The following is a 144,179-nucleotide window of genomic DNA, read 5'->3' on the forward strand; positions in this document are numbered from 1 at the left end:
TGCTACTAAGATCAACTCTTCTTTCTAGCTCTGTCCCCAATCACCTACACCATTTAAACTTGGTGACTGTCTTACTCCCAAGACATCAGCAAACCAAATTATTAACCTAAATCATGTCCAAACTCAACAAAGTAGCAATTCTTTATATAATATCCCTGAAGAATGGCCATTTAACCTCTGCCTGAATAGTTACGTTAATGCTTCTGTTGCCTAATTAATTAAGAGAAGGAATTCAGGTCAGATGTGAAGAATAGTCAGCTATTCTTCCCTAAAAGCAATTAGCCACTTGGTTTCAACATTTATGTTCCTTGAAAACATTATGTTTATTTACTTTGTGTTTCCTCGTCTCCCTCCTCAATTCAGGTGTAAACAAAACGACAAAGTGTTAGCTTTTTCTGGTGCATCCGTTAACACAATATTAGCTTCTAACAGCTGAGGACGGCTGGACCTTCACCTCTACTTTACTTCCTCAAAATAACAGTTGTCAGATGCATAAATACAGACATGTCTATATAAATAAAACCTCAAAAATAAACATATGCAGAGAATCATATGTTCATACTAAAATATCTTAACACAACTCAATCAATTGATGTTTTTAGCCTTTTCAAGTTCAAGTGATAGTCAAAAATTTATTCTGATGCCGGCTGATATGGTCAACCACATGCAACCACAATATAGATGGGAGCCATTGAGTGTTTGGGTACACTAGAAAGAAATAAAATCATTTCCCTAGATTGGGAGCAAGAGTCACAAACTCAAAAGCCCACAAGGGGGCTGGCCCCGTGGCTTAGGGGTTAAGTGCGCACGCTCGGCTACTGGCGGCCCGGGTTCGGATCCCGGGCGCCCGCCGACGCACCGCTTCTCTGGCCATGCTGAGGCCGCGTCCCACATACAGCAACTAGAAGGATGTGCAGCTATGACATACAACTATCTACTGGGGCTTTGGGGAGAAAAAGGAGGAGGATTGGCAATAGATGTTAGCTCAGAGCCGGTCTTCCTCAGCAAAAAGAGGAAGATTAGCATGGATGTTAGCTCAGGGCTGATCTTCCTCACAAAAATAAATAAATAAATAAATAAAAATTAAAAAAAAAAAAAAAGCCTACAAGGGCCAGGCAGATGACAGAAATGAGTGAAGTGGTGAACTGGGGTGTACTGGGGAGCCTGTGTCCTATTGAAAGGAAGTCCCCACTACCCAGCACTAGCAAAAGTTTTCCATCAAAAGATGTAGGCTCAGTTTTATAGGTTTCTCTATTTTTTAAGAGAATCCAGACAACTTTTTTTAAAAAGGAAATCTCTTTATTTGTAAATGTTGGACACTAGCTCAATTTAAAAAACAAAAACAAAAGCAAACTAGTGGCCAAACAAAATTGATCGACAGGCTCATGTGTCTCTAGTTTGGTAAACTTGTTTTAGGAAGATGGGCCATTTTCAGCTTCTTTTCTAAATTTAATATCTATATTCATTTATTTATATACTTAGACATGAGTAAGGTATTTCTCTAATGTTTTAAAGTGCTTAAGATAGATTAGATAGGAGGCGTCTTGGAGATGAATCGTCAGAGCAATGGCTGCTAGTTAAGGTGGAGGCAGGTTTCCTAGGTTGTAGGGGAAAAGCCAGAAAGAAAGGAAACATTTTCTTGTAGAAATGTTTGTTAAAGACAGCCTCAGTTTTACTCTCCCACAGAAATTTCTGTGATGGATGGAAACGTTCTTTATCTGATCCGTCCAACATGATAGTCACTAGCCACATGTGGCTATCGAGCACTTGAAATGTGGATAGTACAAGTAAAGAATAGAATTTTAAATTTTATTTAATTTAAATTAATTTAAATTTAAACAGCCACATGTGGTTAGTGGCTCCTGTATTGGACAGAACAGCTTTAGATGTATACTTCAGAATAGAACATCTGATTCAAAAGCTATCGCTCCTCCATGCATCCCTATTAGATATTATCATGCCTGATCATATATTGATTAGATCAATTTGGAAATTGATTTCCAAGTTGGTATTCCTGATTTATATGTATAGAATGATTTGGTTTTTATAGTTTACTTTTTTCAACACTTGGATTGTCAAAATTTTAAATTTTGGGTAGTTAGATGAGCAATAATGGTAGCTCTTGATTAGTTTACTCAATTTGCCTGATTATTAGTGAAGTTTATCATCTTATAATATTAAACATTTGAGTTTCTACTTTGAATTGTCTGCTTGCGTACTTTTATCATTTTTCTATTGAGTTATTTGCTTTTCTTTACCCTTCTCTCTTTCTATCTCTATCTGTTCTTCCCTTCCTTCCTTACTAATTTGTGGAAGTAATTTGTAAATTCTCGATTTTAATCTTTTGCCAGTTATATGAATCACAAATGTCTTCTCCCAGTCTGTGCATTGTATTTTCACTTTGTTTATAGTGCCTTATATGATCAGAAGTTTTAAATTTTTAATCTTATATGATGTATGTAGCACTTATTTTATGGATTGTGCAGTTTGTGCCTTCTTGAAGAAATTCTTTCTGAAAAGTCTATTTTATCTGATATTAGAATAGCTGGACCAACATTACTTTCATTTAGGTTTGCCAGATTTAGTAATTAAAATTACTGGACACACAGTTAAATTCGACTTCCAATAAACAATGTTTTTTTTTTCTTTTTAGTATATGTTTGTCCCATGCAATATTTGGAACATACTTACTAAAACAAAAAATATTCATTGTTTATCCGAAATTAAAATTTAACTGGTCACCCTGTATTTCATCTGGCAATCCTATTTTGTTTAGAAAATATCTGGTATATATATATTTTTCTTCCAAACTTTCAAGATCCTTATATGTTACATGTCTCTCATAATTAGCACTTAAATGTGATTTAGTTCCTTATCCAACACAAGGATCTGCCTTTCAAAAGGTAGATTAAGTCCTTTTACATTCATTGTGGTTATTTCCTTTTAATATTTACCATGATTTTTACTATGCTTCTTTTTCCTCTTTCTCTGCCTTTTCCTATATTGATTGGGTTTTCTTTACTCCTGCTTTTATACTCCACTAACTTGGGTGATATGACTCTTTCTATTATTTTAGTTGTTGACCTTAATATTTTAAGCAAATGTTTTTACTGAAACTATATTTAATTATTTTAGAGATATGCATGTTCTTTTGTCATATTTGAATGAAATTGTTCTCACTTCTCATTATTTCAATTCTTTCTTCTTGTGTATTTAATGTTTTAAAAGTCATCTTTTTTATAATCACTGTTAGATTGCCCTATTATCTCAAGTTTGGAGGAAATCTAATACTTATTCTATCTTTTGTTCACTTTTATTTCATGCTTCCATGTGTACTGTGTTTCAGAGTATTTAATTATCTCTGTCTTTTTAGAGCTAATATCTTCTAACATCTCTTAATATTTCTATTTGCAATGATATGTTTATTGATGTTACAAATATGTGTTAAAGTCTACTTTGCTTAAGTAAGAGTTGTGATTGTTGTTACAACATGAATAAGGCAGAATCCCTGTGCTCAAGATATTTATAGACCTTACTGACTGATAAAATAATACACATAAAATGCATCTGTTTATGTGTGAGCTTATACGTGAATATGTGTATGAATGGAGCTTGCTACCTAACATCTATATATATATATATCTAATGCATATAAAAAATACACACACACACCCATATAAAATTACTGATTCTACTGACCATTGCTATGATGGTGCGTTGGTGTGAAAACTGACCATATGCTGGGTACCAAGGAGGAACACATGTAGCCACTGACCCATAGTCTCTATAATAAAAAATTTGCAGTGCTTCTAAGTATAGCACAGTCCTACATATCATGACAGCAGTGTTTGCAAAGTACTTTCATGTACATTCTCTCATTATTTTCCAAAATTCTTATGGGAGTAGGAAAGATATTATAAACCTCTATTTGTAAAGGAGTAATTGAGACCCTAAAGAGTTTTAAAAGTTAGTTCAGAAAGTGTTTTCTTTACTTAAAATAAATTTCTAGGATTCTGTAAACCTCAATTCCAATTTCAGGCAGTATTTGATTTGTTATTACAGAGTATGGCCTTTTTGTTTTACTCTATTCACATTTTACACATATCTTAATGAAATAAATATATTTTAACCAGAGTTCTGTGCTTTTTTCATCACAAAACCTTGCCTGAAAGAATCATGAAGAAAGCCATGTCAAAAATAGGCTGCTTTTAGAACACAAACCCAACATGACCACATATACCATGTTTAAATTAAACAACAAAATAGATGTTTATGTTTTTAAAATTACAGTAAAATAGGTATCATTTTCTCAGATACATTTTTTTCCAATTATTTTATTGAGATCATAATGATTTATAACTGTGTAAGTTCCAGTGTACATTATTATTTATCAGTTTCTCTATATACCGCATTGTGCTCACCACCAATAGTCTAGTTTTTTGTGGTTTTTTTTATGAGGAAGATCAGCCCTGACCTAACATCTGCCAATCCTCCCCTTTTTGCTGAGGAAGACTGGCCCTGGGCTAACATCCATGCCCATCTTCCTCTACTTCATATGGGACACCGCCAGAGCATGGCTCGACAAGCGGTGCGTTGGTGTGTGCCCGGGATCCAAACCAGCGGACCCTGGGCCGCCGCAGCGGAGCACGCACACTTAACCGCTTGCGCCACCAGGCCGGCCCATCAATAGTCTAGTTTTTATCTATCACCATACATATGTGCCTCTTTACTCCTTTCGCCCATCCCCCTACCTCCTTCCCCTCTGGTAACCACTAATCTGTTCTCTTTATCCATGTGTTTGTTTATCTTCCACATATGAGTGAAATCATGTGGTGTTTGTCTTTCTCTGTCTGGCTAATTTCACTTAACATCATACCCTCAAGGACCATGCATGTTGTTGCAAATGGGATGATTTTGTCTTTTTTTATGGCCGAGTAGTATTCTGTTGTATATATATACTACATCTTCTTTATCCACTCATCAACTGATGGGCACTTGAGTTGCTTCCACGTCTTGGCTGCTGTGAATAATCTCTTTGAATTATTGATTTCAAGTTCTTTGGATAAATACCTAGTAGTGGGATAGCTGGATCATACGGTGTTTCTATTTTTAATTTTTTGAGAAATCTCCATACTGTTTTCCCTAGTGGCTGCACCAGTTTGCATTCCCACCAGCAGTGTATGAGGGTTCCTTTTTCTCCACATCTTCTCCAACATTTGTTATTTTTGTCTTGGTAATTATAGCCATTCTGACAGGTGTAAGGTGATATCTCATTGTAGTTTTGATTTGCATTTCCCTAATAATTAGTGATGTTACACACCTTTTCATATGCCTGTTGGCCATCTGTATATCTTCTTTGGAAAGATGTCTGTTCATATTCTCTGCCTTTTTTTTGTTTTTTTTTGGTGAGGAAGATTGCCCCTGAGCTAACAGCTGTTGCCAATCTTCCTGTTTTTGTTTGAGGAAGATTGTCCCTGAGTTAACATCTATGCCAATCTTCCTCCAGCTTATATGTAGGACACCTCCACAGCATGGATTGATGAGCATGCATAGGTCTGCACCTGGGATCTGAACCCATGAACCCCAGGCCACTGAAGCAGAGCACACAAACTTAACCACTATGCCACGAGGCCAGCCCCCATTTTTTCATTGGGTTGTTTGTTTTTTTGCTGCGGAGTTGTGTAGAATTCTTTATATATTTTGGAAATTAACCCCTTGTTGGACATATGATTTGCAAATATTTTCTCCCAGTTAGTGGGTTGTCTTTTGTTTTGTTCATGGTTTCCTTTGCCTTGCAGGGGCTATTTAGTCTAAATAGTCCAGTCTCATTCATTTATTATTTCTTTTGTTTCCCTTGCCTGAGTAGGCATGGCATTTGAAAAGATGCTCCTAAGACCGATGTCAGAGTGTACTGCCTATATTTTCTTCTAAGAGTTTTATGGTTTCAGGTCTTACATTCAAGTCTTTAATCCATTTTGGGTTAATTTTTGTGTATGGTGTAAAATAATGGTCTACTTTCATTCTTTTGCATGTGGCTGTCCAGTTTTCCCAACACCATTTATCGAAGAGACTTTCCTTTCTCCATTGTATGTTCTTGACTCCTTTGTCAAAGATGAGCTGTCCATAGATGTGTAGTGTTATTTCTGGGCTTTCAGTTCTGTTCCTTTGATCTGTGTGTCTGTTTTTGCACCAGAACCATGCTGTTTTGATTACTATAGCTTTGTAGGATGTTTTGAAATCAGGGCTTGTGATGCCTCCAGCTTTGTTCTTTTTTCTCAGGATTGTTTTGGCTATTCAAGGTCTTTTGTTGTTCCATCTAAATTTTAGGATTCTTTGTTCTACTTCTGTGAAGTATGTCATTGGGATTCTGATTGGGATTGCATTTAATCTGTAGATTGCTTTAGGTAACATGGACATTTTAACTATGTTTATTCTTCCAATCCATGAGTGTGGAATATCTTTCCATTTCTTTATACCTTCTTCAATTTCTTTCAATAATGTCTTACAGTTTTCAGTGTATATGTCTTTTACCTTCTTGGTTAAATTTATTCCTAGATATTTTATTCTTTTTGTTGCGATTGTAAATGGGATTGTATTTTTGACTTCTCTTTCTGAAGTTCATTATTAATGTATAGAAATGCACCTGACTTTTGTAAGTTGATTTTGTAGCCTGCAACCTTGCTGTAGTTGTTGATTATTTCTAATAGTTTTCTAGTGGATTCTTTAGAGTTTTCTGTATGTAGAATCACGTCATCTGCAAACAACAAGAGTTTCACTTCTTCCTTTCCAATTTGGATACCTTTTTATTTCCTTTTCTTGCTTAATTGCTCTGGCCAAAACCTCCAGTACTATGTTGAATAGGAGTGGTGAGAGTGGGCACCCTTGTCTTGTTCCTGTTCTCAGAGGGATGGCCTTTAGTTTTTCACCGGTAAGTATGATGTTGATGGTGGGTTTGTCATATATGGCTTTTATTATGTTGAAGTACTTTCCTTCTATACCCATTTTATTGAGAGTTTTTATCATAAATGGATGTTGGATCTTGTCAAATGCTTTCTCTGCATCTATTGAGATGATCATGTGATTTTTATTCCTCATTTTCTTAATGTAGTGTATCACATTCATTGATTTGTGGATGTTGAACCAGCCCTATGTCCCTGGTATAAATCCCACTTGATCATGGTGTCTGATCCTTTTAATGTATTGTTGTATTCAGTTTGCCAATATTTTGTTGAGGATTTTTGCATCTATGTTCATCAGCGATATTGGCCTGTAATTTTCCTTCTTTGTGTTGTCCTTGTCTGGTTTTGGTATCAGGGTAATGTTGGCCTCATAGAATGAGTTAGGAAGTGTTCTGTCTTTTTCAATTTTTGGAATAGTTTGAGAAGGTTAGGTATTAAATCTTCTTTGAATGTTTGGTAAAATTCTCCAGAGAAGCCATCTAGTCCTGGACTTTTGTTTTGGGGGAGATTTTTGATTACTGTTTCAATCACTTTACTTGTGATTTTTCTACTCAGATTCTCTATTTTTTCTTGATTCAGTTTTGGGATGTTGTATGAGGCTAAGAATTTATCTGTTTCTTCTAGGTTATCCAATCTGTTGGCATATAGTTTTTCCTAGTATTCTTATAATCCTTTGTATTTCTGTGGTATCTGTTGTAATTTCTCTTCTTTCATTTCCAATTTTATTTATTTGACCCTTCTCTCTTTCTTTCTTAGTGAGTTTGCCTAAGGGTTTGTCAGTTTTGTTTATCTACTCAAAGAACCAGCTTTTAGTCTCATTGAGCCTTTCTATTGTTTTTTTTTAGTCTCTATTTCATTTGTTTCTGCTCTACTTGTTATTAGTTCCCTGCTTCTGCTGACTTTGGGCTTTGTTTGTTCTTTTTCTAGTTCTCTTAGGTGTAGTTTAAGATTATTTGAGATTTCTCTTGCTTGTTGAGATGGGCCTGTATGGCTACAAAATTCCTTCTTATAACTGCTTTTGCTGCATCCAATAAGAGTTGGTATATTGTATTTTCATTTTCTTTTGTCTCCAGGTATTTTTTTATTTCTCCTTTGAATTCTTCATTGATCTAATTGTTGTTCATTAGCATGTTGCTCAGTCTCCACATATTTGTGACTTTCCCAGCTCTTTTCTTGTAGTTGATTTCTAGTTTCATAGCATTGTGGTCATCAAAGATGCTTGATATGATTTCCATCTTCTTAAATTTATTGAGGCTTGCCTCGTTTCCCAACATATGATCTGTCTTTGAGAATGTTCCATGTGCACTTGAGAAGAATGTGTGTTCTGCTGTTTTTGGATGGAATGTTCTATATATATTTATTAAGTCCATCTGATCTAGTGTTTCATTTAATTCCACTATTTCCTTGTTGACTTTCTGTCTGAATGATCTATCCATTGGTGTAAGTGGGGTGTTGAGGTCATCTACTATTATTGTATTGCTGTTAATTTCTCCCTTTAAGTCTGTTAATAGTTGCTTTATTACTTTAGTTCTCCTGTGTTAGGTTCACATATATTCACAAGTGTTATGTCCTCTTGGTGGAAAGTCCCTTTTATCATTATATGCTGCCCCTCTTTGTCTCTCATTGTCTTTTTTATCTTGAAGTCTGCTTTCTCTGATACAAGTATGGCAACACCTCTCCTTTGCTTACCATTTGCTTGGAGTATCATCTTCCATCCCTTCACTCTGAGCCTATGTTTGTCTTTAGAGCTGAGATGTGTTTCCTTAAGGCAGCATATTATTGGGTCTTATTTTTTAATCCATCCAGCTACTCTGTGTCTTTTGATTGTAGAATTCAACCCATTTACATTTAGAGTGATTATTGATATATGAGGGCTTAATACTGCCATTTTATTTCTGTTTTCCTGTTGTTCTATATTTCCATTGTTTCTCTTCCCTTGTATTTCTGACTGCCACTTCAGTTTGGTGGTTTTCTGTGATGGTTTTCTCAGTTTTCTCTTTATTTATGAATTGTGGCTCTGATCAGATTTTTCGTTTAGTCATTACCATGAGATTTGTATAAAAGATCTCATAGGTGAGATGGTCCATTTTCTGATGGCCTCTTATCTCCATTAGGCTAAGCAGGTTCCATCTCTTTCCTCTTCCCCTTCTGAGTTATTGTTGTCACAAATTACTCTGTTTTGTGTTGTGAGTTTGTGACTACATTGAAGTGTTTATAGTTATTTTTGATGCTTTCCTTCCCTTTATCTTTTATTTTATAATTAATTTTTTGCTAACCTGTTCTGATAGATAGCTGCAATTTTCTGATTTTGTCTGTCTAGTTATCTCCTTGCTCAAAGCTTTGTAAACCTTTGCCTTTTTGTTTCAGATATGAGGACTTCCTTCATCAATTCTTGTAAGGGAGGGCTAGTGGTGAATAATTTCCTCAGCTTTTGTTTATCTGGGAAAGCTTTTATTTCTCCATTATATCTGAAGGATAGTTTTGCTGGATAGATATTCTTGGCTGAAAGTTTTTGTCTTTCAGTATTTTGAATATATGATTCTATTCTCTCCTAGCCTGTAAGGTTTCTGCTGAGAAATATGCTGAAAGCCTGATAGAAGTTACTTGGTAAATTATTTTCTTCTGCCTCACTGCCCATAATACTTTTTCTTTGTCATTGACTTTTGCCGGTTTTACTATTATATGCCTTGGAGAAGATCTTTTTGCATTGATGTAATTAGGAGTTCTATTGGCTTCATATACTTGTAGGTCCAGTTCCCTCCCCAGGTTTGGGAAGTTCTCAACTATTATTTCTTTGAACAAGCTCTCTTCTCCTTTCTCCCTTTCTTCTCCCTCTGGAATATCTATAATCTTTTTGTTGCTTTTCCTAATTGAGCCAGATATTTCTTGAAGAATTTCTTCATTTTTTTAAAGTCTTAGTTCTCTCTCCTCCTCCATCTGAAGCATTTCTATATTTCTATCCTCTAGATCACTAATTCTGTCCTCCATAATGTCAGCTCTATTTTTTGAGGATTCTAGATAATTTTTTATCTCATTAATTGTGTTCTTCATATCCAGAATTTCTGTTTGTTTGTTTTTTAGAGTTTCAACCTCTTTCATGAAATATTCCTTCTGCTTGTTAATTTTATTCCTGAGCTCATTGAACTGTCTTTCTAAGTTTTCATGTAACTCATTGAGTTTCTTTATGACAACTATTTTGAATTCTCTGTCATTTAGATTGTAAATTTCTCTGACTTTAGGATTAGTTTCATTGAGACTTGTCATTTTCCTTCTGCTCTGAAGTGTTACTATGGCTTTTCATGGTTTTTGATGAACTGAGCCTTTGCCAGAACATTGTGGTAATATCAGGTTGCAGATTCCACCTGCCACCACTGAGGGGAAGCAGGAGCTGTGTTTCTCATTCCACCCTGTCTGCTGGAAGTTATGTGGGTACAGCTTCTCTGTGTTTGCGGAGGCTGGCCACAGCCACTCAGCAGGTCATTCTCCTGTGGGTGGGGCCTCTGTGCCTCTGTGCTTAGTGGTCAGGCTGTGCAGGCACGAGCTGGCACCAGGCTTGCTGGTGGTTTGGGTGAGCCACTGTGCTTGGTGGGTGGGTTACCTTCGTGGGGGATGAGCTGTGGCCCCTTGGTGGGGAGCATTTCCTCTGGCAGGGCTGCCAGGGTGTGGTGGGAACTCCTGCAGGCTGGGCTACCCCTCCGAAGGCAATCGTGTGCATGCCAGGCCAGCCCCACCTCCTCTTACAGTTGCACTGGCCACTGTGCTTGGTAAGCAGGGCTCCTTCACGGGGGCTGAGCTGCAGCCTCTTAGAGGGGAGCGTTCCCACTGGAGGGGCCGCTGCAGCAAAATGGGCACTCTTGTAAGCTGGGATAGCAATCACACGCAGGCTGGGCTGTCCCCACCTCCTCTTAGAGTCACACCAGCCACTGTGTCAGGCTCTGTGATCTGGCTCACTGCTGCTGGGGAGGGACAGGGTGCACTCACCTATCTCCACTGCTTCCGAGGGACCTGGGCCATCCACCTTCAGATGTATAGCTGAGTGGGTCTCTCAGGCATCCTGTTGTGCTGTGTGGATATCCTCCATTGGTAAATGAATGCCCATTTAGTTGTAATTCAGAGGAGGAGAGATAAAGGCAACAGCTCACTCCCCCATGTTGCTGACATCACCCCCTCAGATACATCTTATAGTAAATAGTTCAATGATTTATGTTGCTATTTTTGTTAAAAACAATTTTATAGGAAAAAGTGACTTAATCACACATTATATACACGTTTTTTCCCAGTTAAATTTCATAGCAGAATCCTAACCTCATAGGCTATGCAACCAAAACCTTTAAAAGCTATCTGAATTGCAGATATGGGATAGAAGAAAAAAGCAAACTTCTGGGATTCCTTTTATACATCAAGACCAATGAATAGAGAGTTTTTTCCTTAATCAGAAGAATGATGCACATGACCTTTAAAAGGATATGGATAAAAAGAAGGAAACCTGTTGAAGACAAGCATAGCCAAGGAAGCTACTTTGATTAATCAAATAATACAATTTATAAGCAAACAAAAGCCATTCTCATAGATAAATTAGATAAATTAGATAAAATTAAAGAAGTGACTTGTCAGGGAGTAGTTTTAAAACTTGTCTCTCACTCATATACCACAGGCTGAAATTCCAGTTGTTGGAGATGCTTCTATAAAGATTCAATACATTTGACTCTGTGTTAAGAGTCAGTCTACTGTTGAAATGAGTATCTGTGTAGGAAAGGCAGGGCTCCATAGCGATTTTCCACTTACTTAACATCGCATTGCAAGGGCAGAGATTGGGGAAATGAAACATGGTAGGAATGGTCTTCTAAGCATCTGTGGGCAGTCAAAGCATGTCCCATTCATTGCAGTGCACTCACTGCCCTAAACACAGCTTAGCACACATAAACCACTTAATAGATATTTACTGAAGAAATGAATGAATGAAAGTTGAGTACCAAAAATTATATTTTCCCACTTCACTCTTTCTCCCAAGGTCAGACCAATCCAAGTGGATATGAAATAGACTTTATAAGATTCTGCCAGTTATTACCTATCTAAGAAAACTAAGATAGTATGCCAAGAAAAGCAGAAGAGAGAAAGACAAAAGAGATAAAGAGGAAAGAAGAGGAGAAGGCAAAGGAGAAGAAGAGAGAAAAGAGAAGAGAAAGATGGTGGGATTGGAGTTTAAGGTTCCAGTTTTTCACTGGAGACCTAACTGTACCCCTGACTATCCCTCAATTTTGTGAGGAAATAAATAGTTCTTTTTTCCCACTTTAACAGGAATTTTTTTTTGTCACTTTCAACCAAGAGTTCTAACTAATACATGTAAACTGGTAGCCAAAGCCCTACTGCCCCTGGACAGAGCTACTAGATAATTCTTGTCTACTCGTCCCTATCTCCATCCAGCTAAAGGGGCTCCACAACCTCCTCTCAGAATCTCCTGGCTGGCTGGTGTCTGCATCATGACTCATTACATGCCTTTGGACACTGAGTTTTCCTTTAACTGTTAGCTGCTGCTGTCCTATTTACCCCAAACCAGCACCTTTACTCAACTCAGCATCATCATGCCCCAGGCTTTCATGACACCTCAACTATGTTCAAGGAAGTTACGCAAGGTGTTTTTTACTTCTTCCTAATACGCTCCTATACCTTCTAGCAAAGTTTTTGAAGCAAGCCAACATAATGATCACTTCTATGCTTTGAAAAGATAACCCTGCAAGTATATGCAGAATAAATGATGGAGAATGAGCTGTAGCAAGACAAGACTTGAAGGCAAGGAGACAAGAAAGGAGGAGGGTCTGATTAGAGTAAGAAGCAATGAGATGAAAGGGAGTGAAATATACACTAGAGGAACTGAAGAGAGTACATCACCCAACTTACTGAGTTATCAGATGTGAAATTCTAGATTTCTTCATTTGGATAATTATTCAAATGGCAATTGCAAGTAAATAGCACCCTTATTTATTTATTTATTTTTGAATAATCAAAACAGAAAATCCAAGATCTAGTGAGACAAAAATGCTGTTTGGAGAAACTGCAAATGGTGAGAGGTAGAACACAAAGGGAATAGTTTTGGCTAAACTTGTTGTCACAGGGAAAAGTTATCATTGGCCAGGTTGGGGTGGGGAGTCAGGTAGAGAGTGGTGGGAGCTCTGGTGTGGGGGGAGAAGGCTTCCAGGGAACAAAGTTGGAAGTAACTTTTCTTGCACTGAAAAAATTAACAATAAAAAACCCCATGGGGAGAGTTAAATATATTGTCAAGAGAGGGAACTCCTCGCTGGAAAATCACTGGGTCCTCCACCAAGAGGCGAAGTGATGCTGTTGGAGATCCTGGTCCAGAAAGACAGCTGAGAATCTCGGGCTTCAAAGATGAATTTGAAGTCCTGATCTCCATCCCCCTCTCCTTCTGCCTTTGGACTTCCCCCAACACCTTTAATTTATTATACTCTAAGCATTGATATGTAATCTTCATATTCAGGACCAGTTATGTCTAAATTATCTTCAGGATCTAGTATTTAGGACCCATGCCTATTCCACACAGCAGATCAACTGAGTGATTTAAAAGAAGAGAAGAAATTACAAGAAGAAAATGTTTTAATTAATGATTTCCGAGATCTCAAGGGAAGGATATGTCTGATATTAACAAAGGGAGCTGTTCTCTTACAGTAATGCCTTTGGCCAAAATACAAAATGAAGGAAGAGAAGCACACACTTCCTGTTGCACAGCTCAAGATAATATAAGCTTTTTGAGGAGGCCTCCATCACATTCTTTTGGTACTGCCTTCATTTCCCCCATCAACAAGTTTTCAAAACATGTTAGTTTTCAATATTTGGCTATCTTTGAATTTTTAGTAAAAATGAAGAGATGCAGTTGTTTCTCTTTCTCAGTGTACAGCCCAGAGTTTACTCTACTTTGATATGGATTTGTGTGGACAGTAAATACACCAGAGACAAGATGGTAAACCAACATCTATTGGTCCTCTTTTCCATTCCTTTTGTCCTTTCCTGGAGTGAAGAACAGAGACAGCTGCTTTTAGCACAAATTTGGCAGTTCCCCCAGAAGAGGCTCAATTAGCAAAGGGTGATTTCCTCTGCTGGGCCGCTGCTCCCCAAAGAGCGATGGCAGCATTTCAGCTATTTAGGTCATGACTGATGGAGACTGTCAGGTCCTACCTGTCAGCTGATTGTGTCAATATGATTGAGCTCTCCTTTGGGGTGTCCAAGACAGTGGGCACAGCACAGATCCCCCCACCCTTTTCCATGAGGAAGAAACATCGCATCTAAATTCCATATCTCCCTTGTTTCATTATCTCACGGTCCTCAGAGATCTGGGAATTCAAGTGTCAGTTTGTCCTGCACACTTAAAGGGGAAAAATAAGCTGATTCTCCTCCCACCAAGAAAAAACATCATATTTTTTCAAAAGATGGGGAAAATAAAAATCTTAGTAACAGAAAAATAAACCTATGTGTAGGCCGTAATCTAGATATAAATCTAAGTCTAACTTTATCTAGTCTACATATTTTTAAATAGGCAAAGTGACTGATCAGGAGGCAGTAAGCATCTGAGACATCCTGAAGAAGCCAAACTGCAACTCTGGCCAGAGGATACACTAATTAGTTTTGCTACTAGAGCTTCACCTTCTTTGTTTCAAAGATCCAAAGCCAACTCTGTCATGTAGCCAACTCTGTCAGCGCCCCTGTACCCTGATGGCTTTTTACTGCAAACACCCACATCTCTTTACCCAAGGGCTTTCTCTAACCACAAGGGCATTCTCGTATCATGGACATGGAAGGCTGGAAGGGCTGGGTAATGATGACAGATAGCAGCCGGAAGATTAATGCCCCCACTTTCTCAACCCTCAGGTGGGATAACCCTGAGTAGAGCTCTACGCAGTTTCCCAGAGGTCCCGAGCCAGACTGAGTCCCAGTTCCCCAAAGTGGTAACCTGTACATTAACACCCTGTGGGGGCATCAGTCTCTTTCCTGTCCCATTTCACCACTTCCTACCAGTGCTTCCAGTGGTTACCTCCCAAATAAACTACTTGTGCTCAAATTCTTGTTTCAGAGTCTACTGCAGGGAAAGCCAACTAATGAGAAATAAGAATATTTTTATGTTGCTACTGTTTTTATTGTTTGTTGCTTTTCATTTCAGAAATTTTCAATGAAATAGATGATCTGTCCATGCCTCTCCCAGTCTACTTGGTAATCTCCATTTAGACCAAAGTTTCTAATGCTTAGAAATACATAGATCAGTGTTTTTCAAAGTGCGGCTGAGAAACCGCTAGCATCAGAACCTCTATAGAGCTTATTAAAAAGAGAAATTCCGAGGCTCTTCTAAATCAGTCTTTGAGGAAGGGCCCAGGAAAATGCATTTCAATACAGTACCTCATGTGACTCTTGCTCCCGTCAAAGCATAGAAGCAATTGTTTAGGTGAAGCTCATGAAAGCAGCCTGGGAGGCCTGAGACAGTGCTGCGGCCTCTCCCCACTTGTAGCAGTCAAACACACTTGTGAACAGGTGGACTGAGATACTGCCTACTCTGAAAGATCAGAGCTGTTTAGAGTCTGGGCTTTGAAGCCAGAAAGACTTGAATTCAAATCCTGACGTTGCAACTTACCTGTAGTTGGATCTTGAGCAGGTTACTTAAGCACCCTGAGCCTCAATGTCCTCCTGTGTAGAATATGGGTAATATGTAACCACATTAGAGGGTTTGCGGATGATTAAAGGAGATAATGATGCAGATAAAGTAAGAGCATGGCACCTGGCACAGAGAAAGTCACCTTCTTCATCACCACTGTCATCTGTCCCCAGGAGAGCACTGGGAGTATACCTAATAAAGCATTTCTTGAAAACATTGCACAGTTAAGCCATAGAAGTGTTGGTTCCTCAGTGGGACAATATAACTAGAAGATAATTCTTTGACTTAAAATTGGGGTGCCATAAAATTTACTATTCAACTGGGCCATTTTTGTCCAGGACAAATGCTAAAACCAATGGAATGACTAGACAACAGCTGAAAACTGGGATCTTCCCAGGCAAATCAGAAGAATATCTGGTCATCTTGCTTATAATCCAAGCTCCGTACTGCAAAGAGCCTGTCTTTGGAATGGAAAATCCCAATATTGCACAGTCTGTCATTTTCTGTTAGTATCTAAAAGATGTGATCCCTATATTCTCCCAATGGTCGAATAAATCAGGGCTAACATTATGCTTTCCAATTTTGCATTAAATAAGTTATTTCACTGTTTAACAGACTGTATTTGCCAGGAGGAGTTATCTTTTTAGGTTTACGTCCTATGCATCTCAACATAATGAATAAAATTACAAAAATCGTATGTTAGTAGGTCAAAATTTAATTTCTGTGGCTGAAGGGTAAGGTGTGATGCAGTGGAGAATCATAAATAAGAATTTAAGATAGATTATTTGGATTCCTATCCTGGCGCCATCACCAGCTGGCTGTGTGTTCACAGGGAAATTGCTAAACTCTGCTGTGTTGCACAGCTCCATGAGCTGCAAAATGAGAAAAGTGCCACCTGCCCTAAGTGCCTCGGAGACTGACAATAAGATCAAATGTGATATTGGAGTAAATGCTTTGAAAAAGTACGACCAAAGAACACTTATTTTTAGCAAAGGATGGAGCTTCACTTCTTAAACAGAAACCACTCATACCTCCTTCTAAGCCACCAAACAGAATTGAAAGAGGCGATGTATAATTATAATAAAGCTCAAAAGATCTGGTCTCATGGGCCTCATCTTCCAGGTCCTCCCATTATTGTGGCAGATGATTAATCATCAGGTTCTTGACTTCTCTCTTTGCTGACTGGCCACCCTAGGGTCATAGCCACTTTTCAAATCCATCTTTGGGCTTTGCAGCTATGCAGGGCAAAAAACCTTCCCTAGTGTTAGGGCATGCCAAAGCAGAACCTGGAACCCCCATTAGCCTAATTGACAGCATGACTTTCCCCTGGGGAGGAGAGTGATAATCTAGCTATTTATCTTGTCTGTAGGTTTATCACCACTGTGTTCAGGCAGAGATGTTTAAATATAAAAATGAGGTAAGGCACATTCTTGCCAGACTATGTGCCATTAAAGCTAGGTTGGGGGTCAGAAGCACGAAAGGGGAGCCTCTGGGACTGTGGTCCTCTCTGTTGCTGCTTAATGTCTCAAGTGGCCTTGGAGTAAAGGGCCGCTCATGAGGGCACTAAAGGACATCTCTTTGTAATTGGGAGCAGGCTGGAGCTGCGTGGCCACTGCTACCTATGGAGCTGCCGCCTGCAAGTGGCTAGACTGCTGCTTTTCTGCAAGGCAGGAGAGGCCCATTAGAAACATGAAGGGGCGGTTTAATTCTGCAACAAGATGTGTACAAATGTATGCCTCCTATCAAAACCCATGCAACAGCTTCCAAAGTTAATTAAAAGCTAATTTTCTAATGAGGTGGCAACACTGGCAACAACATGCTATCAGTATGAGAGCTGCAGCCAGCAGCCGGTGAGGGAACAGGCAGCCTCCCTCTTACAGGATGGAACATCCTACCTGCATCCATTAATTAGCCTCCAGCTGTATTGCTTTAATACTAGACACCAGTATAGACTGTCATAAAAATCATAAATTGCTTTGGCATTGCCAAGATATTGTTGATACTTATTTTACAGCAGGACTTTTTCCAGCCTGTGTAACATCACAGGCAATGAAATCCATTCCTGGAAACACTAAATCCAGAGGGCAGTGCCATGGACACTCTGTTATGTCAAGTGCCGTGGGCATTTTAATCCTTTGGGCAATTGTTAATCGTAAGCCAGACTTGCAATTAGCTTTAATAGAGAGAAAGTGCCTTACATTAACTGCACTGATGTTGGTTTTGCCGCTTGTTTTGATTTCAAACACATAGCCAAGCAGGATGACTCGTGGTCATTATCCTAATGATATGGGTCTCCTGGCCATAGTCAGAATGTGCCAGACACCTGTGGCTGTTCCTTGGCATTCTTCAGAGGGAGTGCTTAATGATGTCATGCAAATAGATGCTGAGAGTCACCAAAAAAATAATAATAATAACATTTCTATACTAACTCCAGGATTCTGGCTACTTAAGGTGTAGCTTGTTTGTTAAATTCTATCAATAAATAATTTGAAGACATACTTAGGGTCTCTAAGATAGTCTAAGAAACTGAATAAAAGTCTATGACATAGTAATTTAATAGTAAGCAGCAGGTAGAAAAATCCACTTTGAATGCACTGCTTCTGCAGGAAGCTTCTTGCTGCCTGCTCAATAGGAGAGTAATTTGTTTTATTATTTGCTCCTCTTGGATAGCACAGAGTTAGGTTTTTTCAGTTAACTGGTCTTTATGTATACTCTTCTCCCTCTTATTCTCAGCCTCTTATTTTCTCTTCCTCATAGTCTCTCTTTTAGCTTCTCTCTTGTTCTCTCATGCATTTCTTATTCTCCTAGTCTCTTGTATTTGTTCATTGTTTCTCTTTCTCTCACTCATGCTCTCTTGTAGTCTTATATTCTAGTGCTCTCCAGAGCTCTCTGAAGCTGGTAATATGGTGTTATGTTTATGTTGTTACCAGTTCATAGAAACTTCAAGAAATGCCCTTCCCATCTCACTGGCCAATACTGAGTCATATGTCTGTACTCAAACCAATCACCAGAAAAAGGAATGAGACTATATGATTGGATTAGATTAATTAGGACCCATTCCCTGGGTTGGGGGCTGGCCTGACCTCTCCTGAAGCAAAGGCTGTGTGAAGAAGTGTGGACACCTGAATAAAACTTGGGTTCTGTGAGGAAGAATAAAGCAGAAGACGGCTGCTGGGTCAGCAACCAACAGTTGCTGTGAGGATCCTCTGCTACAAGAATCATAAGCAATGTGTAGAGCACGGCAGAGAGGAGAACAGGATCTGATAACAGCTCTGAGGACTGTACCCAGAGGAATACGACGACTGAAGCTGAAAGGAAGTCGAGCTCCACGTTCTGTGAGACTCTCAGGTGCGAGGGCTGGGAGGAACCAGAGGTAACAGGCAATCAGCTGTTCTCTAACAACCGTTCGCTGAGCACCTACCACGAGCCTGGCGCTGCAGATGACTTGTGCTCCTGACAAGCGAGCAAGACAAAGTCCTCACTCATAAAACGTACTCTCTAGTGGGAGAAAGACATGACGAGCAAGTTAAACACATAAAAAAGTAACTTCGGATTGTGAAGAAACTGAGACTGTGTAAATAGTAGAAAATTCCTGGTTTGGGACAGGCACAGGGAACATTTGCTGTTTGTCAGGGAAGGTATCTGAGGAAACAACAACAAAAATAAAGTAATAATGAGAACTGACAATGAACTAAACACCTGCTGCAAGTGACATTCAGCTAAAAGGCAGGTTCTAAAGAATCCTTGACTTGCCTGGTGATGATATCATTTCTGAAACATCATTGTAATAATTGTGATTAAAAAACCATTACACAGGTTTTTTACAAGGACATACCATCTGCTAAGAATTTTGTGTACTCTGTTGATTCATTCAATAAATGCCCATTAAGCACCTACTATGTGCCAGGCACTGCTCTGAACAAGTGCTAAGAAACACAGTTAACAGAACCAACGACATTTCTGCTATTGGGAGCAGACATTCTCATCTAATTCTCAGCCATTATAAAACAAACAGACAAAAATGAAGTAGATTCTAGTCACACTTAGCAGGTGAGAATACTGTAGCTTAGAGATACTAAATAACTTGATGAACATTCTATTTCAAAGCCTTGAATTTTCTTATTATAACACTTCCTTAAATGAACCAATAATACAAAACAGCTGTGGTAGAAAACGCAGGTAGAAATCTTATGAAGGCAGTCTTCAAAATATTCAGAGTAAAGAGAGGTATGAACCTGTGAAGTGAGACTCTAAAATAAACACTGTTTAAATTATTTATATTGATATTTTACTAGCCTTAATAAAATTGTGATAATCCTAAAGAAGATGAAAATGAGAAAGTCTTTAATAATGGTGATTTTAATCAGGATTTTGTCCACAAGGGTCTATGGATGAAAGTCATTGGTTTATATACTCCCAGAACTTATACAAAATTTGAATGTGTAGGTTCATTATTTGGGGGAGGGGTATTCAGAGCTTTCATCAGATTCTCAAAGTTTCTTTATTCAAAACAATCTAGAACCATTACTTTAGAAATTACAAATGCCCCTAAAGGAGTTTTCTAACAGATTTCAATGGAAAAGGGTGTATCAAAGAAGCACACATATCAAAAAAGTAGCAGAGACTTCTAAAGAATGCCATCCGGAAGGCTTAGCTCCTACATTTAGGTGAGTGAAAATTGTCAGGAAAAAAATAAAAAAGTTTCATCTACTTATATTCCAATTAAGAGCAGGGAAGGTCCAGGTTTGCCTGTTGCTCAGGTCTGATTGTATTATACTGACAGATGACAAGTCGAGAACAGATCTGATAAGGTCTGATGATTTTTCTGCCTTGGTTGTCAAGGAAAGTGATCTTCCGATAGGGAAAGTAGGACAAATGCTGCTAAGAAGAAACTGAATCCTGAAATCAGTAAGACGACTAAAATTTCTGTCTCAAATTGCATTTGGCTCTTAGCTTTCAAATATCACTTATTTAGAACTTTAAGGAAACTTAATATTAGTTCATCCAGCTTGGATATCCTTAAGGAACCACTAAGATTTGAAACTTTGGAAGACTGGAGGTGGGTAAACTTAATTCTAATGTTCCAAAGCAGGTCAGAGAACTTGATTCCAGTTAAGAGTCTAGAACGGACTATTTAAAATATATTTTGTGAGCACTTAAAATGAAGCCAACATTGTACAATATGAACGTACCTCAGGCTCATTTTCTTTTAAGCTAGTGATTCTCAAATAAAAGATTATAGAAATGCAGTAAACATACTGCATACCATAATGTGTTTAGCAAGTTCCCTATTTAGGAACATTTGTTTTTTTCTAAAGCAAAGTATAATATGACCTTACAGATGTTAAGTAAGAAAACAGGCAAACTAAATGGAGGTGGTATCACCTACTCAAATATATGTCTTACCGAAAGCAAAGAGACTTAGAAGCTAAATAAGCATGGTTAAAACACTGGCTCTGGAATCAGACATTTTTATTTTGGAAATCTAGATCCATTACTTCTAGATTATGACCTTGAAAAAGTCACTTCACTTTTCTAAGCCGCAGTGTCCTCTACATAAAATGGGGATAACAACATTATTTGCCTCCCAGGGTTCTGTAAGGATCAAAGAAAATGATACATGTAAAGTGCTTACCAGTGGGCCTAGGCTGGCATAGTACTCAATAAATGGTAGCTTTTGTTACTATTATTCTCCCTAGCTAATTAAATGCAGTGGTTTTGGTAGCTGTAAGCTGAAGCAATGCTCAAGGAAAAGGGACCAATATAATGGCATAATAAATTTTAAAACTGTTAAAGAAATTATCATATGAGGAATATTAGTAATAAGCATAATAAGCTCTAATCTTCTCATATGTTAATATAATGCTCCATTAAAATGTTATTAATAATCATTAATGTTAATTTTATTTCAGAGTGAGCTCTGCCAAGGTACTCAGAGAACTGTGAAGTCATACATAATAAATGCCTAAAACATTATGAAAACATGTGAAATAACGGTATTGATGTACATATAAATGGTTCGTTGAAAGTAACTGAAGAAAAGATAACCACTATAATTTGCATATTTGTAAATATGTTTCTATATTTTAGTGTCCAGTTATTCAGAACTGTGAAACAGATATCTACTTCCTGGTGAATCTGTGCTATACCCATCACTCACTGAGATGCTTTGTCAAGCACAGTATTTTCAGCAGAACAGAAATTAGTTTGCTCAATTCCTAATTTGTGAGTGTGCTAGGCAATTCTGGAAGTTGCTAACTAAATGATCTTTTCCTAGTGACTGTTACTTTGTCATTGCAATATTAGGACATTACTAATTACTTATTTTTTATTCAGTCCATTTACTGACTTTCAGCTACCCAAGACCAATGTAGGAAAGGATGAATTAGACATGGAGCCAGCCCACAGGGAGATAATAGGCTACATAAGTAATTCTAATGCTTGATGGACTGTGGTAAGTGCCTTATGAGAAATACAGCTGAAGTGCTCTGAGGAGGAAGGCAAATGGCCATTTCAGTTGAGTACTAAAGCACCAGTACGATGGATCTGTTACTGGGCTGGCGGTGAAAGTAGGGACAGCATGATCAAGGAGCAGAAGAGGAAAACACAGTCAGCATTGGGGAGTTTAATTTGATTCAATTAGATTGGACCAAGGGGTTTGTGTTGATTAAAGATCGAGGAATGCTAAGAGGACTGTAGATTGAACCCTGAGAAACAGTGAAATTTAGGGCCAGAGAGAGAAAAGGGAAGCCACAGAGCAGGCTGCAAAGAATCAGAAGTGAAGCAGTAGGATAACGTGGTATGACAGAGCCATGAGAAGAAAGATAATTTCCAACAGTGTCAAATACCACAGACAAGCAAAGTAAGAACTGAAAAGTGTCCACTGAATTGGATAGTTAGGTGATTATTAGTAATCTCAGCTGGAGTGGCTGTGGTGGAGATGTGAGAACTTAAGTCAAAGTGCAATAGATGAGGAATGAAAAGGAGGTGAAAAGGAGAGTCAGTGAACATAGATGAACCTTAAGGTACATGGCTTTTACAACACTTTGTTATGAAGAGAAGACAGAAAGAGTAGTATTGAGGGCTTGAAAGATGCCCACAGTAAGGAAGGAGAGGACAGGATGCGAGAGAGAGCACAGAGATTCTCAGAGAAGTTGGCAGGATGTGAAAGCCAACAAGCTGGTCCCTTGGCTGGAAGGAAGGGAAGAGGAATCAAGCAGGACAGCTAGGCTATTAAAGAAAGATGTGTCATTGACAGGAGAAGAAAACAGAGGAAGAGAATTGAGGGAGCAGGTGATGAATTCTTCTTTGGATGATCTCAATCAGAGGTCCCTTTGAGTCTTATTTTGTAGATAACGAGCTCTGAAGTGGAATTTGTGCATCTTAAGACATTCAAGATGTTTGCTGTTCATTCACTGGGCCACACTGCAATCGATGCACGTGTATTGCATGTGGTTAATTTTATAAAAATTATAATCTTTATAATACTTTGTAATGAGGTTGGAGTGACAGTAAAAATCAGAAATACAGAGGGTATCTTGCAGTGTAGTACGTAAAAGAGTGGTAAAACTTTAGAGATGTTGCATATATCTTTTACAAGAAGACAAATATTCCAAATTTGCTGACCTTTTTCTTCAGTGAAACACTTTCTTCACTCCGATCATAGGAAGCCATGCTCAGTTGGTTTTCCTCCTACTCTACTACCCACTTTTCTCAGCCTTCTTCCCTGGAGATTCCTCATCTTGCTGATTTCTTAACAATGATGTGCCCAAGGATTTTTCCGAGGATCTCTCTGTCTCTATTTTTATTCATTCCCTCGAAGATCTCTTCCAATTTTATGACTTAAAATGTCACCCTATATGACTCCCAAATTTGTATCTCTAGCCTGGACTTCTCCCCCAAAACTCGAGTCTTAGATATTCAACTGCCTATTCAACATCTCCACTTTAATCATCCCACAGATATTTTTTGAATACCTATTGTGTGCTAGGCACTAGCTTCAGCACTTGGAATACATTAGTGACCAGGCAAAAATCTCTGCCCTATAGACCTTTATTCTAGTGGAGGGAAACTGAAAATAGACAATATGCATAATAACTAAGTAAAATATGCAGAATGTTCAAAAGTGATAAGCATTAAGCAGTGAAGAAATAAGACTATGGTAAAGTGGCTTGGGAGTGCTGGGCAGGCCAGGTGGCATCAGGGTGCAATTTTAGATAGGGTAGTTAGGGTAGTCCTCATTAAGAAGGTGACATTTGAGCAAAGATTAGCAAGAGGTGACTGAGTCATACAGAAGAACAGTCAGTGCAAGGCCCTCAGGTCGAAGCATGTCTGGTGAAGTCAAGAGTCTGAACTGTCACTGAGGCAGAGAAAGTGGGGCGAATGGGAACACTCATCCTCTGCCTTCCTTACCTTCTTTTTCTCCATAGCACTTCTCATCACCTGACATACTGTATTTATACATTTGTATGTATTTTTTCATTTGTTTATTTCATATCTCTGCTTGCCTACTCCTCCAGAATGTGAACTCTGTGTGGGCAGATATTTTATTAGTTTTAGTTCATTGCTATATTTCCAGTTGCTAAAAAGTGCCTTGCATGTAATAGAAATGCAGTAAATATTTGTTGAGTGAATGAATAAGAAAGAACATGGCAACATAGTAGGCCTGTATCTGCCTACATTTATGCATCTTTTGATTAAAGACAGCAACAATTTGAGTATTACTGCAGTCACAGGCTATTGAAGCCTGAGAACAAATAAACTGCATATTTTTATAAGAGTATGAATGTTTCATAAAGTCTAGAAAGCTAAAAGCAAAATAACAAATATATAAATATTATTAGGGTATATTTCCGGATAATATGATTTGGGTTGATTTTTTTATTAGTTTTTTTATTTTTTCTATAACGAAAATGTAATTGTATATTAAAAATGATAAAACTTATATATATATATGTATGTGTGTATATATACATATATCTCCTAAACCTGTGATATTTGCTGAATTGATTTTTCTGAACTTGTGAAACAGACAGAGGAGGCCAATATATATTAAAGCCTCGCTTTGGGATCTTATTATAATTTTTGGTTCAGTAGACTGTAATTGTGATATACCTCCACAAGCCACAATTTAATGAACCTGGAGCCTCATTTCTAGGACCAAAGAGATTAGGAAACCTGGAGCTCGATAATGCTGTTTTGTTTCATTAAATGTTCTCGCTGTCTGTGTGGAAACAAATGCGACTTGTCCCTGACAGAGGATAAAAGGCAGCAGACATCATTAGTGTCCATCACGTGACTCCTGACACCTGCTGGAGATGGGGCCTCTGCTCATGATCAGAAATAAAATCCTTCTACAGACTGATGTGAAATGACTTCTTAACTTCAATGTTCAGATCTAGCCATGAAGCCAAGAATGGCTTGCTATTCCAGCCTTAAAAACCTTCTGAGGTTTTAAATCATTTCAGCTCTGTATTTCAAGATGTTTCAAGGTTCAACCATGTTCACAAAGGAAGAGAGCTCCATGGAATGCTTTATTAGAATTTCAAAAAAGTGCCATCTCTCAAACTGCTCATTACTAGGAACAACCTGACGCCAAGCAATTTATGATTATTAAAACATATAATTTGCATTTAAATTAAATGAATTAATAAATACCAGAGATTACAATGTGTTATATTTTCTTATTGTTTGCTGCTTTAATTTTTACACATGCTAAAATAAAGAACAAAATTTATGGGGTTTTCATTTGTTTTTTACAGAGAAGGTATTAAGAAAAATATGAATTGGAGAAATTAGTCTCTATTATTTCCAGTGTTTTCATGAGAATATGTTCTCAGATGGGTGTTTCCCTTAAAATATGGCTTCTTTTTAAGAAATTGGACTATATTTTAATTGTTTTAGAAGTTATTTCTCAATGTTTATCTACGTAAGAAATCTTTTTTAAAAGATATATATAAATAACCCAGATGTTTTGCTTACAACTTCTTATATAAAAAGGTTTTCTTATGTAAATAAATGATAGTCTTAACTAAATAATTAATATTTATTGAGAAACTAGGAGCTGGGGAAGAGAAAGTGGGGCATATGTGTAGGTCTTACATCAGGTCCTATGGTGAAAATCAAAACTACAAGATCTCTCCCCTCAAAGTAAGGAGTCCAATAGAGATATAATGTAAAGACACAAAAATATTTTTAAATGCGAAATATAATAAACCTATAGAAAACAAATTCATGGTAACTTTAAACATTTAACCTAGAAAATGGTCAATTTCAAACTCTATTTTCAAGGAAATTGTGGGACTGGAGATAATGGTGTCCTCCTGAACCTGAATCTCTCCTCAAGTCCTCCTCAAAGATGATAAGACCAAAAAAACCTGCAAATAAAACCACAAATTACTCACGCCTTTAGCCTTACTAGGAAGTAGAAAATAGCACAATCAAGTTACCTATAAATAGAGATATAAACACCACACTCCAACAGACCTCCTGAGACTACTATAGCATGTAGGTGCTGAAAGTAGGAAAGGGGAAGCTTAAGAGACACCATTTGTAAGTGGAACACACAGAGAAGGCACAGACTCCAGAAAAAGAAAGTACAACACTATATGGCAAAATCTGGGGTCTGGTATTTGGTAGTTCACAGTACCAGGTATAGGAAAGAGGTTTGAAAATGAGTGGTATTGAAGACGTCAGAAACTTCAAAAAGTATTGCTTACCTGGAGAGAATCATAAAAATAGAAAAAAGATTATGCCCTTGAGGGTGTAGGAGAAATGAGAAAGAAGAAGGGAAGAGGAGAAAATTGAGGATCTTTTAGAAATGAAAGAGAAAAAGGCATGCCAATTTTTTGCCTCTCCCCTACCACTAAGAGCATTCATTAAAGAAACTGGCCTCACTATACTGACAGAAGGGGACACTCCTGGACTAGGGACTCACCCTCAAAATGACTAGGAATAAAAAAAAAAAAAAAAAACAAGCCAACTCCACACAAAACTAACGGAAGGAGAAAACAGAAAAGTCAAATCAAAATACTTCAGCTGATAAAATACTCCCTACCAAAAAAGAGATAGAAATTCCCCCCACAAAACAGAAGAATACTCTAATACAATTTTTAACTGAACTAAAAATCCTCAAACAAGCATTTGAAGATTAGATGTAGATATGCAGATATACATATAGATGTAGATACAGACATCAACTAGAACCACAAAATTTAAAACTAAGACCATAAGTGGAAAAGAAAAAGGGAGTAATGCAATAAGAGTTGATTATCTCAGTAAAGAAACTAAAGAAACAAGTCCATCTCAGTTGTAAAGAATAAATTAAAAGGTACTCAAGGTATAACAGATTCTAGTGAAATTTAATAAGACACTGAAGAAAATCAGCAAAACCACCAAGAGGATAAAAATGAGATAAAGTAACAAGCAAAAGGGCCAAAGAGAAAATAGCTGAAATGGAAGACATGCAAAGAGAGTTTAACATACGTATAATTGAAGTCTCTGAAGGAGGAAAACAAAATATGTGTTATAACTGATATGTAAAACTATAATCAAAGAAAACTTTTCAGAACTAAGGAAAAAAGAACTATTTTTACATATTTAAAGGGCCCATGATGTACCCTGAAAACTCAAAAATAATAAACTCTGAGCCATTTCCTAGAAAAACAATTAAAATTTAAAGACAAAAACATTCAGGGTATACAGGTAATAAGATCAAATTACTTACAAGGGTTAAAAAAAATAGGCTGGCATGAAACTTCTCAAGGACAACATTCAAAACAAAGCAACAGTAGAGCAACATTTTAAAGAAATTCAAGGAATGAAACTACAAGTCAAGTATTTTATAACCAGCCAACTGCCCCTCAAGTGTCAAGGCAATAGAAAAACACTTTTAAAGGTTCATGAATCCAGGGAATACTTTACACATGAGCCCTTCCTTGGCTGGATGAATTTCATTCAACTGGGAAATAACCTGGAAAACTTTGGCAAAATAACTGACATTAAGCATTTAATATATTTAATTTTAGAGTTAAATTTAAGAGTTAAATACCTAAAAGGAAGGTAGTGGCATGGGTAGAAGAATAGTGTACACATGTTCTGTGTTACATATGATGTGCTCTGGCAAAGTAAAAAGAAAACAACTAGAAATGGAAGAAGTGAAACATAAAGGAGAAAGTAGAGGAAGATTACTGACTGTTTTATAGGTAATGCATGAGAGTCAAGGATATCATGTCAGATTGACAGTCTACAGAATAAAAGGTGATTTATGAAAAAGTACATTAAGGGCCCTAAAAAAGTATAAATATAAGGGAAATTTCTAAATAAAAATACTGATGTTTAAAAACACCAAAATAATTTTTTTAAAGCAAAGACATACCAAATAAACACAGTATTTTTAACAAAATATATATGGTAACTACAACATAAAGTTACATACAGAATTGATGACAATATATCAGCTACATCAAAAAATGTGAATGAGCTTCACTCATCTATTACAAGAAAAAAATTTCAAATTGGTTCATAAAGCAAATCTTATTTTTTGATGTTATTAATAATGCTGAGGTTAACATACTTTATGCATTTTTGCATACTATAGGCATTGTTATCATAAAATAAATTTCGAAAGTATATATGAAATTTTAGACTTTCAAAGTACACTGCCAAAGTGCCTTCCAGAAAGTGTGTTAGATTACCATTCCCCCCCAGCATACATGAAAGAGACTGTTTCCTCACATCCTTTTTTTTTTTTGAAAATTAAAGTTTTTATTTCTTTGTTAATAAAAAATCCCTACAGAGAGTAGCTTGAACATTGCTTGTCTTGTTGTATAACTTATGACAGAGAGCAAGTATCATGCATATGCATTGACAAAATGTCATACTCTTTCCTAAGTTTGAATCAGCTTCTAATATTTAACCCTTTGTACTTTAAATTTCATGAAATATTTTCAAGAGTTCTTTTCTTTTTTTGACATTATCACTTTATCACTCTCCCTGGGACATCTTTTTTGTCACAATTTTCCTCTTTTACATCAATTAGTTGGCCTTTACTGAGTTCCTCTAGCTGCATATCTAGAGTCTCTGGAGTGTCAGCAGTGTCAACATTCCCCCGTTGGCTATTTCTTCTTTAAATTCCATGTATCTTCTTTTTTTTTTTTTTCTCACATCCTTAATTAACACTGAGTACCAGGCTGTGTATTTAGCTTTTAATTTAATGTGTTATAATCCAGTAGTATTCCTTTATGATTTCTGACTCATGAATCAATGCCTAGACATAATTTCCCTACTAAAAGATTCTAAAAATGTCTAGAATTTCTTCTAATACTTTTTATGGTTTCATTTTTTTCATATAGAAATAACAAATTCCATCAGAAATTAATCTTGTTTTAAGTTATGTTATAGGTATCTTTTAATTTCCATATAGATACCCAGTTTTTTCAATACATTTAATAAATTATCTTTCCATCTTGATGACTTACATGATACATCAAATGAATATTTATATTTGGATCTATTTCTGGACACTGAAATTTTCTATTGGTTTGTCTACTTTTCCTTGACTATGATATTATTTTAATTATTATAACTTTATAATACACTTTAATATCTGGTGAATTAAGGTTTTCTTTTCCATTTTCAGAAGAGAAGAAAATTTATATTTGTACAATATTGAATCATCTCATCCAGGGAGACGGTCTCTTTTTTATTAAAGTTTTATTATGTTACCTTGTAAAGTTCTTTTTTCCAATGAAGACTCTTCATATTTCTTGTTGATTTTTTCTAGACAATTTATAATTTTGATTACAATTGTAAAAGATTTTATATTATTATATTTAGCTAATTATTGTAATTATTGGAAAGATAGATAAAACTATTGATGTTCACATAGTTATTTTCTAAAAGAGCATTTTATATAAATCTTACTCAATATTTTCTTAGTTTTCTAGTCAATCATATACTCTGCAAATATTATTTTTTTTCCACATCTACCACTTATTCCTGTTGTTTTTAGAATCTGATTGCACTGGCTATAGCTTTTGGAAAAATGTAAAATAATGTAAAACCATAAAACTTTCATGTTTTAATGATAATACCACTAATAAAAGCACGATAATAGAATTCTCATTTCAGTAGTGAAAAGAATGATGATTGCAATGGGTTGAATCACATCACACATGTAAAATCTATGACTTTATAATGATTATAAAAGCAACAACAGGAACAGCGATGCCAAATCTTCATTGGTCACCATTAGAGAGTGCTAACCCATTACTCTGAAATTTGAATTTCAAGTATTTATCCTTCTATCCTTATGAGATAATGGACCTAGGAAACAATTACGAATGGATACTAAAGCTTTAGGTAAAATGTTGATGTAAAATCTTGTTTTGGCGGAAATCAGGTTACTAGCACATGAATCCACTGATAAATTTCAGTATTACCATAAGTGAGACAACCAGATATTATGTGTCTCATTAAGTACTATGAAATACTCTTGCCTTAAAAAACAAACGAATAATAAAACAAAACTGCCTGGTTCTAATCTAGCCTAAGATGTAACTCCTAGTTTACATAAAATAGGAAAAATAGAGGAATAAAATGAATAACAAAATGAAAAAGGCCAAATCTAGAATGTTGGACATTCAAAGGACAAATAACTTGGTTTCTTCAGCATATCGATGGCATGAACAAAAAAGAGGTTTGATATAGAATAAAAGAAATTTAAGAGACATACAACCAAAGGTAGTATAGATCTTGATTCAAAACCTATTATAAACAGACATCAGTTATAAATAGACAAAACCTATTATAAATTGACAAATAGATAATTAGGGAGATTTGAATATGGACTTCGCATTAAATGATATTAAGAAATAACTATTTAATTTTATTAGCTGTAATAGTAGCTTCTTAGTAATGAAAAAAAACACCTAACAAATAACAAACAAACAAACAAAAACCAAAGTTCCTGTCAGGGATGCATACTGAGATATTTACAGGTAAAATGTCACCACATCTGAGATTTGCTTTAAAATATCTCAAGTTACAAAAAATAGAAAAAATATATAAAAGAGTAGCAAAATATTGTTAATTGTTGAAACTAGATGATGGGTAGATTGAGGTTCATTATACTGTTCTCTCTAGTTTTGCATAATGCATGTGGTGAGTGATTAGATAAAAAAGAAAAGCAGGAAAGAAGTAAGAGATAGTGGAAGAAACAGGTGAGAATCGATGATGCTAAAAGAGCAAAAGAGCAGATATGTAGTAAGGTAACACAGTTAAATAGTAAGTACATAGTTAAGTTAAATGACTTAAAGTACAAGTGAGATTCATACAAACTGAGAGGGAATGTTAGAGATTGCCTGGAATTTAGATTTGAGGCAGACTGGAGAAAAGAAGAGTAGGAGAAGGGAGCAACAGCACCCAAATGAGATGCCTAGAAGGGCACTCGTTATCTGGATCACAAATGTTTGGGAACTAGTGTAATAAATCATTTTTTTATGTATGGATTATTTTTCTTTGGTATACCAACTTCTCCCACACTATTGTTTTATGTAAAGCATCCTAATGGGGCTAAGATTATGACCTCTTTCTTATGGCCAATACAGCAAGAATTATATCTGGCCATTGTTTATTTATAAAAACTTCTTTTAAAAAACTGCTGCAATTTAAGAGACTTTTTACATGTCTTTACTCTCACTTTATAAATATGAAAATGGAAAAAAAAATTCTCTGAATTTAGTTTTATCCTAGGATGTACAGAGGAGGCTCCAATGAAGACCTGCCTTGTCACATTTAATAGAGCAAGAGCAGAAGCAGTTTGTTACAAGCAGATGGACAGTTAAACACTAAAAAGAATGATAAACTAGAACAAAATTAGATATTGAAATCAATTTCTTTTAGGCTTACCATGAAACTTCAGATTTACACAAACAATTGTATTTGAAGAAGTCAGAAAAAAACGCCATACTAAGATGGGTGCCCGAGAAAACAGAACTTTACACATGCTATAGCCTTTATAGTCACCATTTACTTGGTTGGTCCAAATATTTATAGTTCATTGTTATGACTGCTAAAACTGGCAACCACAAGGATTGTTGTCTCAATTAGGACAGTAAACAGATTGTCTCTTTTTTTAATGAAAAAATCTAAAATGTAATACTTCACAGTTTAACATGTTTATTCATCTAAACGAGCTAAAAAATAATGGTGCGACATCTGTTCGAGAGGCATTGGTACCTCAAATTTTGGCTGCCTACCCACCAATTTGGTTGTTGTTTTAAAAAATGAAGAATAGGAGGGGGTACTGTCATCAAAAAATCTTCTGGCATGTAAAGTATCTTATTTCTCTTGAAATAAGGATCTCATGTCTGTTGCTAGGGATAAAAAAATTTAACACAAGGAGGCACAATGCTGAATACGGCAGCAGCTCAATTGTTTTAAACGAACGTACTGACCCACTATGGATATTTCCACATGGTACAGTTCTTCAAGTGACTCCTCTAGTTCCCTCTGTACTTACCCGTATAGTTAAAACCTGCACAAAACAGGAAGAATGCTTCTGTGGGTACTGAATTCATCTGCTACAGTTTTCACTATGGGTGGCACTGATTCTAGATATGGCGTCAATGGAACAAAGTCTAGCAAACATCATTCTATACAGGCTGCACTGGAGCAATTCTAATAAAAGAAGGCAGTGCTGCTAAGGGAGAAGTGGTAGGAATCTCCCTAGAGAAGCCTCAGGTAAGTGTAAAGAAATCTAATTGTTGGTAAGGAGAAAATAAAAACTTATCTCACATAGTCTCTGGCTCAACAACCTTATTACATGGATGAAATACATTATAAAAACTTTATCGAGGAAATATATTAAAATTTAAAGTTTAATTTCTAGAAGTTTACTTCTGAAGCTTATCTAAAGCATAATTCACTCTACTGAATTATCACTGACTATATAATTTTAGAATCTGGAAAATGTAGAGCTTTAGTATTCACATAAAGATAAACATTATAATGAAAATTTAGTTTTATTTTTGTTGGGAGTGAAGATGTATACTAAGTTAAATTCAAAAACACTGAGTTTTTTTTTTAACAATACTAAGATAAAAATAGAATATTTGATTTCCTAGAGAAGAGCAATGTTTCTGTTCTACAGCAAATTTAATGCTGATTGTCTTGATCTTAAAGAAAACCAGGATGAAACATATATACGTCTCAATACAACCAATGACCATAAATGCTAAATGCTAAGAGCTGATCAATGTTGTGATTTTTAAGTTTTATTTATTAAATGCAAACAATTTTTGATCATCTACATGCAAAAACTGTGCCAGACTCTGAAACGACTAAAAGAGATTAACTTAAATTTTAACATGCATTTATTAAATATGTGCTGATCACTACACTATTGGAATTTCAGAAATAAATAAGAGCATATTCTCAGGATCTTGCAATTATTGGTTGGGGTGGGAGTGTTTCTTCTGTCTTTATGAAAAATTGAAAAGATAGAAAATCTTCAAGTTTTTTGCTCCTTTAAAACCACAATAAACCCTATGCTGGTGCTAAGATAGGCTTTTTGTTCATTTGTTTTAAAAGAAATTCTAGATGAGGTTATATTTTTATAAGATCTCCTCTCTAATGAGTTTATATATTCTTTATTGTGCATGCAAAATAAGGACCAGCAACCCTTCAAGCTTCATTCACAGTATTTCATAGGCTGTATGAAAGTCTGCATTATTGAAATTTATTCTGCAGAGTATGTTAACAAATAGATTCTAACATTCTGAAAAGTCATTATAATTTTTCTGTTTTTGTCTTCTGGATTACTCTGAGCAGTGACTTATTGGAGGGGAAAAACACACGCCTAAAATTCGTGTCTGGTGCTAGTCTTAGATTTACGCCAAACACCACCCACTATTCAAAAGTACGGTCTCCTGAAAATGCAGGCCAGATATCACCTCTCTGTTTTCAAAGATTCAAACCACACCTCAATCTTGGATTTCTCTACAGAGGATCGGCTGCTCCCCAGTTAATGTGAGTTTGAAAAATTTGCATTTCACGAAAATAGTGTTGTGTAAATATACATTGTCTCACTTTACTGGCTGTTTATTAAAATCAGAGTTTAGCCTTTGGGATTTAACAATTCTCTGGAGCCATCATAAGTCAATCAGTCATAGAAAGGGACTAGGCATAGACTCAGGGTATCAATAAAACTAGGTAATGAAACTTGCCTACAATTATACTATGTCTAGACTAATACTTAATACTATCAGAAACAACATTTTTTTCTCCAAAAGCACACCTCAAGAGCAGAACACAATAGCAAAGTTTTTTTCAGGGTAATGAGTTTTCAAACATTTCCAAGAGTATAATCATCTATTTCAAATACTGTAAATTCTGTTATATCTCACTTGGATACATATCTAATAAACAATTATTACATATCCTCTCATTTAAATTACCACTGAACTTAGATATAATCTTTATTTGATCTGACTGTTGTTAACACCATATGGGAGGGGAAATAACTAAATGAAAATGGTTCACGTAAATGCGATAGGAGTGGGGAAGCAGTATTTCCTGCCATGTGGCACGTCACTCAGGAAAGAAAAAGGCCCATCACATCCAAAATGCCAGCTTGGATACTCCCTTGCCACCCACTTCAAGAACAGACATACCACATGGCATTAAATGCTGCAACCTTTCCTAAAAATGCCACTTGGATTGGTCCACTGTGGCGAGTATATAAGAACTCTCGGTCTGTCTCTTGAGTTTGTGATTTCAAGGGGAAGAATTCAGTAAATAACACTGGCTAAATTTTGCCCTCAGATGTTTGGCATAAATGATCTGTGAGGATATTGGAACTTTTGGCTGTTTTCACACTGATGAAATAAATTATGTTACTTGAAAAAATTCTACAGAACATAATGCTACACAGTCATATTCAACTATGCGCAAAAGTTTCAAGGAATATCTAGGGTATTTATCATTGCTTTCTTCTCTTGGCAAGTATGGAATCAATCTTAACATTTTATTTACTCTTCATAAATACAATGTATGTACCGTAAAACGTTTTGTGCATGTTTCAAACTATTCATTTTCTACATGTTTTTATATAAGGTAGTAGAGCTAACAACTCTGCTGTGGACATATTTTTCCATTTTCTAAGCTTTATGTATTCATAGGTTCTAAAAATATAAAAAAATTCCATTACCAGTAAAAATATTGAATATATTGGTCATTATACTCCCAAAATACAAAATATCTTGAAAAATTATATAAACAGAGAACTACATATGCGAGTAATATGAGATATATTTTTTCTATTATTTATTTTTCACAAAAAAGATCTAATTGATTAACTCTCAAGAGACAAAATGTAATTTTGTAAAACAACTCTGTATTGTTCAGATTTAAGAGACAACCCAAGAAAAATGATTCTGAGTAGGTAAGACTTCTGCTACTACTGTTGTGTGAAAAAGATTGCACAATTAAATGACAGATTGTTACATATCTCCCTAACAAGAGGGGCAAACTGATACTGCAAGCAGCCAGCACAACATAATTAAAATAGAATTCCAAGTTTACATTAATAGAGTAATAAGTTAATTAAAATCAAGATCAACTGAACTTCCTATTTACACCAGTTCAGACAGCCCAAGAGGAAAGGAGCTCTATTTTAGACATATGTGACTCTTTGAGCTTCTGTCATCCAGGTGCCATTTCTGATGGAGCACATGTGCACTGAACAGTTGGCAAAGAAGGAAAAAGATTACTGTAGATGTAAGTGCAGATAGTCTCTCTAATGATAGAAAATACGTCTGGAAAGAAAGCAGGGCTTCTTTGTAAAACAAAAAATTTCCCATGACTTTTCGTTCGTTCTTAGGCTTTGTATGTGATTTGGGGATGTTTCTGTAAGTGAGGATATATACTTTTATTCATGACATATATGGAACAAAAATAGATTTAGTAATTTGTAAGTGATGGAGTTATACACATAAATTGGCTAAGACAGCTGAAGAATTTAGGATCTGTTTTCCATTTTATCTAAATGCACCATGAATAGGTTGCCTGTCAAAGTAGAAAGATTTATAAAAGTATCTGGCAGCATATGTTACACTACATTGCTAGGTGAGGTTCTTTTCTTGATACTCTATGCAACTATTTAAAAAGATATTTCTGCAAACTGAAAATACCAGCAGAAAGAATTCAAGATGTTGCTGCTTCAGTTCTTAGGAAAGCATTGGTCCCACGAAGTGCTTTTATAAAATTACTTCCCTTTTCATGCATTGATTGCTGCTCAGCTAATCTTCATCTGGTTCCAGACCAGGGTCAACATCTGTGGACAGTCTGAGATAAAAGCACGCATAAAAAGCCAGTAGGAGGGCCAATATAGCTGCAAGTAAGAGGCCGACTTCCTGAGGAAGAGAGAAAAGAGCAGATTCGAACTTGGTGAAACGAGATTGGTTAATGTTACAGTTTCATCAGATAAAATAACCATAATTCCACAGTCTAGAATGAACAATTTGAAATAATCACATTTTTTTGTTTAACACTTTTTGCCATTAAGAAAAGAAACTTATTTCATACTTGACAATACTCATTATAATGGCAAGTACATCAGTGGGTGAGTCATTTCTATTATTATTTTTATTTAATTTGTTTATGTTTTCCTAATAGTAAATTAACATTTATAATTTTAACATTTTCGTAGTTTGGATATCAAAATGTTGGGTGCAAGCAATGTAGTTTGTGCCTACACAGTTGATCTGTTCTCTCTTTGAGTTTAACTTTATTTCTTGCTTCAATAAATCTATTATTAGTTATAGCATTTGGACACAGGTTTTTAAAAAAATTATCATTCCTTTTCTAATGGGAAAAAACTATTATAACCAGTTTCTAGATTATGTCTCTGTAAATATCTTTATTAAATATTATTTTGTTGAAACTCTAATTTTTAAATTCTAAGTTCTATAGTTTACAATGTGGCAGAACAAAACTGAATACTCATGAAGCATGATACAGTATAATTTTTCACAATTGTGAAAGATGGTCCTGGATATTTCATTTGATGATTTGATGTAGATTATATTTACCAATTATGTGAAATAATAGCCAAAAACTTTACCACATATATAATGGCAAAAGACATATTATCTCTCGAAAAGTCTATAAACTTTTTCCATATATACACACCATGAAGGAATTTTCTCAATACTAATATAGCATGTGGCTAAACAGAAAAAACAGTGTACAGTGCCAGTTCAGGATCCTAAAGAGCCTAATATTCCCTTCTAATTTTCACTCCTGTATCACACCCCTTCCCGGCATTATTTTATGGAGAAGCAATTTATTTGCATTTACATGACTGTATTTTACATTTGATAAGAATGTAAAATCAATAATTTAAATATGTCATCTAATAAACTTTTAAAGCATTAAAATGAATTTGGTTTATAGTCAACATGGAATTTTTACCTGAATGTTGAAATTACCAATGGACACTTTATATAGATTTTTAGCTTCATAATTACATTTATTTATTTTCCAAACTATGAAATTAAATATTAATAAAAACCATTGAGTTGAAAGACTCAGTGTCAACTATTTTTGTAAGATCTGATTTTTTCAATCTAATATATCAAAGTTGGAACACTTTGGCATCTCAAAAGGGCATGGCAGTATCAGACAGGTTTCATTTATTTTCTTATATCCACAGCTGTGCTCCTAGACCCATCTGGTTACACAGCTACTAATTTTAAGAGGATGTAATAAACAAGTGACACACAACTGCAAACTCCATCTCTTCTGTATAGTGGACAACAAAACTGCTCAACAGCAGTCACCATTCACATCAGCTTATCGCAAGAATAGCTTTTACTCTTGATTGGTGGCCATGAGTCTCATCTCATTGATAATCACCTCTAATTGCTGCTTTTCAACTCCTTCTTGTCCTCTCAAACACCTCTGTATCATCTTCACTGTACATTTTCAGAATATCCAGAGGCATGAGAAAGTGGTTTAAGGGTAGGAAGCAGAGAACATTCATAGAACACAATTTCAGAGGATCCATTAACTCAATTAAGTCTATTCAATATATGGTACAGGGGGTGGGGCTTAAGAAGTATTGAATAGGGAGGTATAGCAAGTCATTTTATTTCAAAATGTCCCTATCCTGTTGAGGAGATGAGCATTGTGAGGACTGCATGTTGGGAGGGTTAAAACAATGGTAAAATTTGAAAATACTGCTTTCAGGATGCTGGTGACACTAACCATAACTTAGAGACCTGTAGGCATTTATGACTTCCCCCATCCCCTGGCTATTTTTAGTTTTACAACAGAAATAACAAAAAAGAAGAAAAATAACATTTCCAGCTGGCTCATCCTAAGGTTTGTTAACAGGATCTGGTTGACACTCGAATATTTTATTTATGTAACAGATAAATTAAATTTTTGATCCTTTTTCTTTTATTATGATTATACCTTTCAAATAAAACTTTTAAATAAATGAGTTAATTAACAAATATAGATTACCTTTTTCCTTCTAAATACTGGGAAACATGAGTTCCTTCTAAATACTAGGAAACATGGATATTTGCATTGTTAAAAAATTTTTAGTGATGTTGTAATTCTTGAAAAATAATCTAATTGAACAGCAACCAAATATTAGCTGTGCAAATATTTTTTAGATGGCACTCATTTCATTACAGGGTCATAAATTATGACATTTTGTTTACATTGGTAATACACAGGAAATAAAAATAGCTTCTCAACAGAAATTAATTCTAGATTTTGACAGTCACATTCATATCTTATTCTGAATCATTACTGTTCCCTCAAAACATTTTCTATTACTAAACATACATTTACAAAAAAGCACTAGAAGCGTCTGAGGGTAAAAACCCTATTGTATAATTCTTTATTTCTCCAGTCCATGATTTCTCAATCAATACTGTTGGTTTTATATGGTAATGAAATCTGGAAGTGATTTCTTGTATAAATTCCTCTAAGATGATCATATCTTACTCATCTTCCTTTCCACAAGTTCTGCAACATTGTAATAGCTAGGGCAATTTCTAAATAAATAATGAAAGATTAAGATTTATATAATCTATTTACAAGATATATTAAAATTATGCAACGCTTCGAAAACTTCACAATAGTAATATCCATAATATCATCTCCACAGCAAAACTGAGAACATTCTGTAATTTGTAATCGAGTCACATGAGACAGACTTAGTTGCAGCAGGGCTCTTCAGCCCAATGACAAATACCCAAGGCAAGTCTTCTTTATACAACCCAGTAATGGCTAATTCAAAGAAATATTTTCTCAGTCAGTTAACAATTCATAAATGACTTCTATGTGCTAGGTTCAATATTAAGTGTTTTCATTGTATTATTTAACTCTCCTGACAACACTGTGAGGTAAACGGCATGACATCCCTCTTACAAACATGCCAGCTTAGACCCAGTTCGATCATGGTGCCAGTAAGAAGCAAGAGGGATGCGATTCCAGGCCTCTATTTTGTGTTCAGTGTTGTCATCGCTGTTATTTTTCTATTCCATGCAGCTATTCATATTTTCTGTAGATTTAACTTATTTTAAGAGCCTAACTATGATTCATTCTAAAGAATAGGTAGTAAAGTGATAAAATATTATAATATTATGGTCATTCTGTATCAACTAGCTAAGAGTCAAACGTGTTTGATGTTCATTAGTCCTGAGTTGCTTCTCTGACATTATCAGTATGGATAAAATCACTCACTGGGGAAATTAAATAGCACTAAATGGCAATTGCTGAAAGAAACTTCGTTATTTAAAGTCCTATGCTAAAATGACAAGGCAATCAAAGTTTGACAGGGCAAACTAATTAGTATGCCAGATTTGAGACGTAAAACACCTCCATGGTTCTGATTCTAAAAAGTTTCATATCATTTTAATGGGCTCTTCACATAAATTTTCAAGGAAAGTAAACAATGTTTAAAGTTAAGGTTTTTGTTTTCTACAGGTTTACAAATCAAAATGATATGCTAGCTTATTAAAAAGGAGCTATGTTCTGATAGTTAGAAACTCTCCTGTACATACTTTAAATTATAAATGAAACCTAAGAAAAAATTATTTTCTTATAAAAAGATAAATTCTACATCGTTTTTAAAAAGACAGATAATTGCAGTATAAGGTAGACTTATACCGGGAACATAGTCATTTCCTCAAATTAAAACAATGACAAAAATTATAAGAGCAAATGAAAAAGGATGTGTATAAGAAAGTGGTATATATTTATAAACAAATCGCTGCACTGTTTCTCAAATTATAATTCATTACATTGTGCCAAAGGGGAGTTTGCTATCCCAATATTTTTCTAAAAAAACCTCCAAAAACAAAAACACTGCATTGTGAAAGATAACAGTAGTGTCATATTGCCTTGGTGGAAAATGACAAACAATGCTTTCACTACAAGAGACAATCATCAGGTAACTAATTGCAAAATAAAAAACTAAGCACTGCTTTTAGAAAGGTCATGTCATGGAAATAATTTTAAAGAAGAATAAAATTTCACATGAAGTTAGAAGAAAAGTTCAAAAGATTAATCATCTCTCATTTAAACAAAAAGGCAATTTACTCTTTTTCATTAAAAACGGACACACAGCACTAACTGAGGAGATGGTGTTGTGAAAACATATCGCATCACACGGCAACGCTTGATCAAAATCAGCAATCAGGAGTAAAAAGAAGGCAGTGTTTCGTGATCATAATAGCAAATTCTGGAAGACAACCAAATATATCATCTGGCAGTTCAACAGCTGTTACAGCTTGGTAGTAATACCTTGGCATTTGCTATAAGCTAGAACTTAGAAAAATTGATTTTTCATCTGCCAGATAAAACCCAAAATCTCCTTTTAACATTTTAATATTTAAATAAAATATATGTACTAGTCATTTTGATTTTACACATTTGACAGTAGAGCCGCCAAATTAATTTTTCTATTTATAGTTTAATTCGACTCTAAATACTTGGCAAAGAATTGACATGGGTAATAATGTACGAGTAATTTTGTTGAACTTCATTGTGCTAGCACATTGGATTAATATCTGCTAACATCATTCTCAGTTACATTTATCCCTCTTAAGCATTTAAAACACTGATTTTCTAAAAGAACAAGTTTTGGGATGTCATTAGAATTTCATCATAGAGAGTACTGACAATAATAATAATACACAAAGTAAAATTATATACATTAATGATCTCAGTACATATAATTACAACTAAAATTTAAATAACCATAAAATGAAAGTTACTGAAAATGAGAGAAATTTTTGATTCAAACCACTGAAATGTTTGAACAATATATACAGTAGCTAGAGAAAAAAAAAATGCAACTGTAAGTATAACTAGTTATCTTAAGTGACACTGTATTTTATTTTAAGACCCAGTAAAATCTCAGGATAGGAAGGATGTTTCCCATTAAGTAAACTCTATAAAAACCTTCATTACTGGCATTTGACTTAGATTTTGAAATGTCATAAAACATTTAGAACTCAACATTTATGCAATCCAGTTTTAGAAAATGAAATGGCATGCACATATCAAATTTTTCAGTTATCAAATACAGGTACCTTTACGCCTATTGCTGTTTTCTTTGCTTCTGCTTTTAATTTGGTTGCTCGTAAAATAGGTTTGGTTTTTTTATAATCCTGTTTACCTAGAAAAAAACAATTCCAGACAATGAGCTACGCTTCTATATAATTCAAGTTTAGCAGCTGTCCGCAATATCAAAGAATGTTTCACTAGAGTAAAACTGGGACACAAAGTTGCCAAGTAGTTCCCAGTTACGAAACCATAAATTTCTCACCCTACAGTCAACTTTTCCTCTTCTCTTACTCTTTCAGGATGAAGATTTGACAGATAGCTTTGATTTACTGTCAGTGAATATCAAAAAAATAAAAACTTATTTTAGAGAAAACCTTTTCAAAGCATTTGGAAACAAATGGATAAATAAATAAGTATACATAAGATCTCATTAATAGGTAAAGTTAACTTTGTCTTCATAATTGAAGAATAACAGTTCATTATAAATTTATTTTATACGGATACATTAAGTATTCAAATAATCAATTTGAGAAATAGCTTCAAGTTTTCTCTAAATAAGAAGCTAAGGAAGGACCTGTAAATTATTAACTTTTAGTTGCCAAATTCAATAGCAAAATACATATTTAACTTTTGTTTGCTCTTAACAGAGGACAGAATAAATACGGTTAGATAAAAGATGTAGGATAGCTACATTTGGATATTAGTTTCAATCTTCTCTTCCACACTGCACAGCCAAAAATGAACAGAGTTAGTGTCAACAAATTTCCCTTTCTGTGTACCATTTGGTGACCTCACCAATGAGTAACAAAAGAGCTATTACACAGCCTGTAAGAAAATAGATTTAACAACAAAAGCATTGACTAAAATGATACACTATTTTGTTAACCAAACTTTTAACTAAGAACTGGGTCAAATATGTCATCCTGACTGGGAGTTAACACATGACCATATAATATCTCTGGCTATTTTACGTTCTCCTTATTTTGCCGTGTTGTTTCCATCTTACTCCCTTTCATTTCAAAGATCAGTTCCTTTCCAAAACTTACCCCTAGATTTCTTTTATCTAAATAATACAACTGCTTCTATCTTTAATTTCCACATCTTCCTCACACTAAAATCTGAAAGCAGTTGATCTAGAGTATATCATAAAAATTTAATGTGCAATATATTTCTTAATGTCTGCTAATGATTCAAAAGTAGCTTTAAAGATCCATATAGATTTCTAGAACTAGAAATGGCAGGGAGAAGGGAGTCAAATGGATGGGAATAATGAAGAAATGCTATATTTGTGCTCATTAGACACATAAAAGCGTTCGTTTGGCTGAAGAGCTATGTATTTTTTTTAAAAGAACGAGTGTACACTATTTCCTTAACCGTTATTGTATACCAGTCATTCTGGAGCATGCAGAAGCTTAATAAACATTATTTGATGATGGGGTTTAATGATTCAGAAATGAGCCAATTGTAAAAATATAGCAAATGATCTAAATTTAAATTATGGAATGAACAAAATACAAAACATATTACTCTGACCCATTTTAAATTAGTAACATTTAATTTTGCTGAAAAAACCTTGACAAGTGTTCACTCTGATTTCACATCTCAACAAACTATTCATGTCATTATTCCTGCTGAGATATAAACAGTTCAGAACAATGAAAATGGTGACACATCAAATGCCTCTACTCAGGGTTACAAAGCAAGTTTCTAATGATAACCTAAAAAGAAATTTGAAGATTATAGATTTGAGGCCCAAAAGTCATTTCTTGTTTTATCATATATTGTCCCTATACTAATCTCTGGGTGCAATGAGGAAAAAATAAACAAATGAAAAAGGATTATCTTAATCCATATGCTTTTTATACACTTATGCAATATTCTGGATAATGTGTGTGTGATAAAACAGATTCAAATATACCTTAAAGAGTCAATGTTCAAGTGAGAATTTATCACTCTACTTCACTTGCCATATAACCACTGGTTAAATAAGGTGTTCTATCTCAACTCCTTTATTCTCTTAGAGAACAATACTTCTAGATTTATATTAAAGTTGATATGAACATTTGAAACTGTGTTTATAATAAATAAATGGTTTTAAAAATTATTGTACACCTGGTACTTCTCCAGCTAGTCCATCTGTCATTAATTTAGCATTCTCTTTGCTGACTATGATATCTAAAAAGTATATATCACAAAACGTGGTTTCAGTCTACGAAGTGAAAACGTTCATAGGGGCATCTGTTAAGTTCTTTATAACTAAAACCAGATCTTTCCATTATACCCCAAGAGGTTTTCAACATTTGAATTTTTTATGGCTTCAAGAAAGATACCTACCCCCACACGATTGTAAAAAATATAAAATACAGAAGCCCCTGCCTTCTGAGTATTTACACCTAGAAAAAATACATTTATATAAATTTTTATATGTATATGGTTAATTGAACACAATTGAGTCTGATTTTGGTTATATCAATAACGCAATAACCAAAGTAGTCGTTGAGCAATTGCTCCTTACACTTTATATGAGAGAAAATCCGGATAATTCAAGCCTATGAAGCCAATCTGGGGCCTCAGTCATCTAGTTTCTCTATTCTCAACGACATCATTCATCAAATTTCTGTATTTTCATTTTCTATAACATAGTTTAGGTAACAAAAACTTTTTTTCCCCATTTTCACGCTTCCTGATTGACTGGTTTATGCTTTCTCCCTCCAATACAATCCTATCATACTATTTTATTGTATTTTATTTTAAAATTATCATATAGTGAAATCGACTTTTTTCCTTTTGGTATATAGTTCTATGAATTTTAATGCTTATGTACAGATTCATGTAACTACTATCATAATCAGGACACAGAAGAGTTCTATCATTCCAGAAACTCCCTGTGCTATCCTTTTATACCCACCCCTCCTCCCACCCATAATTCCTGGCAACTGCTGATTTATGGTCCATTTCTATAGCTTTGTTTTTTCAATAATGTGGCAATAATATGACAATGGCTTCTTTTATTCAGCATAAGGCCTTTAAGTTTCACCCAAGTTGTATGTGTCAGCAGTTCATTCTTCTCTATTGTTGATTAGTATTCCATTATATGAAGGTACCAGAGTTTGTGTATCCGTTCACTCATTGAAGTGCATTTGGGTTATGTCCAATTTTGGCAAGTATGACAAGAATTACTATAAACACAAGTGTACAGGTTTTTATGTGAATACAAGTTTTCATTTATCTAGGGTAGGATTGCTGAGTCATATGGTAAGTATATATTTAACTTTGTAAGAATCTGTCAAACCATTTTTGCATTCCCACTGGCAGTGAATTAGAGTTCTGGTAGCTTTGCATCATCACTTGCATTGGTATTGTTTAACTAGGTTATCTAATTTTTTAGCATATAATTGTTCATAGTATTCCCCTTTATAATTCCCCTTATAATCCATTTTATATCTGTAAGGTCGATAGTAATGTACTCTGTTTCACTACTAACATTAGTACCTTGAGCGATCTCCTTTTTTCTTAGATAGTCTAACTAAAGGTTTTTCAATTTTGTTGATATTTCTAAGTAACAAACTTTTTGTTTTGTTGATTTTTTCTACTGCTGTTTTCTTCTTTATTTCATTAATTTTCACTCTAATTTTTATTATTTCCTTCCTTCAGTTGGCTTTGGGTTTAGTTTGCTCTTCTTTTTCTAATTTGTTTAGGTGGAAAGTTAGATTATTGATTTGAAATCTTTCTTCTTTATTAATATAGTGGTTAACAGGTACAAATCTCCATCTAAGTACTGCTTTAGTAGCATCTCATAAATCAGCAAGAAGAAAAAAGTTCTAGACAAAAACACATGTAGACTTCTATTATAATTACCTATGCATTACCTTTACTTGTGTTAATTTATTTTTTTCATTTGTGGATTTGAATCACTGCCTGGTGTACTTTCATTTCAGCTTGTATGACCTCCTTTAGTATTTCTTATAGGGCAGTCATGCTATTGACAAATTATCTGGTTTTGTTCATCCAAGAATATCTTAATTTCTCACTTTTTAAAAGGATAGTTGTGCTGGATATAGAATTCTTGGTTAATAGTCTTTAGTTTTCAGTACATCATATGTAATGAGTTACTTTTCTCTTGCAGCTTTCAAGATTCACTCTTTATGTTTGACTGTCAACAGTTTGACTATGATGTGGCCAGGTGTGGATCTCTTTGAGTTTATTCCACTTGCAATTTGTTGAGGTTCTTGGATATATGAATTACAGTTTTTCATCAAATTTGGGAAGTTTTTGGACATTATTTTTTCACATATTCTTTCTGACCCTTTCTCTCCCTCCTCTCATTCTGGAACTATTATTATAAATAGATTGGTATTCTTGGTGTCCTACGGGTCTCTGCGTCTCTGTTCATTTTTTGTCATTTTTCATTCATTCTTTTTTCTTCATGTTCCTCAGACAGAATAATCGCAATTAACCTCTGTTCACGTTGCCTGATTCTTCTGCCAGTTCAAATCTGCTGTGGAGCCCGTTTAGTGAAATTTTTATATTGCTTATGGTATTTTTAACTCAGAATTTCTATTTTTTTAATATACGTAATTTACATTTCTATAATAATATTCTACATTTGGTGAGACATCATTCTCATACTTCAATTCTTTAGACATGGTTTTCTTTAGTTTTTGAACATATTTAAGATGGCTGACAAAGTCTTTATCCAGTAAGTCCAAGGTCTGAGCTTCCTTAGAGACAGTTTCTATTCTTTTTCTGTGTATGGACCATACTTTGCTGATTCAGTGTGTGTTTCATACTTTTTGTAGAAAACTGGAGATATTTAATATAATGTGGCAACTCTGCAAATCAGATCTCTCCTAGTATTTGCTGTTGCTGCTGTTTGGTTTTCTTTTGTTAGTATTAGTGTTTGTTTGTTTGGTGACTTTTATGGTCTAATTCTGTAAAGTATGTATTCTTTGTCATATCCAGACACTTAGCTTAGTGTTCATCTAATGACTGGACAGATATTTTCTTAAATGCCTTGAATCAATAAGTCTTCCAGCTTTGCTGAGGGGCTATGCATGTGTGTGTGTATGTGTGTGTGTGTGTGTTCACGCGCGCGTGTGTATGTATGTTGGCATACATTTTCCATGCTCTGACAGGAGTTTATAGTTCTGTCTTGGCCTTCACTTCCTGTAAGCTTCCTCAAGGTCAGCAAGAGGTGAGAGATTATAGCTTTTTCAGGTCTTTGCTGGACATGGCATAGCCCTGCATGGGCTCATAGCTTTCTAGATTCGCAGTAATCTATGTCAGAGATTTTTTAAAGACCCTATGGACATCTCATTGACCAGTTTTTTAAGTTTTTAGGTCAACCTCATGCTAGCCCCAGCTGGTAATGCTGGCTCAGACAGTTGTGATATTAAATGCTCTTCACTGATTGTTTTTGTTGAATTCCATGAGGAGAGGGCTCTTCACACAGAGTGAGCTCTAAGGTCAAATAAAGACAAGTTCTGAGAATGGAGCTTTTTAGTGAGCTGCCAGACAGGCCAAATAGTGACAGTTCTCTGAGGATGGGGTTTAGGGTAGCTCCAAACCCTTTCTGCCTTCTCCAGAGGCTGCAGGATGCTGTTTTTCACAACTACTATAGTTAGAGGGCTGAGGAGAGGAAGATAGGATTAACAAGTTAAAACACAATAAACCCTGATGTTCTAACTGAGCTTTAGCTGTTTTTCTTGAATAAACACTCCTTGACTGTTGTAAAATTTTCTTTCATTTCCAGATTTCTGAAAAAGTTGATTTTGACAGTTTTTTGCCATTGTTATTATTGCTTTTATAGAGAAGCAGACTTGAGGTCCTTACTTTCCATTCAAAAAGTGCTTCTCCTCCATCCTTTTACTTTTAATATCATTATATTTGAATTTCTTATATACAGCCTATATTTAGATTATTTTATAAAATTTCGACCTTAAAATCCTCTGTCCTTTCATTGGTATGTTTAGACCATTCATATTTAATGAAACTATTAATATATTTTTATTTGAGTCTACTATTTTATATTGTTTTCTCTTTGTTCCCTTTGATTTGTTCCTGTTTCATTTTTCCTGCCTTTTTTGAATGAACACTTTTTAGTATTCTATTTAAGTTATATATTGTGATTTTGATATATCTCTTAGAATAACGTTCTCATAGTTGTCCTAGAAATTACAAAATATACCCTTAACTTTTCAGAGTCTAATTCAAATCAATATTTTATTCAATTTCTGATTTTTAAACATATTCTACATTATTTTAAAATTTTTAAGATGCACAATCCAATACATTTCATATTCTAATATAATGGAAACAAGCAGTACTAAATTGCTTTGTAGCACTAGTTTTACTAGTTGTTGTTGATATGTTTTGCCTTTGCTTTGAACTTTATTTGAACTTCTTGGACATGTATCATGGTTAGGAAAGTTATAACTATACAGTGGACTTTTAATAATTCAGGCCTTTAAATGTCTGAAAACAAAGAATTATACAAGTAAATATACTATTGTAGCACAGATGTATTTTCCTTAAAAATGCCAGGCAAGACATTGGTGTCCGTGTTTGATGCATGTTATTATTATATTTTAATAGTTTTTCAATAAAAAGTAAGAGGCACCTGCATAGTTAGAAGGATTATTATACTTTGGTTACTGAAATTTTATATTTGTGATAAAAACTGCAAGTCGTCCTTAGATAATATCTGCTATTTAGTTCTGGAATAAAATTCCCTACTACTCTTCTCTTGAGTTTTGTGATTGGTTTAATTGAAGAGTCTCCTGAAACTGTTAGATGTATACTATTAAAAAGTTACACTATTTTAAACTATTTATTCATATTAATAGAATTTTAGAATTTTCTTCACACTGTGAAACCAAAACAAAGTACAGAAACAAGTCAGGTTGATAAACAATGACAATCTCATTCTTAATCCTTAATCTCAATTACTTCCATCAAAATAGTCAAAACATTCTCTTTGATTTTCTCTAAAATAACTACATATTATAATTGAAACTTATGAGCTATATCTATACTAATAAAATTCCACCTTTTTATGTTTAAAATAATGTTGCAAAATTAATATTTTAGTAGAAAATTCCATAACGTGGGAAACTGCTTTTATGGCCTAGTAAGAATACAGATTCTTTTATCCACTATGTATAGTTCTTAATAACTAAAATATATTTAAATGACTGCATTATTAACATTGGCAATCCAAATAGAAAATTTCTCTCAAAATAGTGACATTGAGAGTTAATATTTCTTCAAATCAATCTGAGATTCTTAATAAATAGAGAGTGTGTGTTTCTCTCAATGTGAATTACTCATTACAAAACTTTTCCTTTTGCATGTAAAATTCAAGATCATTCTTGGGAAGAAAATGAAAAAGACTTCCTCAAATATGCTAATGATACAGCCAAGTAATGCACTTGGAATAAAAAACATATTTACCTTTAGGTGAATGCCTGAGTTTACATGAACTTATAGAAGGGAAAAAGTACACTTAAGATGTGTGAACTTTTGCTATTTATTCCATTATAGATTTTTGCAATTTTTTTTCAAAATAAATCTGGATTTAATGCTGAAAACTAGGCATTTCAAAATTAAAAAATATTAAAACTTGCATTTTCACATAGGAAATTTATGTCATAAAATTGCTCTCTGAACTAATATCAGCAACTGATTACCAAACTGCTATGAGTATATGCACATAGTTATTGAGTAGAATGTGAAATCTCTTCTCCATCAGGAAACAAATAAGAAAAATATATATATATAACAGTTTACTATTTTTACTTGCATCCAAGCTCATAAGTGCATGACCCATTATTTTTATGATTAGCAGATACAGTTGCTAGAATCTCTGAGAAAAGTATTGTAAATAGCATAACATCAGATTATATCACTGATTATGAGTTTTCTTAGTTAACCTTGTAACTAAGCATAATTGTAAATGTTCACTTATGGTCATAAGAATTTTTATATCCTATTTTCTTAAACAACTCTTTCATTCATTCATTATAACTTATTTATTGAGCACTTAACTATGTAATAAACAGTGTTTGGGGTACTGAATATACAGTATTGGGAGCAAAACAGACCTCTGAATCTTTACAAAAGATAGACTATAAGCATAAAAAATTGTCCAATTTGCCTGATGATGAAAAGCACTAAAAAGAAAAATATAGTTGGTAAGGAGCAGAAAATAAAGGGGAGAGATGTATTATTTCAGATAGAGTGGTCAGGGAAGGCCTCCTTGATAATGTCACTTGACATTATCACTTGATGTCATTTGATTAGATCCTTGAATGAAGTGAGGGAGGAAGTCACGTGGATATCTGTGGATGCAATTCCAAATACTGAGAACATCAAAGTGCAAAGACTCAGAAAACTAACTCCTGGAGAGCCAAAACGTCACTGAAGTCTCTCAAGTCAGAAAGACTTGGAGAGGTAATAAAATAAAAAAGTTCAGTTCCTGATGGCAGGCTTAGTGGTCCAGAACAGACCCTATATTCACTCGTCAATTTCTGAGTCTGTGGGCCCAAATTATAACCTTGGAAATAGGCAGGATCTTGAGCTTAGTACCCTGATATGTAATGTAAGAGCTATTTTGAAAGTAAGGACAAAGTAGAAATATTACTCTTCTTCCTTACTAAAATGGTAAATCAAAGGGAATGCACATTGCTGGAGAAGTTTCAGAGATTTACCATATCATCAAAAACTAAATATTCGGTCACACTGATTATTTTCACAGACCTATTTATTTCCTCACTGTGGCTAGTTGGTCTTGGAGACCAAGTGAGTACTATTAAATATAAACTTATGGTACAATTTTCTTACTGTACTTACTGTAGCAGAATAGAAAGTCCTTTGTACATGGTCACAACTAGCTAATTAATCTAGCCAATACATTTTTCTAAGCTCTGATCACAGATACTGTGAGACACCGTCTGCCTTGATTGAAAGGGACACCAGTAAACTTGACAGCCTCGGCTAGAGGACTAGATCAACTCTTCATCTCAGTGCTACTGTCTCATTCCAAGAGCATTTAACTGCCTCATCATCTCACAATATATCACAATGACAACGATAGGATACAAGCCTTGGAGAAGACATGGAAACCGCCTGAGATGCCTCATTCAGATAGATGCACAAAAGGGAGAAGAAAGAATATTCTCTTAAAATACAGAGACTTGTCACCTAAATCTGATTCATGGAGGTCCACTAATTTAGAGTATGTCAGGATTGTTTCCAAGAAAAAAAGGTCAACTTGCTGTACTTTGCACTCTATCTACCATTAAGAAAGAGACATAGGTACAATTTCTTAAAAAATTGGCATTACTTGATAATGTGACATATCCATACCTATGATCCAACATTCCTCTACTAGGTATATATTATAGAGAAACTCTTGTATATGTGAACCAAAGAACAGACATGTATAAAAATGTTCAAAGAAAGCTCATAATAGCATTCGTAGGGAAAAAAACCTGAGAATGATCCAATTGTCAAAACCAGGAGAATAGACAGAAAAATATCTGTATATACATAAAATGGAATGCTATAAAGCATAGAAAATGAATGAACTACATCAATATTCATCAAGAAGAATAAAACTCTAAAACCTGATGTTCAATAGGAGCAAGTTACATAATAATATATATAGCGTGATTTCATTTACATAAAGTTCAAAAACTAAACAATGTATTGTTTGACACATATCTAGGTGGAAAATTTACACAAAGAATTAATAAAAAATCAAGATAGTGGTTCTCTCAGAGGCATAAAGGGTGTTGCAATTGAGAAGGGGCATAAAGAGGCTTCTAAGGTACTGGTATATGTCCAATTTTCACCTGGACGATGGATACATGGTTGCTCACGTTATTATTGTTTTTTTAAGTCTACATACATATTTTACATATGTAAAGAACCTGAAAAGCTGATAGTGTTGAGTAGGGCATGGAGACAATAAAAGAATCTGCAGTAGACTGCTGTGAAAGCTACTCTACCCCTTTGGTAGAGTAGCTTATGACATGGCAGAAGTCAATGGGGCTTGAAGTACTTTTAGTTGACTGAGACAGAAACAAGTCTTTAGCAGGTCCCAATAAAAAAGAAATGGCAGTCTCTAAGGTTTTGGAACAGTGCCATACATCCTTCAGCAGGTAACAGCTGCTAAGAAACAACTCCTGGATTGTTACCAAGCTCTGATGGAGACTGACTACCTAGTCATGTGACTCAGGGACCATCTGGCCTGAGCTACCAGTCATGAAATGTGGGTTATCTCATTCAGCAAACCATAAAGTTGGGTGTACTATAATAGTTTAAAAAAACATTTGTAGATGGCCTTCATAATATGCTGACACCAGCTGGAAGTAGACTGCTATCCTTGGAGATGGTCCTAAACACAATCTATAAGGAAAATCCTCCCAGTAGCCAAAGTTTGAATAGTGCATTTTGTTGTGCACTTTATCTCATAAGAGAGCTAACCTAAGAAAAGACACAATAATAGTTTTCCTGAATTGGAAGCTGAGCCTGTCACTTGGTCAGTTTGGATTCTTCATGCCTATTGGTAAACAAGCAACATGGGGAGTCACGGTATTATCTGGGGTAACTGATGCTGGTGATCAAGGATAAAATGGTTTTTTAATACACAGTGAAGGCCAAAAGGAATATGGAAAGACATGAGGGAATTCCTGGGATAATCCCATGTACTATTATAACCAATGGTAAAATTTAATTAAATTTCTATATAACTTTATAACTAGAAGAATCACCTAGAACCTTCAGGAATGAATATTTGGGTTACCCACTAAAGGCAAAGGGCTCATCAAACTAAGATGCTTACCAGGGACAAGAAGATCTAGAATGAATATTGGAGGAAGGAGCTCATAACTTACAACCTATGACCAGCCAGAGAACTAAGAATGGTAACCTGAACCTTTATTTCTTTGCTTGCTCCTAGAATGTAAAGCCCATTCTCTCTACACAACCAATTTCTCCATAAAATTGGCATTATCAAAATCTTTAAAATATTTCTTCCTCTTCCTTTAGGCTGGATCACAATAGAAAAAAAAAGAAAGACTAAATATCACTCAAGATACTTGTCTTAGAGAAGAGTAGTCTCAGCTTGGTTGGGAAATATGAGGGTAGTTGTTAAGGATATTCTTAGATCCCTTCAGGATTATTTTCATGATAAAGGAGAGAAATCCAAGTTAAAATAACATGAAAATATGAGAGAGAGAGAGAGATTGATTAATTGAGTATTGATTGATTGCAGGAGATAAGAAAAGAATAAGAGTTTCGTTTGGATTGACATGAACTCGAGTCTCTGAAGGACTTTCTCTTTCCACCACGAGTTTCTATTTCTCCTGTCACTCAGTAATCATGGCTATTTCCAGCTCTGGCTCACATTCTCACAAAAATAAGAGCACAATGGAATGGATATTTTTCCTTGGGATCATTTTAATCATTCTTATGTTCAAAAAGATTATCTATCAAGTTTCTTCCAATACAGCAGACTAAGATTCACCTAATAATGCGTGTCTAGTTCCTAATTCAAGTAATTGTAACAAATTATAAACTAGTCTGTCTCTGATTTCTCTTGTTAAATATAGATTGAAAATACTTACTTGAAAACTCATGGTACATAATCAACAGAATTTCCCGCTCTAAGTCTTAAACAGGGATTACGACTATCAACTAAAAGCAAAATCATAAATAAAAAGTAAACACTGATGTAAAGCAATTTTTGAATTATGTCTGGATTTTTTGATTCTAAAGATGATACCACACATAGTCATAATTTTTATTTATACACACTTCGCAGACAAATCTATGTAGTATCTGCTTTTTAAACAGAATACTTCAAAAAGCCATTTGCAGTTATAACTTCTAATCAGTAGATATTATCTGCGTTAAAAGTTCCTTTCTTATTCAATATAATTAAAATATATTTAACTTTAGCACGGGCACTGTTTCTATAAAAAACCACAAGTAAATACAAAAACATATTCAATAAAGATCAAAAATATTTTGGTATCAATATTATCATTTACTGTTCCTCATATTATATTAATTTAGAAAAGGATAAAAGTAATTTATATGTTCTATTTAATTCAACATAAAAACCTATATCTATGTCATGAATTATTTCACATTTAAAGCAATAGTCAGTTTTAACTGCGCCATAGTTTTACTGAAAGTTTCCTTAGTTTAATAAAAAAAATAGATTACTTGACTGCTTTAGGCTTTTTGCTTTTCAATTTCTTAGCTTAGCCCAGAAACAAGACTGCATCTTTGCCCTTTGTTGATATTGCTGCCTAAGCTCATTATCATGTGAATATCTGGTTTTTGTTTTATAAATCTTCATTTTTCAGAAGCTCACTGTTTTTTTCTTTCTCAACAGTCGACTTTACACTAGTCACACTCATTATCATCATGTGGCAGTACTGTTCTTCCTCTGCCTTTGCTGCTTTAAAAATTAATGCACTGTTATTTTCTGAATACTGCATAAGCTGCTTATGAGTACATTATGCTATCAAGCAAGCACATGCAGAAAAGCTTCCTAAACTGTTATTCTTTCAATGAAAATACAGCTGGTTCTGCTTCAAAGGCACATCTTTTCACCTGCAAATGGACTTGCTCCTACACTTATTCCTCAATTCATTGTCTTTTATTTGTGTCTGGAAATCTTTAATTGCCTTTAATTAGAAAAAAGTAAATTCAGTGCTTTAATCTTGCAAATACATTCAATCATAATTCTGTCTGGGATGAATACCAAGTTCTATTCACTGTCTGATCTCTATAACAAAGATATATAATTTATTGTCCATTTATATAGACCACACCAATTAAGATACAATAGAAAAGCAAAGAGATAAGAGTCAAAATATTTGAAAAGAAAAATTTGCAATCTAAATTTAATTACCTAAATGAATTATTGGAACGTGAGTTATTTACAGCATGCCAAAAATACTGACAAATAATAAAATTTGCTAATCAACAGTGAAGACTTTTATATTTCCTTCAACATTTTTAGAATAATTTCTCATCAACTGCTTCAAATCCTTCCTCCTTCCCTCAAAAAAGCAAAACACTGTTTGGAATCTTACTTTTCTCATATTACCAAAATTACATATAAAAGAGCAATACAATTTGGAATATAAAGTAATTTCCCAGCTGCCATATGAACATAATTTTTAGTTACTATATTACAAACTATAAATAACTGTAGAAAACTCATTACAAAGCAAGGGTCAATAGTTTTTCTTATGGAATCCTATAGCAAACTCCAGTAGCTATGTCAGTAAACAAATGGTCTGCATTTTGATAGGTGCAAGATGAACAAAATCACAAATGGTATGGTCACAGGCAAAAAATAATTAAAATGTTAATCAATCAAGTTCATAAAAACAAAATTATTATAAAACCAGAAACAAATAAAAAACACAGCTCCAATGGAAATATGATGCCACATATTTCCTTAAAGACAAAAAGAAGGTATTATCTCTAAAAGTAAAATTTGCAAAAGGTATTTTTCTCAAAATCATTTAGGGATATCTAGGCTAAAGAGAGGAAGATGGTAAATTAATCCATAAAAATGAAAATTTCATGCAAACTTTTAAAATTATGTATAAAGGCAAGTAAAACCAATGATAATTTTTCACTGCTTGGACAGAATAGCTTGACGTTAATCACACATTGCGAAGGACACACCATCATTTAACATCACATTAAGTACTAAGATACAAGTACTATGCTTTGAGTTGCTACAAAAATAAACCAACAAGTTGCTCACGAGATATAAATTAATTTCCCAGAAAATCATATTAAAAATGCTAACCAAGCAACAAATTACATATGGAGGGAACCATAGTTAAGTAGAAGATAATATAAAGTATATCAATCTTTAGTTTGCACTTAGCCAAAAAAAAAATCAACAAATTTTTCTAAGTAGCTGCTACGTGCAATGTACCCTTGGGGAAACAGAGATAAAATCAAAGGAGAACAACAGAAAGCATTACAGGGAAGATAAAGCACAAACTTCAGAAAAGTTAAATAACAGCATATTTCAGTACGTTTTCAAGTCAGTTAAAGATACTGCTTATCATTTCAAGAGAAATGATAGAACACTTAAGACTAATATAAACAGAGTAGGTTAAACAAAGGGTACACAGAATTTTAATTACCTGAGAATTAGGGAGATGGTTTTATTGATTATTTTAACAGATATTTATTAAGTACCTTCTATCATTAGAGATGATTATTAGGGATGTAAAAGTAAAATTAGATAGAGCTTCTGTCTGCAAGAATGTTTAAATCCCAGTAGGTACAAATAAAAAAATAAATATAAATATGCAAAACAAGGTAGAAAGAAAGTGGTATGTGCAACCTGAAGTAAAACATTCAAAGGACTTCCCATCCTGAAAACATGGTACACTGAGCTGAGGTGGACCTTTCTCTGATGTAAATATATAGAAACAGCAGGAAAAAACCCATTCTATAAAGCTCTAAATATTAAATATATACATATTTACATACATACACATACATACATACCTTTATGACAATAAAAGGACACAAAGGAAATGTTCAAATGTCAGAAACAAGGGAAAACCCAGAGCAAGACAGCAGCTTCCAGCTAATATCCTGGTAACCCCGGGTGGGGAGGTGGGGTGGTGTATTAGTGCCTGCTTCAGACGCCAAGAGGACTGCACGTTGGCTTGTAAGGCCCAGGCATGCACAGTGCCACGGTGAGAAAGAAGCTGAAACTGAGATATATGGGTGAAGCTGAGGTCCTCAAAGGACTGACCAAACCACACAAAGAGGACAGAAAAATAATCTGCACTTGTTTGGAGAAATAGCAAGAAATTTTTCTGCTTCCTCTAAGCTCTGGGTGTGGAGGAAAGATGCTTCTCCTGTGAGAAGTACAAACCTTAAGTCTGTTAGACCCAAAACAAGATGTGAGGTCCAAATTACTCTACAGGAATCCTAGGCCAAGAAATAAGCACAGAACAATGGGCCAAAATCTATAATATCCCTACTGTCACTAAGTAAACAGAACACTGCTCTGTAAAAATATTTCACAATTCAGACTGCTGGGACTCACACAGAGAGAGAAAATAAAAACAAAAACAAACGAACTTCTATTGAAGTTGAACACACACACACACGGAACTATAAAGTACAAAGGAATTGAAAAAAGAAAAAAGAAAAAGAAGAAAATAGCATGAGGTAAAATAAGCCTTTACAACAAATAGGAAAGTTGGTACCATAAGAAGAAGGAATACTGGAAGGATTTGAGAGACTATATATAACTGGTGTTTAAAATAATTAAAGAGGGGAAAAAGGGCAAAAGAATAAAAAACAATGATTTTTAAATGATCAAATAGACTTTTTACACATGACAAAAAAGGTCATTAAAATTATATATTCATAGGTGCAACTTAGACATAGCAATAAATAAATAAGAAAGAGAGAGAAAAAGAGAAAGAATTTGTGAATTATAATCAAAGGGAATATAGGTCTGAGAAATAATAAACCCAGAAAAGTCAGAGATACAAATACAGAAAAATCATAAAAGTAATTTTAAGAGATAGTGATATTGTAATGTGAGGACTCTATATATAATAGGAATTCCAGAAGGAGAGACTAGACAGAAGGGAGGAAATCACTATTCAAAAGAAAAAATCAGAGATTGAAATTCTTCTAGAACTTAAAAAAGAAAAGAATCCTCAGGATAAAGAAGCACACCAAGTCCCAAGACTTTTTTTTTCTTTTTACTAAATAAAAATAAATATTTGCATTAAATTAGAGCTGAAAAAATCTTAAGATAAAAAGAAAAATCTTAAAAAAGGAAAGAAAAATAATAACTAAAAGAAATGACAATTAAGACTAATGGAAGACTTCTCATCAGAAACACCAGAAACAGAAAATGAATATAACAATATTTTCAAAGTTCTGAGTGGATAGAAATATCAACCTAGAATTGTGTACCCAGTAAATTATAATTCAAGTCTGAGTACAATATAACAATACTGTCTTATACGGACAGACAAAAATTTTGCCACTAATAGATACTTGCATGAAGGCAAAAGGAACAAGAAAACTTCACCAGAAGGCCAAGAGGTAGAGGTTAGTAAAGACAGCAAACACGAAGCTAGATCTAAGCAACTATCAGTAGTTAAAAACTTAAAAATAATAATTGTAATAACTGAGTTTGTGGTGTTAAAAACAGAGAGAAAGTAATACACAACATGAATAATAGCAAAGAGTCAAAAGTCTTTATATTGTTTAGAATAAATAAAGATGTTGATACGTTTTAGATTTCATTATGTCAAATATACCAGATAAAATTTGAAGGAATCAAAAAAAAAAATAATAATATTCTGTTGTATATATATATACCACATCTTTTTATCCACTGATCTGTTGATGGACATTTAGGTTGTATCCACAGCTTGGCTATTGTGAATAATGCTGCAACAAACATGGAGTGAATATATCTCTTTGAAATACTGTTTTCACTTCCTTTGGGTATATACCCAGTAGTGGAATTGCTGGATTGTATGGCAGATCTATTTTTAATTTTTTGAGGAACCTCCATATTGTTTTTTACAGTGGTCTGACCAATATACATTCCCACTAACAGCGTATAAGAGTTCCCTTTTCTCCACATCCTCGCCAGCACCTGCTGTCTCTTGTCTTCTTGATAATAGCCATTCTAACAGGTGGTTAGATCTCACTGTGGTTTTCATTTGTATTTCCCTGATGATTAGTGATGTTGCCCATCTTTTCATGTGCCTGCTGGCCATTTTGATGACCTCTTTGGAAAAATGTCTACTTAGTTCTTCTGCTTATTTTTAATTGGATTGATTTTTGTTCCTGTTGTTATTAAGTTGTATGAGTTCTTTATGTATTTTAGACATTAACCTCTTATCTGATATATGGTTTGCAAAAATTTTTCCCATTATGTTGGTTGTCTTTTCATTTTGTTAATTGTTTCTTTTGCTGTGCAGAAACTTTTGAGTTTGATGTAGTACCATTTGTTGATTTTTGCTTTTGTTGTTTGTGCTTCTGGTGTCATGTCCAAAAAAGCATTGCCAAGACCAATATCAAGGAGTTTCTTCCATGAGAAAGAAGAATATCCTGCCATTTGCGACAACACGGGTGGATCATGAGCACATTACATTAAGTGAGATAGATCAGATAGAGAAAGAGAACTAACTGCATAATATCACCTATATGTGGAATCTAAAAAAGTCAAACTTGAAAAAAACAGAGACTAAAATGGTGGTTACCAGGGGATGGAGGTGGGACATAAAATTGATGTTGCTTAAAAGTACAAACTTGCAACAAGTAGTAAATAAGTCATAGTGATCTAATGCACAGTATAATGAACACAGACACCAATATTGTACCATAATTATGTAATATGATAAGTATCACTATAATGGCAATCACATTACAATATATCAACGTATTAAAGTAATACATTGCATATTTTAAATTTACACAATGTTATATGTCAAAAATGTTCAACTAAGAAAAAGGAAAAGGAAAAGAAAAAAGAGAGACAGAGAAACAGAACACAAAACTTTAAAATTTTGAAGAATGAAAAAAAAAAGACGGGCCAAATTTTTCAGGAAAGAAGGTTAGGGTAGAGATTAGCCAGGAAAAATCACCACAAATAAAAAATACAAAGTAAAACTGTGGAAATATATCCATATTTTTCATTCACAGTAAATGATATAGGATTAAATTTGCTTTCTCACAAAGATTCTTAGGTTATATCAGAAACATAAAACATAATGTTAAAGTCTAGATGAAAGTAAAGGGATAGGAAAACAATATCAGAATACTAAACAAAAGAAAGGTATTTGCCACTATTTATGTAAGACAAAAAGGACTCTAAGAAAAAACATAGCATTTTATAAATAAGGAGGCCTTTATTTAATAGAAAAGGGGGAATTACCAGAAATATATACCAACTTAGAAATGCTATGCAACAAAAACATAGTCTCAAAATATATAAAGCAAAAACTGACAGAATTACAAGAACTGACAGCTTCATAGCCTTAGTAAGACTATTTTAATTCTCCTTTCTCACAAACATTCATATAAACTACAAAAGAGATTTGAACAGCACAATAAACATAAGCAGTATTGCATCCCAATGTCAGAGAATAACTATTTCTTTCAAGCATAAGTAGAACGTTAACAAAATTGACTGCATACTAAGCAATAGAGGAAAGCTTAACATCAAAAACTGACATCATACTGAAAACATTATCCAAACAAAAAAACAATAAGGTTAAAAAAAAAAAAGTAGAGAGAGCCAGCCCTGATGGCCTAGTGGTTAAAGTTTGGCAAACTCCACTTTGGTTGCCCGGGTTCGGTTCCTCAGTATGGAACCACACCACTCATTTGTCAGTAGCCATACTATGGCGGTGGCTCACATAAAAGAACTAGAAGGACCTACAACTAGACTACACAACTGTGTACTAGGGCTCTGGGGAGGAAAAAAAAGAGAGCGAGAGGGAGAGGAAGATTGGCAACAGATGTTAGCTCAGGACGAATCTTTCTCAGCAAAGAAAAAAAAAAAGCAATTGTTTAAACAAACATATATATATATTCAAGAAAGGTCTAAATAATGTCATGGTGCCAATGATATAATGAAGAAAATCTACCCATTAAATGAATACATTGGTAAGAAAAAAGTTTGAAAAACAAACAGCAAAGCACTCAACTCAAACAATTTCAAAAAGAAAGAGAAAAGGTAAAGAATTACAGTTAGGGAAATCATAAAGATAAGAGTAGAATTATGGAAAAGGAATCAATAAAATCTATAGTAACAAAAGCTAATTCTTTAAAATGTCTAAAAAATTAGACAAGTCAGTTAATACTGATGAAGAAAAAAGAGATATAGTAAAATTAAATGACATCAATTAAAAAGAGAAATTACAGTAGATATTTTTTAAACTATTAACAGAATTTTATGTACAACTATTTATGAATACATTTGAAATTTTTCCATTCAACTTTATCATTAAATATCAGGTAGTCAAATTGGCTCAAGAAAATACAGATCTATTAACCACTGAAAAAAAAAAGAAAAAGTAGTTAAAAGTCTACTCACAAAAAAAGCATCAGACAGAGGTTTTGTTAGAGAGTTTTATAAACATTCCAGAAAGTTATATGTCCAAATTTATATAACCTAACATAGAGCATACAAAAAGGAGGACATTTCTCCAATTTATTATAGAAATCTTGTATGACTTTGAAACTAAAACTGAACAGAGATGCTTAGTAAGAGAATGGAAAGACAGATGCCAATTTCATTCATGAATGAAGATGTAAAAATCTCAAATAAAAATATCAGCAAACTGAACTCAGCTGTGTACTAAAAAAAAGCAAGACAAAGTAGGATTTATATCAGTAATGCAAATATAGTTTAACATTAGAAAATCTATTAATATAATTTGCCAAAACAAATAATGTCCTTCTAATAGATAGAGAAAAAAGCATTCAATAAAATTCAACGTACTTTATTATTTTAAAAAAGAAAAGAAAATATCTTCAGCAAACTAATAGCAAAGAGGAATTTCCCTAGCCCAACAACAAGTATATACCAAAAATCTAGAGCTAACATCATACATAATGGCAAAATGATTGAAGCATTTTCTTTAAAGTCAGGAATAGGGTGAGAATATCCACTGTTTCCACTTAAAAAACACAATATAACAAGATATGAAAGATGAAATATAAAGATTAAAAATTAAATGACATTCTACCTATTATAAAACCTCTATATAGAAAATCAGAGAAATTAAAATTATAACTAATAAGAAAATGTAGTCAGATTGCTTAATACACGATTGATAATTAAAATTCAGTAGTATGTTTACACAGCAGCAACAACCAATTACAAAATATAATTTTATAGTATCTATTCACAATAATAACAAAAAAGTTAACGTATGTATCACTTCTGTTTAACTCGAAAATAATAACTTCATAAAGAAAATAATAAAACTTTAATATACCAAATATATGATCATTTCAAAAGATAAAATTGACATGAATTTCATACATAAAGACATAAATCCAAAGTAATCTATAAATCCAGTGGAATTCCAATTTGATTACCAATTGCCTTTTTCATGACTATATAAAGTTAATTTTAAAGTTCATACGAGAGGGTAGAGGTCCAAAAGTAGTTGAGACAAGTTTTAAAAACACAAAGAGGGGAGAGGATTTGCTTTACCATAAGTAGTATAAAGACTTATTATAAAAATATAGTAATTAAACAGGTAAGGTATTTCCACAACAATAAGCAAGTTGGATAAAGGAATAAAGCAACAGAGGGTTAGTATCAATATTCATAAAGAACTCAAACAATGCAATGAGAGAAAAACAACTTAATAGATTTCATTCAACTTTATCACAGAATATTTTACCCAAATTGGTTCAAGAAAATATAGATCTACTAACAGATGAAAAAAAGAAAGAAAGATTAGTTAAAAGCCTACTCAAAAAAAAATGGGCAGTGATAAATTCACAAAAGAGAGAAATCAAAAGATCAATAAATATATGAGATAATTAACCTCAGCAAACAATAAAATGAACACTAAAATAAGAATGAATACAATTTCATGAGAATGAGATTGGCAAAAATTTTAAGTCTAAAGGTAACAAAAAGATATGGAGAAATAGACAAACTTTTACACTGCTTGTAGGACTGTAAAACTGTACAAACCACATTGCAGAGCAATTTAGCAACATTTAGAAAAGCTGAAAATACACATATCCTATTATGCAGCAATAGAATTTCTGATATTTGCCCAAAAGGAGAGAAAAAGAAAGAAACTAGGGTAATATTTTGAGGAAACAATGCCTAAAAATTTTCTAGAACATATTAAAGAAATGAATTTACAACAACAGGAAGCCCAGCAAATCTCAAGAAAGATAAAAGAAGTCAAATCTATACCTAGATTCATCAGTGAAACTGCAGAAATCCAAAGACACAGAAAACCTTAAAAGAAGGTACAAAAGAAGACTGACGATTTTCAAAGAAGAAACATTTAGAGTGACTTCCCAGCAGCAAAAATAAGAGCCAAAACTCAGTGGAATAAAAACAAAACCTGCCAAATGAGAATTCCATAACTAGAGAAAACATATTCCAAAAATAACGGTATGTCAATATCATAAAGGAAAGAAACAGAATTTGCCACAAGCAGGCATACCTTCTAGGAACTTCTAACAAATGTCCATTAGGCACAAAGAAAATGATTTCAGATAGAAGGTCTAGGATGTAAAAGAAAATTAGGAGCAAAGGAAGTGGTAAATATACGTATACAACTGTGTATGAATTTTGACTGACTAAACCATAATAATAATGTCTTAGGAGATTTAAAAATATAGAGAGAATTAAGAAATACAAGAATCGTATTTTGGCTTTTGTATTTCTAAATTAGGAGCAGAGGTACCTCAGACTCTCATGACAGCCACAGCGCTATTATACTGTCAACTCCATGAACTTAGATCTTGTGACTTAATTATTTTTGCATCTGTCAGTATCTAATATAGTCTTTGGCCCCAGGGAAGCAGTATAGTGAAGGGATTCTGTGGTCAATTTCTTGGAATCGAGTCCTGGCTCTACCTCTCTTACCAATTGCAGAACCTTGGGAAAATCCTTTAACCCATCTGTGTCAAGTTTTCCCAATCTGTAATAATAGAGATAGTAATAGTTGGGATTATTGTGAGGATAAAATAAGATGCGCCTGGCACAAGATGCCTAATAATTGTTGGCTACTTCTATTATAAAAGAAAATAGAGATTTACAAGCAAATTAGTTGTATTTTTATATGATTTACCTAGCACATGTAAATATTATTTGGCCTGACATATTTAATAACATCCATTTATAAAATATCTTAACTATGTTAAAACAATTGTTTAATTCTCTTTTCAGATTTTGAAATAATTTCTCTCTAGAATAATACATGTAATATCAGCCAATCTCACACCATCTATTTTTAACATAGTATTTCTGATGAAATGATGAGGCCCTAACCAATTTACTTTCTCTTGTAGTCAGTAATATTTCAGAATATTCAGTTTTTCTTAGTTTATTGCCTTGAAAGTGAAAAGGTATTTCATCTCAGTTCACCACACATTTCAAGATCATACTACAATAATGAAAAATGTTCATCTAATCTGAAGATTCTATATCTACGAGGTGTTTCCACTCACAGTGTCAGCCCACTTCATTCTTACCTGAGCAAAGACTATTGTAACAAAGGCTTTTGAGAAAGCCATTAATCACTGTCATTTAGTACATAATTGAAAAAGCAAAACTTTCAGCGGAAGATAAATATTAAACAGTGATATTAAAATCATCATTCAAAAAATGGCACTGGTTTTGCCAATAGTTTCTGACTGACCATATAAAAATTGCATAAATAAGTGAGATCTAGTAAGAAAGGGATATTGCACACATATAATGCCATTATTCTTTATGAAAGTTTCTTAGCCATCTAAATTAGCTTACTAATGACTTGAATATTTGCAAAAAATACTACGATACTCAGTTCATTTGTTATTTGTACCTCTTTTTTACCACCAAGACTGAAGTATCTCCCCAAGATAATTCTAGTTGCTTACTCTCTGCTTACATTTTGGACCATATCTGGGCAACACCTGCATGGGGCTCCATGTGAGGAGACAGTGCCAGTGGCAGAAGACCTGTCATCACTAGTGTGGGTTCAGGCTTGTGGTACGCTCTAACTCTGACACAGAAATCAGAAAATCCTTCCTTGAGAAAAGTCTTGAATTAATTAACATCTTAATTAATTTTTATTAATTAACTAACATCTTTTCTATTTCATTTCTTTCTCTTTGTAAAAACCTTATACGTAACATTTTATAGCATATGTGTGAGAATCTTAAGACTGCGGGGCATTATCCTTACCAAGAGTAAACAAAACTATACCCTCACTATTTCACTTCTAATATAATTTGTTTGATTATGATTACTATATTTGCAAAGTACACACAGGATAACTCATATCCATGCAACATTATTGTTTACAAACTGCTCTAACACGTCTCGTGGGTCTCACAAGACCCTGTGAGACAGGTAGATCTTGTGCCTGCTTATATTTTCAAAAGGAAGTAAAAGAAGAAACAGAACTTTGGGAACATAATGCATATCATGTTTAGTATAAGAAGAGGTCGGAGGCTTCACAATTACATGACTTTCTCTGTCGTGTTCTTCTTTGGCTATAATAAATATGAACAGAACTAAATAAAAGGAAAGATATGCCACATTTATAGAAGACTTTGGGTATTTAATATGTCTATTCTCCAAAACTGATTATTAGATAAAATTCAATGTCAATAAAAATCTTAGCAGGCTTTCTTTTTTTTGTAGGAAAAAACTCATCTGTGGTGATAGAAATCAGAATAGCAGTTGCATACAAGGGGTAAGTAGAGACTGACTGGAAGCAGATATGAGGAACTATCTGAGAAGATAGAAATGTTCTATATTCTGATTGGCATATGTGGTTACATGGGTATATACACTTGTCAAAATTCTAAGAACTGTACATTTAAGAGTTGGATTATGGATTGATCCGCAATATGGTTATTCTTTACTTATGTGGTCAGCACATCCCATTTGATCAGAGACCTCAATATGATAAATCAGTCCTTTTGTTTAAACCATAAATAACACAGCAACCCACACTATTTATTCATAAAGAATCCTGTAAATGAAAGAAGGAAGGATATACAAAAGAAATCAAACATTAACCTTCCCTCAAGAAATTAATCCAGTTAGAAATACTGTTTTTAAATCTGCATTTATCTATCAGTTAGGTGAGTTATCTTTTCATAAGTCTCTTTTGATTTCATTTTTTATTGTAGTAGTTGTTTGTTTTGTTTTCATTTTTGTTTATTTGTCTATTTAGGTTTCCTCTTTTATGAATTCCCTCTTCGTATTATGTGCCCATTTCACTGCTGGGTTTCTAGACTATTTTATTTATTTATAGTATAACTTTATTTTTCTAAACATAAATTAATTGGTTATATGTATTCTAAATATCTTTTTCACTTTGTTGCATATCTTTTCTTTTGCAGAAATATCTTTTCCTTTATGGAGTGCACCTTATGTATCGTGTTTATGAAATAGGAATATACTCTTGGTATCAATTCTATTTATTTCTTGACTTCTGTTGTAACTTCTTTGTTTATCCTTCAGTTATTTAGAAGAGATTTTTAAAATTAATTATTATTTTTAATTTCCAAAGGAGTGGGAATGGGTAAGAATGGGAAGGAACATGTAAAAAGAGAGGGTGGGGGATGGGGAAGGGGAAGTTACCTTTTTTGCTTCCAACTGATTTCTAATTTACTACATTGTTCAAAGTTGTGGTTGTAGGATACTGATTCTTTAAAATGGAGAGGACTTGGTTTGTGACCTAGTATGTGGATAACATTTTACAAATACTCTATGCATCCTTGAAAAGAATGGGTAGAAAATATTGCAGCTAGAGCTTAGTCTAAAACACATAAGTTTTCTGTTATTTTCTACGCTGATGAGTAGACTTCTCTGTAGTGCACCATTTTACTAAGGTAACATTTTAATGGAGAATTTTGAAGTTATCAAATTATCGCCATTAAGAGTCAACAGAATTAAAATTTTTTACATTAATAAAAAGAAATGAGTTAACAGATGATAATATTAAGAATACTGATTGTATAAAAGCCTTAAGAATAACAACAAAATTTATTTTTGCTTTTATTAAATTAATAAAAATTTTAAGAGCTTTGAAAAATCAAGTGGACAAACTCATTTCGTCACTGGTAAGCAGCGCTGCACTTATTTTTTGTTCCTTAAAAACTCTATACAGTCCTTCGTTATTCATATTCTGTGTATCATATGTATAAGGGAAAAGTTATTTTCTTAATATCACACATAATTGCTTTTTCCTTTATCTTAACTCACAGGAATGTATCAAAGGGAATTCATTGCTTACCAATTTGCTTTCTGTACTGATCAACAGGAAGTTTTACAGTGGAGGCATCTTTTCTACCCATCTTTGATCTCCAAAATGCCTGCTGCAAAGAAAGAAAATAATTATGGTGAAGTCCTAAAAACTCAAAAGGACTATCTACAAACTTCAGGAATAATTTATTCCAAAAAATTCATTTTTAAAGCAATGGGTAAAAATGTCTTTGACTTATTCCCATTAGATATCAGTAAAGAACACAAAATTCTTTCAAATAAATTATCAAAGATACAATTGCTGGTAATTAAATTTCTCAATCATTTGTTCTTGGTAACATTCATTGTATCAAGTACTATCAATGCTAAATTAAACCACACTGTTAGAGAGCATTAACTATAAATGTGAAAATCATGAACTATTTATTCAGATGGGTTGGGGCTGAAGGCATGCTCCTGGCAGTATGTTTCTTTCCAATTACCTAATGTGTTACACAAAAACCCTAAAGTTTGGAATTTCAGGTAGTTTGAATTTTGTTTCAAAAAGCAGGACATAAGTAACAAAAGTGCATGAATTTGAGTTCCAGTTCTGCCTCTCTTTCTGTAAACAGTATAAACGACTACCATTTACTAATATTCTCATCCTTACTACATTACATGCACTGTTTGATTTAATCAACAACATATCTTTCAAATCCTATTATTTTTATTGAATTTATAAAATATTATAGCAGAGACTACAACCTACTCACCAAAATCCATATGCTCCTTTTCTTCCTAGCACACAGATTATATTTCCTAGCCTCAATTCAACATGGAATTGAGTTGTCAATAGAATATGAACGGGAGCGATGTGTGTCACTTACAGACCTGTGTATTAAAAATCTCCCACGTAGAAGCCTGAATTCTCTTTCCCCTTCCAGTTAACTAGAATGGAAATGACCCCCTGACAAACCCTAAGGGTACATGTGTAGGAACACAGAACCTTGAGCAGCCTGGGGTAGAGGAGGGTACTCTAACTTGTTTACCATGCTAGTACTCTACTGAGAAAGGAAGAAATTCTATTGTGATTGAGTCATCATACACTGGTGGGGTCTATTTATTACAGACTTAAGTGTTCCCCTGAATGGTGCCTGGAAGTTGTTCCTCACTGCCTCTATTAAGGAGCTACAAGATAAAGATTAGATCAGGCCAAGAATTGGCCCGTTCACAAGTAAAAATATAAGAGAATAAAGAGTCATGTAATTTGGGGACTAATAAGGTTGCAAAAGTCAACTTCTTCTAAAAGCCAAATGGCAGGAAATAAAAGTGAAAAAGGCTTTGAAGAACAAAGGCCCATTAAGACTTCTCAGTTAAAAAAAAAAAAAAGAGACAACAGATTAAGGATGTTCCTCTCTCAACCGAGCCTATTGTTTCAGATCACCTGGAGGCAGCCACCATTGGGTAGAAAGATAGAAGCATAGGAGTTCTGAAGTATAGAAAGAAAGCAGACGTAAGAACTATGTCTAGGAAAGAAATTGCAATGTGATTACTGGCACATGGAACTAACTAGAAACGGTAAGAAGGTTACTAAAATCTGAGGGAACTATATTTACAAGAAAACCGGAAACTTTGTCTAAAAATGTCTGTGAATGAAAACCAATCCTTGGGCCTGTAAACTTAAACCAGCAGAATGCAGCCCCCAAAGAAGGCAAACTGTAGATTTGTAATATCCACTTCATACGCGCCCAGGAAGGAGAACCATCCAGAAGGCAGGGCCCTGGAGAACAATGGACAAGAGGGTTTCTCTAAATAGACCATAATTAAGATCTAAGAAAGAAACTTCTACTGTCAGTACATGGGCCTTCTCAGTGGCCACCAGCACAGCAGGTTTCATCGTCTCAGTGGACCAATGACTCGTGTGTGTTTCCCATACTTCCTGTTCTTCCCTTTCTAAATGGGAATGATTATTGCAGATATGAAGCAGATATCCTCTGCTTCACCATTTATTAGGGGCTTGGGGAGGCTGGGGAAGAACAGGTAAATTTCACAGTCTATAAAACTCAAGGAACCACATTTCAACCTGAGAGAGAGGACTATGCACTGGCTTGAGATCCTTGACTTTGTGCTGGATTCAATAACTAGGGAATGTTAGGATCTCCTCCCTGGGGCGGCAGGAAAAGGAGGTACATGACTATTTCAGGGCCAGAAAGGTAGAATATAGAAAAAAGTGTTGGCTGCTCACTAAAATACACGTTCTCCTTTCTTTCCTAGACACACTTGACTACATTTTCCAGCATCCTTTGATGCTAGTTGTGGGAACGTAACCGAGATTCAGCCCACAAAATGTGAGTGTTTTAATGTTTGCTACTTCTAGAACTAACCTATTAAAACTTTTCATATGCATTCATTCATCTGGCTGAAATGGAGATGACCTCTAGAGTGACACTGAAAATAATGTAATGCAGATGGCAGAGCCTATGACAGCCTGGATCCTGAATGACCACATGGAGGAGAGGTACTCAACCAACTTGTTTTCCTCTTTCACATGGCTGCAAGAACAAGAAATAAACTTGCAGCATTTGAGCCTCTATACATTCTTGCATCTATTTTTTACAGTAGGTAGTATCACCCTAACTAAAACAAATATGTATAGGTGTCTCCATATAAACTGATACTATTATCAAACTGTAATTTTCCTAATGAACATTATAAAGGTTCTCAAATGCCAAATGCATTTGAAATCTGTTAGACCAAACTGTGTTTATCTACATATATTGTGACACAGGGCAATGCTAATAATGATCCCACCTAATACAGTAAAGGACATCTCCAAATTAATAATTTCTACTTATGTTAAGAAAATTATAAATTCAGCTAAAAATCTATTTTTCTATTCATAATAATCTTCAGACTTAAAATTATAATACTATCTAGGCATGTAAAAAGTAAGACAGAAATTCAAATAAATTAAGTCTTCACCTCTCATAAACCATGCAGTTATTACATCTAAGATCCTTAAAATTTTCTACATCCTTAAAATTTCAGAAAACCAAGACATCGCCTAATCCTATATTCTCACTTGTTATAAATCAGAACATTAAAAATAATTCTGTTAATACAAGTACCATAAAAAATGTCAATAGATATATTACAATTATTTGTATAGCAATATCATTTGCATAATGTTTTGCATTTATTAATCGTAAAGAGGAGTCAAGTTATTTTAATCTTGATTGTGTGGGGCTTGAAAAGATATCACTCCATTTTAGGAGAGAAGTTAGTTTAAAGGAATAACACACAAGATATTATTCCCTCTTCAATTTAGTTTTGTTCTTTGCCTTTATGGAATACACTTAAAATTTTTAAAAGCAAATTACTAAGGCTCTCTATCAAAATGGCCACTCATTATGCGTCCTCCATTTTCTTCCTGGTCATTTAAACCAACATCCCAGCAGAAAGAACACTTTAGAGGTCAGTATTTTATTCATTCATTACCTGTAGTAAATAAAAAATTAAGGGATTCATAGAGAAGATTTTTTCACCAAAGTAAATTGGATTTTACTTATTTTAAAAATGTACTTTAAATAAAATTATACAAAAACAGCTAAGCATCTAAATTTTTATAAAGGCCTATACTCTATAAACACACACATTTTATATGTATAATAACCCGTGAATATAAAAACTTCAAAAGAATTTCAACCAAGGAGATATATTAAAATGGAACTGGTTTTAAATTTTTGTTCCCAATTATTTTAGTGATTGTTAATCCTTAATCAAAATTTCAAAAACTTAAACTTTATTTTTGTCTTTGAAATTATTATATTCTATTCTTTAAGCAAAATAACATTTTACCAAATGTTGAAACAAAAAAATGCCTATAGAACACACACACACATGCAAGCAAATGACTCATATTTTATTAGCTGCAACAAACACAAGAAGGTGAAAAATATTTTACTTTCTTAATAAACACATTGAGGCTATTTTAAACGATCTAAAGAGATACCCATTCATGTGTATGGTGCAAACTGTCAATGCCTCAGACATCCAGAACCTCTAAAATGTCCTGACTTTTCTTTGTTCTTCAAAGCCTTGCAGTAATCATCATTCATTTCTATTGCTTTGATGGTTAGATAGCAAACTGCCCAGAAATCCAGGGAGACATTAGCACGCACAGCCGCAATTTCTAATAAGACAGCTATTTGCATACAAGATCAGCCACAATTTAAAATGTGTTGTGATAGATGTGGAAAGGGAATAACTGATTTATATTAGCATGTACAATACCAAGATTGTTTTCACAGTTTAATTCCTTGGAGATTATGTCTCATCACCTTCTTTTATAAAGAACACTGCATTCCCTGAGGAACTAACTTGCTCTGAGACCCAGCTACACTAAAATATGGATTAATAAGATAATATTTATTATTTATGAATTTTGCTTTAGGAATGATTTCAGATTAAATCATCAGAGAAGTTTTTAACATTCTTGAAACTTGATAACACATATTTAAGGAAGAAAAAAATACTAATTTTATTTAATACCTAAATTGCATATTAAAATAATTCGTAATTTTTTTTATTTAATTAGAACTTTACACTCTTTAGGACTTTTAAGATTAAAGATAGTGTTTTTGTTTTTAGTATGCTTTCTTAACCTGAATTTTGCACAGCAATTTTGCCACATGTATTTTTAAGTATAATATGTGACCTTTAAAAACAAAGGTAGTGCTGTATTCAATCACATTCCGACCAAGTTATTTTATTGCTCATTTATATCTTTTTTATGAAATCCAAAAAGAACAAGTAAAGAAATAAGAAACCTGAAGCTTTCACATATGTCTCTGCTTCCAGAAAAAGCATTCAATCCAGATTGTGACATTTAAATACAGATCAAAACACAGGTTATTAAAAGATTCAACCCATGACCACAGAAAAATAATCATCTCATTTTTTAAGGCTAAAAGATAGACCCTTACTTAAGAAAAGTCTTACTTAAGTATGAAGTTATAAATAGGCAGAAAAGATGTTTGGTTATGGCTCGATCAGAATTGAGAGCCAATCATGAAAACAGTCTCGCGCTAGATGCTGGGATGAAGAAAGTAGTGAATAGAGAAGATACTTATCCCTGCTCTAATGGTGCATTTATTGTTTCCAGAGTAATGTTTTAAAAATTCAAAGCTGATCATGTAATTAACATACATAAGTCATGCAAATGATGGCCCATTTCCTAGACAAAGCAAAAATCTTTAGTACTAAGAACTATTAATACACCAAATTTGTCATTTATCTCTACTCAAGTTCTAGTAAACTATCAAATTCAGCTTTTCGTTCCATGATTTTGACTAGCTCACTCACATTTTCAGGAATTTACACACACTTTGCAATTTACTTTAAATGTCTTTTCCATACTCCCCCACTTGTGGAATCTATATTTTAATATTGCAAGCAAGGGTACATGATTCAGATCTCCAGAAATAATTCTCCACACTTAAAGAAATGAAAAAAAAAAGGTAATTTGAAAGACTATCAAAGTGTGACATAGCGTCCAAGTAGACAATGTATACGTTGACATAAATAAAATATTGAGGTAAGTCACTGCAAGGAGGAACAAATTTCTATTGTATAAAACTGTAGGGCTAAACAGTGGTCTTCCTAATGTTTTCCGGGATCAAGGTGACCACCTTTCCTTTACTTTGCCAAATTAATTTCCTGTATAGAAAGAGTATGTAAAAACTTGTATATGTGAAAAGGTAATTTCTAAAATCCTGATCACTTGCCAACATTGATATAACAATTCATAAGAAAAGTAACTACAGGATAGTTATCAGTGTAATCCCAAAAAGTCATGTTCCAAGAAAGGAATCTCAGTCATTGGGACTCACCCTTCAACCACACTATGGAACTAAAATGAAGGCAGTATCAACAAATAGTGTTGGAACAACTGTATATCCTTATGGGAGAAAAAAAAAAAACTGGACCTCTATCTCACACCACACACAAAAATCAATTGAAGATAGATCATAGACCTAAATAAAAGAGCTAAAACAATAAAACTACTAGGAAAAGAAAAAGAGATTATGTTCACGACCTTGGGGTAGGCAAATATTTCTTTTTTTTTTTTTTTTTTTTAAGATTTTATTTATTTATTTTTTCCCCCCAAAGCCCCAGTAGATAGTTGTGTGTCATAGCTGCACATTCTTCTAGTTGCTGTATGTGGGACGCGGCCTCAGCATGGCCAGAGAAGCAGCGCGTCGGTGCGAGCCTGGGATCCGAACCCGGGTCGCCAGCAGTGGAGCGCACTCACTTAACCACTAAGCCACGGGGCCGGCCCAAGTAGGCAAATATTTCTTAAAGACAACACAGATAGCACAGACAACACAGAAAAGCAAAAAAAGGATGTACTGGATTTCATCAAATTAGAGTTTGCTCATCAAAAGATTCCAGTGGGCAAATAAATAGGTGAGTTATAGACAGGAAGTAAATATTCATAATACCTGTATCTGATAAAAGAACTTGCATCCAGAATGTATATATGACTACTCAATAACACATAAACCCAATAAAAAAATGGGTAAAAGACTTGAACAGAAACTTCACCAAAGAAGATATACAGATGACATGATATACAGATATACAGATATACAGACAGATATACAGAAGCACATGAAAAAGTTCTCAACACTATTAGTAACCAGCAAAATGCAAATTAAAATTAGAATTCAGATATCACTACACACCCACTAGAATGTTTCAAACAAAGATTTCCTATACAAAATACTGGGAGGATGTGGAGCAACTGCAACTCTCATACATTGCTGGCGGGAGTGTGAAATCATACAGCCACTCTGGAAAACCATTTGGCAATTTCTTACAAAGTTAACTACCAGCAATTCCACTCCTAGGTATTTATCTGAGAGATATAAATATATATGATCACAAAAAAAATCTTTGTACAAAAATGTTCATAGCAGCTTTATTCATAATAGCCAAAAATTGGAAGTAGTCCCAATGTTGATCAACAGAAGAACTGATAAACTGTGGTTTATGCATACACTGTAATACTACCCAGCAAAAAAAACTACTGATAATAGGCAACAATGGAGATAATTCTCAAAAATACTAAGGTAAGTGAAAGAAGCAATGACTCCTTTGGACCTAAATCGAATGGGCATTCATCAGTTTTCCATGTCCCTGTAACATCATTTAACAATGGAGATCCCTGCTCCTTCACACATTGAAACACTGACTTCCTATGGGTTAAGGAATAAGTAAGAGAAGAGAAAGCAGAGATGGAAAGTCTAAACAAATCTATCACAAAATAAGTAAAACAAAGGAAAGGGACAGAACAGTATATAGAGAGGAACTGAGGTGGAGAGAGTTTTTTGTTATGCTTTGTTTTGTTTTACTTTTGAGGGCTGGTTTGTTTTTGAATAAAGATGGAAATTTGAGTTGGTCTAAATAATAAGTGGAAGGAGCCGGTAGAAAGTGAGGAGGTGAAGATACAGGAAAAAAAAGTAAAAAACGATTGAGGTTTCCAAGTAGATAGGAAGGGACAGAATTCAGTGCACATTTGAAGGAATAATCATAGCAGACTCTTTCACTTTAACAGGCAAGAGGAAAAACTGATGGGCAAAAATACACATAAGGTTTGAGATTTGATAGCCCAAAGGAGAGGGAGTTCTATCTGGTAGCTCTACTTTCACTACGAAATAGGAGACAAGATTATCTCCTAAGAGTAAAATGGATGATGGAAAGTTTGGAGATCTGAGAGTGCAGAGGCTGGAATTTATGCTATGGAGAAGTGGAAAGGATTGTCTAGGGAAAGCAGTATTGATAAGGAACACTAAGAGATCAAATGAATTTGGTAACCATGAATCTCTGATAGCAGTGAATTACATGATTGCAAATAATGTATTTCTTTCTGAGTGCTCAGCTGCTCAGTGCTGGTATAGTGAAAGGGTAGACAGTTGTATTAAGCAAAGTTTAGGTTTCCCCAGACAGGCATGACCGAAGGCCAGTAGGGCACAAAAGTTTAGGATACCATAAAAAGTGAGTGAAGTGAGGTCCCATGGAGTCTAAAGCTAGAGAAGGGAGTAAAGATGCAGGGGGGTTAGAGTTAAGCAGAAAGTAGATCAATTTTTGGACTTAAAGATTTGGATGAAGTCAAATAACTGTTCTTTTATTAGAGAAGAACTAAAGGTTATTAATAGAAAGTGTGAGGTGATTGATATTATTGAAATGGAGCAGGTTATGATCCAGGATGACTCAAGTGATAGGAAAACATGTACAGCAGATAAGTTAAGGAAATGAGAGACCAGGATAATACACACATCATACCTGTGAACAGTGAAGACACCCAGGATGGTGGCAGGATTCGGGCTAGGGTGGAAAGAAAGACGCTAAGTTAGGAAGACTGAGGAGTGACCTGGAGGTCCACAGATAATAGCAAATAGTGAGGTAGAGGACACTAGAGTCAAATGGAATGAACCACAAAGGAGCTGGGGTTTTTTATTCCATTTGTCCTATCTGTTTTTATATGCACGGGAAAGTAAATGATCTGGAAGTGGCAATAAGGAAATAAAAAGATAACAATCAGCCTCTGATCCACAGGTATGCGGTAAGTTAAAAAAAGAAGAGTCTCCACTTAAGAAGGCTTCAGGGAAATGGTGTCTATGAGAAGAATCAGGTTTTAATTAATGTCCAGAGGAAAAGTAAGAGTCAATGAAGTACTTGAGGATAGATGGGGTTCAAGGGGGATATAAAGAAAAATATAGGTAAGGAAGGGAATAACAAGAGATCAGGCCATAAAAAAATAAATAAACCACTGAACAACAGGGGCCTAAGTGTTCAGGGGAAGATAAATGGCCAAATGGGTCACCTTAGACAGTGAATAAAGATACAGGAATGTGTAGTGTCTTGAACTAGCTTATCTCAAAACTGCATTGAGCACTCAGGCCTCTCAGGAGTCAGCTGGGGCTGGTAAAATGGGGAAATCCCAGACCCTCTGGGAAGGGTCAGCTGGCTGGAACTGAGCATCTCACAGGCAAGACTAAGGTTTCAAGGGTCTAGTTAGGCACACAAATTGACCAGGAGCGACTAGAGGCTCTAAGTCAGTACTTGTCAAAATGTGATCCATCCATCACCAGCATCAGAGTTGTCTGGGATGCTCACTAAAATGCAGATTCCTGGGACCCATCACAGTCCCACTGAATCAGAATTTCAAGGGCTAAGGTCTCCAGTTTGGGGGTGTTTTTTGTTTTGTGTTTTTTTTGGAGGGGCCATTAAAGTTTGAGAACTACTACTTTTCTTTTTAACCAGCTCAGAGGTAATTCTTCTGTGAGCCAGCATTTGAGAAACCCTGCTGGAAGCAGATGTGAGGCCTGAGCAGGGACTGTGTGATCTTTTAGTCTCTTCTGTGGAGCCTAAATGGGGCAGTATGACTACATTGTGGAAGCTTTTAATGACTGGCTGAAACTTTAGATTTTTTCTGAATTCAACAGGAAACCATAAAAAGGTATCGTGCAAATCAGAAACTTTTTAATAAGATTAGAAACTGGGAGGTTTGAAGACGATTAATGAGCTAAAAAAAAAAAAAAATCTAGCTACATTCCAAAGGCAATCCACTAAGGGAGCAATGCAGCAAGGAAGAAGAAAAGAGGCAACATTTGGTGCTTGACTTTTTAGAATTTGGGAACAGCCTGGATAGGGGACATGAGGTGGAGGAAAAGCTGAAGATAATGGTGCTTTTAAACTTGAGTGATAATTAAAATACAAAGCCGCAGGCTTCATTCTTCAGAGATAGTCAGTAAGGTTGGGGAGGGGCCAAAGAAGCTGCATTCTAAATAAGCACCAACTCCCTGCCAGGGTTTTCAAACTCAAGTGGTTCGTGGACCATACTCGGCAAAATACTGAATTAGACAGAGTGTAATGTCATTAACAGAAACAGGTAATACAGAGGGAGAAGTACGTATGGAATAGGTGGTGAGGGTAGAGGAGTATTATAAATCTACATTATAAAATGTTTATAATTGCTATAAGTAAACAATGCACTTGTTTTTCCTGAAACCTAATGGAATTACTTGATCCAAACATAACTGTATCGCAAATTCCCCAGCCCTCACCAAAAAGTACCCACAATTATTTTCCTTACTTTTATTTTAATGCCTTTTTAATGCACAGATTGTTGTGGCATCTGGACACATGACATACTTGAAAACAACACATTAAATTTATACTGCCCAGAATAGACAAAAAGCTGCCTTGCATGTACCATCAACAATGCTCATCACTGGGGGAGGGAGGCGCTGCATTAGCTGGGTCTCAAGGAATTACTTTTTAAAATTCTCAACTTTGCATGAATATCAAAGGAACAAGCACTTCACATCTGGGAGAGAGATAATTTCTGTTGAGTAAGTGACCATTTTCCTAAGCAGAAAAATGATCATTATGACTTACCAGAGTTTAAATTCAGCAAAATGGGAAATGCACCTCAGTTAATTTCTTGTATTATAGTTGCAAAAGGAGATAGGTTAGTTAACCTAGAATTGGCCTATGATATAACTTTTAATAGTCAATAAAAAAGTCATTAATGACATAAATTACACTATTTTTTAAATTAAGATTTCTTTTTTTTATGTAAACTGTACTTCAAACAGTTTCTAAAGGTTACAATAATATGGTACATAATAAATAAAACTGCAGACACTGTTTCTACTATTACAAAGTACTGCTACAAGAAGAGACACATATCCAGCCGCACAAAAAGAGCAGAGACATTTACAATTCTAGCATAAAACCAGTAACGCAGGCGAAGAGCTTGAGTCAAGAGGAACAAGCAGCAGCAAGGGGATGTCTGGCTTCAGGGGTTCTGGGGTGGAAAAAGGGCAGTTTCATATCCACTTTAACCAACACACTTCAGACTGTGTCTCCCGAGGAGACAAAGAGTAATTGAAAAGAGGGTTATAGATGTACAGGTCACAAACCTTGATTTTTCAATACTTATAATTCCTTTAAACTGGGTTGTCTTAAGGAAATTATATATAGAAACCCAAGACTGTTTCAATTATCAAATCAATAATAAAAAAACTTTACTCCATCTAGATGGTTCCAAAAACTTGTGGCTAAAGAATGAGGGAAAACAATAAGCTCTAAATGCAAACATCTCAGATGGCGTCTATTCTTATCTCTGTAATTCCTAAGTAAACAGATATATATCTCTTTTATCGTAATTCCTCAATATGAACTCCCTTTTCTTGGTTCTAAAGTAATATTAGTGAATTCTTATAATTCAGAGCTTTCAGTAAGTTTAACTGAGACAAAGGTTTATTAGCAAATAATACATTTTTTATGTTTAGCCCAAATGTTAAATGCATTTGACTGAATCTTCTAAATAATATATCTGTATTCAAAGTAGATGAAATGTTCTGATACACTCTAAATCTATCAAAATGACTATTTATAACCAAGTTGGCTTATTCAAAGTTAAAATTTTTATTTTTATTAATTTAAATGTATTTTACATCGAAGCAAACGTGAGCCAAGCTCTCAAAACACGGTAGTTTTAGGACAACATATTAATATGTTTGAGAAGTCTACTGAAAAGCTTTTCTCTACATGTGCCTTGTCAATCTCTAAGAGAGGACTTGAATATGTCACACTTCCAATGTTACTTGTCCAACTTTTCAAATTTTGCATATTGTCATCCCATGAAGCCTTTATTTCACGTAAAATTTGGGGAAATAGAGGGATTACTAGAAAGCTGATTTAGAAGGATTATAAGAGAAGGGAATAAGCATCTGGTTAATGAATAAAAGAACTGGCTAAAAGACATGCTTATGAATCAGCTCTTCAGCTTCAGATATAAAACTAACATTCTGTCAACAGAGACCTAGAATAGGCTGACCATACAATTTACCATCCAAACCAGGACGCTTTGGAGAATGAAAGGGGGCCCTGTGACACCAGAACAACAAGTGTAAACCAGGACTGTCCTGGGCCAACTGGTATATACTCTTGCCCCAACTATAAAGCATAGAAGGCCAATTCACAACACACTGTAGCTCAACTACTTTGGTCATTCTTAAGTTGCAGCACAAGGAAAGAATGGCAAGCCTTCTTCTGGAATACTTACATTTCAACAAACAGATGATTATTTTAGATAATATTTGCTCAGATAATGAGAATTAAACAAGATCAGGTTGTGCTATGGGACAAACCGTCCTTATTTATGAAACCTCTCTGTGACATGTGGCACTACTGAGTACTTGGTCTTGAACTCTAAGCCTTTCGTTTCCAAGCCAGCATTCTCCTGATTCTCCTCTTCCTCCATCTTAATTTCTTCTTGATCGCCTTCATAAGCATTCTTCCTCAGTCTGCCTGTTAAACTCTGATGCTCCCCATAGTTCTCCATTCCACACATGCTCTCCTTGCGTGCCTCATTCCCTCAAATATATCCATGTCTGGGACCTATATCTCTGGCCCTGATTTGTTTAGTCACACATCCAGCATAATTCTAACTGAGCATGATCAAGCAGAATTGCCCTTTTCCCCCTATGACTAGCTTGTTTTTCCTGTTTCTATCTCAATTATTGCTAACTAAACTCACAGGAATATCACAGAAGCAACACTGTGTTCTTCTCACTGCATGTTTTCCTTAACTGGTGGTGTTAACTTTGATCACTTGATTAAGGTGATATCTGCCTGATTTCTCCACTGTGAATTAGTCTTTTCTCCTGTGTAATTAATAAGTATTTGGTGTGAAGGTACTTTGAAACTATGTAAATACCTTGTTCTTCATTACATTTGCAACTACTAGTTTAGCATTTATTGATGTTTCGTGCTGAATTAATTATACTCAGACAGTTGCCAAATGATGATTTTCTAATTTCATCATTCCTTCTACATTTATTAGTTGGTAATCTACTGTATAAAAAAGTTTTCTTCTCCTCATTTATTTATTCATTTTTGTGTTTACAGCAGTATGTATTCATAAAATACTACTTTATTCAATAAGTTAGAATCCATTTATATCATTTGCCTACTTTGATGCTCAAACTGTCCTAAATTTAGCCAGTGAAAGGTTCTTCAAGTGATTTGTGTCCTTTTGACATACTATCATCATTTTTTAAGCACCTCCTTATTTTCTAGCACAATAAAATGTTTGAGGTTTATCTTATACTTTCCCTGCTTCTGCCCTCGAATCTCCCATTTAGCCCAGGAGTCCAGTTCCCTTTCAGTGAGGAATGATATTTAGAAATCAAGGTCTGAGGAGAAGATATGCTCATTGCTAATGGAGTGATACTGTTCCCGAGCTTTCTCAGTGGACAGAACTCGGGAATATGTATATTGGTATGAACTCAATACTTCCAATTTCCAATCCAATGCCACACAATTCATTGTAATTTTCCCTTTCCACATTTATATTTGTAACTTTCTTCTCCGACAGTGAGAAACCTGTCAGACACTGTTATCAATGTAAATTTGTCATATTTAATTTTTTTTGTATATGTACTAATAAAAAGTTAATACCTAAAATTTTTTAACTTATGGATCATCTATGAAACAATGGACAAAACAAATAACTAACCTGTGCCGATGCAGACCAACTTGAGGATAACAGTAAAACCAAATATTAAATACCCCACAGATGCCTATCACATTATTTTATATCTTACAGATATCTGCTCCACTCTACGACAAGGAAAATGAGACTGCTCTCAAACCAACTAGGCCTATCCCAAAAGCTGGCCACGGGGTCTGTTTCCCCTAAGCATATGGTTATATGTGGGAGGGGTGGATAACAGAATAAAATCAAGATTCTCTGAAGATTTAGGGGATTCTAACAAGGCAACTAAAAGTGTCATTTCAATGTACAGCCACATACTATGTATATATAAGTATTCATACATAAAAAAAATAGATTGCATATATCAAATTGCTAACATTCAAGATCTATAGTATGAAATTACGTGTATGCATATTGATTCATCACTTAATCTAAGATTTAAAAACACTGATTCTTGCACTTTTTCCAACTCATTCCAAAAATATACAGATAACTCACTGAACTTCCTTGATCTAGTTTTATGGCAAGCATCACTTATGCTAAGTATTAATCATTTCAATGTGTATTATCTCTTTCAAGTAATTAGTTTCCAAATTCAACAAAAACATCCTGGGAAAAGTCATTTAAGTCCATCTAGAAAAAGCAAAAACTAACCTACATTCGTCTTTCTTTCTCTCACAGTCTCTCTCTCTTTGGCTAACTACTTCAGGTATAGTGAACTGAAAAAGAAAGTTCTAGTTTGGCACATGGATAGTTTCCAAGAAACATTCAATGTTTCTCCTTTGACAAAATACAAACATAGTAGGGAAGTGTACCAGACCAGAAGACATAAAACCTTAATGTAGCCATATCTTTTCAGTAAAAGACTGGATGACCTTGACAAAATCATGCTATTTCCTTTCTTACATGATTCCTAAATTTCCTTCAAACTTAAAAACCTAGAATACATGAGCATATGTATCACGTTAAGGATAATTGTTTTCATGCCTAGAAAAACATCCTTGTATATTAGGATAGGCCTGATAATAATACTACATACTTTTCAAACATATCTTTTAAAACCAGTGAAAGATATGTTTACTGAGTTAAGCTTAATCTGAGCATATAAGGGGAAATAAACAGCTCAAAGCAACCATCACACTGCCCTTTATGGTTATTTTGTTTCTAGTAGTTTCATAATTCTGTCTGACTTACTAAAAAATAGTTTTATTAGTAAATAGATGTCAAAAGTATAAAAACAACTAGTATACATCCAATTTCACAGAAGTTGCATTAAATGCATTCATTAAATTGAAGTCTCATGTGATTATATCATTACCACTTTACTAATATAGGAATTTCTCAGATTGGTAGTTTTCAAACAGACTGTGTTATTAAAACTTATATTTACAAACAATAATACAAATTACACACTTATAAAACCATCAATTCATACTACCAGAGAAATACAATAAAGAGTAAAGGCACACCTTGGAGATACCACAGGTTCACACTGCAATAAACTGAGTCACACAAATTTTTGTTTCCCAGTGCACATAAAAATTATGTTTACACTATACTATAGTCTATTAAGTGTGCAATAGCATTATGTCTGATAAAATAATGTACATACTTAATTAAAAAATACTTTATTGCTAAAAAATGTTAACCATCATCTGAGCCTTCAGTGAGTTATAATCTTTTTGCTGGTAGAGGGTCTTGCCTCAGTCTTGATGGCTGATCAGGGTGGTGGTTACTGAAGGCTGGGGTGGCTGTGGCAATTTCTTAAAACAAGACAACAATGAAGTTTGCTGCATCAATTGACTCTTCTTTTCATGAACAATTTCTCTGTAGCATGTGATGCTTTTTGATAGCATTACCCACAGTAGAACTTCTTTCAAAATTGGAGTCAATCCTCTCAAACCCTGCCACTGCTTTATCCACTAAGTTTATGTCACATTCTAAATCCTTTGTTGTCATGTCAACAGTCTTCAACAGCATCTTCACCAAGAGTAGATTCCATTTCAAGAAACCATTTTCTTTGCTCATCCATAAGAAGCAACACCTCATCCATTAAAGTTTTATCATGAGATGCAGCAATTCAGTCACATCTTCAGATTCCCCTTCTAATTCTAGTTCTCTTGCTATTTCTACCAGATCTGCAGCTATTTCTTCCACTGAAGTCTTGAACCCCCTCAAAGTCATCCATGAGGGTTAAAATCAACTTCTTTCAAACTCCTGTTAATGTTGATGTTTTGACCTCTTCCCATGAATCACAAATGTTCTTAATGGCATCTAGAATGGTGAATCCCTTCCAGAAGGTTTTCAATTGACTTTGCCCAGATCCATCAGAGAAATCACTATCTATGGCAGCTATAGCCTTGCAAAGTGTATTTCTTCTATAATAAGACTTGACAGTCAAAATTACTCCTTGATCCATGGGCTGCAGAATGGATGTTATGTTAGCAGGCATGAAAACAACATTAATCTCGTTGTACATCTCCATCAGAGCTCTGGGGTGACTAGGTGCATTGTCAATGAGCAGCAATATTTTGAAAAGAATCTTTTTTCTGAGCAGTAGGTCTCAACATTGGGCTTAAAATAGTCAGTAAACCATGTTGTAAACAGATGTGCTGTCAGCCAGGCTTTGTTGTTCCATTTACAGAGCATAGGCAGAGTATATTTAGCATAATTCTTAAGAGCCCTAGGATTTTCAGAATGGTAAATGAGCATTGGCTTCACCTTAAAGTCACCAGCTGCATTAGCCCCTAACAAGAGAGTCAGTCTGTCCTTTGAAGCTTTGAAGCCAGGCATTGACTTCTCCTCTCTACCTATGAAAGTCCTAGAATGCATTTTCTTCCAATATAAGGCTGTTTTGTCTACACTGAAAAATATGTTCTTTAACTTTTAGTCTCCTTCATTAGTTATCTTAGCCAGATCTTCTGGATAACTTGCTGCAGCTTCTACATCAGCACTCTCTGCTTCACCATGCACTTTTATGTTATAGAAACGGCTTCCATCCTTAAAGTTCATGAACAAACCTCTGCTAGCTTCAAATTTTTCTTTTGCAGCTACCTCACCTCTCTCAGCCTTCATGGAATTGAAGAGAGTTAGCGCCTTGCTCTGGATTAGGCTCTGGCTTAAGGGAATGTTGTGGTTGGTTTGATCTTCTATCCAGACCACTAAAACTTTCTCCATATCAGCAATAAGTTTCTTTTGCTTTCTTATCATTCATGTGTTCACTGCAGTAACACTTTCAATTTCCTTCAAGAACTTTTCCTTTGCAGTCACAACTTGGTTAACTGTACGGTGCAAGAGACCTGGCTTTTGGCCTACCTCGGCTTTCAACATGCTTTCCCCACTAAGCTTAATCACTTCTAGCTTTTGATCTAGAATGAGAGATGTGCGACTCTTCCTTTCATTTGAACACTTAGAGGCAATAGTAGGGTTATTAATTGGCCTAATTTCAATATTGTTGTGTCTCTGGGAATAGAGAGGCCCAAGGAGAGGGAGAGAGATGGGGGAATGGCAGGTCAGTGGAGTAGTTAGCACACACACAGCATTTATCAATTAAATTTTCTGTCTTATACGGAGGCAGTTAATGGCTCCCCAAAACAATTACAATAGTAACAAAGATCACTGAGCACAGATCACCATAACAAATATAATAATAACGAAAAAGTTTGAAATATTGCGAGAATTACCAAAATGTGACACAGAGACACCAAGTGAGCAAATGCTGCTGGAAAAATGGCGCTGACAGACTTGCTTAATGCAAGGTTGTCACAAACCTTCAATTTTTAAAAAATGCAGTATCACTAAAGTGCAATAAAGCAAAGCACAATAAAACAAGGTATGCCTGCATTGAGTTTAAAAAATTGAGAAAACAATGCGGGAAAAGATTAATGGGGAGAAGCACAGGATTACTAACTAATATAACTCTACTATGTAGAAACAAATAAACAAAAGTAGAGAAAAAAAGTAAATATTAAAAAGTATACTTAAATGTTTCTATAACAACGGATTGACAGAGAAAAGATTATCCCAGATATGAACCAAAACACAAACGAGAAAACTATACATTCTACTTTGTACTAGGTTATATCTCCCATCTCCTATTCCCTAATCTCTGTTCTATCAAATGTATAAGGCATTTCATGTCAAAGTACTGCTTATAGCTGACCTTTTTAAGAGCATTCAGCTTTACAAAGAAGAAATAATTAAAGAAAAGCTAACAAATGAAAATATAGAAAACACAGATTTGAAATAAAGAGTCAAGAAGCAATAAAAGACTTCAAATTCCATTAATGTTATGGACTACCGACATTAAAACACTTCAACTACAAAATATCTAGGAATTATCAGGGTTCTGGTTGCATGAGTTTTCATTTTGTGAAAATGCACAGTCTACACTCTTGTGTTATGTGCACGTTGCTGTACATATTATACTTCAATGAAAAGTTACAGAAAAATATAGGATTCAGCTCACGTAATACTTAGAAGAAAGAAATTAGAATAGACAAAAGATTGAAAAAAAAAGAAAAAGAAAACACTAGAAAAAAAGAGTAAATTTCCCCAAGTTACAAGGAGTGATAAATAAACTAAGAGCAATAAATAATGAAATAGAAAACAAAGATGCAAAAGAGATGAGATGATCAACAGAGACAAAAGCTGATCTTTTTAAAAATAACATGGAACAGACTCTTGTCATGACATAAGAAAAAAAGGTACAAATAAACAGTATTAGAAATGAAAAAGGAAACATAGCTAAATATTGATCAGATATTAATATTACATAACAAGAGGATACTATTGAAAACTCCTTGTCAATAAATTTGAAAATTAAAATAAAATATACATTTCTTAGAAAACAGACTTACCAATACCAGCTCAAGAAGGCAGAGATGGAGTAAAATTGAATATAACTATAATCATTAAAGAAAGTCAATCAGTGTTTAAAATCTACCCTTAAAAAATAAAAGACTCACACAAAACAAAACAGGCAAAACTAGATAGTATTAGAGGTAAGTTCTAGTAACCATTCAAGGAACAGATGATCCTTATAACAAGCTATATCAGATATATATATATACATATAAAAAAGCTATTTTGCAAAATACAAATAGGCACAATACTTCTTAACTCATTTCATTAGGCTAACAAAACCTCGAAACAAAAACAAGGCAAAGACATCATGAGAATGAAAAATCACAGGCCAATCTCACTTATGGAGAGAGATATAAAAATCGTAAACATAATATTAGAAACCAAATCCAGTATGTACAATCATAACAACAAAATTTACCATGATTAAGCTGGGCTAATAACAAAATGCAAGAATAGTTTAACATTATATAATACATTAATGATCTTCTCCATGATAACTGATTGAAGGAGGGAAAACACTGGAAGTTCTCAATAGATACAGGGAAAAAAAAATTACATTAAATACCCATCGATTGTTAAAGAGAGAGAGAGAAAAGAAGGGAGGTAGAGAAGAAGAAAGGGAGAAAGGGCATGAGGAAGGGAGGGAGGAACAGAGAAAGGAAGGGAGGAAATAGGAGTAGAAAAGAACTTTCTTACTCTGTTGATAAGCAGGCAAACAGATAAAGAAAAGATTATCCGTAATAGTGAAAATCATAAAGGAGACAAAGAATATCATTGTACTGAGAAATCTAGGTAATATAGTGAGACAAGGAGAAAGGTCAGAGGGATTGGAAAGGAAAAAAACAAAAGTTATTATTCACAAATAATATGATTGGGAGGGGGGCAAGAAAAGAAACCACAGGCAAATTATTAGAATCTGTACAAAATTCTTTACAAGAGCTCAGCAAGGTTACTATATATAAAGTCTATACATAAAAATAATAATTTACTATAGCAATAAAATCTATAAAATATCTATAAATACCATGAATACCTCTAAAAAGTATACGCAAGACAACTTATGGAACTTTTTTAAGAGAATAGATTATTGCAATAAAATAAGAGCAGTAATTAATGAGTATTTTGGGGAGTGATGCAGCAATATCTGTAAAATTTAAGACATGTATACATCGGAACCATCAATGCCACTGCTAGTTATATGAATCAGAGAAACAATCCTACATGTGCATGAAAACACTAGCAAGAATGTTCACTGCAACATTTTTAATAACAGCCAAAAAAAAAGTTTTGAAAAAAACCAAAACCCTGTATGTACATTCACAATCAATGAACTATATAAAGCAGTTAAAATGCATGGCCAAAGATATATGTATTAACATATTTACATAACATTTTAAAACATTAAAATCAATAGCTGATATTATTTAGGGAAAAAAATATATATTTATATTTATATACACACATTCATTCATCCTAATGATAAACACCAAAACACCAAATTCTTTAGTTGTTGATGGGAACAAGGAAGGAAGATAATATTGAGATAGCTTGTACAGAAGTATTTAATAGGATTTGATGACAGCATATAGTTGGGTCTTGCTTTTTTACCCAGTCTGAAAATATCTGTTTTAAACAGAGTGTTAAGATCATTTTATTTAATGGAATTATGATATGTTCGTGTTTATATCCACTATCATGCAATTTATTTTCTGTTTGTCCCATCTATTCTTTTCCTTGTTATTTACCTGCCTCTTTGGGATTAATTTGACCTTTTTAGTGTATTCTATTCTATCTTCACTTTTAATTTATTAATTATTCCTCTTTGCTTTGCATGTTTAGCAGTTACTCTAGAATTTATATCATAAATATATAATTTATCACAGTCTATCTTCAAATAATATTCTACTACTTTACATATTATATTAGGCCTTGCAACAGTAAACTTTCATTTCTGTCCCCTATTCTTTGGGCTATTGTCAAACATTTTACTTCTACATATATTATAAGCCATTGCTAATACGTTTTCTTTAAACAATCAAGTATCTTTAAAAATTTTTTAAATGAGAAAAATATCTTTTATCTTTAGTAATACATTTACTATTTCCAGTACTCTTTATTCCTGTATAGACTGATGTTTCATTTTCTTTTTTCCTCAAGAACTTTCTTTAACATTCCATGTAGTGTAAGTCTTTGGGTGACAAATTCAGCTTTTTTTCAGATATGGAAGTATTTATTTTGTCTTTCTTTTTTGAAGAATATTTTTATTGGGTGCAGAATTCTATGGTCATAACTATTTTCTTTCAGTATTTGAAAGATGTCACTCCTTTGTCTTCTGGCTGGCATAGTTTTGATGAACACTTCAAATTTCTCTCTTTCTTTACTTCATATTCCTCCCTTCCTCTGGCTACTTTAGAATATTTTTTTTTAATCACTATTTGCAGCAATTTAATTCTGATGTGCTTTGGTGTCTGTATGTTTGTCTCTTTATTTTTATCCTGGTTAAGGTTCCTTGAGTTCTTAGATCTGTGAGCTGAAAGTTTTCATCATATTTGGAAAATTTTCTGCCATGATTTCTTCAAATATTTTTTTCTGCCTCCTCCTTTCTAGGACTTCAACTACATATATATTAGACCACTTCATACTGTCTCATCAGTCATTGAGGCTCTTTTTTTTTCTTAGCAATTATTTTCTCACTGTCTTTCCTTTTGGATTGATTTTATTACAATACTTTCAAGTTCACTGATCTTGTCTTCTGCAGTGTCTAATCTGCTATTAATATTATCCAGTGAAATTTTTAATTCAGAAACTGTATTTTTCAGCACTAGAAGTTCCTTTCTTTCTAATACCTTCCATTTCTCTCCTATGTTCATATTTTCCTTCAAAAATTTAAAAATATTTATAATAACTGATTAAATTTCTTGCTGTTAGTTACACCAAATCTGTCTTTTGGTAATGACAAATAAGAATAAAGTCTGGCCTTTATTAGTCCATCACGACCAGAAGAGAAAGTCTTCAATTTGCAATTTTATTCCTTAATCTTTGGCGTGAGACATAGATTTTTACAATATTATTTTATTACATTTCATTTGATAATGAAATATTTCATTACAACGTGCTTTTCACGTACAATTGATGATGCAAATTTACTTGATTTAATGCAAACTTTGTTTAGTCATTCAATAAATTATAAAATTTAGATAGCCATTATTTTCTTCATAGTTAGACAATTCCAAAAGTCAATTAAAATACAGTCCCAGAGATCAACATTTGAGGTTAGTTTGAAGGAGAAAAATCTGGGCCCAGTAGGTGGCAGTTCAAACAATGGAATTTAGCTAAAAGATATGAAGATACCTAAACCTGAAAATAAGAGTAGTAGTGTTAAAGCCATGGAACTCACCTTAGAGATATAAAAGGAAGGATCTGAATATAATTGGTCAGTACAACAGGTTTATTTATAATGACAGAATCACATAGTCAGAAAAAACCTCAGAGATTAATGTCTATCTGTTCTTAACCTTTATATTTTGGACAGTCCAACAAGCCTTATCTAAGAACCTGGGTTCAACCCTACCCCGATCTTGCTAACAATGACAACAAAATAAATAACAATAACAGGCAACAGAAGTCAAGATGGCGGCGTAGGCAGACTCTGAACTCACCTCCTCCCGCAGACACAGCCAATTTACAACTACTCGCAGAAAAATTACCCCTGAGACAGAACTGAAAACTGGGTAAGAGGAACTCCTGCAACAAAGGACAATCCTAATTGAGGTGGAAGAGGCAGAAACTCCCTTCTGGAGAGGAAAAACGCCACCTTCACAAGCCGCCAGCCTCACGGCCGCCCGGGAGCAGCCCACAGGTCCGCAGCCCTCCCTGGAGGAGCGTGGCCCTGAGCCGGGGAGCGCCCCCACTGTGGGCATTTTGTAGACCCAGCACAATCGAGCCGAGTGGCATAATATCTGACTTTGCCTGCTACTAAAACATTGGGGAGTACCCCCAGAAAAGCTGGTTCACAAAGACTTTAAAACCGGCTCTTAAAGGGCCCCGTGCACAAACTCACCTGTTTCAGAAAGCAACCTAAAATCACCAGAAAGAAAGGTGCACAGTGCTTTGGTGAAAAGAGACTCACTTGATAGGCCCTGAGTGCATCTCGGTGAAGGTGAGACCTCTCCAGGGACTGGGACATTGGCAGCGGCCATTGTTGTGGCCTGGTATGGGCGTGCTGACACAGACACCATTGGAGTTTTCCCTGGGGCCTGCTAGCCCAGGGTCTGCCCCACCCTCTAGAGCACTGATTTAATCCAGCTCAGCCAGGGCAGGCAGCCCACCCTGGAGACTGGTCCCACCCAACAACAAGCCCTCAGGCAACTTGTGGGCCTGCATAGATTGGTGACTGGATTCTCTGCAGCCTGGCAACTGAGCCAACATCAGTGGGGCAGAGCGTGCACAAGGAGCGGGTGGAGAGTGTGGGGCGGTGGTGGATTGTGTGGGGCTCTCGCCATGGAGAGACTGGGTCCACTTGGGGAGGTCGGGGCATGCACACGGGGCAGGACTGTGTTGACTGTGTGTGTGGACCTGTGGGCAGCGGGGCTTGTCAGCTGCAGAAGACTTGTGCTTCTCAAAGATCCACATAGGCGGTTTGCCCCACCTTCCAAAGCCTGAAACAATTGGGTGCTCCCGTGCCTGAGGCCAGCCCCACCCAGCTGCAACCCTCAGAGAGCTGACAAGAGACCTAAAGGCTGGAGGCTTATAGCAACTGTAAGGCCCTGAGCCTAACAACCTGCCACGCTGGGGGCCTACTCACTTAAAAGAAATACTGCAACACAAATGCGGTATTAGAACTTGCAGCCAACTGTGCTGGGGCTTCCCACACCCAATAAAGAGACTGAAGGGCCCACAACAACTACAAGTAGCTAAGCATTACAACAGCTGGCCAGGAGCATAACTCAGCCTCCCTGGGCGCCGCCAGGGACAGCCAACACGCCACAACAGAAGGACATATGTAGCCCACATAGGGGTCACTCCTGGAACATTGAGAACTGAGGGAAGCACACTGAAGGCCTCCTAAGGCATCACTTATATAAGGTCACCTATCCAAGAGCAGGAGACGTAGCTGACCTACCTAATACACAGATACAAGCACAGGGAAAGAGGCAAAATGAGAAGGCAAAGGAATACATTCCAAGTAAGGGAACAGAACAAAACCCCAGAAAAGGAACTAAGTGAAACAGAAATGAGCAACCTACCTGACAAGAGAGTTCAAACAAAGAGTGTTAAGGATGCTCACTGATCTGGGGAGAAAAATAGATGAACTCAGCGAGAATGTCAACAAAGAAATGGAAGATATTAAAAAGAACCAATCAGAAATGAAGAATACAATACTGGAAATGAAAAATTCACTAGAGGGACTCAAAAGCAGAGTAGAGGATACAGAAGAACGGATCTATGAGCTGGACGAAAGACTAGAAGAAATTACCCAAGCTGAACAGGTAAAAGAAAAAAGAATTAAAAAGAGTGAGGGTGGTATAAGGGACCTCTGGGACAACATCAAGCGCACTAACATCCGTGTTATAGGTGTCCCAGAAGAAGAGCGAGACAAAGAGGCAGAGAATCTATTTGATGAAATGATAGATGAAAACTTCCCTAACCTAAGGAAGGAAACAGACATCCAGGTACAGGAAGCACAGAAAGCACCAAACAACATAAACCCAAAGAGGCCCACACCAAGACACATCATAAACAAAATGTCCAGAATTAAAGATAAAGAGAGAATCCTAAAAGCCGTAAGAGAAAGACAAGTTACATACAAAGGAAATCCAATAAGGCTATCAGCTGACTTCTCAGCAGAAACCTTACAGGCTAGAAGAGAGTGGCATGATATATTTAAAGTGCTAAAAGGAAAAAACTTACAGCCAAGAACACTCTACCCAGCAAGGTTATCATTCAAAATGGAAGGAGAGATAAAAAGTTTCCCAGACAAGGAAAAATTAAAGGAGTTTGTCACCAAGAAACCAGTGCTACAAGAAATGTTAAAGGGAATGATTTAAGGGGAAAAGAGAAGACCACAAATAGGAAAAATTATCTATTTCCACGATAAGAGGGTAATGGATACAATTACACAAAAAAGAGGTTCGATATGATATCAAAAACATAAAATGAGGGAGGACAGGAGTTAAAGAGTAGAGCTTTCAGACAGAGGTCAAACTAAAGAGACCATCAATTCTGTATAGAGGACTACTAACACACTGAGAAAACAAAAGTTAAAAAATGGCAGTAAGTACACACTTATCAAGAGCTACTTTAAACATCAATGGACTAAATGCTCCAATTAAAAGGCATAGGGTGGCTGACTGGATTAAAAAACAAGACCCATATATATGCTGCATACAAGAGACACACTTCAGACCTAAAGACACTCACAAACTGAAAGTGAAGGGATGGAAAAAGATACTCCATGCAAATGGCAATGAAAAAAAAGCTGGGGTAGCAATACTCATATCAGACAAAATAGACTTTAAAACAAAAACTGTAAAAAGAGACAAAGAAGGGCATTACATAATGATCAAGGGAACAATCCAACAAGAGGATATGACACTTGTAAATATCTACGCACCCAATGTAGGGGCACCTAAGTATATAAAGCAATTACTAACAGACATAAAAAGAGAAATAGTAACACAATAATAGTAGGGGACTTTAACACTCCACTTACACCTATGGATAGATCATCCAAACAGAAGATCAATAAGGAAACATTGGCCTTAAATGACACACTTGAACAGATGGACCTAGTGGATATATACAGAGCATTCCATCCAAAAACCGAAGAATACACGATCTTTTCAAATGCACATGGAACATTCTCCAGGACTGACCACATATTAGGCCACAAAACAAATCTACATAAATTTAAGAAGACTGAAATAATACCAAGCATCTTTTCTGACCACAATGGTATGAAACTAGAAATCAACTATAGGAAGAAAATCAGAAAAGCCACAAATACGTGGAGATTAAACAAAATGCTACTGAACAACGACTGGGTCAATGAAGAAATCAAAGAAGAAATCAAAAAATACCTGGAAACAAATGAAAATGAAAATACGACATGCCAGAATTTATGGGATACAGCAAAAGCAGTTCTAAGAGGGACGTTTATAGCAATACAGGCCTATCTCAACAAACAAGAAAAATCTCAAATAAACAATCTAACAATGCACCTAAAGGAACTGGAAAAAGAAGAACAAACAAAGCCCAAAATCAGTAGAAGAAGGGAAATAATAAAAATCAGAGCAGAAATAAATGAAATAGAGACCAAAAAAACAATAGAAAAAATTAATAAAACCAAGAGCTGGTTCTTTGAAAAGATAAACAAAATTGACAAACCTTTAGCTAGACTCACCAAGAAAAAAGAGAGAGGACTCAAATAAGTAAAATCAGAAATGAAAGAGGAGAAATTACAACAGACACCTCAGAAATACAAAAGATTATAAGAGAATACTATGAAAAGCTATATGCCAACCAATTCGACAATCTGGAAGAAACGGATAAATTCTTAGAATCATACAACCTTCCAAAACTGGATCAAGAAGAAGTAGAGAATTTGAATAGACCAATCACCAGTAAGGAGATCGAAACAGTAATCGAAAACCTCCCCAAAAATAAAAGTCCAGGACCAGACAGCTTCCTTGGTGAATTCTACCAAAAATTCAAAGAAGACTTAATACCTATCCTTCTCAAACTCTTCCAAAAAATTGAGGAGGGGGGCTAGCTCCCTAACTCATTCTACGAAGCCAACATTACCCTGATACCAAAACCAGACAAGGACAACACAAAAAAAAAGAAAATTACAGGCCAATATCACTGATGAACATCGATGCAAAAATCCTCAACAAAATACTAGAAAATCGCACACAACAATACCTTAAAAAGATTATACACCACGATCCAGTGGGATTTATTGCAGTATGCAGGGATGGTTCAACATTCGCAAATCAATCAACGTGATACACCACATTAATGAAATGAAGAATAAAAATCACATGATCATCTCAATAGATGCAGAGAAAGCATTTCACAAGATACAGCATCCATTTATGATAAAAACTCTGAATAAAATGGGGATAGAAGGAAAGTACCTCAACATAATAAAGACCATATATGAGAAACCCACAGCTAATATCATCCTCAATGGTGAAAAACTGAAAGCTATCCCTCTAAGAACAGGAAGCAGACAAGGATGCCCACTGTCACCACTCCTATTTAACATAGTACTGGAAGTCCTAGCCAGAGCAATCAGGCAAGAAAAAGAAATCAAAGGGATCCAAATTGGAAAGGAAGAAGTGAAACTGTCACTATTTGCAGACGACATGATTTTATACATAGAAAACCCTAAAAAATCCACCAAAACCTTTTAGAAGTAATAAACGAATATGGTAAAGTTGCAGGATACAAAATCAACATACAAAAATCAGTTGCATTTCTATACACTAACAACGAAGTAGCAGAAAGAGAAATTAAGAATACCATCCCATTTACAATTGCAACAAAAAGAATAAAATACCTAGGAATAAACTTAACCAAAGAGGTGAAAGATCTGTACACCAAAAACTATAAAACACTGCTGAAAGAAATTGAAGACACAAAGAAATGGAAAGATATTCCGTGCTCTTGGATTGGAAGAATTAACATAGTTAAGATGTCTATACTTCCTAAAGCAATCTGTACATTCAATGCAATCCCTATCAAAGTTCCAACAACATTTTTCACAGAAATAGAACAAAGAATCCTAAAATTTATATGGAACAACAAAAGACCCCAAATAGCTAAAGGAATCCTGAGAAAAAAGAACAAAGCTGGAGGTATCACACTCCCTGATTTCAAAATATACTACAAAGCTATAGTAACCAAAACAGCATGATACTGGCACAAAAACAGACACACAGATCAATGGAATAGAATCAAAAGCCCAGAAATAAACCCACACCATCTATGGACAGCGAATCTTCGACAAAGGAGCCAAGAACATACAATGGAGAAAAGAAAGTCTCTTCAACAAACGGTGTTGGGAAAACTGGACAGCCACATGCAAAAAAATGAAAGTAGACCCTTGCCTTACACCATACACAAAAGTTAACTCCAAATGGATTAAAGACTTGAATGTAAGACCTGAAACTATGAAACTTCTAGAAGAAAACATAGGCAGTACGCCCTTCGACATCGGTCCTAGCAACATATTTTCAAGCACCATGTCTGACCAAGCAAGAGAAACAACAGAAAAAATAAACAAATGGGACTACATCAAACTAAAAAGCTTCTGCACAGCAAAGGTAACCATCAACAAAATGAAAAGACAACCTAACAATTGGGAGAAGATATTTGCAAACCATACATCTGATAAGGGCTTAATCTCCAAAATATATAAAGAACTCATGCATCTCAACAACAAAAAAACTAACAATCCAATTAAAAAATGGGCAAAAGACCTGAACAGACATTTCTCCAAAGAAGATATATAGATGGCCAATAGGCACATGAAAAGATATTCAACATCATCAACTATCAGAGAAATGCAAATCAAAACTACAATGAGATATCACCTCACACTCGTCAGAATGGCTATAATTAACAAGACAGGAAACAACAAGTGTTGGAGAGGATGTGGAGAGAAGGGAACTGGCATACACTGCTGTTGGGAGTGCAAACTGGTGCAGCCACTATAGAAAACAGTATGGAGATTCCTCAAAAAATTAAGGATAGAACTACCATCCAGCCATTTCCACTGCTGGGTATTTATCGAAAGAACTTGAGAACACCAATGCATAAAGATACATGCACCCCTGTGTTCATTACAGCGTTATTCACAATAGACAAAACTTAGAAGCAACCTAAGTGCCCATCAAGGGACGAATGGATAAGGAAGATGTGGTATATTATACACAATGGAATACTGCTCAGCCATAAGAAATGATGAAATCCAGCCATTTTTGACACATGGATGGACACTGAGGGTATTATGCAAAGTGAAATAAGTCAGAGGGAGAAAGTCAAATACTGTATGATCTCACTCATTAAGTAGTAGATAATAACAACAGCAAACAAACACATAGAGACAGAGATTGGACTGGTGGTTACCAGAGGGGAAGGGGGAAGGGAGGAGGGTGAAAGGGATAATTCGGCACATATGTGTGGTGATGGGTTGTAATTAGTATTTGGGTGGTAAACATGATGTAATCTATGCAGAAATAGAAGTATAATGATGTACCCCCGGAATTTATACAATGTTATAAACCAATGTTACTGCAATAAACAAAAAATTAAAAATAATAATAATAATAATAATAATAAAAAGTTAAGGGGCCAGCCCCGTGGCTCAGCAGTTAAGTGTGCGTGCTCTACTACTGGCAGCCTGGGGTTCGGATCCCGAGTGCGCACGGATGCACCACTTGTCCGGCCATGCTGAGGCCGCATTCCACATACAGCAACTAGAAGGATGTGCAACTATGACATACAAATATCTACTGGGGCTTTGGGGAGAAAACGGGAAAAAAAAGGAGGAAGATTGGCAATAGATGTTAGCTCAGGGCCGGTCTTCCTCAGCAAAAAAAAAAAGGAGGATTGGCATGGATGTTAGCTAAGGGCTGAGCCTCCTCACAAAAAAAAGAAAAAAAAAAAGTTAAAATGTCATTATACTCTATTAACATGTCTTAATGGTTTCTATTTTAGAATCAATATATATTCTGCTATAAAATGGCATTAGTACTATGCAAGTTTTCTCTTTCCCACTGGTCAGTTTCATCAGTATTGATCAAATCTTCCTTCAGATAAGCTAACATTTTACCTGTGAATCAGGTCAACTAGAAGGATAGTTCCAAAAGAGGGTGATTTTCGTCAGCAGTTTGCTATTTGCCCCCTGAACTAAGAGAATAATGATCATTGATGTTCATAATGAAAGGTCGCAAGAACACACATTCTGAATTAAGAAATTCAATTATTTTAATATAGTTTATGAACATATTTTATTTCACTTTCCTTTATTCGCTGTTACACAGTCATATGTTGTGTGTATGACTAAACACAGCATCTCCTTCAGCCATGTCATATAATAAAAGAATGTACTTTATTTCTGCCCTAGCTCTTTGTATCTGAACTTACATATCATTCAGATATATAAGGTACTGATTGAAAGAACATCCTTTCACCTTTATTATTTTCAAAGAATTTGTGAAACATATACTTTGGATCTCCTAGCAAAGAAGTAAAAAATGAATATAGATAACCCCAGGTCACATGGTCCTTAAATGCTCACTCATGTAGGTATCCATTGGAAACATGCAGCAAATAACAACAAAACCAGGCATGATGAGGTGCAAGATTTTTATTTGCACCTTTTATTTGCATTTTTATTTACAGTTTCATACCTTTTTAGAATTACTTGCTTTGTTATATGGTGAGAGTACAGAGTAATAGAATGTTGGCAGCTTTCACTAAGTGTTTCATGTCAATTTGTTTCTTAATTTTGAGAATTCCATTGAAATTTTTACTAAATCCACATTAGGCAAACACTCATGCAAGGAAACAATGGCATTTGTGCAATGAACTAATATGCTAGAGTGAAAAGCATTCCTTATAAAAAGATAGAGAGAGGTAATAAACCAACAGAGTTCCCATATTCTTCACTTAACACTTTTAACTGTGAATATCATTAGAAAGAATAAAGAAAGAATAGAAGAAGATGTGGAATAAACTGAACTGATAAAAATCTACTAAAGGTACTCATGTTCTACGTGATTAAAGAGAGAGAGAATAATTATTTTGTGAACTGAAGACTGAAGTTTAAAGGGTTTATTCAGAAAACAGCCAGAAATTCTCTGGAGATAATTAAATTGTTTGCTACCAGTAATGGTTCTTTTCATAAATTTAAGCAATATGCTGGTCTTCATGATGTTCAAGTAAACAGTTTAACTGTGAGTGCTGAGAGAGGCCATAAAAACTTTTAAATAAAAGTTTTGGTTTCAATTGTTAAAAAGGAAAAATATACAAGTCTGGGGGCTGGCCCAGTGGCATAGTGGTTACATTCTCGTGCTCCGCTTCAGCGGCCCAGGGTTCACAGGTTCAGATCCCGGGCGAGGACCTACGCACCACATATCAAGCCATGCTGTGGCAGGGGTCCCACATATAAAAAGTAGAGGAGGATGGGCATGGATGCTAGCCCAGGGCCAATCTTCCTCAGCAAAAAGAGGAAGATTGGCAATAGATGTTAGCTCAGGGCTACTCTTCCTCACCAAAAAAAAAAAAAGAAAAAAAAATATACAAGTCTGACAATCATAATTTGCATAATATTTCATATTCAGGAAGGTAATCTCTACATAAATAGTGGGGCTTGCTTTAATTTGACAAGCAAGCTATATAAGTTATCTCGATATAAATCAATAATCACACTTATTCAATATAATCAATATACTTATAAAAACATTCTTCTTTATGGAAAATTGTGTGTGTGTGTGGGTGCATACACAGAACACATATGTACAAAGATTACATGTGTGTCCAGGCCTAGATATTCATTCTCGTGTTATCACGGGCCCAAAGAGATAGCTCCAGGTATTAAGTTTAGAATATAAAATACAATTAATTTTCAATTAAATCATAAAGTTTCTAAAATATGTCCAGAGAAAAACAGTATTTACAATTGAAAATAAAAGCAAAGAACAGAAAAGAAAAAGAAAAAATATATCTTATAGTAAACAATATAACTATAAAAAAGAACAGAAAAAGTAAATTTCCCAGTGAATAAGATGCTCTGGGCAGAAAGAAAATGACTAAAATATCAAACCAGAAAATTAGAAAGTGGTTTGTTTAATAACATAGGCTAACTCTTAACGAAAATCTACTCTACTTCCTAGAATAATTTTATGATATGAAAATGATGAGTAAATTATTTCTCAAGTGTGATGTATATAGGAAATAGATCAGTGAAACAAAAAGTAATATCATCACAGCATACAAACAGAAAATTCACATATAGAAGCAAAAAATCACAGTTTACATTGCATTCATGTTTAAAATCAAACACCACTTTTTCACATTCTGAAGATTTCCCCCCCCTAAATATGGAAAGAAAAACAAGCCAGGGCTTTAATATAATATTTTTTTTCAACCTGGAACAGCTGCAAAAAACAAATCTTGCTGGAGATAAGCTTGGTTATAAATATCAACATTCCCTTTATATAAGGGAGTCCAGTTTTCTACCATCTGCCTCTTTCTAAAAGGGAAAGAAATATGAAAATCATAAACCAGGACATTCTCTTTCAAATAAGGCATTTAAAAATGAATGTAGTAAAAAGGCTATGAACTTCTCTGAGCCCCTGCCTTTAAACTTGCCCTGTTTAGCTCAGATCAAAAAACGGGATTTCATGAAAGTAAACAACTTTCATTTCATGTATAAACTGCATGAAGCAATTAATAAAGGAAAAAAAGAATCTTGTTTTCCAACTTTTCACATTATTGGCCATAATCACAATCTCTGGACCATATTTCTCCTTAATGCATCATACTCCCTACTGTTTATTTTTTAACTACATGCGTCACTTTTGTTACTTCTACCTTTTTCAAAATTCTTTTAGAGCCTATTCCAAAGACTTTCACGTTATCTCTTTCAGTACAAAAATCTAGTTACTAAAAGAACTGGATTTTTCTTTTAATACTGATTCTACCCTCTGCAAAAATCTTTCCTGTGCCTCTCTCAATACAGTGGTCTTTCTATATTCGAGTTTGGATTTTATCTAAAAACCTTCTTTCTTCTTTTGCCCTTAATTATTTTTCATTCTTTGTTAATGACCTTGTGATTGAACATTTTAATTTTTCAGTCCCACATCATTACTACTTCAATAATGAAGTCCACAAACCGTATCCATTATTTAACTCCTTAAAGCATTCACAGGAAAGAATTAATGCAAGATGGTCTACCAAATAGAGCGGTTCAGAGTGGTATACTACATACGCCTACATAAAGGAATGTCCAGTATGGTAATACTGAGATCGCTTGAGACAAAGTAGAAGAAACAGAGAAAAGTGGCACCCTCTATTTTAACGATATACGCAAACATTTAGTCAATTCCCTGAATTACAGTGGTAGGACTCTGAAAAGCTACTGAGATAAAGGCACTTAGGGAGCCCAAGCATAATTCACTCTCATTCTCATATTTATTCTCTCCCTTCCTCTTTCTCTCATACACATATAAAGACACATCTGCACATTGCAAACAGAACAAAACTGAATCTTCCATCATGAGCATTTGCAGTTATTCTAAGGTGCTAATACTGTACTTAAATGTGTCCTTCATAGGAAAAATATGTCCTAAGCCTTTTTTTAATACGCTTTCATTCTGTTTTAGCCATGGACCACCTACGTCTGTAATTATAGAAAACAAAGTTCTTCTACAAGTGACATTTCATTACTTTCTTGGAATGCTGCATCTTTGGCGTGTAAGGAGGGAGGAGAGGGAGAGATTACTTTAAAGTAATGGTCAATAATATTGAGTGTCAAATTAATTATTTAAAATAAATAATCATTTTACAGCAATCTATTTCATCCTTTTCCTGAGTTGATGCAGGCACTACAAAATGATATGAACAATTAGATTATCAGTGTTGAAACAGAAAAGTTATTTTACCTTAGACCTATCAACTATTAGTTTGAAAATAATAAAATGCTTTTTTCATATTAAATTTAGTCTACTGTTTATTTTCTGACTTCCCTCCACTAGAATGTGGTACCACAAGAGCAGGGGTCTTTGTTTTGTACACTAAAGAATCCCGAACAATTAGAACAATGTAGCACATAGTAGACACTCCATACATATTTTTGAGTAGATATTTTCCAGAAGACAGTTATGTGAACTTAAAACATTCACATTTTATGCTTAATTATCATGAATAATTAAAAATGCTTTGAGTTTGAAAATATTACTATAAGCTCTCTATCTTTTATAAGAATATGAGCCTGATAAAGGGTGGGTTAACTCTTCCCTACTTTAACTCGTTTCCTTTCTGGTTCTGTCACTTTTTAGTTGTTTACCAAGATATGCTCATTTACCATTTTTAAAATGGGTACAGTAAGAATACGTATCCCATAAGGCCATTATAAATGTTAAATAGCTAATTCATATAAAGTACTTAACACACTGCTTCTCACATAGTAAGCGCTCAACGAATGTTATCAGTATCATTACATCATGCTGGTTCAATCAGTTACTCACTGTTGAGGCACCACATAGTCCAAATAGTTTTTTTAGACTAAAAACAACCTGAACTTGACCTCACATTCATTTAAAAAGTCCATGAGCTCTCTTATATTTAAGATTCTTAAAGTATAAGAATGGACTTATAGTAAGCCTGTAATAACTTAATTACATATAAATTGTACACTTTCTGCTATTATTTGGTCTCCTAAGCATCTTCTATCATCAGCTAAGTGGCTTCAACAAAAGTATCTTTGGATAACTTTTAAGATGTCAAATTACATATGCTATCTTATTGTCAATAAGTTGGAAACTGGATTAATAGAGTATCACTTACATGCTTACAGTATATGTACGTAATCAGTACTTAAAAATACGTACTTTCTGAAATGGAAGTCTTTTGAACAAAAAAATTTCTAAACACTAATCCTCATTTTTAAAACTGACAACTGAATTGCTAATCTTTGTCAGAAGTCCCAAATTATCCTCCAGTCTAAGAAGAGAATCTTCTCAGGTAACATTTCCACCAATTCTTTGTTATTCTCTCCTCAAGAGTTGTAAGCTCTTGGTGTTATTTCTCCTAAGTCTGTAAGTCACAATTTCTCTTACATATCTACCACGTGCGCTGAGCAGCACAGTATGGTTCCTTCTACTAGAGCAGTAGTCTGACATTAGAGAAACTGGTTCTGTCACCTAAGCCTCAAAACTTTAATTTGCAATAATAAATTTAGCATCCTAAATATTTAAAATAACCTTGGGTCTAACACACAATGGCAAACAAGAAACACAATTTTAGAATATCCTTTAAACTACAGTACATCACAAATAATGTCTTGCAAAAACCTGTAAGAAAAAGATCCTAAGTTTTCTAATCACTTCTCTATTTTCTTTTTGAAAATTAAACTTCACTGTAACATTATACTATTTATTTAAAAGTCTACCATAAAAAATGATTTTATAAAAGCACTGGATAACTGCCTCCCTAGTTTTAGAAAATTTTCCTGTTATGAAATGATGGGGTCTTTATTACCACATTAACCAAAATTTTGGAGCAAGGGCTAGGTTATATCTCATGAGCCCCTCTAATAGAAACAGCATACAGAAAATTCTTTTAAAGTGTATATTTTTGAAATATTGCTGAACTCTAAACAATCTAAAGAAAAAAACAACTGAGCTTCCCAAAGCAATTTTTGCAGTAAAAAGTGTAATCTGACTTTTTGCAAGTGCATAACACTACCGCATAATCTCTCTGACCCAAGTCGGCCTTATCTCCCATTTAACTCAGTAGCCATTCCAACTTGCAGGCTTCTCCTGAAGTCCTCTGGCCACCTTCATTTTAGTCTGGGCACATGGGCTTGTTTCCCAAGTCACAAAGAAAATATAGATCATTAGGTAAGAATCGCTCACTCTGCAAGCTCATTCTAACTCACTCTCTCACGCACACCAACACATTTACACACACACAAATCTACACACACATGCTCAGACACGAACACAGCCCATGTCAATATCTCTACTTTGATGGCAGTGTAAGAAGCGTCCTGTCTCCTGCCAAGGCGTCCTCTGTGCCCTGGAGCCCACCCTGTATACACTTTCCCTGCCTTTTTACCTTTCGTTCCCTCCTTTCCATCTCCTCTGTCATTGCCTTCACGGCAATGGTGACTGGGGAGTCACCGGCCTTACTGCATCAGTATTATTATTGATGTTACTGCCTCCAGTCTTCCTCCCCTCAAATCCATCCCCCACACTGCTTCCAGAATAATCTCTCACAAATAAACTTTAATAAATAAACTCCCCTGAAGTATATAATATCGTCCAATGTTTCCCTATGTCCTCTAGGATAGAGTTCTAACTCCACAGTTTGGTGTAATCTAGACTCTGTTTTGCCTCCAATTTCTTTACCTGTCTTTATCCCACACATACACTGTGCTCCAACTACTTTGAATTACATACAGTCCCCTGAAATTATCATACTACATAATAGCTTACTGCCTTTGCCCATGCTCTTCTTTTCTCTGAAAATGTTTTCAAATACTTCTTTACCTGGATATCTTATACACCTTTAAAACAGTAGAAAGGTATGGCAGTCATTAATTCTACTCACATATCTTCCAATTTTCCTTTCCCTCTCAGTAGAAAGCAATATTGCACTTCACAATCCCCTATTTGAAATTAATCAATTTGCTTTGACCAATGAAACTATAAATGTCAGCGCATAATTAGCCACTCTCTCTTCCCACGGCTGCAGTTATCATGGAGGTACGTCGATGAAGTCTTCGATGTCTTAAGTCACTGATCTTTCCTACCAACCCATTTTGGACATGTAGTGTGTGTGAGAAACAAACATTTGTTGTGTTCACATTGAGATTTGGGCTTGTTTGTTCCTACAGCATAATCTAGGCTATTCTGACTGATACAGAGGGTTATCTTTTTCAGGAAGCCTTTCATGAACTCAATACAATCTGATCCAAATGCTGCTTCTCAGAGTGATGACAACATTCTATTCATGCTCTTCTCATAACACAGCACTGTAGTAAGACGGCCGCTGTAATTATCCATTTCCCTTCAAACTGTACTTCTGAGGGCAGGAACTGTTATTTCATCCCTGTATCATCGCAACCTAGCAGTGTCTAACTCATGCCAAGTGCTTAAAAAAATGTTTGCTAAATTAACCGTTCATTCATTCATTCATCAAGGGCCAGGCAGTACTCTAGTTCCTCAAGATAGAGTAAAATCTGAGCAAACAAAGACTCCTGCCCTTATAGGAGCTAATATTCTTGTGAGGTATAATGACAATAAGCAACACAAATAAGTATAAAGTACATAGTTTATTAGATAGTGATAAATGCTGAGTCGAGAACATAGAGCAGGAATATTTGGGTGGTGACCAGGTAAGACCTTATTTAGAAGGTGACCTTTTAATAAAAACCCAAAGGAAAGTAAGTAAATTGTCCGTGCAGATATCTGGAGGAAGAGCAGCTCAATAGAGACGACAGTGACAAACCCTGAGATGGTAACACACCTGGCATGTTCAAAGAACAACCAGGGAGCCAGTGTGGCTGAGCAAGTGAGTGATTAGAGCGGTAACAAGAGGCCAGGTCTTGCAGAGACACATAGGCTAGTTTGAGAGCTTTAGCTTTTATCTTGAGTGAAATGAGGAGCCATTGACGAATTCTGTGTTGAGTGATGGGTGGAAAAGGACGGTGGAGGGTAAGGTCAGACATATAATAGGGGCCCATATTCTCTTACTTTATGGCATATTTCCTCTCTCCACAATACATGTTTACATGTGAAAAATGGATGTACCAATTAACCAAGAAAAATTAAAAATAATATTGAATAACTGACATTTTATGATGATCATAATCTGTTTATTACTCATTATGCAGGGACATTGATTATAACCAATATATGATCACCAAAATATAATAATGTACCAAAGTATCATGGTATATCAAACATCAAGAAAAATCAAGTATTTAATATAGCAACAAATCCTACTAGACAATTAATAATACTAAATGATTTAACAAATTAGATACAGATTTTTAGCTCTATGGATCTTGCTTCATTTACTTGAATTTGCCCAAATACCACAAAATAAATACAAGTAAAAAAATTTCCCCATTGTAATTCTGTCTTTCATAAGAAAAAACTACATTCTGAACCCAAGTTCATTGCTAGAAGCAAACAAACCAAAACAAGAAAAATGAAGTGAAAGAAAACAAACCACGAGTCAAAACACCTTTTGCCAAATGTTAAATCAAATAAACACACCTTGCGTTGTGTCCTTGATGCTGCCAAGTCTGAACTCTGGAGAGCTGCCAACGGGTGAGATGTTTCCAAAGGCAAGATCTTTACCAAGGAAGCTGTGCTCACATTCCTGGAAAATTCAATTCCAGACACCAATAATAATATTCTTTGTTGCTTTTTCTTACTGAAATTCAAAATACAGTATATCGAAATATTAAATGGATGATCTCCAGCTCCCTTATTGTCCACTGTGGCAGCATTTTCTAAAATGTGTTTCTTGGTTTGCTAACTCTATTATATGTTCAATCAAAGTAAGTTCCTGTGGCCAAATATACTTGGAAAATGTTGCATACTATGCCCCTTTTCCACAAGGCACACTTTCATAAAAAGGTTCTGAGAACTCCTTTAATAGAGAAGCCAATTTTAATTTACTTGACCTAACGTGTCCCAACTTTATTTAAGTTAAAGACCCCCTGTCCAGCGTAATGAATAGTAACATTATTTTTGCTGATCACACTTTAAGAATGGTTCATTGTATAGCAATTATCTGAAAAGTAGTGAGAGATCCTTTTTAGAGTTGAATATGAATGTAAAGAGGTGGATTTGAATTTATTTTCTGTTATTGCAATGTGTACAGAGTTGACCTATAAGAATAGAATAATTGCATTTATTCAACCATAAACATTTAAGTATATGTTACTTTCTAAACTAAATGCCCACTAAAAAGCACCAAGGAAAACAATAAAATAAATGTATAATTTATTCATTTTTGTTCAATGAATATTTACTGAATACCTATTATGTGCCAAGCACTGAACTTATCTCTAGTTTTATGCTGCAATTGCTCTCATATAGATACGAGTATCAAATCTAAATGGTTCCAAACACTATCTAATAATAATAATACCAACTCAAAATTTAACCCCAAGTATTTGAGAACATAGTTTTATTGATTCTAATCATATCATTAAAAATAGATGGCTATTTTTAAATAGTGATAATAATCCAGGTCAAGCATAATATGAAAGCATAGTCTCTTTCTAAAAATGGTGTTGCAAAAGAATAAAGTTGAACTCCTACTTCATACCATATACAAAAACTAACTCAAAATGAATCATAGACCTAGATGCAAAGGCTGAAACTATAAAATACTTAGAAGAAAACACAAGAGTAAAACTTCGTGACCTTGGGTTAGGGAATAGTTTCTTAGATACAACACCAAAAGCACAAGCAACAAAATTTAAAAAATAGGTAAACTGGATTTCACCAAAATAAAAAAATTTTGTGTTCCAATTTACATGATCAAGAAAGTGAAAAGCAACCCACACAGAATATTTGCAAATCATATACCCAGAATATATGAAGATCTCTTACAACTCAACAGTAAAAATACAGATAATCCAATTTAAAATGTGCAAAGGATTGGAACATGAAATGTCCATAATGGGAAAATCCAAAGAGAGAGAAAACAGATTAGTGGTTGCTTAATGCTGAGGGTAAGGGCAGAAGAGCAGGGGAGTAACTGATAACGGATGCAGGGTTTTCATTATTTTTCTGAGATAATGAAAATATTCTAAAATTAATAGTGGTGATGACTGCACAACTGTAAATATGCTAAAAACCACTGAACTGTAGACTTTAAAGTAATACATTTTATAATTGTGAATTATATCTCAATAAAGCTTTTATTAAAATAAAAGAGTCATAATAATTTAAGTCTACAGTCCTTATCTATAATGTTTGGGCCAAGATGTGTCTTGGAAGTTTTTAGATTATAGAAAAGTAACATGTCCCATCACAATTAACCCCAATTGGGAAAAATAAATAAATAAATCAGAAGATCACAAAAGTTTACTTAAATCTAGAGTTTTGATATTAATTTTTACAACATATCTTCTCATCCAAGCAGTTTTTTACATTTGCAATCAATTTTTAACTAGATTTAACATAATTATCCAGAGCTACCTCTATTTGAGGGCTTTAGGATATACCACCAGTTTTTTTGTTTTTATATATACCATAGCTTTTGTGTTTATACTGTAACATCTTCTAATAAATGGTTGTATGTCTTAGTTCTCCCCCACCCAAAAGCAAACAGAACGTAGTTTAGAATGCCTTATATACTTAGGAGTGGTTTTCTATTGCCATCACACAAGAAATACAAACTGCATGGAAATTTTTTTTTAAGAACTCTAAAAATGTTGCTCTATTGTCTTCTGGTATTTAATGCTACAGAAAAGAAGTCTGAGACCAGCCTAATTTTTGTTTCCTGATAGTAATATGCTATTTTTTCTCTCTTTCTAAATACGAAAGTTTTATCATTATAATTTGAAAATTTTTTGACATTGTGTCTTTTTGAGTTGTCATGCCTTACATAAGAAACGTCCTTTCTGCATTCACAGGTCTTTCTTCAGCTCAGAAAAGTTGTATTTCCTGTTAACTCTTTATTACGTTTTTTCAAATGCTCTGTTCTCTTCTTTAGAAACAACCATCTATAGTCTCGTCTCTTCTTCAAACTCTAAATATGCATATAGTGGACTTCATTCTTTTTCCTTCATATATCATCTTCTTTTCATGAATTCAATATTTTAGCTAGGAGAACTTTTCAAGTCTATTCTTCACACTGATTAAATTTTCTACAGTAATATTAATTCTGTTCTTTAATGCCTAAAGTATGAATTTTTAATATGTTATTGTGGTAGGTAGAATAATGCCCCCCCATAAAGATGTGCACATCTTAATTCCCAGAACCTGTGAATATGTAACCTTACATGGTAAAAGTGACTTTGCAGATGTGATTAAAGGAAGAAACTTGAAATGGAGATGATCCTGGATTATCCATGTGGGTCTTTCAAAGTAGATAACTTTTGGGGTCGACCTGGTGGCATAGTGGTTGAGTTCATGTGCTCTGCTTTGGTGGCCCAGGGTTCACGGGTTCAGATCCCAGGCACAGACCTACACCACTCATCAAGCCATGCTGTGGTGGTGATCCACATGCAAAGTGGAGGAAGACTGACACAGATGTTAGCTCAGAGGCAATCTTTCTCAAGCAAAAAGAGGAAGACTGGCAACAGATGTTAGCTCAGGGCCAATCTCTCTCACCAAAAAAGTGAATTACTTTTCCTACCTGTGGTCAGAAGGGGATTTGACTACAGAATAATAATCAGAGAGATACAATGTTGCTAGCTTTGAAGATGGAGGAAAGTCATAAATCAAGGAATGTGGGCAGCCTCTAGAAGCTGGAAAAGGCAAGGAAGCAGATTCTCTCCCAGAGCTTCCAGAAAGAAATGTAGTCCTGCATTGATTCTAACCCAAAGAGACCTATGTCAGACTTCTGAACTATAGAGCTAAAAGATAATGAATTTGTGTTGCTTTAAGTAGTTTGTTACAGCAGGAATAAAAAACTAAAAAATAAAAAATAGTTCTCATATTTTTAGTTTGTCATCTTTTTGTTTTACCTTACTATCTTCCTACTGTCACTTAATCATTGTTCTTTTTATATGGAATATATATAATTTTATATGGCCTTTATATAGACATATATTCTTACATGTGTTAGATGTCAAAGAATTTCTTCAAATATTCTTCTTTAACTGAAAATTCTTCTTAGATTTTCACAGGTATGGCTCTGAGTCTTCTGATTTCCTTTTGCTTGGTTTTGTGAGATTTTTGGTTCCACTTTACTCATTTCAAATGCTGAATTTATCCAGAACATTTTACCATTGAAAGAGACCGTATAGATCATTTCTACATAGTCCAGTGTTTCCAAATGTGTGTATGTATGGGGAGGTGGGAACTGAGGAGAGAAGAGACAGAGAATGGATCTCTAGGACACAGGCAAAACAGAATCAGAAACTGGGAGGTCCTTTTTAAAATTATACCTTCCTATCCTGAAAAAAATCTCATTTGCCTCTGCCCAGACAGATTCGGTGCTATACTGAATCACTATGAAGAGTGAGAATGTATTACAATACTCAAGCATATTCTTCAGAAAAATGGTAGAAAACCACAAATCTTCAACTCTTTCTATTCACAGATAAGGAACTCAATGCCTGGAAACATTATAAAACTCAACAAATGATAATCCACTGCTAGAGCCAAGTCTAAAACTTTCAGTCTAGTGTACCTTCTACCTGGTAAAGGTTATAAACTGAAATCCACAGTTAGGATTCTGCCATAGGTATCCATATAATTCATTATTCTACACCCTGCAATATTTGAATATTTTTAATATTCTAAGTATATAAAAAACGTTCTTTGGATTAAATCATCTCCTTTTTGTCTTTGCCAAAATTTTAAGTTGTTCAATGTAATTGGTCTGCTACTTTTGCAACTATATCACTACGTAATACTACTACAGAAGAACTAAGCTACTTTATTCCTGCTGTCATTCTCCATGTTCAGTGGCTTGAAAACTATGAAATTGACAAGGTCCTCTCATTTATGGAACTGTCTCCACCTTCTTATTCAGCAAAACAGTTTGTTAAACCTCTTGAGTACACAGTATTTATCTTTCTATTGTTGTTTAACATTTCAAAAGAGGTAAACTAGGAAATCATCTTTTCTTTTTCATGAAAACATATACCCATGTCACTCTATTATTGCAAAGACACAACATTTCTATCACATAAGAAAGGATTAAGTGTATGTAATAGGTATGAAAAGATGTAGCTCTAGGACTCTATGATCCTTATCTGTTCAGTAAGACATGTCTTGAGGATATCAAACATGATAAAATATGTGTCACTTATTTTACATTAATATCATTTTAGTCCATCTGGGAGAATACCAAAAAAAAACTGTATTCTTTTTGTTTTGTTTTGTTTTGTTTTTGTTTTTTGTTTTTGTTTTGTGAGGAAGATCAGCCCTGAGCTAACATCCACGCTAATCCTCCTCTTTTTGCTGAGGAAGACCGGCTCTGAGCTAACATCTATTGCCAATCCTCCTTTTTTTCCTCCCCAAAGCCCCAGTAGATAGTTGTATGTCATAGTTGCACATCCTTCTAGTTGCTGTATGTGGGACGCGGCCTCAGCATGGTCGGACAAGTGGTGCATCAGTGCGCTCCTGGGATCCGAACCCGGGCCGCCAGTAGCAAAGCGCGCGCACTCAACTGCTAAGCCACGGGGCCGGCCCAAAAACTATATTCTAAGCAATATTTTTCATAAGACTTTCATACTTAAGAGCCAAATCCATTGATATCAAAAACATAGATATATATGAACAAAGACTAGGAGAAAATCTGGCATAGCCTTATGTTTCTACATGGAGGAACTTCCACTGGAGCAGTGGTTATCAGTGGAGATGCTTACGGCATTGGAGTAGCGAAAAGAAATTCTTCATTGAGTTGGTGGACCTCCACATTTAACAATATTTAGCGTCCCTAAACTTCACGGTCCCAAAAGCCAGTAACCTCTCCTTTAAAGACACGGTAATAATTTAAAAACACCGGCACATACTTCAAATGGCCCAAAGGTATCACCCAGAACGAAAACCAGAGCACTAGATTAACAGTCCTGGCCTCAGATCCCACTCCTTATTCACAGCTTCCCAAAAGGAGAGTTAATTGATCAGTGGCTGAAATCCATTGGTCCACGTTACTCCAATGGGTAGAGATAACCTATTATAAACATGTAAACACTAAAGGTTTACCTTCTTTTACTTCCTTCTCTGCCCTAGACCATGCAGAGCAGTAATTCTGGGTAAGCGTATCTGTTCTGCAAACGGAAACCTTCTCTCAGCTGGACTAAAGTCTGGGTTCTGAGAAGGAGCGGAGGTGGAAGGGGACAGGAAGTACTAGCAGTACTAGCACTCACCTTTGGTCTCCCATCTAACGCACTATGCCCAGTCAGCTCTTTGGTAACAAAGCTGATATTGGAAACTCCACCTGTCTGTTTAAAGGCTCAAGAGAAAGAAAGAGATATTATGTACTGAGCCCCTAAAAACTTCAATTCCATTAGGATGCTCTCTCTAATCCGTTTGCTTTTATTCCAGCTCCTCCACCAGAAATGAGTTGAGTAAAGAAAGGAACAGTCAAATACTAAATAGTTCAAATAAAATTATAAGTGCTAAAGAAACAACAGGTGCTCCTATATACTCTTATGCTTACTATAAAAGCAACATATTTTTCCTTTTTCAATGTTTTCCTTATCTAATGATAATATTTACTACAGATGCCCATTTTTATTGATAAAGCTAGATAAAGGAACTTTAGCAAAGAAAATAACTCTATTTACAGCCTTTTATTTTATTTATTTATTTATTTAGCTGAGGAAGATTGGCCCTGAGCTAACATCTGTGCCCATCTTCCTCTATTTTGTATGTGGTATGCAGATGAGTGGTGTAGGTGCGCACCTGGGAACCAAACCCAGGCCACCAAAGCAGAAAGCACCAAACTTAACCACTAGGCCACCAGGCTGGCCCCACATAGCCTTTTATTTTAATATAGAAATCAGGAAAAGAGCCACAGCGGAACCAACCACAATATTTTTTAGCCATGGAAAATTAAAATGTTATAAAGATCATTCACTTAAGTTGAAGAAAAAAGTTCTAAGAGTCAGGTAGCGATATTCTAGTGGCATATACCAAATGTAATCAGCTTGTCTTTGTCCAAAATGGACTTTAGTAGAAGTTTATGTATTTAATGCTTATCTCAAAAATACAATTTAACATTTTCCCAAAATATCTGAAAATAATTTCTCTTTTCACCTGCTTAAATATAACAGTATTGTTTAAGAGAATGATCAAAGGGCATCTGGAATGGAATACAGCTTACGTGGTTTGAAAGGCAGCAACAATTTATTGATCATTGGTATTTTTTGTTAGTAAAATGCTAAAAATAATAACAATAATATTAGCTAAAGACCTTGAACTTAGTAAGCTATGGTAAGATGCATTGTGGAAAAAAGGAAAAAGACACAACTCTGCTCCCAGCTGTGTAGCTTTGGGTATAAGTTATTCAGTCTCCCTTTAGGGTGAGGAAAAGAGGGAGAGTAATTTTCTTATCCCTCAAGAAGTTGATTGAAAACAGGTGTTCTTAGACAACCAACCAGCTGGGAGAGAATATTTGCAAAACATACATCTGACAAGGGGTTGATCTCCATAATATATAAAGAACTCACACAACTGAACAACAAAAAAACAAACAACCCGATCAAAAAATGGGCAGAGGAAATGAACAGACACTTCTCCAAGGAAGATATACAGATGGCCAATAGGCACATGAAAAGATGCTCAACATCACTAATCATCAGGGAAATGCAAATCAAAACAACACTAAGATACCACCTCACGCCCGTTAGAATGGCTATAATCACCAAGACAAAAAAACAACAAATGTTGGAGAGGATGTGGAGAAACAGGAACCCTCATACACAGCTGGTGGGAATGCAAATTGGTGCAGCCTCTATGGAAAACGGTATGGAGATTCCTCAAAGAATTAAAAATAGAGATGCCCTATGATCCAGCCATCCCACTACTGGGAATCTATCCAACGCACCTGAAATCAACAATCCAAAGAGGCTTATGCACCCCTATGTTCATTGCAGCATTATTCACCATAGCCAAGAAGTGGAAGCAACCTAAGTGTCCCTCGACTGACAACTGGATTAAGAAAATGTGGTATATATATACAATGGAATACTACTCAGCCATAAAAAAAGACAAAATTGTCCCATTTGCAACAACATGGATGGGCCTGGAGTGTATTATGTTAAGTGAAATAAGCCAGAAAGAGAAAGACAAACACTGTATGATCTCACTCATATGTGGAATATAAACCAACACATGGACAGAGAAAACTGGACTGTGGTTAACAGGGGCAGTGGGGGTGGGCACAAGGGGTGAAGGGAGTCATATATATGGTGATAGACAAACAAAAATGTACAACCCAAAATTTCACAATGTTAGAAACCATTAAAACATCAATAAAAAAAAAACAGGTGTTCTTAATCCAGGGTCCACTTATGCTTCAAATTGTGTTTCTTTCTAAGGGGAGAGTCAATAGCTTTCCTTGTCTTCTCAAAGTGGTATTCGACACAAAAAAGGTCATTCCTCATTGGATTAGAAGGTAATGTTTCCCAATCCTTTCAGGTTGCTATGTATATTCTTGAAAAAACCCAGTGAAGTCAAGGGGAAAAAAAGTACCATGCAAGACATTTCAGGTGCTACCTAACCAGAACTAACACAGAATCAATAACAGATAGATGAATGGGTTTCTTCCCCATTTCTAAATAACCGAAAAAAAAGAAGAAATCACCGGACGTTTGAAAATACTTTAAGGTGAATGACCATACTTACATGTGTTTACAAACTCAGATCATATAGAAAAGAAGATACATTTAATGTGTAATCAGTAACACTTTACATCTGTGTAGATCATTAACACTTTCACAATCAATTATTCCTCCTTTTTTAGGAACAAAGGGCCCATAAGTATCCCCACTTTACAGATGAGAAAACAGTTATGAGGGTCATTGCCCAAGGACAAACATTTCCTAACCCTGCCAGTTTCCTGACTTCTGGACCAAGATTCTTCCCAGTGTTAACAAGCAGTACAAGCTTCCTTCTTGGGGATTTATACAGTAAACCTAGCAGAAGGAAGTAAAAGCAGACTTTTAGCTCCTTTGTGTTTTCTCTCTGGAATGTTTGTTCTGCTGAACGATTTGGGGCCTGCTGATATGAGGAAAGACGAGATTTGAAATGGTTATCTGTGGTTACCACCTCATGGTTAATCATTAAAAACGGGCCAATGAAGCCAAAAAAGGGCTTTATAAGCTTAGTATCACCCCTCCACAGCAGAGACTGAAAAGATCATGTATTGGGGCCTGTCCAATAATAAAATGCATCAAGTTCCTGAGAAGCTCATTGTGCTTAAACAAGCAGCAGCGAGAAAAAGAATTCCAAGCAGAAGAAAAGCAGATCTCCACACCCCTTTTCCTAGCCATCCACGTGGACACCATCACCTTGTGGGTTCAGGGAGTCCCCAAGCGCCAGGAAAAGACCACCTCCACACACAACAGTAAAGCCACCTGATGCTGCCTGAAGCTCTTCTCTGCAAACGTTTTGGTCTGCAGATACTCGTTCCTTAAGAAGGGGAGGCGGGGAAAAGCGTGGAGAGGAGCAACACGAGAGAGGGAAGCCTGAGCAGGAACTACAGAGCCAGAGAGCTGGACAGTGAAATAAATGGACGCGACCTAACTGACAGCACAAGGGAGCCAATCGCTAGCGGAGCGGAAGGCCTCGGAGGTGGGAGGAGCTAAGGCTTGCAGGGCCCAGCAGGCCGCGCCAGACACGCTGGCAGGGCGGGAACCGCGCGTTCCTTAGCAACCGAGGCGGCCACGCCCACCCACCGCCTGAGCCCTGGCCCGCCATCCCCACCCCCACCGCGAGCGCCCTGCTCCCCGGGAAGACGTCCTTAAGTTATTACGCTACCTACTGGGTTTCCTGGGCTCTGGGTTTCCTGGGCTCCGGGTTCCTCCTCTTCCACAGCCTCCCTCCGCCCAGCCCGCCCAAGTGCCGCTCTCAGGGGCGGACCGACCGCCTCCTAAACGCTTTCGGGGGCTCGCTAAGGAGGTGGGCCCGCTTTCAGTCGCGGACCCCTAGCTTCCCGGGCAGGGCCTCCCCAACACCCCCGCCCTCGCCGGACACACACACACCTCAGCTCAGCCAAGGCAAGGGCCGACAAACTTCGTGTCCGGCTGGCAATGTTGCAGTCCACGGTCCTATCACTCAGAGGCAGGGGCGGGACGAGCCGGCTGCACACCCCAACTCCCAGAGGGCGGGACGGAAAAGAAGCGGGGCTCGACGGAAAGGGGCGTGGCCAGCCCTCAGCCTGCGCTCCGATTGGTCGGTCTGTCTCCCGCCTCTGCGCGTGTCCTAGACCCAAACGCGCGGGCCCTGCGGCCTGCCTTCGTTTCGACGCGAGTACCAGGCTGTAATACCTGACTCACAAAGTGACTGTAGAAATTAAAAATAAGGACTTGTTTTATAAATGTAAACCACAAAAATGCGTCATTTTGATTCTTGAACCCCCCCATTTAAACACATGCACGTACTCCCCATACAGACTCTGGGGCGCATCAGTAGGAGCAAGTATGGACTGTCTCTGAAAACAATATTGTTTGCAGATTCAAACTTTCAACAGGAGATTAATCAATTTAGGAAAGATGATTCCTGAAACATGACCAACAACTAAGGTTTGGAGGTATGTCCAGGTGCCAGTCTTCGCATCTACAAAATGAGCAGGAAATATTAAGATTTTAGTTATTATTTGGAAAGCATTTGACAATTGAATGATTTATACCTTATACTAATGTAATCCTCACAACACCCAATGAGATGTTTTTATCCACAGCCTATGCACAATGAAACTGAGGCTCAGAGGGGTTACATTTATTCAATCATTCAACAAATGAAAAAGTGCCTGCAGTCATTATTTTTATTCTGTGATAAATTGAATTTAAAATTCTTGCAAAAAATTATGCGACTTTCCATTTAATTTTTCTCTTGCTCAAGTATAAGTCACTTTCCACTAGGACAGCCAATCAAAGCTTTAAAAAAAAAAAAGCTCTTGAGAAAGGAAATAGCATACAAAAGAACTGAAACAAGTATAGACTAACTAGAAGATTCTCTGAAATCTCTCAGGATATCAGGGCCAGAAATTGAATCCAAAGTGTAATTTTATTTTCTGTCCTCCTAAATCATTTGCTGGTCTCCAGTTTCTGTCCTAGAAATAAAGGTAGAGTTAAATGAGATTATCTTAATACTCAACCAGATTTGTGTGTGTGTGGCTTTAAAATAGTGAAACCCTTTTTCCTTTTATATTAAACCAATACTCAGAAGTGTTTATCTTGTCAGATACAGTAGTAGTAAGAAAAAAAAAGAACACAATACCTTTGGACAAGTGTTTTGAGATTCAATTAAAATGTCCACCATTCTGAGATAAAATTGTTGGAATAAAAGAAACATTCCAAATGCAAATGATTTTATTCTCTTGTCTTGCTGAATTTCCAAATTCTTTTGCAAGCTTGCTAACTATGGATACCTCTGTACAAAAATTTCTTGATTTGTATGACTCATGATCCCCATTATGTTTCTTTAATCTTTTAAAAATATTTGGTTTTAGACTAAAAAGAAAGAGCTATGATTGTATATTAATAAGTACATTATATAAATACTGTAAGATTTAAATAAAAGTGGTGAATTATTTATTTGAATCCTTTTTCAATTGCATATTCAAATAAGTACAGCAAATGCATTTGTTTGAATATTCTCACATATAGATTTAAATAAATGTATTGTATGCATGTAAATGTGTAATCACTGAAATAAACACAGCTGTATATTCCCCATATGTATAGCTCCAGATGTTTGAAGCACACATTCAAATTTCTGTAACTCTACACCTTGGTGTCTAGTTAAACATCCAGTAGAAAATATGGTGCTACATACACATTCTAAAACTATGTCCGCAGTGAGGAAATAAGATTAGAACAGTGAATAATGAGTCTCTGCCACTGAATTTCTTCTCTTGAACACATCCTTATGAGATAGCTTGTCCTGGCAAGTTGTTCTGCAAGCAGTTTACCGATCTATAAAATGGGCACTAGCCATCTTACCCTACATGAATATGGCTATTGCAAAGTAGTCTTGCAAGCATCTTTCAAAATAATTAAACTCCAAAAAATAATGTTTCTAGTTAACTTTTAATACTCTCCACTTTTGGAATAGGAGAGTTTCATGTTATCCACGCCTCAATTATTTATTTTTCAACTTACGCTTCTCCTCCAATACTTGGAACATATATAATTTGAAATTTCCCCAAAGTCACAACTGTATATTAGAAGAATTATGACGAACAAACTAATCAAATATGAAATACAGTATATCTTCGGGACATTGAACAAGAAGTAAATGGTTTAATGTAAAATTAAAACATTCAGATGTATGTTATGAATATGCTTATTTCTTTACCATATAATGACAGATATGCTATTTATTTAAATTTGTGGTAAGCTGAAATATAAACTAGAATCTAATAATTATATGCTCTAACACCTTTGGTCCAGATGAATATGCATACACTTTGAAATTTCCGGGAACCAATTTGAATCATTTGCAGAAATCATGATTCTGTCAAAAGTATGTGAAATTCATTGATGTATTAAGTGATACAAGATCAACTTACTTAATCTTGTTCAGCAGTACTTTGCCTTAAATTTTAAAAGCTGAATTATCCCATTTAGCTCTTTTTGTAGCTGGAATTGGTTCTCTAATAGGTCAAATCCACATACTACTATTTCTATGCAGTTGTCCTAGAACAACATCAAGAGGGTGTTTAGGGTGAATTTTGTTTAAAACATTTAAAGAAATTATTTTTCATGTGAATTCCTTTAAGAAATCCCTGTGATCCTCAAATTCTGTGCTTGAAAGTCTTAGTTTTTAACCTATGGTACTATATTTAAACCACTTAATAAAACCTGAAAAATAAGTATGCTTTTCTTAAAGAAAAACTTCCTTTACAAAACTCAGGAAATTAATAAATCTTGAAAAATATTTTTCATTGATTTGTATAACGTTTGAAATTACAGTTATATAGCACATATATAGAATGAACTCCATGAAAGGAACTGACCTATGTTATTAAATATATATTTCAATGTTTGTTTGCTTTTTGAATAATTGAATGCAAGATTGTCTCTGAAATCTAGAAAAAAATATTTATCTCAAAATATTCTTCAGATGATATCAAAACATACATAGAAGAATTATTTCATGTACATGGAATAAAGATGGGTCACATAATACAAATATTTTGAGGATATAATTTCAAATGTATAGCTGCCACCTATTTCTCTAACTGGCAAATGACGTGTAGGTAAAAGGTATATCTTGTGGCCAATTGAAAACATTCAGATTTACTTTTTTTTTTCATTTTATTGAAAATTTAGTCCAATATGTCAATGAGTCTAAAACGTTTCTGAAATCAGGATGCAGCTTACAAGTAATTCAATGACAGCATTTTTCACCTTCTTAGGGGTACGTATAACCACAAGGGCCTTTCAGTTGATGGCCTCCTTATCTCCAGGTGGGGACTCAGTGATCCGAGCTGCTTTGCTCTTGTGCCTCTTCCCTCTCAAAACACAGCCTCTACATTCCGCACATCAGAGGACAAGAGCACCTGCAGTATCTCCTAAGAGTTTTCACTGCTGCAAAGCAGAATTGAGGTACAACATCTGGATGTACGCTTGTCACTCATTATTGGTAAGAGTCATCAATATTATATCCATTTAGTATCATGTTGATAAAAGCAATCTTCCTATGTTCCCCTCCCGCTGTGTATTACCACCACCCCCCCGCAGTTTCTCCAGCTCCAGTATTCCAGAGCCTCCTTACCAATGCTTCACTTGTTCTTTTGTTCATAGTCATTCATCACTTTTTAGTGTACTTTATACATAATTTACTTGTTTATTATGTGCATTGTTTATTATCTTTCTCCGCCTCAAGAATGTAAATTGCTTGAGGATAGAGATCCTGTCAATTTTATGAACTGATCTATCCCAATTCCAAGATCAGTGCCTAGCACATAATGGGCACTCAAGAAGTATTTTGTATTAAATTAATTGTTGTGCATAGCTGTGATTGTCTTGTTTAAATTCCTTATAATATTCTAGTGCATGAATATGCCACAATTCATATATCTGGTCTCCTGTTGTAGGGCTTTGGGGCTACTTCCATGTTTGTTCTGTAACAAGCAGCGTGGTTATAAACATTCTTATATGAGTTTCCTGCTATAAATTTGCAAGAGTTTCTCTTTGGTTTATAATTAGGAATAGAATAACAGATTTGTAAAGCATGTGCACAATCTAAGTGGAAATATAATACCAAATCGTTTTCCCAAGGTGTTGTACTATTTTGCCCTCCTAAAAGAAGTATTTGTGAGATTCAAATGTATTGATCTTTTCAAAAAACCAAATTTTGGCTTTGTTAACTTTCTCTAATGTTTGTTTTCTATTTCATTGATTTCTGCTCTTATCTTTATTATTTCTTTTTTTCTACTAAATTTTCTTATTTTTCTATTCCTTAAGGTAGAAACTAAGATAATTGATTTAAACTTTTATACTTTAATAATGTAGGCATTTAAAGCTCGAAAATTACCTCTGAGTGCTTTATTGATAGCCCATAAATTTTGAAATGTTGTGTTTTAATTAGCATTCATTTGGAAATATTTGTTGATTTCCCTTTCTGTGAGTTTTTCTCATACCATTGGGTTACTTATTTAGAATTGTGTTGTTCGTTTTCCAAGTATTTGGGGGGTTTCTAAATATCTTATTGTTATTGACTTTTAATTTAATTCCATTGTTGTTAGAGAACATACTTTGTAAGATTTCAAACTTTTGAAAATTACTGAGACATTTTATAGCCTAACATATGGTTTATCTTGATGATTTTTCCCAGTATACTTAAAAAGAATGTACATTTTGCAATTGTTGGATGTAGTGTTCCATAATTCCAGAATTAATAGTATATATTATTAAATTATTGCTAAGATTCATCAATATTATATCCATCTAATATTACATATTAAGAGTGATCCCCTTATGCTCCTCCTTCACACTACCCCCAATTTTCTCCCCAACTCCAGCATTCCAGAGATGGAGTTCACAGAGTTTCACATTTCAAACACAATACTTCTCATTTCCCATTCATACACTTCCCAAATGTAAGAACCTGAGAACAGTATAATCCCATTTATCTGCCCACTCCATCTTTTGTGTTATGTTGTCATATATGTTTCTCTTAAATGCATTATAAAACCTCAACCTAAAATGTAATTACTCTTGACCCAAATGGTCAGCTTTTTTAAAGGAAATTAGGAGAATTATTGTTTATACTTACTCATATATTTACCATTTCTGGTATTTCTTGTTCTTTCCTACATTTCCAGTGGTATCAAGTCCCTTCGCATTGCAGAATTAGTACTTTTTTTCTATCCTCTTCAACTTTCTCTCAAGTTTTCTTTCAACATAAAATATGAGATTATAAATGATTTTGTTTGTGTACATATGTGTGTATGTTTATTTCAAATAAAAATGGATACAAATAAACACACACATACATACACACAACTTTACCCTTGAACACTTTCTTTGGACTCAACAAAATATGTCTACATATTTCATTTATTTCTTGCAACATTTATCTGAATTTTTGTTTACTACCCCACGTCACCTTAAGACATAAGGAAATTGGGGCTCAGGGAGATTATATTTTTAACAAGTGCTTTAAAAAGCCATTAAAGATTACTGTGCACTTTTTTTTTTAATTAGCATGCATCTTCCCTAGCCCGATACCGTAACATTCAACGTTGATCATTCTCCTTCAATACTGTATAATGCTTCACTCACTGTTGGGAACCACCTAGGTAGATCTTCAAAACTTATAATTAACAAGTAAAAGAATGAATCTAGGATTTATATAGATGATATAGATATAGACATAGATACAGGTACAGGTACAGATATAGATATAGATACACACACACACACACACACACACACATATATGCTGGATCAAAAAATATAGTTAGAGTGACTGTTTTTTTTAAATTTCTCCCACTCCCCACCCCCGCCTCTGGCAACCAACAACCTGTTTCCTGTATCTATGAGCTTGGTGTGTTTTTTTTTTAATATTCCACGTATAAGAGAGATTATACGGTATTTGTCTTTCTCTCTCTGACTTCTTTCACTTAGTACAATGCCCTTGATGTCCATTCACGTTGTTGCAAATGGCAAGATTTCATACTTTTTTATGGCTGAAGAATATTCCGTTGTATATATAAAACACATTTTCTTTATCCATTCATCTATCAATGGACACTGAGGTTGTTTCCATATCTTGGCTATTTTAAATAATGCTGCAAAGAACATTGGAGTGCACATATCTTTTCGAGGTAGTGTTTTCATTTTCGTTGGATAAATACCCAGAAAAGGAATTGCTGCATCATATGGTAGTTTTATTTTTATGTTTTGAGGAACTTCCATACTGTTTTCCATAGTGGCTGCACCAATTTACATTTAGCCAAAGCAATCTTGAGAAAGAAGAGCAAAGCTGGAGGCATCACGCTCCCTGATTTCAAACTATGTTACAAAGCTGTATAATTATAACAGTATGGTATTGGCATAAAAACAGGCAAATAGATCAAAGGACAAGAATAGAGAGCTCAGAAGAAACCCACACATATATGGTCAACTAACTTATGCCAAAAATCCAAGAATATACAATGGGGAAAGGATAGTCTCTTCAATAAGCAGTATTCAGAATTAGTATTTTTTTATAGTCCAGGTGTGTTGGTGATATTTTCTCTCAGCTTTTATTTGTCTGAAAATGTCTATCTCCTTTCTCTTTTTTGAGGTTTATGCAGAATTCTGGGTTGAAAGTCATTTTTCTTTGAGCACTTTAAATACGTCGTTCTATCGTCTTGCTTCCATGTTTCTGAAGTAAGATTAGCCATTATTTGTCTTACTGTTACTGTTTGCAATCTATCTTTTTTCCCCCTCAGACTGCTTTCAAGATGTTATCTTTGATTTTCAGCAGTGTGACAACCATGTGTCTAGGTGTATAGGTGTGCTTCTCTTTGTATTTATCTTACTTCGATTTTGCTGAACTTCTTGAATTTGTAAGCCAGTGCTTTATATAAATTAGGAAGATTTGGCCATAATTTTTTCAAAAAACTTTTCTAGCCCATCATAATTCTTTCATCCTGGGATTTCAGTTACATGAATGATAATTGTGTCACCCAGATTACTGAGGCTCTGTTAATTTTCAAGCCTTTAATCTCTGTGCTTCAGAGTGGATACCCACTTCAGCTGTCTTTAATCTGCCCTTAAGCTTACTCAGTAAATTTTTCAACTCAGTTACTGTCGAGTTTCTAGAATTTCCAGTTAAATATGTGCTATATTTCTATTTCTCTACTGAGATTCCTTAATTCTTCACTCATTAAGGCCGTATTTCCTTTTAAGTCCTTGAAAATGTTTATAATAGTTATTTTAAACACTTCACCCAGTAATTAAAGCATCTAGGCCTTCTCAAGATCAATGTCTATTGACTGCTTTTTTGTTGGTGGCGGTCACATTGTCCTGTTTCTTTGCATATTTGGTAAGCTTTTATTGTATACTGGACATTGTGGGTGATACGCTGTAACTCTATATTATGTTATATTTCTCTGAAAAGTGTTGTTGTTGTTTTTTCTAGCAGCAAGTGTGATGATATCCAATCACTTTGCATTTGTATAGGCTTGGTTTTATACTCTGTTAAGGTAGATGAGTGGAAATTCCAAGATGTTTCCCAAGACCCTATACCTTGGCTCTCCTCAAATTCCAAACTCTGTTTCTCCTCCTGTTCTTGTCCAGGCTTGGTTTTAAGCTTTGTTAGTGTAGGTCTAGAGTAAGTCTTACTTTAGGGCATAGTCCTTGAGCCTAAGGTGGCCTTTCTGGTGTCTCAGTTTTATCCCTGAAGTGTTTCTGAGGTTTCTTCACTCTACTTGGGCTGGAATTTCATCTCCCAGCTCTGATAAACCTCTTATTATTTATTATTTATTCCTCTCCCAGTCTCATGGCAACTACTCTTTTGTAAGCCTTGCAAAGGCTTTTGTTGTATATGCCCAACCTAATCCTTGGCCAGGGACTTGTAGGGAGCCCCCAAACACACTTTTGGATTCCTCCTTAGGTGCATCTTTCTTCTCTCCAGTATCTTGGCCTGCAGATTTCAGTTGTTTTGACACCCCAAACTCTGAAATCTGCCTCTACAGATCAGTGGAACTAATGTGCTTTGCTTATGCTACATCTCCTTTTGCTATGGTCAGAAAATCGGCCCCTGACAGAGAGCTGCAGTGAACATGGGGCTCATGTCAAGTGTTTCCCATTTTTAAGGGATCACAGTCATGTGCTGACTCTTGCCCAGTGCCTGAAAAATATTGCTTCATATACCTTGTCCAGTTTAGGTAGAAGGGCTAGTCTGGTACTAACTACTCTGTCATGGCATGAAGCACAAGTCCACATTGATATTTGAATTTTTATTTCGTATCTTGCAATTCTGCTAAACTTCTCTTTAAATTATCTGCAGTATTTTATTTTCTACATAATCATGTCATCTGTAAGTAAAGACTATTTTGTTTTTACTTTTCAATATTTAATTTTTTTTCATGCTACAATGTTGAATGGAAGTAATGAAGGTAGGCATTCTTAACTCTTCTGTATTCTCAAAGGGAAACTTTAAACATTTTATGAGTAAGTATGTGTTGGCTGTGGATTTTTTTGTTGATATTCTCTACCAGGTTAAGGAAGTTTCCTTGTGTATTGAGTTTTCAAAGATTTTTTTAAAAATTCATAAGTGGAAAATATTTTCTTCATATTTTGAAATGATCATAATGTATTTCAACTTTCCTTATTGGTATGATGAATTAGATTAATAATTTTCAATGTTAACGTTAATTTTAGGGGCTCCCCCCCCATCCTGCCAGGTGCAGTTGAAAGCCTGGCTGTTGGCCCAGGTGAACAGCTGCCAATACACAGGGCTTCAGTGGGTCACTGGGAGCCAGAAACTTTCTACATCCTTTGGCACCATGCCACATGGCATGACCCCAACCAGAAGGGTGACAACACTGTCTTCTGTACCTGGGCCAAGGAGACAGGGAAGTGAACTGAGAGAGTGGATAAGGCCAATCCCACTAAGTGGAAGGACAACCAGTACTGAGCTCTCAACAAAAATCAAAACTTCTGCGTAATCTGCTGAGCTCTGGGATGTATTACTTGGGGCCAGCTTCATGGCATGAGAACCGTGTAGGCACACAGGACCCCATGCTCAGAAGGGCTCCATGTTTGGTTACTGCTCTACTGTTGCCATCATGAAATTTTTAATAATTTTATCTTTGAACTTGTCTTTTGTAAAGGAAGTTGAATTGGGTAATGGAGCATATGCAGGATCAGAGGAGATATGCACAGAATGCATGTTTGCCACCATTCCTTGGCATCCCACTTGCAGATAGAGTTCAGGATGCCCCATAAGCACAGAATTCTGGTGGATACATGATGTGTGGGAGTTCAGCATGACTCAGAGCACAAGGTAAGTGTTTTATTGAAGTCACTGGCAATATCAATAGAGTATTGTTAGAAGTATACGTGTAATTAAGTGAAATAGGAACAGTTTAATTTTGTGCGGGCTTTCCACTGTTTTAGTGAGAACAAAATATATATGCATTCATGAGCTATGAAATATGTAATTTCAGTGATTCTTCACATCAGTAAATGCTCTTATATATTTATTTAAAACTATAATTGTATACGAAGGTGAAGGGTGACATTCATGCTAAGAATTAAATTTTTTTTTTTTAAATGGCATTAACTAGCAAGTATAAAACACCTTGATAAGTTGAGGGCGAGACTGTGGAAGAAAGGAAAAAAATGTTATACTTTAGTACCTGTAATGGCATTTTTTTCTTGATTTTTAACAATGGGCCACACATTCTCATTTTGCCCTGAGCCCCACAAATCTTGTAGCTTACCCTGATACCATTTCAGTCCTATAAGATCTACAAGGTCTGCTTCAATGGCCCCACTTGTGCAGAGTACCAGCCCAGTGAGGATTACACTTTTGGTGCAAGAGGGGAGAAGGGGGAGGAAGAGGAACAGCTGAGGAGGATGGCACCAAGTCTGAGCCTCACAGTACAACCTGTTCTCCTATGGCACTCTGTTCTTCCACCCAAAGAGGGGTTCAGATGACCACCCACCGTGTGTGAATCTGGGATCCCTTACCTCAAACCATACCACTTTGGGGTATGTACCTTGTGACATTGCTGGCTTCCTCCATATCTGGCCAAACTTGTAGCCTGGGCTACTGGCTGCCAACTTGCCCTCTGCAGACAACCATATCCTGCCTGATCTGCTCATTAGCCCTACATGGTGACTGAAGATCAAGTTCTAGTATAGGCTGGAATCACAAATGGTGATTGTGTATTGGGCTGGCCATTTTGGGGCAGGATGAACTCATTGTAAGAATGAGCAGCAGCAACCCACATGGTTGCCAGCTCTGCTACAGCTAGCTGGAGGCCACGCAAGAGCAGGTGGAACTCTCAGGCCAGGAAAGTCTGAAGCAGGAGTACTTCCCTTGACATCCCCAGTGACAAGCAGCACTTCTACATGCACCAGCTGTTGGACATCCTGGACAGTGGGCTCGTCATCCACCTGCAGGGCTAAGACCTATAGAGCATCCACCTATGCTAGTGCAAGATGTTTTGGAGTGGCCTTGTGCATAGCCCAAAGATCCTACTTCAAACCAATTCAACAAAAAGTGAAGATTAAGCTCTTCAGCTTCAAGCATTTTCACAATGAGTTCATCCTGCCCCCAAATGGCCAGACCAATACACAATCACCATTTGTGATCTTCTTTAATTTTAGGGAGCGGTATCTTGACTATAAATCCTGGGAGAAGAAACTCATTACTGGATAGGCAGTGTGTGTGGTCTCCAGCTTGATTGTTGCAGGAGACGTTCTCAGGAGAGGTTCTTAGTTGACTGAGAGTATCTAGCTATAGATCCCAAAGATTGCATCATAAGATAGAAAACTTCAGGGAGCTCCAGCACATCAAGGAGTCTCAGCAGTTGCAGGCTGGCTCCTAGTCCTTCTGGGGCACCTCCTTTGATGCTGGCCACAGGCCTTGACTCATTCATCCACTTGACACATAATAATGATTGAAGATAACAATTAGCTCAGCCTTCCTTAGAAGGCTGTGTAAATAGATGTGGAGGTGCAATGATACCCATGGGCACCTTACCAGTTTGAGCCTTGTGTATTCTTCAGGGCCTTGTCTCCAGGGCCAGGAATTGGATTTTGACCAAAAGGAGAGAGAAGACAGACAGAAGGTGCTGGTTCTTTCTATAGAAGCCAAGGGAGAAGCTGAAAGACAGCTTTGATTTTCAGATTCTATCCTCCTTTGCATCGACCTCTACTGTGCTATTTCTGGCAGGCCTGGCTTTTAGAGACACCCACCCTCCAAGCATGTCCCCCCTCCCCAGTCAGCACCAGAGACCATGAAAGAAACTCCCACAGCCAAGGATACCTGGTTGTATAAGACATATTGCCCTAGGTGGCCTGCTCTTATGGCCTCCTCAATTCCCGCTGGTAGGAAATAAATAAGATTATATCATTTCACATGTAGTAAAAGAATCTTGAAACAATATACTTTCATTTCTCTAGCCTTTGTGCTATTGTTGTCATGAATTTTACTTCTACATATGTTATGAATACAACAATACGTTATTATTTTTCTTTTAACAATTCAATTTTTCTTTAGAAAGATTTTTAAAATATGAAAGGTCTTTTATATTCACCCACATATTTATCATTTGTAGTGTTCTTTATTCCTTTGTGTAGATGCATGTTTCCATCTGGTATTATTTTCTTTCTGCTTGAAGGAACTTCCTTGAACATTTCTGATGGTGTATGCCTGCTAGTGATGAATTCTTCACCTTTCATATGCCTCAATAAGTCTTTTTTTGCCTTTATTTTTGAAAGATATTGTTGCTGGGTATAGAATTCCAGGTGGGCAGTTTTCATGTCAGTATTTTTTTTTCTTTTTTGTGAGGAAGGTCAGCCCTTAGCTAACATCTGATGCCAATCCTCCTCTTTTTGCCGAGGAAGACTGGCCCTGAGCTAACATCCGTGCCCATCTTCCTCCACTTTATATGGGATGCCGCCACAGCACGGCTTGACAAGCGGTGCGTTGGTGCGCGCCCGGGATCTGAATTGGCGAACTCCGGGCCACTGCAGGGGAGTGCACGCACTTAACCACTTGCGCCATCGGGCGGGCCCCAATTCGTTTCAGTATTTTAAAGACGTTACCCCACTTTCTTCTGCTTTGCATTATTCCCAGCAAGAAGTCTGCTTTCTGCTGTCATCTTGCATTTGTTCTTCTGTAAGAAATGATTCTTCTTTCTCTGGCTGCTTCTGAGATTTTCCTTTTATCAGTCACTTTAAGCAATTTGATTATATCTCATGATGTAGTTTTTTTTTTCATGTTTCTTGTGCTGGGGGTTTGTTGAGCTTCTTGGATCTATGGGTTTATAATTTTCATCAAATTTGTAAATTTTCAGTCATTATTGATTCAAATATTTTCTCTGTGCTCCCACTCTTTTGTCTCCTTTCAAGGACTCTAAAAACCTACATTAGGCCACTTGATCTGTCCATATTTTTCTATATTTTTATTTCTTTCTATAATTTTGGATAGTTTTTATTGCTCCATTGCTTTATATTTTGAGTTAATTTATATTTTCTGCTGTTAATCCCATCCAGTGTATTATTTATATCAGACATTTTTATCTATATCTAGAAGTCAATTTGATACTTTTTCCAAATCATTCATTGCTTTCCTTAATATATTCATCTTTCCCTCTACCTTCTTGAACATTTGGAGATAATTATAGTAACTATTTTATCATCCTTGTCTACTAATTCCATCATCTGGGTCACTTTCTGGGTCTGTTACTATTGATTGTTTTTTTTTTTCATCATATGGGTCATATTTTCCTATTTCTTTGCATGCCTGGCAATTTTTTTTATTGAACGCCAGACATTTTGAACTTTACCTTGTTGGATGCTAGATATTTTTGTGTTCCTAAAATATTCTTGAGCTTTGGTCTGGAATGCAGTTGTTACTTAGAAACAATTTAATCCTTTTCAGACTTGTTTTGAGCTTTGTTAGGCAGCAGCAGAGCAGCCGTTAGTCTATTAATCTTTCCCCACTACTAACCTAACACACTTGTGTTTATTCTAACCAATGTCCTTTGAATTATGATGTATTTCCACTTTGGCTGGTGAGAACACAAACTATTTTTCACCTGTGTTAACCTCATGGCTTGTTCTCTCTGCTTCTTCGAGGTGGTTCTTTTCTCAAATTCAGATTGTTTCCTCACATGCATTCGCTGATCAGTACTCAGTTGAAATTTCAAGAGGTAACTCTGTGTCTATGCAGAGCTCTCACTCTGGAGTGCTCTCCTGTCTGAAATTCATCCCTGTAAACTGTAGCTGCCTTGGCCTTGCCAGTTTTCAACTCCATTATCTCAACTAAGGGATGCCACCAGGCTCCACCTGTGTCTCCTCTCCTTGCACTGTGACCCAGATACTTTGTCCAGGCTATAAGCTGGGGCATTCATAGCCCTCACCTCATTTTTTTTCCCTCCCTTGAGGATCATTGTTCTGTGCTGTCTAATGTCCAATATTGGAAAATCATTGTTTGAGATGTTGTCCAATTGTTTAGTTGTTTCAGGTGAAAGTTAGATCTGATCTCTATAGCTAGAAACAGATATTTGCACTGCTCAAATTTATTTGAAAGTTAATTATCAGATTTTTTGGGTGTAGGAGGAAGATGCAATCTTCCAGAGAGGATTTGTATTGCCACTGTAGGCACATTAGGGCAGTAAGAATGTAAACTTAATCCAAGAGTAAGAACCTCAAATTTTGACTGCCAATATACGTAGTCTACCTTGTAGGTACAACCCCTTAGGGATTTTTTTTCTTTCTCTGCTTAGAGGCAGGACATCCATAGCCCTTTGAGGGTAGAGGCATGAGTATATTTATTTTTGCTTCATCCTTACATTGAGGTTCCCAACTCCATGTTTGAGAGTTTCTTATTTGATTTCCCAACTTGAGTGGACTCTGACTCCTAAAGGCTGTAAAAACTACTGAGGTTTCCAGCTTTGACACACACTTTCGGGGCAAAAGCAGTTTCAGTATTCCTGCTACCTGCTGAAATACAGCTGTTTCAATTAACTATCACTGCATAATACAACGGGGTATAAAACACCAATAATTTTATTATGATCAAAAATCCGATGGGTCAAGAATTTGGACAGGACTCAACAGGAAGTGCTTGTCTGTTCCCCAATGTCTGTGGTCTCAGCTGGAAGCCTGAACTGCTGGAGAATGACTCAAATGGCTGGCAGTTGCAATCATCTCTAAGCTCCTCTATACAATGTCTGGTACCTGGGTTAGGATGTTTTGAAAGCTGGATTGCACTTAGCCAGGACTGTTGAAAGGAGGACCTATACATAGCCTCTCAATGTGGCTTGGAATTCTCACAGCATGTTAAGGTCACATTGCAGAAGATCTGTGGGATGGAAGAAATTATTATGGCCATCTTTGGAAAATACGATTTGCCGCACCTTTCATATTTGTGGTTAAAATATGCTTTCACCTTACTAGCTCATGTTTTCAGCATAAAGAATTTAGCGTGAAGAACTCCAGAGGTCAATCTGGATATTTAGGCTCAATAATATCACTAGAATGGAAGTCTCAACTTGCATATATATTTTGTAATCAATTTTTCAAGTCCCACAAAAATCTTATTGGCATTTTGGTGGGTATTTCACTGATATTCATTATTAATTTTTAGATGACTTTGTAGTATAGACTATTCTTGAACTTACATATTACTAGTCTTTTTTATATCTCATTAACTAAGCTTTCATAATTTTCTCCATTCAGGTCATGCACATTTTTTTTTTTTTTTTAGGTTTAAGTTTTGGAATACTCTAGTTTTTATGATTTTGTGAATGATATTTATTACGTGCTGCTATATTTTCTACTTGCTTAGCACTGGTTTGTGGGAAAGATATTGATTTTTGCATATTGATCTTATATCCAGCCATTCAACTTGCTTTAATTTCTTAGCTGTTGCAAAAGTCTGTTTGTTAATTATCTTGAAATTTTGAATCATGTGCAAATAATGATAGACTATCCTGTAATTTGGAATCGTGTATGAATGATAGAGTTTTTTTCTTCCTTTTCAATGTAACCCCACTTTATTTTCATTATTCTATTAGCTAGAACCTCCAACATAATTTTGAAGAATAGCAACAATAGAGAGAATTTTCTTCTTGGTATCAACTCTAATTTGAAATATTTCTAATGTTTCACCACTGTTCACTTAAATCTCTGGTATTTTATTATGTTAAGGATGTTCTACTCTAGACCTGTTTTGTTAAATGTTTTTATTATGAATGAATATTTATTTATATGAAATGTTTATCATTACTCATTGAAATGAACAAATAGCATTTTATTGTTATACATTAATAGATATTCTATTATGGGAATGTACTTTATCCTGGAGAAACACTACCTAGTTAGGCCTTTTTTAAAAATACTACTCAATTTGACTTGCTGATATTTTATATGTTTTTATATCTGCTTTATAAGTGTAATTGGCATATTGTAGTGTTTGTGGTATATGTGTGTGTGTGTGTATGTGTGTTTGTATCATTGCTCAGTTTTGGTGACTACTGAGTGTACTAGCTTAATAAAATGAGTTAGGTAGCTTTATCTTATTTTCCTTGCCGTGGGAATCTTTGCAGAAGATGGGAAATTATTTATTTTGTAAAGTCTTGCCAGAACTTACTATCCAGGTAAAAATTATCTAGGCTTGCTACTGCTTCAATTTCTTCTAGGGTTAAAGGTTTAATTCAACCTACTTTCTCTTGAACACACTTGGAAATTTACATTTTTCTAGAAGCATATACATTTTATGTAGGTTTAAAAATTTGGTGCATAAAATTGTACATTTTCTTACAATATTTTAAACTTTATTCAGTAACTTTGTCAGTTTGGGTTCCCAGTGTGTTTCTCCCCTTTTTTTCAAGAGCATACTTTCAGGTTTCTTTTATATTTATCTCTCCAAAAATCTTGCCTTTGATTTCTGTTGATCAACTTTTTTATTTTATTTTTTATTTTGTTAATATATGTTTTAATTTTATTTCTTCTTTCTATTTTTTCTAAGTTTATGTTAGTTTTTGTTCTATATTTTTATTTATTTTTAGTCTTTATGGTTTTCTAATAATGCGTTTGGGTCCATAAATCTTTCTTTGAGTCCTATCATGGACACAGAGTATATATTTTGATAAATAATGCTTTTTATCTGTTAAAAATAGTTTATAATTAAGGTTTATTTTCCCCTTAGCAAAGAATTCTTTAGAAGGATTTTATATAATTGATAGATTGATAGATTTGGAGAGCACACAGAGGAGAGCTATTTTTTGTTGTTAATTTCTTGTTTTCTTGCGACACCTTCAGTGAATATAGCCTCTATGATATTGGTTTTTGGTAACATTTTTAGATTTATTTTGTGGTTTAGTACATGGTCAATTGTTTTTTTCTTTTGGTGTGCCATTTGTATTTAAATCCTCCATTGAATACAAAGTTCCATAAAATTCTGTATATATCTACTAGATCAAGTTTAATTGTGTTATACAAATAGTTTATATCCTTACTTATTTTTATAGCCCCAATTCAACAAATCAAAAGTTTCTAGCAGTAGATATTAAAGTTTCAGACTGTGAATATAGATTTGTTAAAATTTTTGTATATTTATCAGTTTCGCTTTATATATTTTATAACTATGTTGATTGGTACATAAGAATCTCTAATTGCTCTATACTGGTAAAATTCCTTAATTATATTTAATTAGTATGCAATATACCTTCCCTCCATTTAATGCTGCTTACTTTGAATTCTATTTGGTCTAATATTGACATTGTTATTTATTTTTTTCTTAGCAAGTTTCTGGCTTATCTATTTTCATTTTTTTTTACTCCAATATTTCTCTGTCATTTTTTTTCAGATGAGCTTTCTTACTTCCATTGAATGCAGTCTGCTTTGGGTCTTTTAAAATTTCTCGTAGTTTCTAGATCAAAAAGGAATACCTCTCTTGTTTTCCAGTGCAATCATGGATATTTTAAAAATATTTTTACTATGAACTCCAAGAAATTGAAGCAGAAGGATAGAATGCAGCATTTGCCTAATTGCCATTTTGATCCTAGTGTGTTATAGAATTTTTAAGCTCTGTAGCTTATCATGACATCTATAGGGCATTATTTTCCTTATGAAAATAATAACTTTCATTTTATATTACAGAACATACAGTAAAGCCCCATTTTCTAGATATCCAGAAATAAGTAAATAAGGTTTTCTATTTTTGTAAGAATCTTAGAAAAATAAATAAATGGAGACAAAATAAAAATATTTCAAAGTAGCAATAGGTAGTAAAAAGGCATTATTAATTTTGGAAATTTGGCTTCTCTTTCGTAAACTGTTATTTGAAATCTGCTAAATTAGCAGTTGTATCATTTGCAATATTACCTTACCTGGATATTTTTCTATGGAAAACATAATTTTGAGGTTCAGTTAGACTTAAAATAGAAAAACTAGACAGGTGGCCCCCTATTAACTATAGCAGTATATTCCCCGAATTTCAATGGAAATCAAAATTTTATATATAATATATTTGTTATGGAATATTAAACTATAACTGTACTCTGCAAACCCAGTAAAGTGTTTTGTCAGTCAGCTAAATGCATGGATACTGGGCAAGAAAAATTCCTTCAGCAGCCTGACACTCACTGAATTAACCATATATTGTTCAGTGGTGGGAAATGGCCAGGATGAGGGAGAGATCACAATCAATTGCTTTCCAGGCAATTTTATCATGCTGGAACATCCACCAGGATTAATGCAAAATTGTGAGAAAAAAAATTTTTGTATTTCTAAATGATAGAGTAGATTAAAGATATGTTGATCTTTTAAGTGTTCCTGTAGAATCAGATGCCCCAAACATCAATGGGAGCTATTATATTCTTTTTCTCCTACAGCCAACTGTCTTCCTTTATGCTTCCTGAAGGGGGTCACATTATAGGTCAAGAAGTAGGATGAAGTTGTGATGTGATATTGAGGCTCTTCTTCCTCCTTCTAGGTTGAGGGTGGTAGTGCCTAACGGAAGTATTAAGAAAAAGGTGGACCCCACTACAATCCATTTTGAATAGCTTTTGGGTCTCTCAGAATTGAGTTTAAATGCTAAGTCTATCCAATCTATACATGACAGATTGGGTAAGTTATTTAATGTCTCTGTAGAGTTCACATCCATAAAATTAGGATAATAATATCCAGTTCATGGTTCAGCTGTAAAAATTATATAAGATAATGTTTGAAAAGTTAAAAACACAGTGAGGCCCATGGTATGAATGATACGGTTTTAAAATTTAAATTTACTCTAAAAGACTTTTATTTACTCTAGAAGTGCTGGACTAAAGAGAAGAGCAGAGTTGCTGTCTGTATACTGGGACACTACTAGTCTCATCAGACAGTTCTTTTGGAAGTAATGCCACGGCAGACACAAAGTAAAGGCAGACAGGAGATGAGAGAACTTAATTTCAGCTCAAGCCAAGACAAAATATTTTGCAATTGTTTGGCAGTGAGGCTTCTGCTCCATAAAGTCCTTCAGGGAATGAGGCTTCTTTCATCTAGAGGGTCCACTATTCCTAGGGTTTGGAAGATCTCATGTGGATCTATTGCATCTGGCAAGCAGGAGAAAGAGAGTAAGAACAGAGAATCACATAGGTGTATTTTTAGGGACCGTGCATAGAAGCAGTATGTATATTTCAAATTTTGTATATTGCATTAGCCAGAACTGAGTCACATGGTCCCACCTACGAGGAGAAGGGAGGCTTGGAGTTAAAATCTGAGTGTTCAGGGTTGAAAAAATAGAATTTGATAAACAAATAGCATTGTTTCTGCCACAGATGTCATTTCGTCAGATACCAGAATGAAGGTAGGGAGACCACTGAGTTTTTCTTTTTAGTTTCCTCATCTAAGTTTTTTCATGCTCCTTTCTTGTGATATTCAAAATAAATATCCAATTTTTTCTTGAACTGAAGAATAAACACAAGAATAATTTATGATTTACTAACCAGTTCAGCTCAGATCTTAGTTCAGTGCTGGATTCTTATGCCTAGCTCTTTGTAAAGTTCAAGTCACTAGACCTTGCCAAGTTGCAGTTACCTGAAAAATGTCTATCTAAATCACAGAAATGGAAAGTTAAATTGAGATAATACATGAAAATGTGTTATACATTAGGCACGAGGCATTATTCTTACTAATGAAAAGATGGCTGAAAAATTACTATAATAATGATGTGGCATTCCATGACCACTCTGCCCTGTCTTCATCAAGTCCATTAGCATCCTTGTGCAAATCCTGCTGTTTAAATGTCAGAGGTATATTTGAATTTCACATGTATTATACAACTGGAATCTATGTTTAGTTGACACTTTCTTATACTGACAGGATTCAAATAAGCTATTATATAAAAAATAATAAAGTCATCACAGGGGACAAGATCTTACCATTACATATGAGCCAAGGATTTGGAAGACAAAGATTCAGATAACTAACAGGAGAAAGTAGTTTTTAAAAGTCAAGTTGGGCAGGGGTCTGAAAAGTGGAGAATTCAGGTGATCATCAACATTATATTAGATATGAGAATAAAAAAGAAACCTAAGTATAGGGTCTTAAGCTAATTCTTCATCAAAAAATTGAAAAGAAGAACTTAATTCTTTAGCTCCCCTTTTACTCTGTTACAGACATTAGCCTACCTTTCAAAACATATTTCCTTTGTAACAAATCATTGCTTATTTAACATTCACAACCCTGTCCTTAATCATATAAATGGATACTTAAGATCAAATAGTTTTTCATGCAAATTAGAAGATGTGCCAGTTCCGTGAAGGCCCAACTTATAATTTTTAGGTAGGCTGAAAAATGATTATTTCTTTTCTTTCTCCTCTTACCTTCCATTTTGCCTTTTCTTCTCTTTTTCCTACATTTTATTCATTATTTTTCCACAAGTTTTCTTGACTATGTATATATTTTATGTATTTATCCCACAAAATCTGGAAACCACAAAAAGGATATTTAACTATTATGTATAATGCAGCACTTGTTACCTCTAACTGAGCTCAATTCCATGTTAGAATAAATTAGTTCTTCTGCCAATTATCATGACAAATTTCTGTCAACCTGTCATATGTCCAAAGGTTAATAAATTCATTGTCTTAATTTTTTTCCTAGACTCAAGTCAGATACTACTATATATTTGTTTCATTTTAGTTTTCTTTTTCAAAGTCAACTGACACTGTGATTGATTTTGAATGACCATTACTGTTCTCCAAACTTGTATGAGACCATTTCTTGAACACATAGCTTTTTTTTGCTTAAATGTGAGTTGAAGAGTGTGTATGTGTCTGTGTGTGTCAAAGAGAGGGAATGTCTGTACAGTAAATGCTCATTGCAAATTTTGCTGGTGACCATGAAATCTCCATTCTTCATGACCACTCCATACTTCTAGACTCCACGCCCTATTTCTTCTTCCACTTCTCTTTTAGATTTCCTAACAATTCCCGTCATACACTAGGTGGTAGGTGAAATCAATGAACCTGTCTACTCTGGGTACAAAAAACTGGGGGACAGCGTAATTTGGAGACATTAGAGGAGATTTGGCTTCACTATCTTTTCGGTTGTCATTTGCTGTGGGAAGCCAAAAGCTAACATTTAATCTCATGTATTTACTGTTTGTCCACGTCTCACATGCCCTAAAGTCCTCCCAGTTTTCCCAGATCTCGCTGTCACAAAAAATCAGACAAACTTGACCAAAAACATGTTTGTTAACTGAGGAAGATGTTTGCAAAATGAGGTTTTTGTTGTTGTTCTTAAGGAACCATATTACATATTCCATGCCGAGGCTCTGGCCAATAAGAGGCCACATAACATCACTGTTAGCATAATCCAGGTTCATACCCTTCCTATTTACAGGCTAAGAACCCTGATTTGTCAGTTTACCAAAATTAATAACAATCCAATATTCTTTACAATGACTAATAATTTACAATATATAATTTGATTGGTAGGAGTACTGGATGCTTTTCTTTATTTAACTAGCACATTTTCTCCCTATGGCTGAGTTATATGGGAAGTCAAATTACTGGAAAAGTATTTGTGGCCTTCAATCTAGAAACTAGTGCAAGTTGAATGATTGGAATGTGCAACAGCACTAGACTGGGAATCAAATATATGTTTATGTATACTATATATTATATACTACAACTTACCAGAGAAACCTTTTTTGCAAGTTCTTGAAAGGCACCGTACTATTTTCCCAAGTATCAACTACAATAATTATCTTGCTTCATATAGTTTTGTAGTTCTATCAGATATGTGCTGTGTCTGAAATTTACATTAAAACCTTTTAATTTAAAGATTTTTCTTCTATAGACAAAATACAACTACTTGGGAAAACAGTTGAAGCCACATAGTGAAATTAGCAACTGTATTTATAGAAATAAACAGGAATAGTTTGTGGAAATAAGCAGAAATCTTTCCCAACGAATCATTAACTATTAAAAATCACAACCTAATTTAACATGAGAATTTTACGCAGACTTAATTAGAATACGCTTTTCAAACTCATTCTCTGTGAGTCCCACAACTCCTTAAGTAATTCCGGAAGTACAGAACATGTGAGGACTAGAAGTTTTTCCTGTTACTCAATTGAAATAGTTTCTCAGGGCTTCCTCTCCCACCTAGTTCTACTTTCCTATTTTATGCACGGCAGAGGGAAAGAGTAGGAATAAAATTTGTTTGTTGTCATTTTTCAAACTATTTATGAATCACTTTTAGGAGATAAGTGGAATAGTACCCTACTATCTCCTTTTCCATTCTCTCCTGGTAGATGACCATTCTTTCCACACTGAATTGCAGTGGACACTTTGTCATAAATCAGGTAATGGTATTTGTATGAGTATTCACGCTACAGAAGCCCAAAATTTTATTCTATAGTCATTCTTTGCCAAATGTAGAAATTGGAGGCTGGGTGTGGACATGCAGACTTATAGATCCATGAAAGGAAATAACTGGGTGGCATTCAAGAATTATAGTTAGGATGTTGTCCTCCAATGATTTGAAATTAAAGGAAATGAAATTACACTTGAAAGTCAAATTACAAATCAGGATATGACAAATGACACCCAAGTAGCAGACCTATTTCCCCAGATATATGCCTATCAGAAGAGAATGAACTGGTCTGCTAAAAAGTTATTTTTCTCATTGTAAGTTTGAAATGTGAATTGTCTTTCAGAACTTTCCATTTGTTGTAATTTAAGATAATATGGATCAACCTTCCTGAGTCTAATCAAATCTGGAACACTAAAAAGAGTGATTTTTTTTGGGGGGGGATGGCAGGAGTATGAAATACCACAAATTCAAAAACGTAATATCATCACATAGGCCTCTTGAAGCATCTGGCTTACTTGGGTAAGATTCTACCAGAAAGTTCACTCCTACCTCTACTTTGTAGTAGAATGACTGATGTTTCCAAGGGATGGCTCTGTAAATATAAAATTATAAACAGATATCATAAACTTTTTAGATTCTCCAAAGAATTTATTCAGTTCCTCAAAACCTAGTGGAAAGAAGAATTAGTTATCCTCCAGAGAATGAGAACTCTATAAAGAATTATTTAATATATAGGCTTATATGTGTGTTAGGTGTTTGGGCTTCTCCTACATAATTAGCACAAACGTAGAATGAATGGGTACTATTATTGTCTTTGAATACCAGCAGTCTAAAGAAGCAGCTTAGTTTATTGATAAGCTATTACCAGAAGTAATTGCTTGGCATAGTTAATAATAATCAAAATTATAGCAGGTAAATGTATGATTCATCAAAATAAATGAAAATCATACTTTTCTAAAAACAATGATTAGAAAATTGTCTATACTAATTTTAATGCAAAGACCTTCACAATACGTTCATATTCTAGGATCCTATGTATCTATTAAAATCTTGTTTTTGAAGAATATTAAAAAATATGGGGATAACTTAAGTGAAAAATCAAGCTACTAAACAGTATATTTACTATGATCTAAATATTGATACAGATAGATAAATACAGACACACAGATACAGATGTAGGTGTGGTATGTGGTTCTCAATATTATCTTTGGATGACACGCTTGTGGTAATTTTTATTTTTACCTTATATTTATTTCTATTTTCTATCATTATTATATCCCAAAAGGTGAATTCATATTCTTTTTATTGTCACAAAAAGAAGAAGAGAAGGAAAAAAGTATGTGTGTTTGTATTTGTACATGAGTGTTTAAATTCCATGCCACCTTTTCTGGCATTTAAATCAAAAAGGGCACTAGATTGATTGGGTACATTTATTTTTTACTTTCATACTAGAAAACATAAAGTGAATTTTATTTTCAAGTGTTATAATTTGTTCAGTGATTTAACTCATGTAAAATTATTCTATTTCAGCTTGTCTCTCTTCTGCTTAGTCCCCAACATTTGTTTGGGTAACATTTACACTTAACAAATGGGTCACTTCAAACACAGTCTGTTACCAGAGGCTTCCCACGATCCCCAGTTCGGCCCATGTATCAGTTCTCTGCGTTCTCATTACACCAAAAGATACTACTCTCTGAACACTTCACAAATTTTATTGACCATAAGTTTCTCAAAATAGGGCTTATGTCTTATTCAACTTTTCATACCTTGGAATATTATATGATGAAAACACATTGAAGTGAATATTATAAAATATCTACCCTTTTCCCCATTTTGTAATTTTAGTTCCATTTCAACCAAAATACAGCAGTGATTTATTCACTTTTGGCAGTGGACATACAGAAAATATTCGAAATTTTATTTGGAAAAGTAATGAACAAAAAGAGCTAAGAAAATTAGTGCATTATAGATGCAAAAATATATGGACAAATCAATGAAAGAGAACAGACAATTTATTCATAAAGAAACTTTTTAGCCATGAGGATTTAATTTGTGATAATGATAATATTAGATATCAGAAGTGGAAGGATTAGTCTATAAAATATGTTTCTATTTTACACTAATCAATTAGAGCTCTAATTCATACCAAAAATAAAAATAAATTCCAAGTGTATCAAAAGTTAAGCTAAAACGTAAAAGAAATTTTGACTATCTAGAATAAAATATGGCAGAATATCTGGATAATCAGAACCATTTAAGCATAAAAGTAAGTGAAGAACCCATCAAGGAATATATAGATGCATTTGACTACATAAAAGTATTTTTAAAAAAAATCTCTTGTTAAAAAAAATCAGAGAGTTAAAGGCAAAAATCAAATAATGGGAAGATTGCCACAAGTATTAGACTTTAATAAAAAATTTGTAATAACTAATTTTTAAAAAATACTGATACCTCAAAAACTAATGTTATAAAAGGGAAATTCATAAAAACATAAACTAAAAAATAGAATATTGGTATAACAATATTCAATATTGATCAGAATGTGGTAAGATTGAAACATAACACTGGAATCACCAAAGAAACCATATATTATGCTCTTTACATTGCTTACTAAAACAGTGAAATGAAGAAATACATTTCATAAAGATTTTCTCAAGTGTTGGGAACTTCTTTTTTATTTTGTCAATTAATAAGAAAATTAAATTAACCAGAACATCTGTTTCTCTAAGAATTCCAGTCAATTCTGGTACTAATATTGATGCTATTTTTGCTGTGATGTACCTGTTTTATTTCCTGTGATTTCTCTTTGTGCTTTCTCTGTATATTTTTGGTCAAATTTGCCAAAGATCTGATTATATCAATAGGTTTTTAAATTAAAGAAAAACACAAAAATAAATTTTTACTTGTTACACCAAGTAGGATGTGTTGATATCAAGTGACAAAAACTGACTTTGATTAATTAAGTCAGAAAAAATTAAATTTATTGCTGGGTCATAGAGTTGAGAAACAGGAATTAGAGGTGCTCCAGGGGTCTCAGGAGCAAGGGCCCATGAAAAATTTTTTAGTTAGTATTAAGAGAGTGACTCAACTCCAGTTGTGTCCACCACTGTGGAGATTTAAATTCCTCCCGGATTTAAATTCTTGGAAGATAGAATCCAACTCTTACCAAATAGTTCATTAGTTCTAGTAATTTTGTGATTTTTAATTTGAGTTCTTAGGTTTTCTTGACATACGCAATTATCAGAACAAGGAAGTGATTTTGTCTTTTCTAACCCGATTTTCTTATCTTATTGCATTACTTACCTCAAAGGTAAAAGGGAATAAATTACTTAATTCTTAATTTGTTTAATTTTTCTGCTTACATAATTCTTATACCAGGCACTGTTCAAGGCTCAGAGGATATAACAGAGAACAAAACAGACAAAAACTCTATTCTCATGGAGTTTACATTCTGGAGGTCGATATGACACACACAATAAACCAGAAAAATAAGCAAAATATACAGGATGTTATACAGTTAAGTGCTGAAGATAAAAATAAAACATTGGGATCATGGACAATGTTGCAGGTGAGCTGAAAATAATGATAAGAGGAAGAATCCCTGTCTTGTTCCTAATTTTAGAATATAGAGTCTCACTGTTTAGAATGAGTGTTATTTGTTGCTGTTAAATCATCCTTTTTTATATTTAATTAGTTTCTTTCAATTTCAGTTTTTAAAAATTAAGGATGGCAGCTAAATTTGATCAAATTTTTTTTTTAATTGATATTTTAATGGTTTCTAACATTGTGAAATTTTGGGTTGTACATTTTTGTTTGTCCATCACCCCATATATGACTCCCTTCACCCCTTGTGCCCACCCCCCACCCCCACTTCCCGGGTAACCACAGTCCAGTTTTCTCTGTCCATGTGTTGGTTTATATTCCACATATGAGTGAGATCATACAGTGTTTGTCTTTCTCTTTCTGGCTTATTTCACTTAACATAATACGCTCCAGGCCCATCCATGTTGTTGCAAATGGGACGATTTTGTCTTTTTTTATGGCTGAGTAGTATTCCGTTGTATATATATACCACATTTTCTTAATCCAATCGTCAGTCGAGGGACACTTAGGTTGCTTCCACTTCTTGGCTATGGTGAATAATGCTGCAATGAACATAGGGGTGCATAAGCCTCTTTGGATTGTTGATTTCAGGTGCGTTGGATAGATTCCCAGTAGTGGGATGGCTGGATCATAGGGCATCTCTATTTTTAATTCTTTGAGGAATCTCCATACCGTTTTCCATAGAGGCTGCACCAATTTGCATTCCCACCAGCTGTGTATGAAGGTTCCTGTTTCTCCACATCCTCTCCAACATTTGTTGTTTTTTGTCTTGGTGATTATAGCCATTCTAACGGGCGTGAGGTGGTATCTTAGTGTTGTTTTGATTTGCATTTCCCTGATGATTAGTGATGTTGAGCATCTTTTCATGTGCCTATTGGCCATCTGTATATCTTCCTTGGAGAAGTGTCTGTTCATTTCCTCTGCCCATTTTTTGATCGGGTTGTTTGTTTTTTTGTTGTTCAATTGTGTGAGTTCTTTATATATTATGGAGATCAACCCCTTGTCAGATGTATGTTTTGCAAATATTCTCTCCCAGCTGGTTGGTTGGTTGTTCATCTTGATTCTGGTTTCATTTGTCTTATAAAAGCTCTTTAGTCTGATAAAGTCCCACTTGTTTATTTTTTCTTTAGTTTCCCTAGTCTGGGTAGGCATGTCATCCGAAAAGATTCCTTTAAAACCAATGTCAAATAGTGTGTTGCCTATATTTTCTTCTATGAGTTTTATAGTTTCAGGTCTCACCTTCAGGTCTTTGATCCATTTTGAGTTAATTTTTGTGAATGGCGATAGCACATGGTCCACTTTCATTCTTTTGCATGTGGCTGTCCAGTTTTCCCAACACCATTTATTGAAGAGACTTTCCTTTCTCCATTGCATGTCCTTAGCACCTTTGTCGAAAATTAGCTGTCCGTATATGTGTGGTTTTATTTCTGGGCTTTCAATTCTGTTCCATTGATCTGTGTGTCTGTTTTTGTACCAGTACCATGCTGTTTTGATTACTATTGCTTTGTAGTATGTTTTGAAGTCAGGAATTGTGATGCCTCCTGCTTTGTTCTTTTTCTTTAGGATTTCTTTAGCTATTCGGGGTCTTTTGTTGCCCCATATAAATTTTAGTATTCTTTTTTCTATTTCTGTGAAGAATGTCATTGGGATTCTGATTGGGATTGCATTGAATCTGTAGATTGCTTTAGGTAATATAGACATTTTAACTATGTTTATTCTTCCAATCCACGTGCATGGGATATCTTTCCATTTCTTTATGTCATCGTAGATTTCCCTCAATAATGTCTTGTAGTTCTCATTGTATAGGTCCTTCACCTCCTTGGTAAGATTTATTCCTAGGTATTTTATTCTTTTTGATGCAATTGTAAATGGTATTATCTTTTTGAGCTCTCTTTCTGTTAGTTCATTATTAGCATATAGAAATGCAACTGATTTTTGTAGATTGATTTTGTACCCTGCAACTTTGCTGTAGTTGTTGATTGTTTCTAACAGTTTTCCAACAGATTCTTTAGGGTTTTCTATATATACAATCATGTCATCTGCAAATAGTGAGAGTTTCACTTCTTCGTTACCTATTTGGATTCCTTTTATTCCTTTTTCTTGCCTAATTGCTCTGGCCAAAACCTCCAGTACTATGTTGAACAGGAGTGGTGAGAGTGGGCAGCCCTGCCTCGTTCCTGTTCTCAGAGGAATGGCTTTCAGTCTTTCCCCGTTGAGTATGATGTTAGCTGTGGGTTTGTCATATATGGCCTTTATTATGTTGAGGTACTTTCCTTCTATTCCCATTTTATTGAGAGTTTTTATCATAAATGGATGTTGTATCTTGTCAAATGCCTTCTCTGCGTCTATTGAGACGATCATGTGGTTTTTATTCTTTGTTTTGTTGATGTGATGTATCACGTTGATTGATTTGCGGATGTTGAACCATCCCTGCGTCTCTGGTATAAATCCCACTTGATCATGGTGTATGATCTTTTTAATATATTGTTGTATTCGCTTTGCCAATATTTTGTTGAGGATTTTTGCATCAATGTTCATCAGCGATATTGGCCTGTAATTTTCTTTCTTTGTATTGTCTTTGTCTGGTTTTGGTATCAGGGTGATGTTGGCCTCATAGAATGATTCAGGAAGTGTTCCATCTTCCTCTATTTTTTGGAATAGTTTGAGGAGGATGGGTATTAAATCTTCTTTGAATGTTTGGTAAAATTCACTGGAGAAGCCATCTGGTCCTGGACTTTTATTTTTTGGGAGGTTTTTGATTACTATTTCAATCTCTTTACTTGTGATTGGTCTATTCAGATTCTCCATTTCTTCTTGGTTCAATTTTGGGAGGTTGTATAAGTCTAAGAATTTATCCATTTCTTCTAGATTGTCCAATTTGTTGGCATATAATTTCTCATAGTATTCTCTTATAATCCTCTGTATTTCCATGGTATCCGTTGTAATTTCTCCTCTTTCATTTCTAATTTTATTTACTTGAGCCTTTTCTCTTTTTTTCTTAGTTAGCCTGGCTAAGGGTTTGTCTATTTTGTTTATCTTCTCGAAGAACCAACTCTTTGTTTCATTAATCCTTTCTACTGTTTTTTTGGTCTCAATATCATTTATTTCTGCTCTGATTTTTATTATTTCTCTCCTTCTGCTGGCTTTGGGCTTTGTTTGTTCTTCTTTTTCTAGTTCTGTTAGGTGTAATTTAAGGTTGCCTATTAGGGCTTTTTCTTGTTTGTTAAGGTGGGCTTGTATCGCTATGAGTTTCCCTCTCAGGACCGCTTTTGCTGCGTCCCATATGGTTTGATATGGCATGTTATCATTTTCGTTTGTTTCCAGATAGTTTTTGATTTCTCCTTTAATTTCATCAATGATCCATTGGTTGTTCAGTAGCATGTTGTTTAATCTCCACATTTTTGTCACTTTCCCAGTTTTTTTTTCCTGGTTCATTTCCAGTTTCATAGCCTTATGGTCTGAAAAGATGCTTGTTATGATTTCAATCTTCTTAAATTTATTGAGGCTTGCTTTGTTTCCCAACATATGGTCTATCCTAGAGAATGTTCCATGCACGCTTGAGAAGAATGTGTAGTCAGCTGTTTTTGGGTGGAGTGCTCTGTATATGTCTACTAGGTCCATCTCGTCCAGTTTTTCATTTAAGTCTAATATTTCTTTATTAACTTTTTGTCTGGATGATCTATCCATTGCTGTAAGTGGGGTGTTAAGATCCCCTACTATTATTGTGTTGTTGTTGATTTCTCCTTTTAGGTTTGTTAATAGTTGTTTTATGTACATTGGTGCTCCTATGTTGGGTGCATATATATTTATAAGTGATATGTCTTCTTGATGGAGTGTCCCTTTTATCATTATATATTTCCCTTCTTTGTCTTTCTTGACCTGTTTTATCTTGAAGTCTACTTTGTCTGATATGAGTATGGCAACACCTGCTTTCTTTTGTTTGCCATTAGCTTGGAGTATTGTCTTCCATCCTTTCACTCTGAGCCTGTGCTTGTCTTTAGTGCTAAGATGTGTTTCCTGAAGGCAGCATATTGTTGGGTCTTGCTTTTTAATCCATCCTGCCACTCTGTATCTTTTGATTGGAGAGTTCAATCCATTTACATTTAGGGTAATTATTGAAATATGAGGGTTGAATGTTGCTGTTTTGTCACTTATTTTCTGGTTCTTTTGCATTTCCTTTGTTTCTTGTCCCATTTGTTTTGGACTGCCAATTCAGTTTGGTTGTTCTGTCTTATGATTCTTCTAGTTTTCTCTTTGTTTATCATATGTGGTTTTAATTTGATTATTTGTTTAGTGGTTACCTTGAGGTTTGGGCGAAAAATCTTCTGTATGAGATAGTCCATTATCTGATAGCCTCCTATTTCCTTATACTAAGTCAATTCAGTCACTTTCCTCTTCCCCTTCTAAGTTGCTCTTGTTATACCTTATTCTATCTTGTGTTGTGGCTGTGTGTTTACAGTGATGAGGTTAAATTTATTTTTGGTGAATTTCTTCCTTTGATCTTTGAGTTTAGTATTTAAGTGGTTGCTAACCTATTCCGGTAAATATCTACTATTTCTCTGATTTTGTCTACCTACTTTTCTCCTTACTCCAAGCTTTGTGTTCCCTTTCTCTTCTTGTTTTCAGGCCTGAGGGCCTTCTTGAGTATTTCTTGTAGTGGCGGTCTCATGGCCATGAACTCCCTTAGCTTTTGTTTATCTGGGAGAGTTACTATTTCTCCATCATATTTGAAGGATATTTTTGCTGGATAGAGTATTCTTGGCTGAAAGTTTTTGTCTTTTAGTATTTTGAATATATCATTCCAGTCTCTTCTAGCCTGAAAAGTTTCTGTGGAGAAATCCGCTGAGAGCCTGATGGGAGTTCCTTTGTACGTTATTTTTTGTTTTTGTCTAGCTGCCCTTAATATTGTTTCTTTGTCGTTGACCCTGGCTAGCCTTACCACTAGGTGTCGTGGTGAAGGCTTTTGTCTGTTAATATATATAGGCGTCCTGTTGGCTTCGCTTACTGGTATTTCCTGCTCCTTCCCCAGATTTGGGAAATTTTCAGCTATTATTTCCTTGAATAGGCTCTCTGTTCCTCTTTCCCTCTCCTCTCCCTCAGGAATACCTATAATTCTTATGTTACATTTTCTAATAGAGTCCGATATTTCTCGGAGTCTTTCTTCATTTCTTTTTAGTCTTAGTTCTCTCTCTTCTTCCATCTGGAGTATATCTGTATTCCTATCCTCTAAAGTACTAATTCTTTCCTCCATATTGTCAGCTCTGTTCTTTAAAGATTCCAGATTCTCC

At 35.0% G+C, this 144,179-nt stretch overlaps 1 protein-coding gene across 5 annotated transcripts; it reads right to left on the bottom strand.

Moving 5' to 3' along the window:
* Positions 1-34,919: 34,919 nt before the first annotated feature.
* TRIQK (triple QxxK/R motif containing) lies at positions 34,920-113,380 on the bottom strand. Of its 5 annotated transcripts, none has more exons than XM_058564596.1 (6): positions 113,278-113,380; positions 103,649-103,754; positions 74,537-74,578; positions 66,243-66,321; positions 41,232-41,317; positions 34,920-36,029 (listed from the first exon to the last, which is right to left on the bottom strand). In XM_058564596.1, exons 4-6 carry the CDS (start codon positions 66,301-66,303, stop codon positions 35,916-35,918), a joined length of 261 nt encoding a protein of 86 aa, XP_058420579.1. In that variant the 5' UTR covers positions 66,304-66,321; positions 74,537-74,578; positions 103,649-103,754; positions 113,278-113,380; the 3' UTR covers positions 34,920-35,915. The 5 variants fall into 5 exon arrangements, with proteins under 5 accessions (XP_058420579.1, XP_058420578.1, XP_058420577.1 ...); XM_058564595.1 differs by having other exon boundaries at positions 66,243-66,324; XM_058564594.1 differs by lacking the exons at positions 74,537-74,578; positions 103,649-103,754 and having other exon boundaries at positions 66,243-66,324; positions 113,278-113,317.
* Positions 113,381-144,179: the final 30,799 nt, after the last annotated feature.

The sequence above is a fragment of the Diceros bicornis genome, chromosome 21 (genome assembly GCF_020826845.1).
Source record: "Diceros bicornis minor isolate mBicDic1 chromosome 21, mDicBic1.mat.cur, whole genome shotgun sequence".
NCBI classification, from domain to species: Eukaryota; Metazoa; Chordata; class Mammalia; order Perissodactyla; family Rhinocerotidae; genus Diceros; species Diceros bicornis.

What these genes read in the sequence shown, in the direction of transcription:
- TRIQK (XM_058564596.1), bottom strand. Translation starts at nt 66,303, where the DNA reads ATGGGTAGAAAAGATGCCTCCACTGTAAAACTTCCTGTTGATCAGTAC. An exon ending in TCAGTACAGAAAGCAAATTG is followed by an intron (nt 41,318 to 66,242) that starts GTAAGCAATGAA and finishes GTTTTTTTCTAG; the next exon opens with GTAAACAGGATTATAAAAAA. An exon ending in AAACAGCAATAGGCGTAAAG is followed by an intron (nt 36,030 to 41,231) that starts GTACCTGTATTT and finishes TCTCTTCCTCAG; the next exon opens with GAAGTCGGCCTCTTACTTGC.